This window comes from Sarcophilus harrisii, chromosome 2, assembly GCF_902635505.1.
Source record: "Sarcophilus harrisii chromosome 2, mSarHar1.11, whole genome shotgun sequence".
Lineage (NCBI taxonomy): Eukaryota > Metazoa > Chordata > Mammalia > Dasyuromorphia > Dasyuridae > Sarcophilus > Sarcophilus harrisii.
Genome location: NC_045427.1, coordinates 214,038,719 through 214,164,481, shown reverse-complemented (window position 1 = coordinate 214,164,481; position 125,763 = coordinate 214,038,719). Strand labels below are relative to the sequence as shown.

At 42.2% G+C, this 125,763-nt stretch overlaps 5 protein-coding genes across 9 annotated transcripts; 3 read left to right on the top strand and 2 right to left on the bottom strand.

Annotated features, from left to right (window-relative positions):
• Nucleotides 1–2,690: 2,690 nt before the first annotated feature.
• Nucleotides 2,691–5,351, bottom strand: PRR30 (proline rich 30). The gene is given in 5 exon segments (XM_031951369.1): nt 2,691–3,126; nt 3,129–4,444; nt 4,636–4,693; nt 4,909–4,963; nt 5,175–5,351. Coding segments are annotated over 5 exon segments (1,893 nt in total). The 5' UTR covers nt 5,292–5,351; the 3' UTR covers nt 2,691–2,779.
• Nucleotides 5,352–59,784: 54,433 nt separating this feature from the next.
• On the top strand, nt 59,785–65,104 carry TCF23 (transcription factor 23). Its single transcript, XM_003767113.3, has 3 exons — nt 59,785–60,170; nt 60,811–61,053; nt 63,657–65,104. The coding sequence occupies exons 1-3, from the start codon at nt 59,952–59,954 to the stop codon at nt 63,831–63,833; spliced, it is 639 nt and encodes a 212-aa protein (XP_003767161.1). The 5' UTR covers nt 59,785–59,951; the 3' UTR covers nt 63,834–65,104.
• A 1,106-nt stretch (nt 65,105–66,210) lies between these two features.
• On the bottom strand, nt 66,211–79,271 carry SLC5A6 (solute carrier family 5 member 6). 2 transcript variants are annotated; one of them, XM_012547437.3, is made up of 17 exons: nt 79,068–79,271; nt 78,638–78,703; nt 74,538–75,088; nt 74,198–74,263; nt 73,648–73,699; nt 72,098–72,165; nt 71,790–71,944; nt 71,176–71,316; nt 70,857–70,980; nt 70,081–70,169; nt 69,446–69,558; nt 68,920–68,987; nt 68,403–68,489; nt 68,116–68,294; nt 67,805–67,908; nt 67,473–67,588; nt 66,211–67,126 (listed from the first exon to the last, which is right to left on the bottom strand). In XM_012547437.3, exons 3-17 carry the CDS (start codon nt 74,943–74,945, stop codon nt 66,974–66,976), a joined length of 1,923 nt encoding a protein of 640 aa, XP_012402891.1. In that variant the 5' UTR covers nt 74,946–75,088; nt 78,638–78,703; nt 79,068–79,271; the 3' UTR covers nt 66,211–66,973. The 2 variants fall into 2 exon arrangements, with proteins under 2 accessions (XP_012402891.1, XP_031807228.1); XM_031951368.1 differs by lacking the exons at nt 78,638–78,703; nt 79,068–79,271 and adding an exon at nt 75,790–76,529.
• A 222-nt stretch (nt 79,272–79,493) lies between these two features.
• ATRAID (all-trans retinoic acid induced differentiation factor) lies at nt 79,494–86,405 on the top strand. The gene is made up of 7 exons (XM_023501517.2): nt 79,494–79,847; nt 81,640–81,761; nt 84,713–84,784; nt 85,197–85,268; nt 85,350–85,468; nt 85,750–85,847; nt 86,076–86,405. The coding sequence occupies exons 1-7, from the start codon at nt 79,749–79,751 to the stop codon at nt 86,178–86,180; spliced, it is 687 nt and encodes a 228-aa protein (XP_023357285.1). The 5' UTR covers nt 79,494–79,748; the 3' UTR covers nt 86,181–86,405.
• Nucleotides 86,406–86,455: 50 nt separating this feature from the next.
• On the top strand, nt 86,456–115,499 carry CAD (carbamoyl-phosphate synthetase 2, aspartate transcarbamylase, and dihydroorotase). Of its 4 annotated transcripts, none has more exons than XM_031951364.1 (45): nt 86,818–86,899; nt 87,036–87,175; nt 89,134–89,263; nt 89,585–89,727; nt 90,178–90,319; nt 90,463–90,634; nt 90,819–91,004; nt 91,186–91,289; nt 91,639–91,784; nt 92,090–92,221; nt 92,340–92,573; nt 92,686–92,907; nt 93,139–93,327; nt 93,761–93,885; nt 94,052–94,182; nt 95,424–95,536; nt 96,026–96,270; nt 96,534–96,780; nt 97,263–97,361; nt 97,478–97,702; nt 97,782–97,964; nt 98,125–98,343; nt 98,866–99,033; nt 99,172–99,354; nt 99,470–99,574; nt 100,136–100,375; nt 101,026–101,107; nt 101,423–101,589; nt 101,851–102,015; nt 102,243–102,374; nt 102,645–102,846; nt 103,153–103,343; nt 103,532–103,672; nt 104,392–104,490; nt 105,161–105,323; nt 105,625–105,675; nt 106,019–106,063; nt 106,169–106,335; nt 106,443–106,517; nt 107,112–107,324; nt 113,920–114,045; nt 114,271–114,426; nt 114,539–114,640; nt 114,825–114,919; nt 115,063–115,499. In XM_031951364.1, exons 1-45 carry the CDS (start codon nt 86,818–86,820, stop codon nt 115,163–115,165), a joined length of 6,780 nt encoding a protein of 2,259 aa, XP_031807224.1. In that variant the 3' UTR covers nt 115,166–115,499. The 4 variants fall into 4 exon arrangements, with proteins under 4 accessions (XP_031807225.1, XP_031807227.1, XP_031807224.1 ...); XM_031951366.1 differs by having other exon boundaries at nt 105,227–105,323; nt 115,063–115,165; XM_031951365.1 differs by lacking the exon at nt 105,625–105,675 and having other exon boundaries at nt 86,456–86,899.
• The last annotated feature ends 10,264 nt before the right edge of the window (nt 115,500–125,763 follow it).

The following is a 125,763-nucleotide window of genomic DNA, read 5'->3' as shown; positions in this document are numbered from 1 at the left end:
AGAGTCTTGGGAAAGGCTTTCGGGCCTGTTGCAGCTGTAAGCGCAAGCACGTGATGTTTTGTGGTTTACAAAGTGCTTTCTGGGACCTCTGGGAAATAAATTTTATTGATTGATTGATTGATTGATTTTATAAAAAAAGGAAATTATTTATTTTTTAATTAAATTTTATTAAAAAAGGGAATGAATTTATTTTTTGAATTAAATTTATTTTATTAAATTATTTATTTAAAAAAATGAATTGTTTATTTTTTAATTAAATTATTAAAAAAGGAAATAAATTTATTCATTTATTTATTTTAATTAAATTATTTATTTTATAAAAAAAGGAAATAAATTTTTAAATGGGGAAGTAAATTCTGTCTTCTGCCGGGGTTAAGTCACAAGTGGAGTTTGCTTGATGTTCAGGTCCGAAAACCACATTTCAAGAAAAATATTAATTAGCTGTTGAGTGGCCCATGAAAGGTCAGCGGGCAAAACTGAAGGACCGATGACATTGTGGACGTCACAGGTATTTTCGAGTATTTAAAGGATTGTCATCAAGAGGTTATTAGATTTGCAGATAAAACCAGTAACAAGTTGCCAAAAGGCAAATTTAGGTTGGCTATTTGGAAGAACTTAAAAAGTTGCTTCGCTGTTTTCAGTCATGTCTAATCCTTTGTGACTCCTTGTGGGGGTGTTCTTGGCAAAGATACTAGAGCCATTTCCTTCTCCAGCTCGTTTTTACAGACGAGGAAACTGAGACAAATAGGGTTAAGTGACTTGCTCAGGGCCATAGAATTAATAAGTGAGGTGAGATTTGAGATTGAGTTCTCTTGACTCCAGGCCTGGCTCTCTACCCATTTCACCACCTCCTAATGATTAGATCTGCATAATTAGAATGATCTGAAAGTGGCTGCCCTGATTATGTGTGCCCTCCCACTAGATCTCTTCATGCAGAGGTTTGATGATCACTTGTCAGGGATAAGCAGAGGGAATTTGGGTACAAATTGTCTTTTAAGTCCCTTCCAATTCTGATGTCATCTCCATTGTGTAAATGAGGGAATTGATGTTCAGACAGTTTAAGGGTGTTGCTCAGGATTACACGCCTAGTAAATATGAGGCTATAGGATCATAGATTTAAAACCAGTAAGGGACTTCATAGGTCATCTAATTCAAAGCTTCTCACTGGATGTCACCACCCTATGTGGGTCATATGGGGGATAATGAAATCATGATTTATCATCAGTAAAGGTTTGATTGGTTTTATATACTTTTATACACCTAAATACCTGGGGTCACATAAAAATTTCTTAGGTGAAAAGGGTTTGTGAATGGAAAATGTTTAAGAAGCTCTGGTCTAATCCAATCTTTTCATTTTATAGATGAAAAACCTAAGTGAATGGAAAATGTTTAAGAAGCTCTGGTCTAATCCAATCTTTTCATTTTATAGATGAAAAACCTAAGTGAATGGAAAATGTTTAAGAAGCTCTGGTCTAATCCAATCTTTTCATTTTATAGATGAAAAACCTAAGTGAATGGAAAATGTTTAAGAAGCTCTGGTCTAATCCAATCTTTTCATTTTATAGATGAAAAACCTAAGTGAATGGAAAATGTTTAAGAAGCTCTGGTCTAATCCAATCTTTTCATTTTATAGATGAAAAACCTAAGTGAATGGAAAATGTTTAAGAAGCTCTGGTCTAATCCAATCTTTTCATTTTATAGATGAAAAACCTAAGTGAATGGAAAATGTTTAAGAAGCTCTGGTCTAATCCAATCTTTTCATTTTATAGATGAAAAACCTAAGTGAATGGAAAATGTTTAAGAAGCTCTGGTCTAATCCAATCTTTTCATTTTATAGATGAAAAACCTAAGTGAATGGAAAATGTTTAAGAAGCTCTGGTCTAATCCAATCTTTTCATTTTATAGATGAAAAACCTAAGTGAATGGAAAATGTTTAAGAAGCTCTGGTCTAATCCTATCTTTTCATTTTATAGATGAAAAACCTAAGTGAATGGAAAATGTTTAAGAAGCTCTGGTCTAATCCAATCTTTTCACTTTCTAGATGAAGAACCTAAGCTTCTAAGAAGTGAATTGTTTAATGCCATACAGGTAGGAAGTGGCAGAACCGAGATTTGAACCCATCCTCTGAGTCCAAAACCAGAATTCATGTTAGAAGCCAGGTTTTTCTCAACTGACTTGAAAATCTAATTACTTTCTACTTTCTACTATACCCTGTATAACACTGTATTCTTTGGAAAGGATTGTGAATTTCTGATAGACTTATTTCTACCAGGAATTACTCACATTGATATAGCTCTTTAGGTTTACAGAACATTTTCTTCAGAATTTTAAGAGATAGGTAAGGGCAGCTAAGGCTGAGAGGTTTATTGAATTGCCCAGAATCACACAGCTAAATATACACAGAATGTGGGAGATGTGAACTAGGTTTTCTGATAGCAAATTCAGTACTCCTTCCACTGTTATCTTACTACCTTACCTAATTCTCAGTGTCACTGAGAGAGTAGTTATTCTGTATTTCCTTCCTGCGGCTCATCATCTGTAGCTGGGACTTGGACTCTTGACAGGAGAAAATGACTAAGATTCTGAAAATTGGGAGAGATTGGTCATTCTGCTTTATGAGGAAAGAGAAGGGATGTGGAGAGCTTATACTAATACTGCTCGTGCTAATACATTCATACATACACACATGGTTCTGTAGTATCCTCTTTATTGTGGACTACAGAATGAGGGCCAAGGGCTGGTGGTATTAGGGAAACTCTATAGCGCCCTTTGGCCATTTTTAGCCTGGGGACAGCAGACTCCATAAAGGACTCCCAGGATTTCTGGATGGAGAGTAGACATGGACCCCTCCCAGCCATCCCTTCAGGGTGTCTCTTGGGCTCCCAGTACTTTGGGGCCTGGGGCGGAATAAGGGGAATGGGGCCCGGGCTGTTCCTAGGCAGATGCGCCCAGGTTCTTGCTTGGAGATGAAGTGCGGCTGGGGGCCTCTGGCCGTGTGGGCACATAGGCTGGAGGAAAAAGCCTGGGTTTTGGGGAGGCAGGACCAGGGTCTGGGACTAGCAGATGTGGAGACTCTGGGCAGGGGATGCAAGGTGGGAACTGAGGTTCTGGGGCTGGGAAGCCTTCTTCCTTGAAACAAGGAGCCTCGACCTGATACTCCAGCTCCTCGATCTCTTTCTTGGGCAAAAGTTCCAGGGCTTGAGCCTGATCCCGTTGCAGGTGCAGGCCGAAGCCGATGCCTACGCGGAGCGGCCCAGACCCCAACGCTAGCCCTTCCCTGGAGGGTAGCAGTTGCGGGAAGGCAAGGAGCCGGGGTCCAGGCCAGTGGCTGGGGGCCGGGCAGGAGGGCCCTCTTGGTTTGCGGCATACCAAACATATAGGATACTCCACGGCTGGAGCGGGCCCAGCACAACCCTGCCACAGGCGCTGCAGCAGCAGGAGCCGCAGGTCCCTGGCAATGCGGCGGCGACCAAGGAGTGCCACCAGGTCCCGGGCCAGAGCTGCAGGTCCCCCCTGCTCCCCAAGTCCAGTTCCGCATGGCACACATCTCCCCCCAATTCTGGGGTCCGATGTACTACTACGAAGCTGCCGAAGCCTTTCCCTTCTCCTTTGGTAGTCCTGCAGGCCACCAGAAGAGGGGGATAGACTTCCTTTTAATGAAGGGGTACAGTTAGGGGGCTGTGAATGAGGACAGGGAGAGGGCAATGCCCGGGTTAGGCAACGTTTGGGGGGGACCTGGCAATATGTGCGGGAGTAGGTATTGGGTTGAAGCTGAGCTGGGGCAGCTGAGTTGGACCAGGGGGTGGGGTCCAAGAGGAGCTCAATACCAGGTTGTGACTGTGACAGAGAGATCTGTAGTACCAGTTGGCTGTTGTGCCTGGACACCATCTCCTTGGTTTCAGGAGGAGGTGGGTGCAAAGAAGCCAAGGGGGATGGGATCACAGTAGAATAAGACTGCTGTGGCTGACTGTAAATTTGTCCGTGAAGGCGATGGCCTGAAATGTTTTTTTCTAGGAGACTGTAGGCTTCAGGGCTAAGTAGTGTTGGAGTCACAGGGCTCTGTAGTGGTAAGGTCTTAGGGCTTTGTAGTGGTGGGGTCAGAGGGCTCTTGAGTGGTGCAGTCACAGGGCTCTGTAGTGGTGAGGTCACAGGGAAGGTGGGTTGGACATGGAGCAAAATGGGAGTTGGGGATGGGAGCAGGTGCCAGGCTAGAGAGAGAGGGGTTGCTCCCAATGTGTAGCACCAGGGGTCTTGGGGGGGCATGGGCTGTGCCCCCCCCAGGAGGCCAAGCTTTGGATGGTGCTCTCTCTCTCTCTTTAACTTTGGCCTTTGATAGAGGTGTACAGGAGCTCGAGATTCAGAGCTGTCACTTAGAATATGAGGGGTAGCAGGGAGTTTCTGAATAGAGTACCGCCGACGATAAGGACAATTCATCCGTTGGGACCTGCCAAAAGACATAGACGGAGGGCCTAGTGATCTTCAAATCTGCGCCTACACATCCACTTTTCTTTTTCCTCTTCATAGTAGGACAAGTACTATTCTCCTGACACTCCCAGTCTCATTTGTCGTTTGAGTTTTAGTTCCCTCCCTCCCACAGCCCAACCTGGATATGTCTGAGTACTAGCCATTGCTCACCAAGATGTCCCCAAATCCACGAGTTTGGGCCTCCTAGCTACCTTTGGGATTACAGGAGCTGTAAGGACAGACACAGACGTAGTTCAGAAACTTTGTGATGAGGTATATGGGCTGAGAAGGTAGGAGTGCTTGGATAGAAAACCTGGGAACAAGAAAAGCAGGGAGGCCTTATTGGGAAGGTGAGGTACAACAAATTGGATCAGCCAAAAAGAAGAAATGGAAAGTGACTTAACACAAGAAATAGAAAATGACTTAACACTGCTGGGGGCTTACCTGGATGGGGACTCCTTGAGCTCCGATTCACAATATTCTTCAGCAGTGAGGGAATCTAAACCAGAGAAGAGCTCAGTTAATAGTTGTAGACCACCTCTCCTCAGTCTATGATCTCTTAGGTCAAGCTTAATTTAAGGCACATTCAAAACTACTGAGTTCTTGCCCTCTACCTTCTGACAGATCTTTATTTTCCTTATCCCCAGTTGTCATCTCTCCAAACCCCAACTGCTTTCCTGTTCCTAACTTTCTTGACTGACTGCCCTCACCCAGCTAAGATGGCTCAGTAGCCCAAGCAGGACAAGCAGAAACAGCAGGGGACCCAGCAAGAATGAGAAATCTAAGAAAGGCAGACTTTCTCCAAGGGGCGGCAACGCCGCCCCCATAAGGAGCTGTCAGCCCCCCCCCCGCTGCAGGGTGGGTTGCTCTAAACTGGAACTCCACACTGATGTCATAGTCAGCCATGCTGATGTCACAGAGGTGCCTCAACTCCTCCTAGAGATCTCCCTGATAGATAAATAACCCAAGCTGGGCCAGCCCTGTACAAGTCTGTGAAGTGGAGAAGCCCCCATGTTACTGCTGTATTGTTTTCAGCATCCCTCATCACTTCAGTACCCTCAGGCTGCCTTATCCCCTCACTCCAAACTGGACCTGATCTAGCAGCATCCTTCTATCTCTTGTCCTGTCCCTCTTCCTGGCATGTAGACTATAAGGTTAATCAGGAAATGCCATATATAGTGTTCCCTAATTTTAGTAAGACTATTGACAGATTTGTTTTTTATCCAAAGATAGGATGGAGAAAAAATCTTGGACACAGTTACTGGCTTTGAAGCTCAAAAATTAACAGGTAACTTATTTTTGGCATTATGAACTCTTTTAGCCATCTATTAAAGCCCATAGATCCCTCAGAAGAATGATTTTAAATGCATAAAATAAAATGCATAGCATTTCAAAGGAGACCAATTATATTGAAACCCAGTTTTCAAAATATTTTTAAAAAACCAAGTTCACAGATTCCATGTTAAAAAAAAAAAAACCCTGAACGACTGTTACTCCTTACAGTTGGCCTTCAGGGAGGCCTCTTGGGGTAACTTGAGTTTGCTTGTACTCCTGTCCTGTTCAGCATCAGTCAGTGGCATTATAGATCCAAACAGTCTTTTGAGGATTAAATGTCTCCTGTGTGTGGGACAGGAGCTACAAAGACAAGTTGAACACTAGCCAGTCAGTGAGCTTTTATAAAATGCCTACAATGTGTCTAGTACTTTGCCAGGCATCAAACATACAAGTGCAGTGCACCTGGGTGGGATAGTGGATAGAATTTTGGGCCTAGAGTCAGGAAGACTCATCCTCCTGAGTTCAAATCTAGGCTCATATACTTATTAGCTGCTTGACCCTGATCCAAGTCACTTAACCTGTTGGCCTCATTTTCCAGTGAACTGGAAAAGGAAATGTTAAACCACTCCAGTATCTTTGCCAAGAAAACCCCAGTTGGGAAAAGTCAGATGTGACTGAAAACAACTGAACAAGAGGATATGAAGAAAAATGAAACAGCCCCTGTCCCTAAGGAAGCTATATTTCTTTGGGGGGAAGCAATATGTCTAGAAAAGGGTACATCCGAAACACATGCAAGGTGCTGGAGATGGTAGGACTTGAAGCTAGGGAGACCAAATGATGCTTGAGCAGTCTTGAAGGGAATTAGGCAATCCAAGAAGTGGAAGTGAGAAGGGAGTATATCCTAGGCGTGGAGGGTGGCCTGTATAGAGGAATAGATGGAAGGGTGCACCCTCTAAGGAGCAGTAAAAAGGCTCACGTTTAACTTTGGAAGTAATAGTCAAGTATTTGAGTTTGTTAAGTAGGGAATGACTTTTTCAGGCTGACACTTTAGAAATATAACTTTGACCCCTTTTGTAAAAGATGGATAAGATTGAGATGGAAAAGATGGAGAGACCATGAATTAGGACACTGAATGGAAGGAAAGGAATAAGCATTAAGTGCCTACTTTGTTCCAGGCACTGGGAGAAACATTTAGAATGACTGTTCTTTCATTTATTTCTCACAGCAACCTTGGGAGATAGGTACTATTATTATCCCCATTTTTCAGTAAAGAAAATCAAAGTAGATATGAGTTAAATTAATTTATCCGCAACACACACCACTAGTTCAAGGCAAGATTTGAATTCTAGTCTTCCTTATTTCAGGCCCAGCACTCTTCTACACTGTGCCTTGCTGAAGCCCTGAAGTTGCATGGTAGTCACTTTGGAGAAAAAGGGAGAGATGTGACAGTGAGATAGAAATGGCAAGACTTGGCAACTGGTTATGTAGCATGAGGGAAAGCCAGGAGTCAGGGATGTCATCAAAGTTTCTAGCCTAGATAATTGCCATGTAACAGAAATAGGGAAGTTCAGAAGAGGGGGTGAGTTTAGGGGTTTGAGATGTTTCTTGAACAGCCAGGTTTTATTGATATGCATTCAGCAATTGGTAATGCAGTACTGGAACTTGAAAGAGAGAAAACTTACCTTCTAATAAAGTAATATGAGCATTATCTGTGCAGTACTGAGACAAAATAAAAAGATGGAATCAAGACTTTAGGCAAATAATATAACTTTTATGGACAATAGTTTCTTCATCTGTAAAATTAGGGATTTGGATCAGATGACCTCCTCAGGTTTTTTCTAACTAAACCTATGATCCTATGTAAATTTATATATATGATCATCTGAGGAGAAAGGAGAGGAGCACTAATGTCAAAAGAATACAATGCAGGCTTCCCTAGTAGGAAAGTTGAGCTTTGAGTGAATTTAGACTCTAGCAAGGAGAAAGTCCATTTCAAACATGGAAGCCCAGAGCTGGCATGCTTTTTGCTACATTTGAAATAAATCTGAGAGGGATAGCTAATATACTGGTTGACAAAATTTAAAAGATCTTGACATGCTGGTCAAATTTACAAGATAAAACTTTACAAGAATAAATGTTATCATAGGGTTTGGAAATAGAAAGTAGTTGAAGACTAAATAATTCTATACCCTTAAAAAAAATGAAACAGATCTAGAATTAGGGAAGTTGCTTGAGGGGTTGGGGAAGATTGTTGGCTCTTTAATGTGGGAGAATCAGTATTTGATTCCAGGTCATGAATCTTTTTACTGTTTCATCCAGAATTTTCATCTAACATTAGGATCTTGCTAAGATTTTTAAGAAAATGGCCTGGTGTAAAGGAAGAAATAGGAGATTTGGGGATCTAGTCCCAAGATAGCCATCAAACCACTTCATCTCTTTTATGGTTCAGTTTCCTTATCAATAAAATGAGGGAATTGAACTAGATTGCACTGATCTCCTCTAGCTTTAACATACTGTAATTCACTGTGTCAGTGTGACTCACTATGCAGGACTGATCAGCTATAAGAAGGGTTGCCCAGGTGACTCCTTGATGGGCCTGATGAGTTCCCCAGTGAACCTAACAAATTATCTGGATATAGGCCTTTTTTTTTTTTGGAGGTGTATGACAGGCATTTCTCTTGCAACTTAGATGTACCCACTGGCTCCTTGCTGGGTGAGTAGGAACTCCTGAAGACTGGGCATCTGTGACTCCTTTTCTTCTTTACCATTTCCTGTGAGGTGAAGCAAAGACTATCCTGTAGCAGATGACCATTTGATACCTTGAGTGCACTTGTGGTAGCTGGGACTCCATTCTGGAAAAACCTAGTGATGAGTTGTAGTATGACTAAAGGACTAAAGAAAAGAGATGCTTACTGGAGGGGTTACCCTTTTTGTGGTCTTTAATAGCCAGAAAACAACCAACTTAGACCCTCTCATTAGAATTCCCTCTTTGCTTTCTCTCTCCTGCTTTCTCCTGGAGTGAATTGAAGGAGGGAAGGATTTCTTTTTTCTATCCCTCCCAGAGACATTAATGGTGGTTTTAGTTAGAAGTGACATCTGGTTTCCTATATAGAATTAGTCAATAGTCAAGCAATTTACTAAGTATCTACTATTTTCAGACACAGGCATTTGATATAACGGGTACAAATATGAAAAAAAATTTCTTGCCTTAAAGGAACTTAAAAATCTAATCACACACACAAAGTTGAAAAACAGAAGGGAGAAGGAGGTACATGGTGCAGGGGCAGAGAAGTCAAAGAAGTCTGAAATCAGTGCAGCTGAGTGGAAATGTCAGTCCTGTGCCCTTCTTTAAATGGAGAAGTTTAGAGTTCCACTTTTCAGTAAAAGAGACAGAGTACTGATGAGGAGTGAGCAACAAGGCTAATCGTATCTTTTTTTTTATCATAACTCTTTAAAAATTTTTCACTATATTATTGTTCTATAAGAAATGGTGAGCAGGCTGATTTCAGAAAAGCCTGGAGAGACTTACATGAAATGATGCTAAGTGAAGTGAGTAGGACCAAGAGAAAACAGCAACAACAAGATTATGTAATGGTCAACTGTGATGGACTTGGCTCTTTTCAACAATGAGGTAGTTCAGGGAAATTCCAATAGTTTTGTGATGGAAGGAGCCATCCGCATCCAGAAAGAGGACTCTGGGCACTGAACATGAATCACAACATAGTATTTTTACCTTTTTTTTCCTTGTGGTTTTCCCCCTTTTGTTTTAATTTTTTCCCTCCCAAGATGATTCAGAGGGAAATATGTAAAAAGTGAATGTACGTGTATAACAAAAAATGTTTTTACATGTAATTGGGGAAAATAAAAATATAATAATTTTTATTATATAAATTTATTTATATATATAGAAAAATAAATTTATTATATTATAAATAAATAGATAGAAAATATGATTGTGCATGGATAACCTATATCAGATTGCTTGCCATCTTAGGAAGAAGGGAGTTAAGGGAAGGAGGGAGGAAAAAAATGGAACTCAAAATGTTATTCTAAAAATGAATGTTTAAAACTATCTTTACATGTAAATGGAAAAAATGAAATAACTACTTAGGAAAGGGAATCATTTATAATAGCATATTATTTTTCAAAATACATGCAAAGATAGTTGGAACAAAGGATAAGTAAGCAGAGTTTTATAACTATTTTGGGCATAGTTCCAAATTGCTCTCCAGAGTGGTTGCATCATTTCATAACTTTACCAACAATGCATTAGTGTCCCAGTTTTCCCACATCCCCTCTGACATTTATCATTATCTTTTCATATCATCTTACTATTCTGAGAGGTGTAAGGTGGTACATCAGAGTTGGTTAAATTGCATTTCTCTAATCAATAGTGATTATGGGCATTTTTTTTTTCATATAACTGTAGATAGTTTTAATTTCTTTGTCTGATAAATGGTCAAAGGATATGAACAGGCAATTTTCAGATGAAGAAATTAAAATATTTCTAATTATATGAGAAGGTGCTCTAAATCATTATTGATCAAAGAAATGCAAATTAAGACAACTCTGAGATACCACTACACACCTCTCAGATTGGCTAAAATGACAGGAAAAGATAAGGACAAATGTTGGAGGGGTTGTGGGGAAAATGGGACACTGATGCATTGTTGATGGAACTGTGAACAGAGCCAGCCATTCTGGAGAACAATTTGGAATTATGCTCACAAAGTTACCAAACTCTGCATACATACCCTTTGAACCCAGCAAGGTTTCAACTGGGCTTATATCCCAAAGAGATCTTAAAAGAGGGAAAGGGACCCACATGTGCAAAAATGTTTGTGGCAGCCCTCTTTGTAGTGGCTAGAAATTGGAAACTGAATGGATGCCCATCAGTTGGAGAATGGCTGAATAAATTGTGGTATATGAATGTTACAGAATATTATTATTCTATTAAAAAAAAAACAAAAAACAATCAACAGGACGATTTCAGAGAGTCCTGGAAAGACTTGCATGAACTAATGCTAAATGAAATGAGCAGAACCAGGAGATGATTGTGCATGGCAACAGCAATATAATACAATGATCAATTCTAATGGACATGACTCTTTTCAACAATGAGATGACTGAGGCCAGTCCCAATGGTCTTGTGACGAAGAGAGCCATCTGCACACAGACAGAGAACTGTGGGAACTGAGTATGGATCACAACATAGCATTCTCCCTCTTTCTGTTTGCTTGCATTTTGTTTTCTTACTCATTTTTTTTCCATTTTGATCTGATTTTACTTGTGTAGCAAGATAATTGTTTAAATATGTTTATATGTTTGGATTTAACATATATTTTTACTTGTATAACATATATTGGGCTACTTGCCATCTACAGGAAGAGATGGGGAAAGGAGAGGAAAATTTGGAACACAAGGTTTTGCAGAGATCAATGTTGAAAAATTGCCCATTAATATGTTTTGAAAATAAAAAGCTTTAATAAAAAAATAAACTCATGCCCTCAGACTTCTTTTTAATACAAATCATTTGGAAGTCACAATTCATGAGATTCTTAAATAAGAATCTTTCAAGTCAGAATTAAGTTAGGAACTAGGGTTCAGGTAGTGGTTGCAAGTCACAGTTTGCTTCATCAAACAGAACAATATTCACAACTTTAAATACATCTTTGAAGAATCATTTTTAAAAATTTTAATAGTATTTTGTTTTTCTAAATACATGCAAAGATAGTTTTCAACATTCACCTACGCAAAACTTTTTTGTTCCAGAGTTTTCTCTCTCTCCCCCTCTCACCTCTCCCCAAGACAGCAAGCAATCCAATATAGATTAAATGTGCATTTTTTCTAAACATATTTCCATATTCATCATGCTGAGCAAAAAAATTCAGATCAAAAGGGGAAAAAAATGAGAAAAGGAAAAAAAAAATGACCAACAATAAAAAGGTAAATATACTATGTTTTGATCCACATTCAGTCTTAATTTTTTCTCTGGATGTGTGGATAGCATTTTCCATTATAAGTCTATTTTGGAATTGCCTTGAATCACCTCCCTGGTGAAAAGAACCAAGTCTATCACAGTTAATCATTACATTATCTTGTTGTGCAATATTTGGAGAATCCTTTTTCAAAAATTTTCAATCCCTTTTTGATCACTGCCTTCAAAGATAGGGTCTTTCCAACTAGTCAAATGTAGACAAATATATTTCCATGAACTGATAAAATCAGAAGCTTTTTCCTTTTAGTTGTATCACATTTTATTTAGAGTTACTTGCCTTATCTGGTTCCACCCCTAATTACTTCAGGGAGGAGTCCTTGAATTAATCTGGGAGGAGAAATAGGAGACTTTGTGTGTGTGTGTGTGTGGGGGGATAATTAGTAAAGTGATAAAGATTTTTCTTCAATATTAGTCCAAAGGCTTCATTCTAGAATAAATTTAAAATACTTTCTTCATATTTCTAAAAGAGAGAAATTGATAATGGATTGGTGGGGAGAGTGAAGCATCCACTCCCACATAAAAGATTTTCCTGAAGTAAATTATGGTAAGTAAAATGAAAGAAAAATTTGGGCTCAATTCCCAAGATCAATTTTTTTTTTCTGTGTGAGTCCGAAAACCTCCCAAAGCCCTGAGTAGTTATACAACAAATTAAAGTGTTAGGCACTAAGTGGCTGGACTACAAAGACAAAAACAAAATTGTCTCTGCTTCTGGGAGTTTACAACATTCCTCCAAAGAAATAAAACATGTACATTAGCAAGTAATTATAAAATAATTTCAAGTGGAAGAGAATGCTAATAACCTGCAAAATTAGGAAAAGTCTCCTTTTAAGAATTAATTGTTCTGCTGGGTGCTGTAACAGACAGAAAGTTGGGTTTGCTACAGACCACAGCTTTTGGGATAAGAATTCACTATTTGACAAAAACTGCTGGGAAAACTGGAAACTAGTATGGCAGAAAGTAGGCATAGAACCACATCTAACACTGTATACCAACATAAGGTCAAAATGGGTTCATGATCTAGACATAAAGATATTATAAACAAATTAGAAGAACATAGCATAGTTTACTTCTCAGTTCTATGGAGGAGGAAGCAATTTGTGACCAAAGAAGAACTAGAGATCATTACTGATCACAAAATAGATAATTTTGATTATATTAAGTTAGAAAGTTTTTGTACAAACAAAACTTATGCAGGCAAGATTAGAAGGGAAGAATAAACTGGGAAAACATTTTTTTTTTTTTTTACATCTAAAGGGTGTGATAAAGGCCTCATTTCTAAAATACGTAGAGAATTGACTCAAATTTATAATAGTTCAAGCCATTCTCCAGTTGATAAATGGTCAAAGGATATGAACAGACAATTCTCTTTTTTTTTTTTTTTTTTTTTTTTTATTTAATAGCCTTTTATTTACAGGATATATACATAGGTAACTTTACAGCATTAACAATTGCCAAACCTCTTGTTCCAATTTTTCACCTCTTACCCCCCCACCCCCTCCCCTAAATGTCAGGATGACCAGTAGATGTTAAATATATTAAAATATAACTTAGATACACAATAAGTATATATGACCAAAACATTATTTTGCTGTACAAAAAGAATCAGATTCTGAATTATTATACAATTAGCTTGTGAAGGAAATCAAAAATGCATGTGTGCATAAATATAGGGATTGGGAATTCAATGTAATGGTTTTTAGTCATCTCCCAGAGTTCTTTTTCTGGGTATAGCTAGTTCAGTTCATTACTGCTCCATTAGAAATGATTTGGTTGATCTCGTTGCTGAGGATGGCCTGATCCATCAGAACTGGTCATCATCTAGTATTGTTGTTGAAGTATATAATGATCTCCTGGTCCTGCTCATTTCACTCAGCATCAGTTGAACAGACAATTCTCAGAGGAAGAAATTGAAACTATTTTTAGCCACATGAAAAGATGCTCCAAATCGCTATTGATCAGAGAAATGTAAATTAAGACAACTCTGAGATACCACTATTCACCTGTCAGATTAGCTAAGTTGACAGGAAAAGATGATGAATATTGGAGATGTGGAAAAACTGGGACACTGATGCATTGTTGGTGGAATTGTGAATGCATCCAACCATTCTGGAGAGTGATTTGAAACTAGTCTCAAAAAGTTATCCAACTGTACATACCCTTTGATCCAGCAGTGCTACTATTGGGCTTATATCCCAAAGAGATCTTAAAGGAAAGAAAAGGGGACCCATATGTGCACAAATATTTGTGGCAGCCCTCTTTGTAGTGGCCAGAAACTGGAAATTGAGTGGATGCCCATCAATTGGAGAATGGCTGAGTAAATTATGGTATATGAATGTTATGGAATATTATTATTTTATAAGAAACAATCAGCAGGATGATTTCAGAAAGGCCTGGAGAGACTTACATGAACTGATGCTAAATGAAATGAGCAGAACCAGGAGATCATTACAGGCGGCAACAAGAAGACTATACGATGATCAATTCTGATGGACGTGCCTCTTCTCAACACTGAGAGTTTTCAAATCAGTTCTACTTGTTCAATGATGAAGAGAAGACAGTGGGAGCTGAGTGTGGACCACGACATAGCATTCTGTTATTTGCTTACATTTTGTTTTCTTTCTCAGTTTTTTTCCTTCTTGATCTGATTTTTCTTGTGCTGTAACAAGATAACATGTATATATACATATATTGGATCTAACATGTATTTCAACATATTTAACATGTATTGGACTACCTGCCAGCTAGGGGAAGGGGGGTGGTGAGGAGGGAATAATTTGGAACAAAAGGTTTTGCAAGGGTCAGTGCTGGAAAAATTACCCATGCAAAAATTACCCATGCTTTGTAAATAAAAACCTTTTAAAAAAAAAAAAAAGTTGGGTTTGGAATTAGGAAGATTGTCTAAGTTCAAATTTGTCCTCAGGCACTTCTGGGCAAATCACTGCACCCTGTTTGCCTCAGTTTCCTCATCTGTAAAATGAGCAGGAGAAGGAAATGAAAAACCACTCCAGAATGTTTGCCAAGAAAATTCCAAATGGGGTCATGAACAGTCAGACATGACAACTTTGAAAGAAGCTAAGGGACTAAAGATAGTTGCCCCAAGGAGAGGCAGACAACCCAGCTCTTCTATACTTTCATCAGTAAAAAATATGTTCACATCAGACTGAATAATGATGAAATCTATTGAGAAATTATAGTGACTTCTATCCTAGAACTGCTTCCAAAAAAACCCCCAGCCCACTGTCAATAAGGAGCCTTTCAGCAAAGTCACTGCCAGGGTAGGCCAAATCAGCCAATGAGGCTCTGATTCTAGAAACAAGAAGGCCAGAAAAAATCTCCAAATCAGTAAAATGGGCTAAAAGCTTTCCAAGCCTTGGAAGCCATGGGTGGGGATTATCTCAGTGATCATAACAGCCATGTGCCTGGATGCTCTGAGATCCCTAGCACTGAACCCCAAGATGTCATAGAGAACATTTCTAGAGATCCAGTGCTCTGAACTTAGATGATCCAGGAGAGCCCAACTCCAGGAATTGGTCAGCACAGAAGGCCCAAGATGTGGTCAAACAAGGCCATCATTCCTTCCATCCAAAAGCTAGAATCTAGTCCTGGAACAAAGCCTAAGTTTCAGGCATTAAAAATCTCAAGAGATGAGTAAATTAAACACCAATCAGTATTTTAAAATTATTGTAGATCTAGAGATTCCCAAAGAGGAGAGTATTGGTACTCAAAGGGGAGAAAGAGGTATTTTCCACAGGGACTTCATGAATGTCTAGAAGAAATGAAACATTAAAAAGGAAAAATCTCTGGAGGAAAATATTGGAAGAAAACTAAGTAGCTTAAAACTCAGCTTCTTAAATTGTGGTTCTCAAGCTCATATGGGATCTTGTAACTGAAGGCAGGGGTCACAAAATTATGGTTTATTATCAGCAAATGGTTAATTTTTATACCTATATGCCCAGGGTCCTATAAAGTTTTCTTGGTCAAAAAGGCATCTCAAGGGGAAAAAGTTTAAGAAACCCTGCTCAGAAGATAAAGTGGTAAACCTCACCTGAGTAACAAAGTACCTGAAATGATATCAGACAAATCATTTATCCTATGAGAGAGCAATATTAGAACAAAATCAAAAGATTGAAACAATAGAAAATGTAGTGTTAAGTCACCAAAAAACCCAACTGGTCTATAAGAAAGATCAAAGAGGAATAATTTTTAAAATCATTGGACCCCCTGAAAACTATGATTCCCCCCCCAAAAAAGCCTCAATCTTATATTTTATAAGAAATTAAGTGAAGAATTGTCCAGATCTGATAGAATCAGAGGGTACAATGAAGATAGAAATAGTCCACTGATTGTCTCTTGGGGAAAAAAACCTAAACATATAAAGTCTCAGAGATTTCACAATCAAGATCCAGAACTTCCACATCTAGGAAACCATATTATTAACATTTAGAAAGAAGCAATTCAAGAACCAAGAGATAACAGTCAAGTTCACACATCTTGGTAGCTTCTGCTAAAAATACTGGAATACTCAAATGCACACACACCATATACAATCTCAAACCTTTCCTCCAAGGGAAACCAAACCTTTAATAGAATAAGAAACTTTCAAGCATTTCTGAATAAAAACAAAACAAACAAACAAACAGCTGAATGGGAACATCATAGCACGTAGCTAAGTGCAGTAATAACCAATAGCATATTAAAAACAAGAATAATACCTTTGTGACCCTATGAAGATATGGTGGATTAATTGTAAGAGATACAAATGCTATGGGAAAAATTAAAAATAAATATAAAAAGTGCACATGGACTAGAAAGAAGCAGTTCTAGAAAAGAAAATATTAAAGAATTTAAAACTGAAAGAGAATATATCTCTGAAAAGCAAAGCATTAAAAACAAATTCAACTAATTATTCAGAATCATAAAAAACACCAAGATAAGCATCCACAGTGATTCTTTCTGTATATCACCAAGGAGAACCTCAAACTATCTCAGATGAATCCTTATATATGACACTATTACAGGATGTGGATGACAACTTGGTGGGTGCCTGCTTGTGAAACTTAGGACCTACATTAGTTGCTTAATCACCCAAATGGGATGATGTAGTTAAATTTACAAGAAAGTAGGGGGTCACTTCAGTAACTATGCATGAAGGTATGCAATATTTAATTTCTCCACCAGGTGGTAATCTTCCCAAAGCTGGATCAGTCAAGTGGTCTCCTTAAGAGTAGTTCTGATACTTGTAGAAAAGTCGGCTTAAAAGGCTGCAGTTCCCTCATTGAACATCAGAGAGCACTAAGCCCCAGTTCTCAGACTGTTCTTGGCTTCTGCTGGGTTCTGAATTTTAGGCTAAGAATCGATGTAAAATATTGCTCAGAATTATTGGAAAATAACAAAACAAAAAAAGCTGATTCAACCTCCATGCTGAATCTGACAGGACTTTCCATTTTCTCATCTTAAATCCACACAATTATTAGGCTCAGACAAACAATGATCTGTGGCTGTTTAATTTATTATACATAGAAGAAAATAGAAAAGAAAGAAATCAGATACTTTTGCCTGGAGTATCTGAGCATCCATTTCCTGTTCTCTCTAACTTTTCTTGACCACAAATGACAAACTACAACCTTCTTTTTCCCTCATGTCATGGAAAAAACAAAAAGGAAGGATTGTGTATATAGTTCTTTTATCCAAGCTGGACCTCTGGATTTTCTTTTTTTTAGTTAATATTTTATTTTTTTCCAATTATTTTTTCCAACCATATGTAAAGGTAGTATACAAGTATTCTTTATTTATTATTTTTTTTTTGCTGAGGCAATTGGGTATAAATGACTTGCCCTGGGTCACACAGCTAGGAGGTGTTAAGTGTCTGAGATCAGATTTGAAGTCCGGTCCTCCTGATTTGAGGGTTGGTGCTCTATCCACTTCACCACCTAGCTGCCCCTTACAGCATTCATTTTTGTAAGACTTTGAGTTCTAAAGATTTTCTTCTCCCTCCGTCCTTCCCAAGACAGCAAACAATCCAATATAGGTCATACAACTACAGTCATATATAACATATTTCCATATTAGTCATGTTTTAAAAGAAGAATCAAAACAAAAGGGAAAAACTATGAGAAAAAAAAGCCAAAAAGTAAAATTTTTAAAAATTGAAATGGTATGAAAATAGAATACTTCAATATGTTTCAGTTTCCACAGTTTACTCTCTAGATGAGGATAGCATCCAAATTTATTGGAATTGTCTTGGATTGTCTTACTGAGAAGAGCTAAGTCTATCATAGTTGATCATCATACACAATATTGTTGTTACTGTGTACAATATTCTCATTCTGCTCGCTTCATTGAGCATCAGTTCATGTAAAACTTTCTAGGTTGTTCTGAAATCAACCTTCTTATCATTTCTTATAGAACAATAATATCCCATTACATTCATATACCACAAATTGTTCAGCTATTCCCCCATTTTGTGGCATCCTCTCAATTTCCAATTCTCTACAAAAGAACTGTTATAAATGTTTTTGTACATGTACTTTTCCCTTTTTGATGATTTCTTTGAGATATAGACCCAATAGTGACACTGCTAAATCAAAGTTTTATAACCTTTTAGGTATAGTTCCAAATTGTTGTCCAGAATGGTTGAATCAGTTAACATCACCACCAACAATGTATTAGAAACTTCTGAATTCTAAAGAATGCAAAGACAGTCTTGATATATCTCTCTGTTCACCATTCCTCCATGCTTTGGAAGAGGTGATCTTTGGTACTATGGAATTTGCTTCTTTAACACTGATTCCTATATTCCTGGTTGGCAATTTGCATTTCTGCTCCACATTTGAGTCTCAGCTTCTCCATAGGGTTCTGATCCCAATTACTTCAAAATAGAGATTTGTACATCATCAACAAAACAAGTCAAAGAGTCCATTTTCTAAAGTTTTATGTGACTGGTGCACTCTAGCAAAGACTCTCAATCTGAATGAATACATTGTTTTTCTGCTCCCTGTGCATGGGAAGGCTTTCATGGGCAAAAAAGGTAGACCCTACTTACCCTCCTACACGTAAAATCTTGCCACATTTCCCATTCTCTTTTTGTCTCTTTTGTGATACTAATTGCTCATGACAGACCTCCTTCTATTAGCTCATTGCCTCATCTTCTTCAGGATCCCCCTGGTTCTCATAGATGAACTGCAGGACTATAGTGGCTCTCTATTTATAAAAATAGCTTTTCTTCAAAATACATGTGTATTGATGGTGGAACTGGGAAAGGATCCAACCATTCTGGAGAGCAATTTGGAACTATGATCAAAAAGTTATCAAGCTGTGCATACCCTTTGATCCAGCAGTGTTTCTACTGAGCTTATATCCCAAAGAGATCTTAAAGAAGGGAAAGGGACCTGTATGTGTAAGAATGTTGTAGTGGCCAGAAACTGGAAACTGAGTGGATGCCCATCAATTGGAGAATGGCTGAAAAAGTTATGGTATATGAATGTTATGGAATGTTATTGTTCTGTAAGAAATGACCAGCAGGATGATTTCAGAAAGGCCTGGAGAGACTTACATGAACTAATGTGAAGTGAAGTGATGCTAAATGAAATGAACAGAACCAGGAGATCATTATACACAGCAACAAGACCATATGATGATCAATTCTAATGGATGTGGCTCTCTTTAACTATGAGATGATTCAGACCAGTTCCAATGATCTTGTGATAAAGAGAGCCACTGAGAGAGAGGACTGTGGGAACTCGGTGTGAATCACAACACAGCATTTTCTCTCTTTCTGTTGATGTTTGCTTGCATTTTGTTTTCTTACTCATTTTTTTCCCTTTTTAATCTGAGTTTTCTTGTGCAGCAAAATAACTGTATAGATATGTATACATATATTGGATTTAACATATATTTTAACATATGTTGGAATATCTGCCATCGAGGGGAGGGGATGGGGAGAAGGAGGGAAAAATTTAGAATAGAAAGTTTTGCAAGGATCAATGCTGAAAAATTACCCATGCATATGTTTTGTAAATAAAAAGCTTTAATAAAAAAAAAAAACCTAAAAAAAATTACATGTATAGATAGCTTTTAAATACACTCCTGCAAAACCCTTTGTTCCAAACTTTTCTTCCTCCCACCCCCTACCTCCCACTTCTTCTAGATAGCAAACAATCCATTATAGGTTAAACATGTACCACTCTTCCAAATACATCTCCACATCTGTCACGTTGCACAAGAAAAATCAGATCAAAAGGAGAAAAAATGAGAGAAAAACATAGGCAAGCAAACAACAACAACAAAAAAGGTGAAAAGACCATGTTGTGATCCACACTCAATCCCCACAAGTCCTGTCTCTGGATGCAGATGGCTGTCTCTACCACAAGTCTGTTGGAATTGGCCTGAATCACCTTATTGTGGAAAAGAGCCAAGTCTATTACAGTTGATAACATATAATGGCTCTTTGTTTAGACCTCTAATAATAATTACTATCTGCCTTATAGAATTCTGTACAAATATTCTTTTCCTCCATCTTCAAGCCTTTCTCTATAATCCTTCATTATGTGTCTCCATAGGATGAAGCAGACATTCCACAAATCTGCTTTAGCCAAACTTCAGAGAATGTTTCTAATAAAATGACCATCTTTACATTTTCAGAAGAATTTTTTAAATTAACTTTAATTTTTTAAAAGAAATTGACTAATAACATATAGTATTTTAACTTTTGTAAATTGCTTTCTATCTGCAATAAGAGGTTTGATCAAGGAGAGCCCAGTTCTTAGGTAGAGCTTTACCTGATACCAAAGAGGCGAGTCTTTTCCTCAATTCACAGCATGCTTACTGAAGTAGTAATAAAGGTATCAGACATGGTAATATGGAATAGATATATTAAATAGATTTGGGGAAGCATAACTGTAAAAGTATTATAAAATAATATAATAGATATTCGATTCATGATTATGAGGATTTGATTATGAGGAAATCATGTCATAGGTAACAGATTTGCTATTTATTATGTGAATAGCATATAGACTCAGACAAATAGGACTATACAAGGCAGTCATAAATGAATGAGCAATTTGCTTTGGGGGAACATGACTTTTATAATTCAGGAAAGATGGAGGAGTGGGAAGGGGGAGCAGGATCTAGGGAGTAAGGGAAGGAACCAGGAAAGAATCTGGTAGCTCAGAGAGAGGAAGGAGAAGGAAATAATGGCAGGATCTAGGAAGTTACAAGGTTATGTATTGAGATGTATAGACTGTCTAGACGATTGTGTCTTGTGAACCTAATCTATTCATTGATCCACTCCGCTATTTCTTAGCCAGTAGCAAATGGTTTTGATAACAACCACTTTATAAAATAGTTTTAGGAATAGTACAGTTAGGCCACTTTCCTTTGTATTTTTTTACCATAAATTTTCTTGAAATTCTTGATCTTTTATTCTTCCAGGTGATTTTGTTATTGTTTTTTCTAGCTCTATAAAGTAATTTTTGGTAGTTTGATTGATACAACATTGAATAAGTAGATTAATTTAGATAGAATTATCATTTTAATTATATTAATTCAGCTGACTCATAAACACTTGATATTCTTCCAATTGTTTAGATAAAACTTTGTGTGAAGTCTTTTGTAATTGTGTTCATAGAGGCAGCTAGGTGGTGCAGTGGATAGAGTACCAGCAGTGAAGTCAGGAAGACTTGAGTTCAAATCTGCTCTCAGACACCCTGGGCAAGTCACTTAATCCCAATTGCTTCACCAAAAAAAAAAAAAAAAAAATCAGAAATAGAGCTCATTAGAGAAAAGCCTGGAAAGATTTACATGAGCTGATGCTAAGTGAAACAAGCAGAACCAGGAATACATTGTACACAATAACAGCAAAGATGTGCAATCAACAACTATGAAAGGTTGAATTCTTCTCAGCCATTTAATGATCTGAAACAATCCTTAGAGACTTTGGACAGAAAATGCCATCTGCATTCATAAAAATATCTAAGGAGACTGAATGTAAGTCAACACATGCTATGTTTTTTCTGTTTGTTTTTTTTTAATCTTTCCCATGGTTTTTCCCTTTTGCTCTGATTTTTCTCTCCCAACATGATTCATAAAGCAATATGTATTAAAAATAAACAAACTGACTACAGTTTTTAAAAATTGTGTTCTATTCATATAGTTCTTAGCTTTGTTTTGGCAGGAAGACACCCAAATATTTTATATTATCTACAATTATTTTAAAGGGAATTTCTCTTTCTATCTCTTGCTACTGGACTTTATTGGTAAATATATAGAAATGCCAATGATTTATGTGGGTTTATTTTATATCCTGCAACTTTACTAAAGTTAGTAATTATTCTACCAGTTTTTTCGTTGATTCTTTAGGATTCTCAAGTGTACCATCATATCATTTGTAAAGAGTAATAATTTTGTTTTCTTATTATCTATTCTGAGTTCTTCAATTTTTCCTCTCTTATTCCTAAAGTTAATATTTCTAGTACAATATTGAACAGTGGTGGTGATAGTGGGCAACCTTGTTTTACCTCTGATCTTATTGGGAATGCTTTTAGTTTATCCCCATTACATACAATGCTTGCTAATGGTTTTACATAGATGCTACTTATCATTTAAAGAAAACTCCATTTGTTACTATGTTCTCTAGTGTTTTTAAATAGGAATGGCTGTTGTATTCTGTCAAATGCTTTTTCCGCAACTATTGACATAATTACATGATTTCTGTTAGTTTGGTTATTGATACAATCAATTATGCTAACAGTTTTCCTGATATTGGACCAGCTCTGCATTCCTGGTATAACTCATACTTGATCATAGTATAATATACCAGTGATAAGTTGCTATACTCTCCTTGCTAATATTTTATTTAAGGTTTTTGCATCAATTTTCATTAGGGAAATGGGTCTGTAATTTTCTTTCTCTGTTTTGGTCCTTCCTGGTTTAGGTATCAGCACCATATCTGTGTCATAAAGGGAATTTGGTGGGATTCCTTCCCCTGTTTCTCCAAATAGTTTATATAGTATTGGAATTAATTGTTCTTTAAATCTTTGATAGAATCCACATAAATTTATGTGCCCCTGGAGATTTTTTCTTGGGGACTTCATTAATACCTTGTTCAATTTCTTTTTCTAAAATGGGACTATTTAAGTAATTTATTTCCTCTTCTGTTAATCAGGCAATTTATATTTTTGTAAATATTCATCCATTTCACATAGATTATTAGATTTATTGTCATAAATTGGGCAACATAGCTCCTAATTATTGCTTTAATTTACCCTTTTTTTTTTTTTTTAGTAACTTTTTATTGACAGAATCCATGCTAGGGTAATTTTTTTACAATATTATCCCTTGCATTCACTTCTGTTCTGATTTTTCCCTCCCCCCCTCCTCCCCTCCCTCCCCCCCTCCCCCCTCCCTCCCCTAGATGGCAAGCAGTAATTTACTCTTTTTGATGAGGTCTAGATATGGGGTACCTAAATGAAATTAGGGTTTAGCTGAGGTCTAGTGGCAAATTCAGGGTACAGGGAAGGAGTCAAATAGAGTTTCCCTGCAACCCCTTTGGATTCGGCGCAAGGATATGGCATCAAATGAAGTCTAGTATCAGCGCAAGTTCCCAATAAAAGCATTTATTGGCCTGAAAAGCTAGATTGATAAAAGAGGTTTATTATGGGATTTGGAAGTAAGGAAATAAGTGAAGGTAGAGATTAGAAGGGCACCAGACAGAGGATCTAGTGGACAGAAAGTCCTGACATGGCTAACATGTTTGAGACCTTTGTAAAGAGGGGGTTCCAGCATGGCCCTTTTATAATGGAAGATTTAGCTAAAGGGGCCTGTGGGTGTAGCCCCAAAGTTGGCTCAGATCCAGGTGGGGGGTGGGACAGGTCGGGATCTTCTGTTGGAATTCAAAGGGACCAGGATTTGTGAATCAAAAAGTCAACTAGGAGGGGTTGGGAAGCAGAAAGAAAGGAATCTTAAAAGGAGGACATCCACATCATTTTCATCTTTGATACTGGTAATTTGGGGTTTTTTTCTTTCCTTGTTCTAATCAAATTAACCAAAGATGTATCTATTTTGTTGATTTTTTTTTCATAAAAATAACTCTTAGTTTTGTTTATTGACTCAATAGTTTTCTTACTTTAAATTTTGTTAATCTCTCCTTTGATTTTCAGAATTTCTAATTTGGTGTTTAATTAGAGGTTTTCAATTTATTCTTTTTCTAGTTTTTTTAATTGCAAGGCCAATTCATTGATCATCTTTTTCTCTATTTTATTCATGTAAGCATCTAGAGATATAAAATTTCCCCTAAGAACTTCTTTCGCTGCATCCCATAAGTTTTGGTATTCTGTCTCATTATTGTCATTCCCTTGAATGAAACAATTGATTTTTTCTATGATTTGTTGTTTCACCCACTCATTCTTTAGGATTAGATTTTTTAGTTTCCAATTAATTTTTGATTTATTTTTCCATGGTCCTTTATTACATGTAATTTTTATTATACCATGCTCTGAAAAGGATGTTTTTACTATTTCTGCCTTTGATTGTTTGTGGTTAGATTTATCTAGCTCTTATAGAGGGAAGTTGAGATCCCCCATTAGTATAGTTTTGCTGTCTATTTCTTCTTGCAACTCAGTTAACTTTTTCTCTAGCAATTTTGATGCTATATCATTTGTGGTAGCAAGATGTAGTTTCCTTCTTCATCTCTTTTAATCAAATCCACTTTTGCTTTTGCTTGATCTGAGATCAGATCCACTCACTACCTCTGCTTTTTTTTTACTTCACTTGAAGACTAATAGATTCTGCTCCAGCCTTTTACCTTTACTCTGTATGTATTTCTCTGCTTCAGATGTGTTTCTTATAAACAACATGTTGTAGAATTCTGGCTTTTAATCCATTCTACTATCTCCTTCCATTTTATGGGATAGTTCAATAGGACAATAGGACCAAGATAGGATGATTTAGCCATTCTGATCCAGCCCACAGGCTGATCCAGAGTTCCCATCACTATGTGATGCCTTAATTAAGCATACATTTAAAAAGATCCAAATAATCAGTGAACAAAGCGTTAGGTAACTACAATGTACCATGCACGATAATAAGTGATGAGGTTCAAAGAAAATAAAACACAAACCTTAGAAACTCACTAGCTCTCTAGAAGCTCACAGCTCTCTAGAAGTTCACAATCAAAAGGGAGAGACACCATACAAATAATTATACATAGACATAGTGCTAGAGAACTTAGTAAAAGAGTGCTAATTTAGAATGGAATAACAAGAGTCTGCATTAATCTTGTGACCCTTCATCGTGTACCTTGCACACAATGCCCCATTTGTGTAAGTAACAAGTCTGTGCAAAAACAAGTCTTATGCAAATCTGACCCTTGTGGTCTGTGGGATCTTGGTCAGCTCATTCTTGGGAATGGATGTTGAGGCTCTCAGATGTATGTTCTGCCTGGCTGACTACAGATCCAGAGCATACCCTGTAGACACGTCAGCACAGGCATTAAGCACCCACCAGATTGAGATTGCCCCCATTGTCTCAGGAGTTGGGCTCCTGGATACACAAGCTATACACATACTTGTGCTGGGGTATGTAGGGAGATGAGGGGGTATAAGTACAGGACAGCATAGAGAGAGAAAGAGAGGAGACAAGATGATGTAACCAAGCAATAAAGCTTCTCTAACTGCATAAGTTAATTATCATAATGTGTCTGTCTACTCTGTCAGATCTGGAGATGTCCGAGGGTTGTAGAGGCGACAATAATTGTGGGTAAGTGCTCAGGCTCCAGCTGGTGTCAGCAGATCTGCACCAACTGAGGACCCCAGCAACTGGCGCCCAAATAAGGACTAGAAGTTAGAGGAATCAAGATTTTGAGCACCCAGTGACAGAGTAGCCGCTTAGCCTAAGCTAAGTGGGGCCGTTGAGGCCTGGGAAGTGCTATAAGCCTTCTGAGATGGGGTCTGATTTCAGTTTCCCCTTGGTGACACCCTCGACTGTTGATGTGTACAGAACATAGGTGCACAAATTTGGCTAAACAGAAAGACATCATGGTACATCTTAAACAATGCAGAAAGTTTGTAAAAATCCTTCTGTTAGTGTCTCAGTGGTTGGAATATATGGGACTTGACCTGACAAAATTGACACCATAGGGTACCAAATGACTTCTTATGAGGACACAACTCCTGGTGTCTTAGAAGACACAGATTTTATGCTCTTTGGGATAGTCAGAGCAGCTCTTAAAGGCCCTGCCTGCTGTCCCCTCACGCTGCATACACAATGTCAGACCGGAGGATCCCTGTGTGGGGAAGAAGCGGCGGCAGAGCCAGAGTTAGAACTCTTGCCTTCATCTTCTCCTCCTCCACAGGCACAATTGTATCCATCGCTGCCAAGATATGAGTATCCCACTCCCAGCACTTCAAAGTTTATAACAGAACAAAAAGAGCCCGAGCATAAGGGAGCAGGAGGAATGGATCAGATAGACAGGCTTGAAAACCTTCTTGTGGCTTTCTTACAGCAAGCATCAATTAAAATCCCCCCACGGGTTGTACAGTTTCAATGAGCATGATAATTCATCCTGTCAGTCTCCAGGGCAATAAAGAGGTCACTCCCCCTCCAATACTCTCTCCATTACAACATGCCATGCAGGCTGCTGTGTTACAAGGGGATAGTGAGGCAGCATCTGAATGGGGTGCCCAGTGTTACCCAGTAGGGACTGATCCCATCTCAGGATAAAGGAGATACAACCCAGTGCCTTTGAAGCTCTTGAAAGAAGTAAAATAAACTTGCTCTGCATATGCCCCTAATTCCTCCAGTGTTATTCAGCTGTTGGATCAAGTAACAAGGGCAACGGCATTTATCCCTAATGATTGGAAAGCTGTGGCGGATGCTTGTCTGACCCCTGGGCAACGGGTGATCTGGGAAGCTTTGTGGGCTAAAAAGATAGGAAATTGGCCAAAAGAACACCCTCGGCCGGATCCTAATACAGCAAAAAAGGCTTTGTTGGGGTTGGATGAGCATGGCACTACAGAAATTCAGCTACAGTCAGAGATACAGTATCTTGTGCTATTAAAGCTTGGAAGGCTTTAGAACCCCCCTGGGTCTGTTTACCTGAAACTAAGTGGCTCCTTAGACGACTTGCTTAATGCCTGCCTCCATAGCTATAACAAAAGTGAAAGGGGAGGCATTGGCTGCAGCCATTGTATCAAGGGTGGCAACCAAACAAGCTTTATCTGCTGCCATAGGGGAGAGCATAGTGAAAGGGATGGCCAAACTAAAGGTGTCTCCTGCGGGCCAGTGTTTCATTTGTAAACAACAGGGACATTTTCAGAAAAACTGCCCTAAAGGAGTTAAGGTATGTTTCCCTTGTGGAAACCTGGCATTTTGCCAAGCAATGTCATGCAAAAGCCCATAGGGAAACGGGGGGGGGGGGGGGGGGAGGGCCTCGTGGGTACCAACCCAGAGTACTTATCCTGTATAGGCAGTGGGTAGCCAGAAAAGTCCAGAGCCCTTCTCTGGGACCACGTTCAAGGAATAATATTAACAAGCCCGCAACCAAGTGAATTTTTGGTAATAACTAAGGCAGGCTTGCATATTGATCCTTGGAGTACCATCCCTGTGGATATATTGAAGGCTTTAGGGGTTTCTCTGGTCACTTTGATCCCAAATGGGTAGGGGCCACTGCCTGCACACTTCAACTACCAGCTTTAAAATGGAAAACCACAGAGCCTGTCTGGATAGAGCAGTGGCCCATGAATAGAGAGAAGTTACAGGCTTTACACGATATTGTTCAACAACAGTTACAACATGGACACATAGAGGAAACATTTAGTCCATATAATAGTCCTGCTTTTGTAATCAAAAAGAAATCTGATAAGAGCATTTAATGCTATTATGGAGCCAATGGGGGGCCTTGCAGCCAGGGTTCCCTTCTCCAGTCATGATTCCAAAGGATATGCATATAATTGTGTTAGACATAAAAGATTGCTTTTATTCCATTCCTTTGCACCCTGATGATTATGAAAAATTTGCTTTTAGTATACCTGCCCTAAATTGTAACACCTTCTTTGTGGTTTCATTGTAAAGTACTGCCACAGGGCATGCAAAACAGTCCAACTTTGTGTCAGTGGTATGTTAATAAAGTAATACAACTGGTAAGGCAGGAATTTCCCAATGCTTTGGTTGTTCACTATATGAACGATTTACTGCTGGCATCTAGCGATGAAACTCAGTTACAATATGTATATCAAGCAATCTTCACTGCACTGCAGCTCAATAGCTTATACCCTACATATGATAAAACTCAAACTCAATCTCCTTTTTCTTTCCTGGGCTATGTGGTGGACAGAGTGTATGTTTCTCTACATCCTCCCCAATTAGATATGACTAAGGTGAAAACTGAATGATTTTCAAAAGGTGGATGAGGTCAGTATTTCCTATTCCACCTTCACTAATGAAGCCTCTATATGACATCCTACCTGGTGATCCTTCACTATTGTCCCCCCATCAGTGGACTCCAGCAGACAGGGACAGTCTTCACTCCATTCAAAGATTATGGTTTAACTGACTCACACGTATGATCCCACCCTTCCAATTGAGTTAACAATACAAAAAGATGCCACCATGTATGCCATGCTCCATCAAGGACAGGACCCCATCGAGTGGTTATACCCTCAAAAAGCCACGAAGGTCATAGTATCTTGGACAGACTTGTTGGTTGAGTTTCTTTGGACCTGCAAACAAAGGACACTATGGCTTAATGGGACTTACCCAATTGTGCATGCTCCAATACCAGAACAACATATTTTGGCTATTGCACAAGACAACTTGTTATGGGCCTCCATAGTGTCCATTGTAAGCGTTAAACCTACCTGTGATAGCCTCTATCAGATGACCAGCCCCCTATGGGTCCCTCCTAAGATAATATCTACAGAACCAGTCGTGGGCCCAACAGTGTTCACTGATGCCACTAAATCAGGGAAAGCTGCAATAGTATGCCCTAATCCCAATCAACAATGGGTTCTCCACACCCCCTATGAGTCTACTCAACAGAATGAACTGTTTGATATAATTAAAGCCCTCAGGCATATAATGTTGTTTTGGATAGTGTCTATGTTGTAAAGACTCTTCTTCATCTACCTTGTGCTTTCATTGAAGATAGAAATTCTAATATATCTTTCTTGCTTCTAACAGCTCAATCAACACTCCTTGCCTGAATCTCTCCTGTGTTTATCATGCATGTTCAATTTCATACTGATGGTCTTGGTCCCATTTTTTCAGGCAACTGAGTAGCAGACACTCTGCTGTATTCTTCTTCAGCTTGGGCCACTCATGAGAAGTACCATTTATCTACTAGATCACTGTGAATACTATGTGGTCTTAGCATAGAGGAGGCAGCTACATGACCCGTCTGAAATATAGGGACTGGGGGTGGTGCACAAATGGGGGACAGGGTATGCTTATATCATTCCAGGTCCCAGTGAAGCCAGACAGTGGGTGCCAACCCACTCCTTGTGACTCCTGGGACCTTCAGAACAAGAAGAAGAGCAAAAGGAGGTGGAAAAGGAGGATGAGGACACACTAGTTGGCAGAAAAGAGAGAGCGCAAGAGAAGACTGAAATGGCTGTCTTGTGACATTGCTCTTCAATGTCATTTTGACTATCGACCTGTTTGTGTGACTCCTTTGCAATGGAATGCCACCTCAGTGAATTACACTTGGGAACAAATCAGAGACCACCTTAGGGGCACTCTGTTAGCTGCCAATGTGTCTGTCTACTCTGTAGGATCTGGAGATGTTCGAGGGTCATAGAGGCGACAATAATTGTGGTTAAGTGCTCAGACTCCAGCTGGTATCAGCAGGCCTGCACCAGCTGAGGACCCTGACAAGTTATATAACAGATAAGTTGGAGATAAAATAGAGGCTATCATCAAGGGGAATGAGGGAAGGCTTCTTTTAGAAAGTGGAATTTTAGCATTGACTTGAAAGAAGGTAGGAGGTAGATATGAGAGAGAGAATTTCAGGCATGGAGGGATGAGATCAGGGTAGCAATTCCTAGTTCAAAGTAAACATGTGACAAATTCACAATAGCCATTCTTTTTGCCAAAAGGGACAGTTGTTTAGGAGAAGAGGTTACAGACAAAATGAAGAGGTAAAATAAGCACCAGGAGAGGCAAATATGAAATAAGAGTTGGGAAAGCGATGGGATTACTAAGGAAAGAAGTTTGGAAGAATCCATTAATGGAATATGCCATGAGGTGTGAATACATTTAGCCTGGCAGGCTACATCCACAGAGTGTAGCAGATTAATCAGAGTTAGTTATAATAAGGAAAAAGAATCCATTAAAGGGAAGACATTATGAGGGACCCCATAACAGGCTTAGTCCTGAAAAGGACTTAGCAAAGATCATCATGAGCACATTTTTTAATAGGAGAAATATGACCTCAGGGAAAGAGGGGAAGAATTTGGGTTTTTTGTTTGTTTATTTATTTATTTTTAATTTTTAAAGCTTTTTACTTTCAAAACATATACACGGATAATTTGACAACATTGACCCTTGCATAGCCTTGTGTTTTAGATTTTCCCCTCTTTCCCCCATCCCCTCCCCTACGTGGCAAGTAATCCAATATATATTAAACATGTTAAAATATATGTTAAATACAATATGTATAAACATTTATACAATTACCTTTCTGCACAAGAATAATCAGATAAAAAAAAAGCACAACCAGCAAATCATAGTCTAGTAAATTTAAGCAAGGAGTAAAGGACTTCCAATTAAATCTGAACTAGCAAGATAGGAGATAGGGCAGAAGTGCCTAAGGAAATACACCAGTTTCCCCAATTTCCTATTTCTTCTCCTCCCTTTTTACTTTTGGAAAGGAATGATCAAATGACCATCCCACATATAAATCATATACATATGCATATACATAACAGACTAAAAGTCCCTCAAACATAACAGCAATAGTTACACAAGTTTAACAATTTCCATCCCAAATCTTAAATACACAGTAATACAGTTAAAATTCTAATAAGTCAACTACTTTCCCACTACCCCATATCAGTCCAAATTACATTGGGAAAAATGGGCGAGAAAAGAATTGCTTCTTCCTGCTGAACAGGGACAATGCTCAGTCTGGGAGGGGGATGGCTGTATGTAGTGTGGCAAGCTGACAATCAAAGCTTGATCTAGATCCCAGAAGCAAGTCAATATATCTGTAATTTGACCAAATCTAGAAATAAAAACAAATCTAACAAAGAAAAGTTAGAACAGTCTTAGATAGAAAGATTGGTCCAAAGGACTGCTACAAGATGTGGCCTCTCATTAGTTATAAACCTTAAAAAAAAAAACCTGAATATCCAGACACAATAACTAGTAACCAATAGATGACCAGACTAAATACTTATTTGCTCAAATATTTAGGATATAATGATTACACATAACCAGATTGGAAACAGCAGGGTATGACATAATTGAATTAACAATTTCTTATTGACCATTGCTCTGATTATAGAAATCAGTTACAGGAAGAAAAAATGCAGTGCATAGTAACTACAAACCCAAGATAGATTTCTATCTCGTTTCAAATAATAAAACAACATAGTTTCTTTCTCTCCTTCTGGCCCCTGTGGCCATTATTCCTAATGGACTCTTCCTAAGCCCCAGCTTGGCCAGAGTTGAAGCTTTCAGAAAAGTCAGATCCCTTGTTACATACTTTAGGTAAAATTAGAGGCACATGACCTCTTTCAGGCAAGTTAACAGAATTTCTTTAACAAGCTATTGTTCCTTTAAGATCTTATACTTAAAGATAACCTAGAATCATCATTAAATTGCTAATCAAATGTTTTCTCCAGGTGGAGTTCAGTATTGAAATAACCAATTCCCGAATTTGATCATTGTTCTTAAATTTAACAAAGCTCTTAAATTAACAAAATGGACAAAACAAATTACAATGGAACTTGAGGGTGGGGTAGCTCCCCTAAGCCTCCAAATCTTGCTGGGAGAGCAAGACCTGAAGGAGAGACCGCTTACCCCTGTCCAAGGAGTAGCAGCCGTGGGTAGAGACATTCTCTAAACTCACCCCAATTCAGTGACCTTTCTCTCTTCGTAGCTAAAGCCTGACCATTAGAGACTCCATTGCATTTAACAGTGGAGTGGGAGAAGGGATCAAACACAGCTCCTCTTTTCTCCGGTTATCTCCCCAGAACAGATCAAAGAGAGCGCTGGCCTGGGACCCCAGAATGGCCATATGTCTCCTTGGTCTGCAGGGGTGTTAAAGGAAGTTTCCTCAAGCAAAGCATCTGCTCAAGGGATGATTTTTATCAAGAAACAAACCAAATGGTGTCTCAAGGACACCCCAATAGTGACAACCACATCCAGTGAGATACTAATCAACCAAGCAAGTGGTACTCCAAAAAGGACACCCCAATTGTGACAACCGCATCCCGTTAGACACTAATCAACCAAGCAAATGGTACCCCAAAAAAGGACACCCAGACAAACTCTCCTGTGGCCAAAATGGGGTTGTCTACCATTAGGCTGTTGTGGCTGGAAACTGCTCTTTCCCAGAGGCGCTAGGAAAAAAAAATCCAGAGGGGCCTGGCTTTTACAGGCCAAGAATTCAGATCTGAAGCCACCTTGCCCAAGACAGAGACCCAAAAGTCTCTCATCTCTAATCCTGCTCATTTTCTAATTATCTCACTGGGGCGCTCCAAAATGTAATGCTGAAGAAACTGAGCAAGACAGAGATTAGAGACCAATTCAATAATTAATTAATACTGGGACCAATGGATCGATGGTTGATCCCAGGGCTACACGAGACTCTCATCTCAAAGAGTCTAGCCCCGAGTATCGGGACAGCAAGCTTTTTATAGAATAACAAGAACAATGACATAATGGAGGTACCTAGGTGGGAATAACTTAATGGAGGGAGGTTACTGATATTCTAATGACATCTAAAATGGATAAATCTTTATCTTGTCAAACATTAAGAAGGAATGTCTATAAAACCTTTATCTCAAACATTAAGAGGGAAAGGTTATAACCTAAGGCAGAATAACTAAATAGGACAATTGGAGAAACTGGGTCACAACATTAAAAGGGAACTTTGGCATAACAGAATGACTGAACAAGTTGTGGTATATGAAAATAATAATATATTATTGCTCTATAAAAAATGATAAACCAGCTGATTTTAGAAAAGCCTGAAAGTATTTACATCAACTGATGCTGAGCAAAGCAAACAGAACCAGGAATACACTGTATACAATAACAGCAAGAATGTGTAATGATCAACTATAAATGCTTGGTTCTTCTCAGTAGTCAATAAACTTTGGACAGAAAATGCTGTCTGCATCCAGAAAAAGAAGTAAGGAGACTGAATATAAATCAATACATGCTATGTTCACTTCTTTTTTTTTTTTTTTTTTTTTATCTCTCCCATGGTTTTTCCCTTTTGCTCTGCTTTTTTTCTCCCAACATGATTCATAAAGTAATGTGTATTAAAAATAAACTTATTACAATAAAAACAATTAGTTAATTAGGAAAATTAGACACCTGAGTGAAGAGCCTTGAGGTATGGAGGGCAATCTATTGAAATAGTCCAGGTTTAAGATAATGAGGCCTACTGTATCAGAGTGGTGATAGTGTCAGAGGAGAGAAGGTGGTGGTACCCTGGATAATAATTGTGAAGTTTGGAAATTTGGAAATAGGAAAAGTTTGGGGCAAAAGATAAAGTTTTTGAAGATCTTAAGTTTAAGGTTTCTACAGAACATCCAGTTTCAGATGTCTGAAGATATTTGTTAATGAGTCTTTAAGTTAGGAGGGAGGTTCATGCTGGGTAAATGTCAGAAATAGGCTACAAAGATAAAAAGAACTCAGGAAGGATCCATTGAAGCTGGTCAATATGGCTGTCTAGTGCTGGTCATTTGAAGGTGAATTGCTCAAAACCTGGAGGAAAACAAACCTAAGAAAACTAGAGAGAGAGCACTAAGAGCACTCCCTCACTCTTGGGAGGTGGGCTATATAACTAGTTAGACATCATCTTTCTTTTTTGGCTGAGGCAATGGGAATGAAGTGATTTGCCCAGGGTCACACAGCTAGAAAGTGTTAAACGTCAGGTCCTCTAGATTCCAGGGCTGGTGCTCTCTCCACTGTACCATTCCCAACCATCGGGATTGGGAAAGGGACCCCAAAAGGTTGGGGGGGGTCACAGACCGGCGTCTCAAAAGAATTTGCAGGCTTGAACCCATCTCCAAGTCGTGGGGTAAAGTGACAGCAGCAGGCTAAGTTCCAGAAGGGATTGGCAAAGGCTAAGAGACAGAAGGTACCTTGTCCTGTTTTCTATTATTGATATGCCAGTTCTATGGCTCAGAGATCCAGAGTGGTCTCTAGAATTTGGTTCTCACTGACCAATAGATTATCTATCTGACAGTCACCAATGGGTGGTCTGTTCACTATTGTTTTAGGAGTTTGATTTGTGGGACTATCCTGAGGCCCGAAGACTTTAGAATAGATTGGATGTGGGAATTCCCAGGGTCAGACTCCAAAGCCAGAGGACTTGAATTATTGACTTATTGTTAGAACAGAAGCCCTCTAAGGTTAGGGGACTTCAAATTCATTGCTGTCTTGCCTAGAAGCTATATTACATCACCATTGCCCTTCAGGTTCCATTTTTTTTTTTTTTTTAATATGGACTACTTTATAACCCAAAAGCAATTTTGAGAAAGGGGAAATCCCATCAGAATAACATAGGTATTCACAAAATCTTCCCTTAACAGGTCTCAGTTACTTGTCAAAAGCAGGATATTGAGATAGAGAGATTAACCCAACTTCTATAAGAGGCATATATATATAAAGCCCCTCTTCCAGTATTTTTTTCCCCCTAGATAAGCATCCCTTTTCTGAGTTTCCACTAGCTTGGCTCTGGGATTGGAAGCTGGCCAGTAGGTGTTTAAAAACTACTCAGAACAGGGGAATAATATATTTCCCCCTCTTTTGCCAGGGTCTGACATAGGATCGCCAGGAAGAGGCCAATAAAGATTTGCCAGCAGCCTTTTATATCAAATAAATTATTTATAAGAAAACATGTTTGTGCCACAGGACATACACAGGCAAACATGCTATCCCCACATTAGTAATAAACTTAAATAAAATTGATTTTCCCATTGAAGTAAAATAGTCCATAAGTTACATCCTTCTAAGAAAACTTGAATTCACTAAAATCCTTTTCTCTAAACCCTACTAACGATGTTTCAATTTTAGTTTCAATAATCAATAAAATAACAGGTCCCACAGACAGTTGTAAGAATATATTATTTTGAAACCTTTAAGGATATTATTTCATATAGACGTATATACATCTAGCAACAGAGAGAAAACTAGACCAAATATTTATTTACCTAATTATTTAATATATAATGTCTATATATTTTCAGATTGAAATAGTAAGATAGAATATACTTGAATTGTGCTTATGACTTCTATTGATCACTTATTCTGATTATAGAAATTTACTATAGAGGAAAAGTCAGGGGCATGATTATAATAGCTAACAATCCCAACCTTATAGCCAACTCAGGAATATGTTTGAGTCTTAAATGGTGGGTTACTAACTTAATCATTCACATAATCATTCTCAGATTCAAAATTCAAAACATTAAATTGTAATCCCAAAAAATTTCATCTCAATAGCAAGTTTTACTAATCAGAGACTTTGGATCTTAAACTCTCTAACCATGTTCCTGGAGAACATAGTCAAAACTAGATGCAGGATTGTCAGGTTAAAAGCCTGTTTTAGGTGCTCCAAGAAAGCTGTAGATTCTAATTTTACTTCGATATTGATTGAACAATGAGACCATGATGCACCTATTTTGCTGAAGACAGGTGGAGACCTTAGTAGAAATAATTATTTTAAGAGAACTTGCAGTTCTAACACACTTCTCTCAAAAGTTCCTTACATTGCTAAGCAGAAGAACCTTTGCTGTATCAAAGCATCAAAAATGATTTTGCCTTAAAATAACTACAGACTTGAAAACTAAAAACAAGTATTCATTTATTAACACTGTGTAAACATAACAATATTCCTTTAAACAATAGAAGCAATTAATTTTAAAGGAATTTCATTTAACCAGCCTGGGGGGCCATAGAAGTGAAGGGGTGAGCATGAGTAAGTGGGCTTATTTTCTCATTTCATCCCAGGAGAAAGGGCCCTCAGGCTGGGGCTAAGGAATATCCAGTGGGGGAATGATGGACTATGCCCTTACCTTCCCTAGCCAACAGATTTAAAATTAAAATGTGAAATCATGCAAATAACCAGTACAGTGTTTTTAAACCTTAACTACCAAAAATCCTAAACAAGAATTTTTAGAGTTGCTGTGGGCTTTTCCCCACATTACTATGTAATTATCAATTTTAAGTTTCAATATCATGACAATAATCCCAAATAACTTAATTAACAAACTTATAATTTTCATGTGTGATAGCCAAATAGACATAATATAGTCTCTCACAAAAATGGATAAGAATTTCATGTAATTTCTAGTCAAGTTTCTAATTTTAACACACACCAATTGAAAAAAACTATTTTAAAAATTAGTATTTTAGTTTGTGAAATTCTAACTGCATGTTCCATTCAAACTCGATTACCTCTTGTTTCCAAATTCCATAAACCAGGAAAGGGTCAAGTGCCTGTTTTCACCTCAAAAATGTAGAACTTTTCACCTTGAAATTGTTACCAGCACAACTCCACAAACCTGACTGTTGTTAATGCCAATACAAGCTCCTTATTGCCCTTTTAAAATTTATCAATTGAAAAAAAAGTAAATATATCAGTTGCTTTTACAATCTCTTGTTGCTTGTTTTTAAAAGCATTTTTTAAAAACTTTCTAAAAAATTTTACAAACTTTACCCTTTAATTATATTTTTTTGTTAAAGGGAGAAAGGAAAAGAACTCAAGATTCATAATCTATGTAATATCTAAATAACTTTAGACCAAATTTCACAAAATTTATACAATGTCCAACAGACATACATACATAAAATACAAAATTTTAAAGTATAGCTCACACAATCTTTACAAATTGCCCAATATACAATTTAGAAAGTGTGTGGTTCAGAAATGGTGAAGGATCACCATTTTAAAAAAAAAAAGCTGGAGAGATCACTAGAAGCAAAGCAAAGTTTATCATACATTCTCCGTCCCACCCATCGAGCAGACAATGGAAGGGAGGAAGCCCTGGTCAGGGCCAGGGTCAACACTTTTAATCCCTAACGCAAACACCCCCTCCCACCACTGACCCTCATCCTCATTGGCTGAGGGTCTTACATTCTAAATGCAGGAACTAGCCAAGAAATTGAACTTGACCATTAAGTACATAGTTGCCCATATTTGACTGAAATAGGGAGACGCTGATGTCATGGGAGGACAGCAGGAAGGAGACTTAGGTATGTCCTTGACTCAATGCTCAAAGTCCTTCAGGCCTACTCAAACTGTGAAGTAGATGAAGTCTTACTCGATTTTCACAACTGTTTTGAAAGATCTCACCTCATCTTGTTCAAAAGCAAACATAGGTATCTTAAATATATTTTATCTAATTAGGAGATTCAAATATGTAACCTCTTTAGCAACAGTTAACAGAGAACTGTTTTAATACTCATTTTAAAAACTAAAAACCAAATCAAATACAGATTTAAATTTCTAGTAGCAATACTCTAATATTAATGCACACATTTCTAAAATCTTATTCCCAAATGCCTCAATTGAAAGTAATTCTATCTCATATAATTTAAATTTAACCACACACAGAAATTTAGGTCATATTTTTTGGGAGAAAACTTCTCTTTCCCCTCAAAAAATCCACTCTTTAGACTCCCGGAAATCTTTGAAATGGCAATAAATTATCTGAGACCTGAGATGGAGACACAGGTCCCTGTGAGCAAAATGACAATGGCTCCTATCTCCTCCTAAATTTTGTCCTCTGTCCCATAAACCCAGGTGGATCGCCATATCGGGGAGAAAGAAAGATTTTAAAGTGTAAAGTAGATTTCCCTTCATTTCCCCAAGGCATGTGGTAATAGATTTCCCCCTTTTACAGAATCCAGAGTCCCCAGAGAAGAGTTTCGGGACTCTGGGGAGGTCAAGGGATGAAGGGACCCCTCTAGAGAGAAATGGAGGCTGCCTTTAGAGCCAGGATGGAGAGGTTGAATTGGACATAAATGCATAGACATAGCCCCTGGCCATTCCTGAATCTCTTCTAGGGAGAGAAGCTGGAAAGCTTAAGAAAAATTCAGGTTAGTTTGCATCATGATACCTGACAGACAAACAGAGACTTAAGGAGATACTAAACAAGTGCTTTTAAATCCTAAAATGGCCAGATCTTTTCCTTTGCAATTCAGTTGACTAAGAGAAACATAGAAGACAAAACACACTCACATGTACACACACACACACACACACACACACACACACATACACAAACAGCTTTTAAGTTCCTTTTCTTTCTGTCTACAGAGTTGTTCCCTCCCTTCTTCCTGGAGAACCTCTTCTCTCCTGGAATCCCACTTTACTGCTTTGTCTTTCTGAACCCCATTTCCTTACTGCTTTGTCTTTCTGAACCCCATTTCCTTTCTGCTTTGTCTTTATGAACCCCATTTCCTTGCTGCTTTCTTTCTGAACCCCACTTCTTTACTGTTTTGTCTTTCTGAACCCCATTTCCTTACTGCTTTGTCTTTCTGAACCCCGTTTCCTTACTGCTTTGTCTTTATGAACCCCACTTCTTTACTGCTTCTCCCCTGGAGTTTCTTGTAATTTCTTGTGTGCAGACCCTTCCTGCACTCCAGAATGGAGCTCTCCACTCCAGTGATCACATATCACTAATATTTACCCATCTCTTTTTCCTGACATCCCCTCTCTTCTAGGACCTTATGAGAGGTATTTCCCAGAGGTTCCCACTAAATTCCCCATTTTACCAACCTGTCTGATACCTCAGACTCCGTAAGATGTCCCCAGCCACCAAAGGCAATACTAGATAGTCTGTGTTTTTACCCTTGATCTGCGCAGAGTCTGGCTTCTGGAGAACATCTCTATTTCCCTTTCTGATTTCCTGGATTCATCAGTAGCCTGATTTAGCAACATGGTTGCTAAATGGGATCTTGGACAGACTATGAGTGAGGGATCTGGAGCTGAGCCTGGAGGCCGCTGAAATCAACTGGATGCATTCCCTAGTGTCACCCCCAACTCATAATTTTGTGTCACAGTTCCCTTTTAATGTCCTGACTCAGTTTCCCAATTGTTCTATTTAATTACTCTGCCTACCCCATTATGTTATTGTTCTTGTTATCCTGTAAAAAATCTTGCTGTCTAATATTCAGGGCTGGATTCTTTGAGATGATTGTCCCAGTATATCTCTCTATCTAATAAATTATTAAATTGGTCTCTACTCTCTGTCTTGCTCAGTTTCTCCAGCATTACAATAATGTCTGGATCCCCGACAGAGCCCTCATTTGTAAGAAACAAAATACCTTACCAAGAATTCCACTGGCTCACAGATAAATGCAGGGAAGCTTTATTTTACATTCTTGCAACAATGGGTGCCTAGGTTAGTAGACACACCTTTGAAACTCCAAAGGCAGCATTTTATTTCCTATCCTGAAGCACAAATTTCTCCCCTAAACCCCCATTAATTGGATGTTACAGAAGTTCCACAACATGAATCTCCACTCCTCATTACCTAGCCAGTCCCTGCCCCAAAGGCGCTTCATGCTAGAAGGGAGAAGCTAACAGGAGCTAGAGGAGCAAAGAACAGAAGATTCTTTTCAAATCTCAGGACACCATGTCTGAATACAAAAGTCAGTCCCTGCCCCTAAGGAGCTACATTCTTTGATGGTTTTGTGGGTTTCAGTTTTCTAATTTAAGTTACATTTCTCCAATTTAATTTTCATAACTGTGGAAGCCAAATAAATGCCCATGCATTTCTCATACTATCATTAATTGATTAATTGAAAGAGCAATGTGAGATATTGGGGATTTTTTAAGTAAGTGGTTCAAAAATACGCTGGGAGCACATCAGATGAAGGTTCAAGAACAGCTAGGAGCTTCTCAAGGATAGCCCTAGATGCAAGAGAGGAGAAAGAACCAGCAGCCAGTTTAGGTTGAGTAGGGCTAGGCAAGTGAGCCCCAGGATGTACGTGCTGCACATCCAGGGAAAGTTGGGCTTGTAAAAGACATGCATCCTGGCTTACCAAGAACGGCAGACCTGCTGAAGAAGCCAGGAAAAGGTTTTATTTTATATTCTAAGCAGGTGTCTAAGATAGTAGGGACACCCTTGATTCCCATTGGCTGGAGACTACAGAAGTTACAGCCTCCAGAGTGCCTAATTCCCCCATGTGAGCATGAGCCCCCATCCCCAATTACATCTTGAAGTGTATTTCTTGTTTTAGGTTCCCTCTTTAGGTTTCATTTCTTAGGTTTAAGTTTTATTTCTCTGTGTGAGGAATTAACTGAATGGAGACACTTTCATGGAAATAGAGCCTTAAACTATACTTTGTGATTTGAGACTATAACAAATAGAGTTTTAGCTAAAAAGGTTTGTCCCCCTCCCCCATTTCTCACCACTTCTTAATTAGCACTTCAGTACTTCTTTTAAAGGTAATAATAGCTTTGGATTTTATATCTGCTTGTATATTAGTTCTCTAGGGAAACAAATTAAGAGTTCATTATTATTGTCTTGTATTCTTTTGTTTCTGGTTAGATTTCCGATTAGAAGGAAGGAAATGATGTCAAGGGAAGATAGTTGGAAGGGGAAGAAGGTATGTCTTCGAGTCAATGCCCAAGGACCTTCAGGCCTACTCCAACTCTGGGGTAGATGAAGCCTTACTTGATTTTCACAGCTGTCTTGAGAGATCTCACTCCATCACATTCAACTTCATAAAGTATGAGCGACCTAAGACAAATGATTGTTCAGGGTATTGGAAATGTGGTTCCTCGAAGTAAAAATATATTTATAAAGTAACAGAAGTTAAGCAAGAAAAGGAAGAGACTCTATAGACTTTTAAAAATAGACTCAAGGAATGTTTGAGGAGGTATTCAGAGTTAGGAGAAAATGATGCTATGGCAAAAAGTCTACTTTGGGCATATTTTGTCACCAATACTTGTCACCAAAAAGCTCCAGAAGCAAGAGGGGTGGCTGACCAAGCCCTTGGATGAATTATTAGAAATGGCTCAGAAGGTTTATGTAGCCAGAGAAACTGAGAAGAAAGAAAGGGAAATGATGTTACATTCCCTCAGACAACAGGAAGAGCAGATTAAAGTTATGCTTCAGATAGTGCTAAGTCTGTAATGAAAAATCAAGAGCAACCTGGTAGAGGCAAAGGCAATTGTGGACTAGAAGGACATATAAGGAGGGATTGCCCACCAAAGAAGAGGGAACAAAAGATCTATTCCCTCATAAAAAAGGAGAAGGACAGATTGGCTAAGATGACAGAAAAAGATAATGACGAATGTTGGAGGGCATGTGGGAAAACTGGGACACTGATGCATTGTTGGTGGAATTGTGAACACATCCAGCCATTCTGGAGAGTGATTTGGAACTATGTTCAAAAAGTTGTCAAACTGTGCATATCCTTTGACCCAGCAGTGCTACTACTGGGCTTATATTCCAAAGAGATCCTAAGGAAGGGAAAGGGACCTGTATGTGCACGAATGTTTGTGGCAGCTCTTTTTGTAGTGGCCAGAAACTGGAAACTGAGTGGATGTCCATCAATTGGAGAATGGCTGAATAAATTGTGGTATATGAATGTTATGGAATATTATAGTTCTGTAAGAAATGACCAACAGGATGAATACAGAGAGGCTTGGAAAGACTTAAATGAACTGATGCTGAGTGAAGTGAGGAGAACCAGGAGATCCTTATACAAACCAACAATAAGACTATTCAATGATCAATTCTGATGGACATGGCTCTCTTCAACAATAAGAGGATTCAAACCAGTTTCACTTGTGCAATGATGAAGAGAGCTATCTACACCCAGAGAAAAAACAGTGGGAACTGAGTGTGGATCACAACCTAGCATTTTCACTTCTTTTGTTGTTTGAATTTTTATTTTCTTTCTCATTTTTCCCCTTTTGATTTGATTTTTCTTGTGCAGCAAGATAATTGTATAAATATGTATGCCTATATTGGATTTACATCTATTTTTACGACGATTAACATATATTAAATTATTTGTCATCTAGGGGAGAGAATGGGGAGAAAGGGGAAAATAGGAACACAAGATTTTGCAAGGATCAATGGTGAAAAATTATCCTTGTATATGTTTTGAAAATAAAAAGCTTCAATAAAAATTAAAAAAAAAAAGAAGATAAGAAAAGGAGAAGGAATATCAGAGGCTTATTGAAAGAACACACCCAGAGCCCTTCATAAATTTAAGGGTAGGACCAGACAAAGAGGAAGTTGTTTTCTTGATAGATACTGGAGCTACTAGATCCTCTATAACTCAATTGCCCTGTAGGTTCAGATTGTCCAAAAAAAAACTATCTTAATTTCAGTTGTAAATGGAGAGAATTTTATTGTACCTCTTACTGAGGTTTTAGAGGTGCTGACTTTGGAGAAACTCCTGCTAGTCCCACTTAGTTAATTGTATTCAGGTTGAACGAATAATTGGAAGTTTATAGCTTGGAGTCTGGAAGAAACAAATTTCACAAATAGGTTTAAAATGCAGGGGCAAAAAACAAATTATTAAAAGTGGAGTTAGTATAGGGGTTAGTAGGGACGTTAACAAGGAACTGCATCCAGAGGAAAGCTGGGGGGGTGAGATGAGACTTTCATAAATTCACATCCAGCCAGCTTTCTCTAGGATCCTCTTGGTATAAAGCTCAACCTTCCCTGAGTTGTTGATGTACATGCCACAGGAAGAATTGGCAAGGGTGCAGATACCACCACTGGAGGCAAGAAGATAATCCAAGGTCAACCTGTTATCTAAAACCATGTTAGCAAGAGAGTCCAGATTCTTGGATCTCTCGGAGAGAGCATGCAGTTTCATTGGCCAGGTGGTTGAGATGGAGTGAGTTTGCCAGAATAATTTTGGAATGGATATCCTACAATTATTTCAGAGGATAGCCCATAGTCATAGGTACAGCAAGCCCTTGACCCACCTGTATACCTTGTACAGTTTGTCAAGGTGAAATTGCAGCAGGTGTGAGAAGGGTTGCACTCTATTGTTCCACAGTATTAGAGGTACAAATCAATGTCCCAGCATCTGGAATGTAAATATGACCATTATGGGTCACAGTGACAGTTTCTGTACCAGAGATATAGGTGTTGAGATATGTGGGTAAGATCTTTTCCAACAAGAAAACAGGGGATAGTCAGGTTTAGTTATTCCCCTGGGATTAGGGGGATAGTAGTACAAATGGGATGGCGTCCAGAGTGGAGATGGCAATATTTGGGAATAGAGCCTTTGCAAATAATGCATCAGGTGCCATATGTGGGCTGCCTTGAGGATGCTGAGGGCACACAAAAACCCTGAATGCCCCCTCTACCCACAGAGTTCCCTAGCCTGACTAAGTGATATCTCCCCACTGGCCCACAAAGTGACACAGAGAGAGCTGGAGAGAAAATACTATGAGCAAAGCTCTCATCCTCAAAGTGTTGTTAAAGGTGCATCCAGAAAAAGTGGAAAATAACAAGAAAGAAAGCTAGAGTGAGGAAGGGAAGGACACAGACAATTTCACCCTTCTCTCTCCAGAATGTTTCCAGGAGTCCTGTGGAAGAGTAGTTTCAGGTCCTCTATGGGTTCACAAAAATATGCAGGAATGTCTGAGGGAGAAGAGGTACCAAGAGTAGCATTTTAAATGCTAGAAATATGAGTCCAGCTGGGGAACCCTTCCAGTTTGACTGACATTGGAGTAGTCAGAGTGACCTTATATGGTCCTTTCCACTTTACACCTGGGGGCCAGCACCTTGAGGCTTCCAAGATGTCAAGTACACCACATCCCCTAGATTTACAGGGGAGGCCGTCTGAGCATGAGTGTCTGTAGTTTTAGGGATATGTTCCTCTGTGTATTCAGAAAGGGCTTTCTGGTCCGCACGGAGCTGTGTGGCAAACTGAATGACCCGATGCTGTTCTGGATCCACAAGAGTGTGGGTGGTTAGGAAAGGCCTCCCATACAGAAGTTCAAAGGGGCTCAGCTTAATGTTCTCCCATGGAGCAAGGCGGGCTCTAAGAAGCCCTAGTGGGAGATTCTTCACCCAATCCTTTGAAGTCTCTAAGCACAGTTTTGTTAGGACTCGCTTGAGGGTGTGATTCATTTTCTTTACCTTTCCAGAACCCTGAGGATGCCAGGCAGAGTGGAGGAGGTGAGTGACCTTAAGTGCCTCGGCCACATTTTGGGTTATTTAAGAAGTAAAGCCTGGGCCATTCTCTGTCAAATCCAAATATGATCTCTTACCAAACACTTTGACACCTCCTGAGCCTCCTCTTGCAGGGAAAGACTTCTACCCAATTAGTAAAGGTTGTCAACAAAGACCAAAAGCAACTTGAAATCTCTGCGGGGGGCATAGGTGTAAAGTCTATTTGCCAATCTTCCCCTGGGTGTGTATTCCTCTGAACTGACTTCAGAAGGGGAGGTTTAACAGCTCCTTCAAGAAGGACCCAACATACCCCATTCCTTTGGAGGGATTACAACCTGTAATCCAAGGATTAGTAACGAATGGATTACTAGAACTCTGCATATCTCCCTTTAATACCCCAATACCAGTTAAGAAGGGAGACAGCTCCTATAGGTCATTGCAGGATTTGAGGGAAATAAAATAGTCCTCCCTTCTCATCCGGTAGTACCAGATCTATATACAATCATGGGAAAGAGTTTTGAAACCAGTAAGTGGTTTAGAGTTGCAGACAGGGATATCTTTGCCTTTGAATGGGAAGACTGGATACTGGAAGAAAACCTGAAGTATAAGTGGTGTGTTCTACCCCAGGGATATACAGAATCTCCTAATCTGTTTGGGCAAGTGCTAAAAACTATTTTGGGGAAATTTAGGGCTCCCCCAGGTACCCAGACGTTGTAATATGTTGGTGAAAAAGAGGAGGTCAGTGAGTCCTCCCTGGGAAGAGGGGAGGGCTCCGAGTCTCACAAGAAAAGCTACCGTTTTTGGAAAGGGAAGTAAGATACTTGAAGTGCCTAATTAGTGAGGGAGTAAACTTTAGGTGCTCAATCAAGCCCTACAGTTAGTGGAAAAGAAGGAAGGGAATGTTTATGTTGATTCTAGGTATGCCTGAGGGGAGGAAAAATGTGGGAAGAAAGGGGTATGGCTAACAGTAGGAGTAAGACACTACATCCCTACAAGTCCTGAGAAGCATCTTATTGCCTGAGACCATTGCCATGGGACATGTGAAAGGGAATCCACCTCGTCAGCCGCTGGAAGCTAGAGAAAAGGGAAGTGAGACTGGGCTGGCCCCCTCCCCTGTTGGTCTTGATCCTCTCCTTTCCCCAAGTCTCACCGCTGACCTTGGTCAGAAGAGGAGAGAGCTGGGCCCAGGAGGACTGTAAGGGTAAATGGCACCTCCCTGACAGCCCAGAAGTGCTGAATAAGGCAACCTTGAGGCAGATTTTACTGCAAGGCAGTCTCTGGGACCTCCAAAACCTGCGTCTTAACCTGGTTCTCAGCTCCTGGCCTGGCCACCCTTGCACACTACCTAGCCGATGTTGCCTTATTTGTCAAAGGGCAAGTGAGTCTGCTCTGTGCCAGGCCCCGGCAGGAGCTAAACCCGGGGCCTTTTCAGGAGGACTTGACTGAGCTGCTTTGGGTGGGTCTCCTCAGATACCTACCTGCTTGTCATAATAGACCATCTGACCTCATGGGACCCAAACTACTGCTCAGGCTGTTAGATCTTATTGGAACAAATTATTCCCAGATATGGGAGGGGGAGAGCATAGCCACGGACCAGAGGGGTCATCTTACCTCGAAGGTTCTCCAGTCCCTGGCAAAGGCCTAGGAGATTACCTGGGAGCTCATACTCCTTGGCCCTCCTTCCTCAGGTAAGGTGGAACAAATGAACCCGGAGACCAAGAGGCAGCTGACCCTCCTCAGAATTAGGGCCAAACCCCAGAGGAATGTTGGATAATCCCTGTGAGCTCCTCTTTGGACATCCTCATGGGGAAGAGGAGAGGGAAACTGGGACCCCATATTTGACAGCAGAGACAAATTCCTCAGGAATTATATGGTAAAACATTTGACTCTGTGCAGAATAAAGGGCTGATTGCTCAGACTTCACCTCTAGAGTTCCCTGGACACAAATTTCAGCCCAGGGTCTGGGTGCTGATGGGAGATGGAAAGAGGAAAAACTCCCTCCCTCGGGGAGGACCTTTCCAAGTCTTGCTGACATCAGACATCACTGGGAGGACCAAGGAGAAAGGCTGGACTCACCACCTTCGGACTAAGGGATCAGTTACTGTTCCCACTGAGTGGGCTGAGGATTCAAACTATCCCCGGGGACCTCCTGCTGGGGGGACACATGAACCTTGAGAATATGTGTAGGAAGTTTGTGATCTGTTTCTTTAAGCAATTCTGTTGTTTCTGACTTTAGTGATAGACATTTTTATTCTAATTACTGGGGACACAAGTAGTTGGAGTGATGGCTCCAGAGAGGAGCTGGGGGTACAGAGTCTCAGTTTATAAAGACTGAGCAACCTGGAGAAGGAGGTTCCATTAGACAAGGATGGACCCCACTAGATAAAAAGGACAAGTCAGGTCCAGAGAGATTGGAGACTTAAAACAAATTGGTTGAGGAAATGTTATCAAGAATGGTGTGAGAGGTCTTCAAAGGATAAATAAAAAATGGAGGAATTGTGAGTAATTAACATGAGTGAAGTGAAGATGCTCTCATGGAAAAATAGCCTTAAACTACACTTTACTTGTGACTTAGTACTTTATAATAATGTTGAGGTTGGGAAAGGGATCCCAAAAGTTTAGGATCACAGACCAGTATCATGATCTGTCTCAAAAGAATTTGCAAGCTTGAACCCATTTCCCAGTCAAAGGGCAAAATTTATTATAATTGTTATGCCATTATAAGTGGTCTAAATTCCAAGAGAATTTAGCAAAGCAACCAAAGCAAAGAGACACATTTATCTAGTTCTTCATGTTATAGGTATGCTAATTTTGTGGCACAGAGTTAGGACCAAGTGGTCTCTGGAATTTGGTTCTCACTGACCCACAGATTATCTTTCTGACAGTCAGCAAAGGACTGAGGAGAGGTCTATTCACTATTGTCTCAGGCCTTTGGTCCTGGGACTACCCTGAGGCCAGGAGATTTGACAATCTAGACAGATAGTTATTTTTAGATTAGGTGTGGGAGTCTCCTGGGTCAGACTCCAAAGCCAGAGCACTTAGAATTATTTATTGTTAAAAACAGAAGTCCCTAATGGTCAGGGAACCTCAAAATCATTGCTGTCTCCCCTAGAAGCTATATTACATCAATAATATATAGCTATAGCTAAAAGTTGAAGGTGTTGTCCCCTCCTATTTCCCACCACTTCTAAATGAGCATTTTTTAAGTATAAAGGTGATGATGGCTTAGAATTCTATACCTGCTTGTATGTCAGTTCTCTAGGGAAATTTAAATTAAATTAAGAGTTTATCATTATTTATTTGTATTCTGTTTCTAGATTAGATTTTTGGGATTAGAATGTAAACCTGGATTCCCTCAAACAATGGGAGAAAAGGCCAGTAGGGAAACTTTGGGGGCTTCTGCCTTCAGGCTATTTAATTTGGTATTGCAGTTTATGTTTTGCACTTCTGATAAACACCTTGTCAGATAGGAGATGCCCTTTCTCAGGAGATCATAATAAAAACTCTTTTTGCTTTTTCTTACTCTGAGAGTCTTTGATTGTTTTTGTGGATGACACTGTCCCACACATCTGCATTTCTCTATCCCAAAGACAGTCTGGGAAAACTAAGTTCCCATCAAGTTTGTCATAAAGCGTGCTCTGACTGTCTTTAAAGATGCTAAGACTATCCAGACAGTCTCAAAAAAGGATGGTCTGATTAAGAGTTTTGGTCTCCCATCACTGAGCCAATGGAGACTGAATGAAAGTTGATTGAGTTTCCAGCCTCTCTTTATTTTATGCAAACAGGACAATCTGGGAAACTGACCTGATCATAACTGACAAAGGAACAGCATGGACTTCTCTTAATTCTTGAAAATAAATTAGTTTAGTATTCACTTCATGAATACTTTGAGGAGGAAGAAAAGACTAGGTGTTAGTGTGGATATTATTTTAAAAACAGGCATTTTTAAACTTTAAAAAACTTTTTTATTGATTTTTTTTAACATTACCTTCATTTCCAAATATATATTTCCCCTTCCCACCCTAAGAGCCTTATAGAAATAATAATACAATATAATAATAAAATAGCAGGGGATGGGGAAAGGGAGAGAAAGCAGTTTCAGAAAAATGAAACTAACCAATATAGCAATAGTCTGATAAAACTGCAATATTTCACACCCATATTCCTATACCTTTGCAAAGAAGGGTAGGAGTTATACATAGCTTTCTAAACTGGGAGAATCAGAAGTCAATATCTTTTAAGTAGATCTTTCTGGAGGATCAAGGAAGGATCATAAACCAAAGAACTGGAAAGAAGTTGTTTAGGGGTCTTTAAAAGAGGAGATGACAGAAGGAAGAAAACAATGGATTTCTTTCTTTCTATGGAAGGAAAGTGCACAATAGTCTGAGTTTTAGCCAGATCTGTCAGAGACACATTTTATTATTTTACAAGCATTTTGTTTGGAGAGAGATTCTGATCAGAATTTCCTTTGCTCAACAGACAACTCTCTTACTTAAGCAATTCTTAACTCATTTTTCTAGTAGTACTGACACAAGAGATGAAAAAATTCCACAACATTGACAAAACCAAAGTACTTATTTTTCAGTTAGGGTTTCAGTTTGATTTTTTTTTTTTACCAAAGGGACTAATAGTAACTTTAATATTGATGCACATATTCTTTTGGGGAAGATATGTTTTGGCCCCAAACTAAGGACAGTTAGTAAAAGAGACACCCACTTCTTTTCTTTTTAATCTATTGGGAAATTGATACTTCAAATTTCTCAAGACATAAAATAATTTTTAGGATTGTTAATTAGCTATTTATTTCACCTTAGTTCTGCACTGTTGAAACAACTACTAGTCTGTATCTTCTAGTAAAACTGTCCAGCTTTAAGTCCATCTTCTTGTCCACAGCTATCCTCTCCTTGAGTGTTGGAGTAGTATCTGAGGACTTTTTCCCTGTCACCATTCATCTGTGGACCCCTCAGACTTACAGGGTCACTTCCAAACCTAGACATAGGCAACTCAGAATAAATTCTTGTTCACCCAAGGTCAGGAAAAAATTATTAAAGAAATCACCCAATCTGAATCTTAGTGGCCCAGGCTAGATAAGTACTGACGGAAGGCCTGTGTAGGGAGATAAAAACAAACTTGTGGAAACGGAGTTGTGGGTTCTTCTGACTGTTCAGTCAATGACTCTAGGATCTCAGAGTCTAGGCTTTTTAGTCCCTAGTCATGATTAGCCAGAAGCAGGTCCCAAAACTTTACATGGTAGACCAGAACCAGAAATGTCAACTCTTAAGTATGCATCATAGGATAGCCCCAGAGGAGAATTCAAACTCAATACACTTTTGAGGAAACCGATTAGGAGTTTTATTCATAGAAGAAAAGAGAGATTAAGAATATCAGACAAAAGACACCGCTTCTTTAATTCCTAATTTTTGGAACACAATGGAAACCTTATTGGATCTGCCAGCCACAAGTCTCTCCCCAGTTCTGTGCATCCTCTATTCAGCCATCACAGTTATTTTCCTAAAGTGAAGTTCCAATAATGGTACCACCCTATTTGATAGCTCCAGTGGCCCCTTCTCATCTTCAAGATCAAATAACAAATCCTTTATTTAGCTTTCAAATCTATTCCTTCATAATCTTCATAATCTATTCCTCCTCCCTGTCTCATCTTCTTATACCCTTAATCTACTTCAATCCAGTGTCACTGCTGTGCTTTGTATTCCACAAACATCTCCGGGCTCCAAACATTTTCTCTGATTGTCCCCCCCTGCCCAGAATATTCTCTCTCCTCCTCTTGACTTCCTGCCTTCCTTTAAATCCCAGCTAAAACCCTGCCTTCTACAGGAAGCTTTTCCTAACCCCTCTTAATTCTATGGGTTTCCCTTTCTTTATTATCTCCTATTTCTCTTGTCTCTACCTTGTTTGTACATATTTATTTCTTTGTCAGCTCCCCCATAGACTATGAACCTTAATACTGATGGAATAAAACTTCTAGAGGAGACAGCAATAATTTTAAGGTCCCTTGACCTTAGGGGGCTTCTGTTCTAACAATGTCAGTGATTCTAAATCTTCTGGCTTTGGAGTCTGTGATCCTGAGGACCTCTGATCCAAGAATGCTATTGTTCTGTCAATGACTGTACGTTTTCTGGCCCAGGAATATATTTCTTCCCTTAGACTTTAAGGAAGATATATTAATGATTCTGAGATTCTCTAACATTGTTCGGACACGCTTATCAGTCAATGATTCTAAAGTCTTCTGGGTTTGATGGTCCTAGGTTATCACTGGTCAGTGATAACCAAATTCCTGAGATCATTCCTCAGTTCTACCTCTCGGCCATAAAATGAGCATATCAGTAACATGAACTAGATAAATGTGTCTCCTTGCTTTTGGTGCTTTATTAAATTCTTTGGACTTTAGCACACTTTAATTGGCTTTACAATTATATTAAACTTTGCCCCCTGACTTGGAGATGGGTTTAAGCCTGCAAATTCTTTTGAGACACCTTGCAACACTGGTCTGCGCCCCTCAACCTTTTGGGTTCCCTTTCCAACCTTAACATTTGGTGACTCATATGGGGAGAGTCTGACCTCCCCTGGCTGGATTCCCTTCTTGTCAAAGTAAACCCTCCATTTTTTCCCCCTCAATCCTATTGCTGGGACAATCCAAGCCACTGGGAGACTTGTCTGGGTCATTGTGAGCTCCATGCTAAGTTTTCCTTGACTGGGGATGCTCAGACTTCAAAATTCTTGCAATTTTTGTCAAAGTTCCTAGGGAACCTTTGCCACCTTTTCACTTTCTCTGGGATGCCAGGAGAGATGAAGTGCTACAGGATGGCTTTTGGAAAAATTTTATGGTTTTTGACAAAGATGGGACAGACCTCTTTCATGTCATTTTTGTCTGTGTCTGAATCTCTGTGCAGAATGTCTGTATCATGTTCATTGTGTAAGCTAGATTTTGTTACCTGGAAAGATTTAAAGTTCAACCAACAAGAAAAAACTTGTATGCTATAGTAAGAATGCTGGGAAGATTTCTTAAAAAGCCTAATTTTTTTTCTGTGGACTTCAGTTCTGACCAGGCTGGGGACTACACAAAAAAAATTTAGCTAATTGAAACTAAAATAGCATCTTAGCAGATTCTCAAAGTTTTGAGAGCAATGACTAAAAAGTTTGGCAGTTAGTCATTTTAAGATGGCAAGAAAAATTCCTGAAACATTGGGAATAATTCCAGAAATTTACTCCATTCTGAGAGAAAAAACCAAAAACAAACTAGGTAAATAGCAGCTTTTTGCTAACCCTTCCTTGACTCCTATCTTACAATGACAATAAACTTTGCCCCTTGACTTGTTTACAAAATATATGCAAGGGTAATTTTTCAACATTGATCCTTGCTTTCCAAATTTCCAAATCCAAAGGATCCAAACAGATCCTTTCTGTTCCAGATTTTTCCCTCTTTACCTCCTCTCCAGGATGGGAGGTAGTCCAATATATGTTAAATATGTTAAATCCAATATATATATGTAACACATTTATACAGTTATCTTGCTGCACAAGAAAAATTGGATCTAAAAAGAAAAAAAAATCTGAGAAGGAAAACAAAATGCAAGCAAACAATAAAGAAAGAGTAGAAATGCTATGTTGTGAACCACAATCAGTTCCCACAGTCCTCTCTCTGGGTATAGATAGTTCTCTTCATCACTGAACAACTGGAATTGGTTTGAAGCATCTCATTGTTAAAAAAAGCCATGTTCATCACAGTTGCTCATCACATAATCTTATTACTGTGTACATTGTTCTCTTCATTCTATTCACTTTACTTAGCATCAGTTCATTAAGTCTCTCCAAGCCTCTCTGTATTCATTCTGTTGGTCATTTCTTACAGAACAATAATATTCCATAATATTCATATACCACAATTTATTCAGTCATTCTCCAGTTGATGGGCATCCACTCAGTTTCCAGTTTCTTGCCGTTACAAAGAGGGCTGCCATGAACATTTTGGCACATATAGGTCTCTTTCCCTCCTTTAAGATCTCTTTGGGATAGAGGCCTAGTAGTAACACTGCTGGATCAAAAGATATAAACAGTTTGATGGCCCTTTGGGCATGGTTCCAAATCAGCAAGCATCATATGTAATGGAGATAAACTGGAACCATTCACCTAGATCAGGGGTGAAACAAGGTTGCCCACTATCACATTTGATAAGCCTGCAAATTCTTTTGAGACACCTTGTGACACCGATCTGCGACCCCCAACTTTTTGGAATCCCCAGCCTCAACAGTACTACAGACTTATACATTTTTTATTTCTTTTTCTGTTCTTTTATCTTCCTTTCTTTGCTGTTCTTTCAGCTTTTTTTGTTTTGTTTGTTTGTTTTTTTAACATCACTATAACTTCCCAATAACTACCCTCTTCCATTAAAAATCTTGTAATACTGAATGTAGTCCAGCAAAGTACCATAAATCAATACATTGGTTTGGCTGGAAACTTAACTTCTCATTCCCCTATTGTTATCCACCACCTCTTTGACAATAGGTAAGAGGCCTTAGAAGTTAAGTTCTTCTCACTTTTGCCTTTTTCCTATTCTCCCTTGGATCTGTATATCTTTTTGTGGATGTTTCTAAATGTTCTTTTCTTTATTCCCCTTTATGGCTGAGTTTCCTTCCAGTCTCTCATAAATTAGGTAGCACGCTGAATAGTATCAGATGTGAAATTGGGAAGACCAGAGTTAAAATTCTCAGATATTTAATGGCTGTATGACTGGGGCAAGTCATTTAATTCCTATCTGCTTCAATTTCTCCATCTATAAAAGGGATTAAATAATAGCACTTACAGCAATACTGTGAATATTTAATCGTGTCTTTCTCTGTACATCTTATGTGGGAGGGCTCTCTACAATAAGGGAGAGATTTCAGAACTAGGTGTTCCTTTACAATCCTTCCTAATTCTAGCTCTTTATAGGACCCAAGGTCATGCCCTCTATTACTAAGCACCCCAGGCTAATTTACTAAACTGTGTTCAGTCTTAAAGGAACATGAATTCTAAAAAAAGAACCCAAGTTATTTACTATTTTTGTCTCTTTTTCATTATTTCATTATTTTCATCACTTCAACCCGGAGTAGAACTATTTCTTAAATAAACCTTAGGCTTGGCTTCTGTCTTGGTCCTCCCCCTAACACAAAACACGAATCCACAGGCTTGTTACGCTCTGCTTAAGGATGTTGCTTGAGGCAGCAAGGTGGCCCGGGGGCAGAGCTGGGGCCGGGTTCTGATTCAGCCTCAGACCCCCACCAGCTCTGTCTCTCTGAGCACCTCACCTTATCTCTGCTTGCCTAGGTGTCCACACACATAACACAGTGGCAGGATTGTTGTAAGGACCCAAGGACACAATAGTGGTGAAGCATTTAGCACAGCGCCTAGCACATGGTAGCACTATATAAATGTTAACTTTCAGCATTATTATTACTTCATTAAATCACGAACACCGCTGTTTTAAGTATCAACCTTTTGGGGTTCATTTTGTGTCTGACTTTTTGCGACCCCATTGGGGTTTTCTCAGCAAAGACACGAGGGAGGTTGGCCATGTCCTTCTCCAGCTCATTTTACACATGAAGGAACTAAAGCAAACAAGGTTAAGGGACTTGTTCGGGCATTTTCTCTTCCCCTCAGACCTGCTCACTCTGGGTAGTAACTGAATGCGGCCCTCTGATTGGCCTGGCACGTTGGGGCTCACTGTTCATGGGCAAGTCTCAGCCTGAGGACCACGCGGTTACCTTGAGACCAAAGGAGAAACGGCAGCAGCTCCTGGGTCCCAGACGTCCTAGACATAAAATGGAAGAGGTCCCAAGGGCCTGAGAGCCAATTGCAGACTCGCCTCATGGTATTTGATTTTTTCTGCTCCCCCACAGCTCCAATGCAAAGCAGGACACGTGGTTTCAGAAGCTGTCTCTCAAGATTTAACTCAGTTCCAACTAATCAAGGATGGACAGAAGCAGCTACACTCAAAGAAAGAACACTGGGAAATGAATGTAAACTGCTTGCATTTTTGTTTTTCTTCCCGGGTTATTTATACCTTCTGAATCCAATTCTCCCTGAGCAACAAGAAAACTGTTCGGTTCTGCACACATATATTGTATCTAGGATATACTGACCAATTTAACATGTATGGGATTGCTTGCCATCTGGGGGAGAGGGTGGAGGGAGGGAGGGGAAAAATCGGAACAGAAGTGAGTGCAAGGGATAATGTAAAAAATTACCCTGGCATGGGTTCTGTCAATAAAAAGTTATAATTATAAAAAAAAAAGAAGCTGTCTCTCCCTTTATTGTCTACTAGCCCCACATGTTGCTCCATGGCCAGTTCTCTTTGATTAAAGGGCATGTCCCCTTTATCAAGAAGCAAAGCACACGTCTCCCTGAAAGCGGCCAGGGCCCAGGCTTACCATTTCATGGAAGATGCTCCTGCCAGGACATGTGTCAGGGTGAAGGCCTACCCTCACACATTCTCCAGGAGACGGTCATTTACCCTAGAGTCTTAAGGGTAGGACTTCCTCTGTGCATACTGTGATCTTCCAGCTCTAGCTAGCTTGTACAAAGGAGCTCTTAAGAGGATAAGGGATTCCTTGGATTCCTTTCATTCTCCTCTCTTTGGGGAACTTGTTCCATCAATAATTCCTGTAGAGGGTCACAGTCAGTGGGGGAGTTCTAGGTAAGGTGCAAGACCCTTCAGCCCAGAGGGAACCTGCTGATAATGTCTGGTTCAGATCCCCATCTCCCCTTGGGGCATCTCAGCCTTCCTTCGAGGTCAGGGGGCAGTTGAAGCAAAGATACTTGCAGTAAAGAGGCATCTACATAATAATAGAAGGGTTATTATAGTTAGCACATGCTCAGTGTGCTGTGGTGATGTAATTGTATTAGAGTATTTAAGGCAGAGAGAACTTGAAATAAACGGACTCTATATTTGACCATCCACATGAGTCCCTGCCTCTTCACTCTTCTTCTAAGAACAAAGACTGGTACTGAGATCCTCCAGAGAGCTAGTATGGATGGTACAAATTCTCTCCCTCTCATCTCTCCCAAACTATTTATTCTTTTCTTGATGCATAAATACATATTTAGTCCCTATCCATATTCGATTCAGTTCAACAAGCATTTATTAAATGCCTATGATGTGCATAGATACTGTGTTAGACACGGAAGATAAAGAAGCAAAAAGGAAACAAGTCTTATTGAGCGGGGGAATAGCAGTCCTTCTATATGATAAGCGTGTCCTAATCTAACTTATGTAATGCCCACAACTGTTCCCCAGTCTGTCTCTAGGTGACCTCTATTGTCTGGTGGTCACTGAAGGTTCCAAGATCCAGAGCCATCATGGTTGTTTCCTTTTGCAGCATTCCAAGATCCTTTCTGGTGTCCAGGCAAGCCCATCCTCACCAGCAGCTTAGCCGCTGCTGGCCTGACTTCCAAATAGCCAGGAATGGGAGTTCCGGATCTCCGAGTCGAAGTGACTCTCCCACACCATTCTGCATGTTTGATGCTTATGCAGACGCTCCGGACATGTCTGGTGTGGTTGCCATTAAGAAAAGTTCATCCATTTTGAAAATTGTGCCACCACAGAATATAAGTAATGAAATCCTGTTTGTGTTCATTCCTTGGGCCTGCACAAATCCTAAAGCTTTTCTCTCCCTCGGTGCCTTCTAAATGGGAAAAATAAAAGACATACAGTATTTCATAAAAATGGAAGAGCTCTTCATTCTGTCGTTGGTAAATAGTAATGATTCTATCCTCCCTGCCGTATTCCTTCTTGGTCTGTCTTCTCTTCAGCATAGCTAAAAGTAGCACAGAAAGGCAGTGGATTAGTACCTTCCATGTGAAAAGTATTGATATTGTAATTATAGAAAGTATAAGAAGTTTTCTTATACATACAAAAGCACCTACCCTCATCTTGACTCACATTCCTCATGTTGAAGGTTTTAAGTGTAAAATCATTAATATATAATATTTCACAAATTTATCATAAATTGGCTCATATTTTGTCCTTATCCCATTAATATTCTGAGCTCCTCCACATTTCTCTGTGACCAAAAGTAAAACAAATTCAATGGAGATTGATAAGAGAATTCCATCCTCACAATCATTGTATTACAAATAGAATAGTCAGGTACTTGGTTAAGCCTGATCATAGCTGGTTGGGCTTCTTTCTAACTCAAAAGTTAGGGCCACAAACATTCTAGTCTTATAGGTATTTATTTTATAGGTATTTAATTTCTTTGTTCAGATCAACAATTTCACAACAATCCCATCATCCATTACTTTACAGTACTGAGTACTTCCTTTTAAATTTCTTGGAAATATCTCACCCTCTTGGTGAGAAGCAGGTCTACACTGAATTTTTTTTTTTTGGTTGGTTCCTATACCTTTTGAAAGATGAGAGATTACAGAGGGCTTTAAATGCCAGGCATTGTTGTAATTCTGTTCTGAATCAGGCACTGTAAAAGGAAGGACCTTTGTACCACAAGACACAGTAATACTGAACCTAATTCTCATGCTGGGTTGGTGATGGTGATGAGGTCAAGGTACTAATTCTTAGTTTGAAATAAACATGTGGCAAATTCACAATGGCCATTCTTTTTGCCAAAAAGTAGGTTTATTTAGGAGAAAAGGTTGAAGACAAAATAAGAGATAAATAGGCACCAGGACTGGGCAAATATGAAATAGAGTTGGAAGAGCAATAGGAATATCATTATCAAGGAAAAGAGTTTGGAAGACTCTATTAAAGGAATATCTCATAAGGCCTGAATATGCCATTAACTGGCAGGTTAAATCCATAGAGGAGTTTAGCAAAATTAGCCATATAATAAGATTTTTTTTTTTTAATAGTAAGGAGAAAGATGCCATTAAAGGGAAGGCACTATGAGAGAGAGAGAAAGAAAGAAAGAGAACCTCATAGTGGGCTTAGGCCTGAAAAGCATTTAGCAAAGACCTTCATCAACAGATTTTTTTATAGGGGAAATATAACCTGGGGGTTTCTCAGGGGAGGAGGGGTGCTAGAGTATGGGACCCTGCCGAGGAGGAGTACCGAGACCACTTGACCTTTGGGGCACAGTAATTTTCTGCCCTGTTGCAGAAGTGGGAAAGGTTTCGGCCTGAGGGTCACAGAGTAGTTACTCATAAGCCGGGATGCCTAGACAGGGCCTCTCACGTGTATGGCAGATACCGAGCGGACACAAAGGCCACGAGCCTTCTCTGAATGGTGACTGGGGATTGCCTACTGTTCATGTGCTGATCACGCTCAAAAATGTATATCAACAAGGCTATGCTGCATAATACACTAGAGCTCTTTTCACACTCTATGAGCCTCTGAGATCAAAGGGCTCATCATCAGCCACAACTGAGGGGCAGTGTCAGGGAGCTCAGAGGGATAGATCAAAGGGGAGATAGAAGGAATACCTGGCAGATATGTCAGGTCCCAGACCTGTCTAAAAGATACGCTAATCAATGTCTCAAAGGTTGTTTAAAGATGCCCAGAGCTTGGAGGATAGACAATGGAGGCTGATAAAGAAATCTATTCTCACAATTATTCTATACAAACAGGATAATCTGGCACTAGTTAAGCCTTTTTATAGCTGGCTGGGCTTCTTCCAGACTCCAAGAAGCCATCAATGGTGGTTGTGTTCTCAAAGGAGGAAGGTAGAACACCTTTACTTTACCTTTCTATCCCCTTAGGGCATTTCTCTATATTTCTAGTATTCCTTTTCAACTCCTTGAAAGTTGGCTACACTCTCAACTAGCTACACTCTCAACTTCTACTTCCTCGCTGCAACCTTGCAAGTCTGGCTTTTGATCATTTTGTACAGAAACTGCTCTCCAAGGCCATGGATGATTTTAACTTCTAAATCCAATAGCTTTTTCTCACCTCCACTTCTTTGACTTCTACACTTGTGATATTGTTAATGCACACTTTTCACATGATATTCTTTTTTTTTTTCCTAATTCTCCTGTCTGCCCTACCATTTCTCACCTGGTTCACCATCAAAACTCACTCCCTAAGTTTGGGTTATTCTCAAAGATTCATCCTGGGACCTTTTCTCTTTTCTCCTGATATTCCCCTGGTGAGCGCCATAACTTCTATAACTTCAATTTTCACCACTATGCAGATGACTCCTAACTTTATATCTCCCATTCTAATTTCTCTTCTAAATTTTACTCTGCTTTCACCAATTGTCTGGCAGATATTTTCACCTGATGGCACCTCAAATTCAATATAATCAAAATAGAACTCATCAGCATACTCTCAAACCTGCCTCTTCTCCCAAATTCCCCATTTCTGTGGTGGGTATCACCATATACCTTGGTTTGAAATCCTTTAATTCCCATATCAAATAGTTTTCCAAGTCTTGCAGATTCTTTATTTAGAATCTTTTGCCTCTGCCTTTTTCTACTTTCATGGTCACCATGCTAGTTTAAGACCTCGTTATCCATTTACCTGGATTCTTGCCATAGCCTCTCAGTTGTCTTCCTTATGCTCAGCCTTTCCAGCTTCTTCCCTATTTCCAATCCATCCTTCACTTAGCTGTCAAAAGAACTTTCCTGGCAATATGTTTATGGAAATATGTTTGGAACGTATGGAAATGTGTTTAAAAGGATTGCACATATTTAGCCTATATTGGATTGTTTGCTATCTTGGGGAGGAGGGAGAAAAAAATTGGAACACAAGGTCTTACAAGAATTAGTATTGAAAACTATCTTTACATGTATTGAAAATTAAAAACAAACACACAAACCAAAAGATCTGAAAGAAGCCCCATCATTGCTCTAAAGACTTACAGTGACTTACAGCCTCCAGGAAAAAATAGAAAATCTTTTCCCTAGCATTGCAGGACCTTTGCAATATACCTTTAACCTATCTTTCCATCTTTACTTCCCACCCCTCCTTTTCCTGCACTGCTGTTCCCCGACTCCAAGCCATCTCCTACATTCGGGCGTTTACCTGGAGGCTTATGCATGCCCCCACCCCACCCCTCACCTCTGTTTTTGGAATGAGTCCCTTTTCTCCGTTGGCCCTTCCAGAAGACATTTTTTTTAAGGTTCAGCTTAGGAAGTACCTCCTCCATGCAACCTCCCTAGATCCAAGTCATCTGAAACTCTTCTCTGGCCACATTTTCTCTGTACTTTGTCTAGATCTGGATCCCCAAATTGTATTACACTTAATGTGTCCCTTCTCCCTCTCCCCTCTGGCTAAGGAAGTTCCTTGAGGGCAGGAGCAGTTTCCCGGAGCCTTCTAACAAGCCTAGTAAATGCCTGTGGAGTTTGGAAGGGAGGGGAAAGAAACACTCTCACTTGAAGGGAGATAGAACTTCCTCCCGAGCTCAGCAGTATTTGAGACACCATTTCCCAAGAACTAGATGGGATTTTTTGGAGAGGGCTGGGGGGAGGAGTTGGGTCTCAGTAATCTCTACTGAACTCCAGCAGGCAGGACTGGTGTCCCAAAACCGAGCTCCAAGGCCACCACAAGAATCCTCTCAGAGTGGGGCCTGATGAAGGGGAATGGATTTTAGCTTCCACCTACCCTCCAGCCTCCCTCAGCACCCCCTCCCAGTGCCTAGCCACTCCCATGGACATCGGCCTCTTCCCTTCCCCCCCCCCCCCCCCAGCTCACAGTGTCCTCCCCCTGCCCAGGCTGGGGTGCAAGGCAAGCAGGAGGTTCTTGAGGGGGATGGGCTGGGTGGGCGGTTTTCCCAGAGCGAGGAGTGGAGCGGGGCCGAGTTGGCGCCAGCTCCCACAGATAAAGACACTCCTGGCCAGCTGACCATCCAGCTCCGGCCAGCCCCAGCCCAGGGGCCCACACAGGAGCTGCTTCCCTGTGCGGTGGGCAGCACCCATCCCGGCAGGGTGACATGACTCAGAGAGAAGCCAGGACTTCTCCCAGGATGCCTGGCCTGGGCGGCCCCGGCAGCGGCGGACCTGGGCTGGCGCTGGGCACTGACAGGAAGCGGAGCCGCCTGATGAAGGCAAAGCAGGGACTATGGGGAGAGACCAGCTGGGGCAGCCAGAGATGGAGCAGACCGGGCCCCGCCATCCATAATCCCAGGGCCAGGAGCTTGGCCGTTGGCAGGGTAAGGAGAAAGGGCATCCCTAGAGAAGGTCAGCGGAGGTCTGACCCGCCAGGGCCGAGGGAAGATGGGCCTGGGGGGGAAGTTGAGCGAGGAGAGCCTCCAAGTGGAGGCTATGGCAGGAGGTTGGCAGCGAGGCGCCATGTTGGAGGGCTGGAGCTAGACCACGCTAGCGCTGTCCTCCTAGAAAGGGGTCACCGCTGGCACGGCGGGCACCTGCTCTGGCACGGAACACTGGGAAGAGGGTTGGCCGGGGAATCCAGATCCCAGCCTTGCCCCTCGCTGCTGACCCAGGCAAATCATGTCAGCTCTTTGAGGGATTCCATCTTCCCATCTATAAAGTGGAGCTCATAGTACTTGTGTGACCTACCACCCGATGGTAGGAGGGATAAACTTTGTAAAATGCAAGGTAATATAGAGACGTTGGTGATTATTGCTACTGTCATTCACCTTTCTGCAGCCTGGCGCTAAGCCTAACCCCTGAGTTTCAGGGCTTCAGAATGGGGTTCATTATCAATCAGAGGCTGAGAACTAGGTTTTGGGAGGAGGTGCTATGGGCTGGCACAGTGAGAGAAAGGAGCCAAATAGTCCACTTGGTACGCTAAGGTCGCTAACGCTAATTCTGTCTTGGGCCTCTACACAGGGCGAGTCCAGCCCAGAGAATGCAGCCCGGGAACGGAGTAGAGTAAGGACTCTGCGCCAGGCCTTTCTGGCTCTGCAAGCAGCATTACCGGCAGTGCCCCCGGACACCAAGCTCTCGAAACTGGATGTCCTCGTCCTGGCCACGAGCTACATAGCCCACCTCACCCAAGCGCTCGGCCAGGAGCTGCCAGGGGCAGCCTGGCCCCCCTTCTTGCGCGGACTCCGCTACCTGCACCCTCTCAAGGTAACTGCGAGATTCTTCTCCCTGGGATGGGGTGAAGGGGGCCTGAGACAGTGGGCTCTTCTTGGCAAACACTCTGCAGCTGGCAGGTTCAGGGATGGGGGGAAGGGTGAGAAGGGGAGCTGGCTGCAGAGTTGGGGACGTCCAGGGTACGGGGTGGGTTGTGGGGAGGAACCAAGAACAGATTTCAGAAAGAAGAGTGTGCTGTAGTGAAAAGATGCCCATGGGCTGCTCCTCTAGGCTTCAACGCCCTTTTCTCTCAAATGAAGGTCCTGGATTAGACGGCCTCTGTGGTGTCTTGCAGCTCTGAGCCTGACCCTGTCTGAGAGGGATAGCTGGCCGGCTCCCAGTAATTATTTCCTAACACTACTGTACAGCCCTCCTTTGCTGGAAAGCAGGTTTGGGGACCAAGGCGCTTACCCAACACATCTCTGACCACAGCAGCACACTCTCCTCAGAACACAGGTGGTAGAGTATAGGCAAGGGGCAGCTCTTATTCCTGGAAATCAGTATTGGGTGGGGGTCAACTGTGTCAGCCCAGAAACTTTACTGTAGCCTTCTTTATGACACTATTCTAATGATTTTTAAAATTAAATAGTATTATCAAGAAAATAGTTGAGTTTATTAAAAACTTCTTCCACTAAAGCCCTATTCTGAAGCCTTATCATGACAGAGTTGTAACACTGGATTTAGAAAAATAGCTTGATATATCATTTATCATTCTCAAATTCCCTAATAGGGAGCAACCTCTGAGTGGTCCTCCTGGGCTAGAGAAACTTCCTGGACACTGTCTGTTATCTCAAGGCCCTGCCTAACTAAGTTTGGTAAGGCCCATTGCCAGATTAGCTAAAGGGAAAGATTTCTTTCTTTCTTCTTAAAAATAAATAAATAAGTAAATATTATATTGCCCTTTAAGGTTTTCAAAGCACTTTTCATTAATATCCTATCCTCAAAACAACCTTATGAGATAACTATTGTTATTGTCATTTTATAGATAGAAAAACAACCTTCAGAGACTGTGTGAATTGTCCAGGTTTACAAAATTTGTTAAATATAGAAAGCAAGATCTGACAAGTCTTCCTGCCTCTAAGTCTAACTCTATGCCCTAGACCCCCACCACTGTTTTTCACTTATAACCCTAACAATTATCTAAAAACATGAAAGGTGGTGAACTGTTAGTAGATAAATTACCTGGAAGTTCTGCAGTAGGAAAATTTAACTCAAAGCCAAGAATCTGAGTCCAAAGGGGTGAGAATTTTGAATGATAATCCTGACATCACATAGGTAATGTAATTGACTTGATTAGTTAAAGAGGTAGGGAAAGGGATGAGCTATCATCTCACTCTACCTTTCATCCAGCTAAAGAAAAAGGCTTCATATATTAGAAAACGCCAACCTCCTCATTCTCTAGATGAAAAAACTTGGCTTCAGCAAGGGAAATGGTTTCCAAGTGGAAAAGGTGGGGCTCAAACCCAGGGCTTCTAACACTGAAACAAATGTTCTTTCCACTGTAGCAAATGGTTTACAAAATTTTTGGTCTCAGGGCCCGCTTTCTCTTTAAGCTACTTAAGGACTCCAAAGAACTTCTTTATTTGGGTTAGATTTATCTATATTTGCAGTTTGCTTTGGAAGTTAAAAAATTTTTAATTATAAAAAGTTTTGTTCTTGTATACCACCTTGAAAGGGTCTTGGTCCTGGGGCTACATTTTGAAAATGGCTGTGGAGATGATGACTATTTGGCTCCAGAACCATTGCCCTAAAATTGACAAGAAGAGAATTTAATCGAACTCAGGAAAAACTGCCTAATAATTAGAGCCATCCAACTGCAGGCTAGATTAACTCCAGAATGGATAAGTGGATCCTCACCAGAAAGCCTTCAAGAATAGTTGGTAAAAACATTAGTGAGGATTCTTTTAGGAGTGAGTTAGACTTGATGGTCACGGAGATCCCTCCTAACCCTTAAATTCTATGAATCTCTGACGAGCTATGTCAAAGGGATAGAGGTTCAGGCTTCTCCTTACTCAGGGACCCCATGAGAAAGAGTTGGGATGGAGCAGTACAGGGAATGGACAACAGGAGCCAAATTGACCAAGTCCTTTCATTGGCCAATTGCATTTAAGAAGAATTCTGGTACTCATTTAATGACCTCAAGGTGGTTGTAGGCTCCTTATGGCCTCCAACTAAAAGTTGACACTTTTGCCAGGCCCAAGCAAGCACTGCCTTCAGAGTGGGTGGAGTTTCATTCACCTGCTTTTGGAATTTCAGGTTGAATCTCTTATCAGTTTTAATTTGACCTTTCAACCAGCCCTTAATCAATTGGGTGCCAGGTACTAGGGAAACAAAAGACAACTGAATCAGTCAGTCCCAGTCCTCCTGAGCTTGCTTTTCCTGGGTGGAGTGGGAGAACATCACATTGATATAGATGTAAATACAAACTAAATGCAAAGTAACTTCATGGGGTGCATGAAATTTAATGAGGTAGAGATGTTAAAGGAAGGCTGGATTTGAGTTCTAAGAGTTCAAGATCTGCAAGATGATTTGAGGTTTCTGTTACATGTATTGTTAACATGTTAACATTACTTATTTCCTATCCTCATGTCTTGCAGAAATGGCCAATGAGATCTCGCCTCTATGCTGGAGCCTTGGGGCCATCTGGCCTTGACCATTCTACTACCAGTGCTCCTGGCCAGAGAATGTGGGAATCAACAATCAGCCCCCAAGTCCCTGGAGAGGTGGAATTCATTCCTCCCAAGCCAGTCTCACCAACTTGCATCGGCAAATAATTTCATTTGTTTTCCCTGTGCTTGGCCCCTTGTGAAAGGGCCAACTCCCTCAATCTGGCCTTACTTATCCCTTCTATGACTTTCTAGCCTATCGGGCCCATTTCAGGGTCTGCTTTCAGAATTCCCCAGTACACATACATTCCTTATGAAGTTGGGGCTTAGGGAGTAGGCAGAGAGGGGGATTTTTTGGCTTAAGGGGCAACAGGGCAGTTGAAGGCAGAAGTACTGGGATAAATATAGCTTCAAAGGGACTCGGTTCCCACTGTTGGGATTGACAGCTTTGGATGCTTGTTATCATGTTGGAGTGATGGAATCTTCAAAACCATTTCTCCCTCTTGTCTTTTTTGTGAAGATCTTAATTAATTCTCTGTGCAACCTGAGAATAGCCAAGGGCAAGGATGGAGAGGACTTGGATGGCAGGTGTAGCAAGACATTCAACTCCAATGAGAATTGAGGAAAGGAGGCTGTTCAATGTGATCTTAGCCAAGTTCGAAATTGTAATAAGAACTAAGCACCAATTTTGACCCAAGGACCAAAGAAGCATCACTGGGAATGATGGAAGAGTGTACTACAGGTGGTTCTAATGTAAACCAAACTGAAGGTGACCAGATAGATAGCCCTCATTAGCAGGACTTCTTACTCTTCCAGATATGGGCCCTGAATGCCTGTTTTTGTCCTTTACTGGACTCTGCCACTTTCCTTCTCCATTCCTTTTCCTTCCTCTGCAAATCAAATTTACATGTAAACAAATCCTCAGCTCTTACATTTCCAATTTCCCAGCTGTGTTGTCTATCTACTTCAGTATTACCAGATCCTAAATCCAAAACCAGAAGGGTCCTCAGGGACTATCTAGTCTAAAACATTTTTAAGAGTTGAGGAAATTAAGCTCCAGGGAGGTTGTGACTGCCTAAAGTCATATGCATCTGAGGTAGGATTTGAATCCTACAAATCTGTGTCCAGTGGTTCTAGAACCAGTGCACTTGCCACCCACATCAGGCCTCTCCCTAACAGGACAAATGTTACTCTACAGGTTCATTCTGACCTGCACTGGGGGTCACTACAACCAAGAAGTTCTCTGCCCCTAAAGTAACTTGGAAGGAAGCCCAAAGCTCATTTGGAGGTAGTATCATTGTCGAGATCAGCCCTCAGCCCAAAACCTTCTAAGGGTCTGATTGGGGCATAGGGATGGGAAGAGAGATTTTAGTCTCCTCAAAACTGGTCCTTACATAGAAGCTGTTATAGAGGCATGGGAACATTAAGGAACATTTATTTCAATACTTAAGACCAAAAAGGCCATAGACCTGGATTCTAAGATGAAGGTACAAATTTAGGGGTCAGGGGCACAGAGAAGAATGAGGCTGGAGGAGAAAGATCAGATTATTGAGGTGGGGTAGAAGAAGAAACGGGGAGAGTTTGAGCTCTGGGGCTGCCCAGGATGTGGAGGAGCAGTTGAGACATGGCTGGAAGCCATGAGAAGGAGGCCTCAGCCAAGGCTAAACTCATAAATCTGCTTAGGACCAGGCTATGGGGAGCTTGGATGGAGTTGCTTCTCAGGCAGCTGCACTGGGGGGGTGGGAGGGAATTGGGGGCTGTAGAGTGTCCAGGTGTGGGAGGAGGCTGTGAGCACAGTGTTCCTCACTCCAAGACCATAAAAGTCCAACTCAAATATTCTATTTTTAAAAGTTGAATAGCTACGTCTTCTTCATTAGGCCAAGATGGCCTGGGCTGGGGAGAATGGAGGGGGTTGGATTTTGAAGGGAGAGAAAGTTTGGCAATGCACACTCCAGGGATGAAGGACAGGGGAGCAATCTTTCCAGGGAATAACAGAAGGATTAGAATTAGCTAGCTTAGTTTGGGGTGGGGAAGTCTCTTCAACTGCCTATTTTTTCCTTAACCTTCTCAGTAAATATATCAATCTGCTTCAAATCTCAAGAGAGTCACAGACTCCTTACTTCAGGACATTACACACTATATGAACTCTTTTCCCTCAAGGGAAGGCAGAGATGGTAGATGTGCCAGATCAGAGGAAGGATAGTGGGGGGAGAACCCTGATCTTGCCCCTACCTAGGATCTGATTGTCACATTCTCCTCTGGGACTAAAGGAAATGACCCTTTTAAATCTCATCACAGGGATCAAAGAGCACCTCCCCAAGTGCAGCCCTGGCTCCTAGGAGCTTCTGCTTCTCAGCAAGGAAGCCCTGAGCCATGGCTGACCAAGACGAAGAAAAGGGACTGAAAAGGAAGGCAACCGAAAGGACAGGGGATAAAGAGGACTTGGGAAATGAGTTTCCCAGTGGTGGCTTTTATAGTATTTATACCATAAAAAGAAGTGCCTTCAGAGTGGGCCCAAGACAGCTGCAATAAAGAGGCGGCGAGATGAGTCCAGGTAAAAGAACTGTATTCCCCATATGTGAGGAAGCCTCAACAAGAGGCAGAATGACATTCTGGGGGATGGCACAGAGCGATAGACCAATCAGGACCACTGATGGGAGACCAGGATCAGTTAGAGGGTGGATGAGAGCCAGCTAGTAAGTGCTTTTTGCTTGGGCCTCTGCTCAGGCCCTATTCTACCTCATTTCTGTAGAGTATGCTAGAAGCTTCACCTACCAGTCTAACAGGGCATATGAAACCCTTTAGTTCTGATTAGCAACAGTAGCAAAACAGACATGTTTTCCACCAGAGGAAGATCCTGGGGACCGGACCGTTTTTCTTTTGGACCTCTGTCTGGAGAACTTTGTGTCTTTTGGGGGCTGTTGGGGCTAGGTCATTGGCAACTTGTCCTCCAGGTCTTGGATTGGTGTATGAAGTTGCAGTTGCGGGGAATGGAAGGTTGAAGTTAAACCCGTCTCCCATGAGATCCCTTTTAATCTCCCTGGAGACAATACATTGGTTCCTCTTCTGCATAGACTCCTTTCTGCTTAGGAGCATGAGAAAGTCCAACAATAATCATAAATAACAAGACGGTGAGTGACAGAAAATTTTATCGCGAGGTTCTTTGGTGCACACTAGATCACCAGGCTCAGATTTCCCTGCTGGAGCAGACAGTGGCTCACTCTTGGTTTATTGGGAAAGAGGGTTGATGCATTTGCCTTGTGGGTGGATGGAGAAACAAAGACAGCAGATCCTGTTCTGTTCCCAGGTCACAGTGATGTCTCCTGTAGTATGAAGGAATGACCATGGTCTCCCTGGATGTGGCCTTGCTCAGGGGCTGCCACCACTTCCTCTTCCCCCCTGCCAGTCAGCATTCCATTGCTCAGCTTCTCTGGTATCTTTTCTGTCTTATAGGAGAAATCCTGGAGACAAAACAGGTGGTAAGGTTGGGAGGCTAGAATTGGAGAGACAGGAGTCCTGGGGAAGGATTCTAGACCCCACTTTATACAGCTGGGAAAATGTAAGAGATGATTCTTTCCTCTACCCTGTGAGGACCAAGGCATATGATATAGGTCAAGTCAAGAATCTCCCATGAAATCTTTAGAAAAACTTCACAATTCTCAGAAAAAAAAAAAAAAGAAAAGAAAAATGGGGAAAAAAAACAGGCAAGGTAAGGGAATGGATGTGATAAGAAGGTGCTGGAGAAGACATGGGGGAGGGTACATAAAGAACAAAAGTGAAAGGGTATTTAAATACTACATGTATTACCTCACTATATTCTTGGCAGGGCAGTCGGTCCCGACAGGAGATGGGCAGGAGGGCCAACAGTCGTGGTAACACTGGATAAATCGTCCGAGGGTTTGGGGGCTGGCCCTTTGTTCCACCTAAAGGCCAAAGGTCCTGATTAGTCTCTCCTAGGCCCTCAGCTCTTCCCAGTCCTAAAGCAATCATTTCTTCATCAATGCTCTTCTATCCTCACACATTTTAAATAAAAATCCTGGCACAGAGAATTGCCTCTTCCCAAAAGCTCCTCCAATCCCCACTTCCTATAGGGTCCCCCATGATCGTTTCCACCTGCCCCCAGCTCAGTTTCTCCTTACCAGTGAGGAGACTGATAAGTAGTCCGATGATAATGACGGTGGTGGAACTGTGCGCGCTATACCATAAATAAGAGAGGCTGTAGAACCGCTGCAGTCCGGTGGGCCTGGGAGAAGCAGAAGGAAAGAGAGCAGCAGTGACCTTGAGGCACCACAACACCCTGAGCCCTCCTCTTGCTGTTCTACATCTGATCTCTTGAAAGCACATTCCCAAGCCTCGAATGGTCCCCGGGAATAGCCCGCTCTCCTCCCCCTGCCCCCTCCTGGGGAACAGCCCCCTCCTCCTTTCACCCCCAGACCCAGCCGTCACTCACTTGGACCCTGCTGAGGGCATCAGTGTGGTCATGGAGACCACCGTCGTGTTTCCAAATGAGGGGAAGACAGTGCCATTGAGTGGAGAGGACACCATCCTCGAGGTCATGTTGCTCACCATACTTCCGATGCCAATCCAGAAGGCCATGATGAGTCCAGCCAGCAGGCCCACCACGGCACCCTGTACCACATACTGCTGCTGAGAATTCAGGGGCTCCCCCTATTCTTCCCAAACACATACGGCCCTCCCTGGGGCTACCTCTGCAATGGGCCGACAGGGAACACTTACAGTTGAGTTGGCACAAGGGAAGAAAATGCCAAGACAGAAGAGTCCAAGCAGAGGCCCCCCAACCATCCCAAAGATGCTGATTGCTGCCTGGAATGGGTTAAACAAGAAACAAAGCAACATACTTAGTAGCCTCATATATATCTGGGAACAACTACTTCCTATTCATTCCTAATTCCCAGGACTTGGAGAGTTCTTCCCATCAATCACTCCATATAGAGGAGAATAAGGAGGGGGGATGAGGAATTTCTTTTGGATTCCTTTCTGTGGGGGTAAGCTTTCTACAATTTCTACTCAACCCACTCAATTTACAAATAAAAAATTAAGCTTAAACATTGGAGCTGCCAAAAGAGTTATGCTTCATCAGTGTAATTCACAGGTGAGCACAGTGGATGATTAAGCATGGACATGGAAGGTCATTTCTAACTAGGGGAAGCCAACTCCTACCTTGACCTCATGTCCCACCCTCCCCAACGTCCCTAAGGAAACCATACCTGCTCTTTCCCACTGTATTCCTCACCTGCAACACAGGCCCCATTAAGGAGGAAACATAGGCCATTCCCAGACATACCAGGCCATAGACTACAGCTAGAGAAGGAGAAAGGAAGAAGACAAAGACATGCATCCTGATATAGAAGGAGGAAGAAACAGAACTAAACTCCTTTCTGCCTCCTTTTCAGGTTCTCCCAGATTCTCCCACCAAGGGGCCTCTTTCTTTACTCTCCCAGGGGAGCCTGGGGCTTCTCCTGCTCGGACACAAGAGGGGTTTTATATTCTAAATACTGAATCAACTATGCACTTAATTCTCTAAGAAGTCACCTCAGTTTGGGCTAGGAGCAAGTGTTTACTAAGTCAAATCACGATGGAAATGATGAGTTTGAAAGTGACAAAAAAGTATAGAAGAGTCAATTCAATTGAATCCAACAAGCCCTTATTAATCATTTACTATGTGTCAGAGGCTATGGATATAAAGACAGAACACCTCAGCCTTGTCTTCTTATTGTTAAGCAAGCTACCAGAGTGAGGGTATGGGAATAAGGGCTTACCCAGGACCTTAGAAATCAAAGTGGCACGATTCTCTGAGATTTCTGGGAAGTGAGGCCGGATCAGATCTTCTATGGTGACTGTCGCAAGTGAATTAAAAGCTGAGGAGATAGTGCTGAAAAGCAAGATGAAGATGGAGATTTGCTCTGCCTCCAGGGCAGAGCTGGGAGGTTTTTGCACTAAGTAGCTCAACTGGTTGTAGTACATGGGGTATGGACAAAGTTGTGAAAATATTACAGGAGAGCTGTCATCCTAGTCAATAGTCTGAATGGCCTTCTGCTAGTAGATCAAGGAAATTCTAAGCAGAACCAGTCTTCTTTCTGGTGGCAGGGTTCAAGGATAAATTCTATTAAACGGCCTTAATTTCAGAGAATGACTTAGTGTCATCCATGAAAAAGCTATCTATGGAAAAAGAGGGAAGACATTCTGGAAGGTAGCTTTCCTATTTGGTCTGCACAGACAACAGAGTCCATTGCCAAACTTGAAGGATGCAAATAAAGCCAGGAAACAAAGTGCTCCACCTTCTGCGATTCCCTCTCAGGGCAAGCAGGACTATGCTCTCCAACTTGCACGACCTCAGAAGTAGGGCCAAGAAATAGCAGTTAGCTCTGTAAGGAGTTACCTGAGAAAACCTTACCTGAGAGAACCACTGAAGAGACAAGCAACAAAGAGCCCAGGTAAGCCAGGCAGTTCCCCCAGGATATCCATCACAAAGTACAGAACCAGCTGTGGACAAAGCAGTGCATTCAATGGTCTAAGAGCTGTGGTGATGGGTCAAACACAGGACCTGCCCAACCTTCTGTGGGATATTACAAAGATACCTCAAAGCTTTCAATACAGCCAGGTCATCCCAAACCTGGAATGCAGCAGGAGTTGGGAAAAACTGAATATGTATGTCTATGTGTATGGCAGTGGGAGGTGTAAGATATGAGAATGTTGCCTGTATGAATGTTTCATCGTACTGGGCCTTAATAGCATGATTAGTAGGAGGAAAGAATTCTGGATTTAGAGTTAAAGGGCCTGGTGTTAAGCTCCCAACTCCATCTGATAGAGGCTGAGAGAGACACTAAAATGATTAAGATAGGGTGCCTGCTTTCACAGGGGCTAGGGAGGGAAGTGGCAGAGTGGCTGGCACATAGCAAGCTCTCAATATCCACACAGAAGTGGAACAATGGAAAAGGTCTTGGATTTGGAATCGAAAGATCTGTATTTGAATCCCAGGTTCTGCCACTTCCTAGCTATGTAACTTAGGGCAAGCTACTTAATCTCCTAATTTCCTTATCTGTGCCAAGGATAAATAGGCAGATGAAAATGTCCCTACTCACAAGGAGCTTACATTCTACTGCCAAGAAAAGTGCTTTGTGCTCTGTTATTCTTATGGCAGAGCAGGACGATGTCCTATAGGAGGCTCACCTGGTCAGAGGAGACTTGAGCTTCTGCCCAGGGGTGGTCGTGGTAATAGACAAACATAACAAGACCAATGAGGCAGCCAATGCAGAGTGTTATCTGCTGGCAGGGGAATACAGCATAGCAGGAACTACAAGAGAAAACGGGTAGTGGGAGTGGGCACATACATCACAGAGTGCCAGGATACAACCACCCAAGTCTCCAGAAGAGTTGCAGAAAAGGGATCCCATGGTTCTGGGGTGTGGCTGTCATTCCAGGGACAACCATTCCAACAGACTCCCCAAGAATCCCTCCCCTCTTATCTCTCCCTTTTCCTTCAACTCACAGAATGGCAGCCTTCTCAGTGCGAGAGCTGAGGTAGCGCTGAACCTGGGCCTGATTTACTCCATATAAGGAGAGCATCATAAAGACTCCCCCAAAAGCCAGAGTCCAGAAGGTGTGCCGCACAAATGGGTCTGGATTCAAGCTGAAACAGAAAACAATCACCTTATGATGGGTCCCTGGATAGACTCCCTGCACTCCTTTGAGAAGGCACAAAGACTGGGGCGAGTCTAGGTGAATGGAGATTGAGGGAGGACACCCAAAGTCTAAACCACTACACAAGTGCTAGATGCACTGAGGGGAAAATCCAGAAGGGTTGCAGAAAGTGAATGTTCCAACTAAGTAAAATAAGCTCTTTTGTTTCTCCCCTACAAGTCCTGTATATATGTGCTAGAGATGGCCCTCTGCCCATACCACACTGACTTCTCAGGTAAAATCTTGGCTCCCCAGACACTTAAAATGCCCCAAGGACCTGATGTTTCCCTTGCTTTCTTCAATTATCAGGTTCCTTCTTGTCTCAGAATTCCACCTAGTGCTTAGAGCAGCTGCCTTGTGGATAGATCTCAGGTCACAAGTTCCCACATGCTACAGCTACCTTGGGAGTAGGGGAATACTCACTCGATCCCAGAGATATGGCCATGCTGTGAAGCCACGTCCCAAACACGCCCAATGCCGCCCACCTTGGCAGCCCCCACGATGACCACAGCTAGTTGTCCCAGGAACATGACAGCTGTCTGGAACACATCTGTCCAAATGACTGCCTTCAGCCCCCCCTGCAGAACAAAAGAAGACAGCTCTTCTTCCAAACATCTGGAACCCAGACACCACCCTGGTGTCACAGTGTTGGGATCCTTTAAGGATCACAGGTACTTTTGCTCCCCATTCCATCCCATCCTATCCCATTTCTCAAGGCACAGAGCACTTACGAGACTTGTATAGATAGTACAGACAATGCCTAGAGCCAGCACTGAGCCCCACAGATCCAAGCCTGTCACTGTAAGCAAAAAACCAAAAAAAAAAAAAAAAAAAAAAAAAAAAAAAATTCACTAGGGGAAGGTTCCTAAATACAACTGATTTTTATAAAACCACCACAACCACAATCATATATACACACAATCTATGCATATAAATATTTTTGTCTTCAAATAACTTTCACTTCTGAAATATATTCCTCCTGCCCTGCTCTTGTAATAGAGTAAGAAAAAAGCAGCTCATTATAACTCGTCTGACAATATGTGTCATATGCTAGACCCATAGTTCTCCCTCCCACCTCTACCAAGAAAAGAGGATATGTATGTTCTTAATTAATTCTTCTCTAGAGCCAAGGTTGGTTGTCATATCTGATGTGTTTAGTTTTTAGTTTTTTCCTCAGACACAATTTAATTCAATTTAAAAAGTTTTCAAATGCAGGCTGAGAGCACTCTGGTAAAGACAGATGCCTTGATACATGTCACTCTAAAGTCAAAGTGAATCATTCTTTAATTTTAAAGTACTTGAATAACTGTGCATACCCTTTGATCCAGCAGTGTTTCTACTGGGCTTATACCCCAAGGAGATACTAAAGAAGGGAAAGGGACCAGTATATGCCAAAATGTTTGTGGCAGCCCTGTTTGTAGTGGCTAGAAGCTGGAAACTGAGTGGATGCCCATCAATTGGAGAATGGTTGGGTAAATTGTGGTATATGAATGTTATGGAATATTATTGTTCTGTAAGAAATGACCAGCAGGATGAATACAGAGAAGTTTGGAGAGAATTACATGAACTGATGCTAAGTGAAATGAGCAGAACCAAGAGATCATTATATACGTCAACAACGATACTGTATGAAGATGTAATCTAATGGAAGTGGATCTCTTTGACAAAAAGACCTAATTCAGTTTCAATTGATCAATGATGGACAGAAACAGCTACACCCAAAGAAAAAAACACTGGGAAATGAATGTAAACTGCTTGCATTTTTGTTTTTCTTCCCGGGTTATTTTTACCTTCTGAATCCAATTCTCCCTGTGAAACAAGAAAACTGTTTGGATCTGCACACATACATTGTATCTAGGATATATTAGGACATATTCAACATATATAGGACTGCTTGCCATCTAGGGGAGGGGGTGGAGGGTGGGAGGGAAAAATCGGAACAGAAGTGAGTGCAAGGGATAATGTTGTAAAAAAATTACTTTGGCATGGATTCTGTCAATAAAAAGTTACTATAAAAAAAAAAAAAAAAAGAACCCCCCCCCCCCAAAAAAATACAAAAATAAAGTACTTGAATAATAACACTGAGAGCTGTTGGTAATCAATTTAGACTGAGTAGTGATTGATTAACAAATTTCTAGTTACCTAAATTACCTTTTCCCTCACACAAACTAGTCCAAAGTGACAAGCCTCCCCTTTCTACATTGATTCTTATTTGGAAAGCTCTTTCCTCCTCATTTCTTGGGCATTCTGCCAGCCCCATACAGGGGCCATGACTTTTTACCTGCATTGAGTGCCAAGGCTGGGGCATACAGAACAACACCCATGTAGATCACCTATTGACGAAGGAAGGAGGAAAGAGGAAAAGAGAAAAAGAGAGTCAGGGACTGAATAAGAAAGAGTGAGAAGGGGAGAAAGAACTATATTTCAGCTCCAATATCCCACATTGCTCCTTTGTACCCATGTACCCTTCTCTATGTCTTCTTTTAGTCCTTGGCTTGTCTCCATAGTTCCAGCCCAGGGCTTGAGAATATTTCAGAGTTTAGGGCAACAGGGATATCTCTTTATCTATCTATCTATGTGGGTGTGTATGCCCACATTCTTTGTGCCAGTGGAGGCAAATGAGGGAAGGATTATGTTATCCCTCTGCCCCATTCATTCCCTATCTTCTTTTTTTTAAAAAAATCACTAATATTACTCCAACAACTTCACAAGAATAGGGTCCTTCCTTGTAATAAAATACAGTTAAATAAAACAAATGAATACATGGGTCAGATCTGAAAAACGTATTCCCCATTCCACACCTAACTTCCCATTATCCTTTTCCTACTTACCATCTGAAAGATGAAGGTTATGGTTCCACACAGTCGCACAACCTTAGTGAATCGAAGCTCCAGGTACTAGATAGAATGTCAGGGCGGAGAGAATCATGTCAAAGCTTAGATTTCCCCACCTTCTCCTTCATCCCACATTTCTGATCTCATGTTGTTTACAGAGGCACAGAGGGCAAGGAGTAGCAGGGAAAAATCTTACTTAGTTCCACCACAGACCAGATTTTAGGAATTCTGCCCCATCCTCCCATCATTTTCACAGTCTGCTCTTACAGGATAGAAAAAAATGAGAGCCTGAAACCCCTTCCTCCCCATCCCTGTATCATCTTCCCTTTCCACCCACCTCATAAGCACTGGAGATATTCAGTCGGTAGAAGATGGGTATGAAGATATGGGCAGGCACCAGCAGACCTAGTAAGTAGGAGCAGCCTAGGAACCAATACTCAGTGCCAGAACGGTAGATCTCCCCAGGTACTCCTAGGATGGCCACAGCTGACTGAAAGGTGGCAAGCAGAGAGAGCGCCACAGGTAGCGAGCCCATGCTACGGTTAGCCAACAGGAACTGGCGGACAGTGTTCTGGCCCCTGCCTCGCCGGGCATAGAACAGCCCAATGGCAAGCGATGACACCAGCAAGAGTACACAGACTCCATAGTCCACAACGGTGAAGTGGGACAGGGCCGTTGGAGGGGTCGTTGTCGGAAGGGCTGTGGTGGAAGGACTTACCCCCGCATAGAACTCTCTGATGCCCATGCCCTGTACCTAGGTATCCCTCACAGATTCTGCAATGCTTTCCAGCCGGGCAAAGGCAAAAGATGGATTGCAACTACAACCTGGTGCCCAATCACTCTCCTCACAGTTCTCCTCCTCTGCCGGGGGGCATGGTAGAAGCCAAGCTGTCAAGGGAATCAGGGAATCCTGTCAAGGGAACTCATGCCAAGTCAGGCCAGTCCTCCTCCTCTCACTCCCAGTCCCCTTGGTGCTTCCCATGCCCGAAGCCTTGGACTACAGAAAGACTTGAAAGCAGACAGATGTTATATACGTATGTCTCTGTAGTACAGGCTAGAGGATGATGGAGCAGGGCAGAAAGCCAGCACAAAGGTAGGAGAGGAGACATCAGGACTGGCGAGGAGCTACGGATCTGCTCAAATGCAAAGCCCTTGGAGGGTCGCCACTCCAACAACTAGACAAAAGTCAACACAGCACAGGACCAAGAATTACAGTTCACCCCGTCAGTGGAGCCCGTCTGGCGCCAGACCCCAGCAGGGAATGGGAATGTGAGATTAACCATTTCATTGTTTCAATCAGTACTTCTGGTCACAAGCTCCCAACCTCTCAATGTCCTCCTCGGCCCCTTTGATATCTCTTTTCAGTATCCTCCTGAAGTAACTCCGTGTCCTTGCGATTCTCTGTTACAAGCGCTACTCTTAACATCCCCAGTTACAATATGGCCCCCCCTTCCTCCAAACCTCAGAACTACTCCCTTAGCAGAAACATAGAAGAGTACTGGTGAAGCTGAGGGGCTCAGACCTGGAGAAGGAAGGAAGATCAAGGGAAGGCAGACATGACAGTGACTTTCCTAGGGGCAGACACACACCTGGAGATGAGATCCTGCTCCAGAAGTTCAGCTTGGCTGGTCAAGTGGCAAGAGCTGTCAAGCTTCCTCTGATTAGAGTTCTGACAAGGGACTAAGGATCTGATCTTTTAAGTTGGCTGAGGTGGGGCCAAGGATGGGGGCGTGAACAAATTCCTCCGACTAAAGAGTAAAGTTCCATTCCAGCCTTTCACAGAATTAATCGTTAAAGCCTGAGTTCCCCTGACAGCTGGGGAGCAGTGACCCCTATGGCCACAAAGTCAAACCAAGCCCAGAGGCCTAGGTGAATGGCAGAGGAACACCAGGGTACAGGAATATTCCCAGACAGCTGAGGTTTCCTGTGGGACACCACTTGACACTAAGCTAAAGGAGGTAAGAGAACAGGCAGAAGGAAAAGGCACTTCTTTAATCTCACAGATTACACCAGACCTCTGTTGGCATCAGGAAATTAATGTTTGCTCCAGGAGAAAATATAACAAAACCGATGACTGCAAATGCTATAGGTTCTGCATGCAGAACAGGGGGAAATATGAGAGAGCCGAGATCAGTACAAGAGAGAAAGAAACAAGGAAAGCACTAGAACTTTGTGGGTGCTGAGAAGTGCTCTTGCTGATACTCTGATCTTCTAACCTTTACTGCAAGAATCAGGGAAGGGGCAGTCAAGTAACCCTAGAAACAGAGTTTAGCTTTCATGTAATCTAGAGACTGATTAACATACTTTACTTTGTATTTTCCTCTCTCTCTCCTGGGGATTCCCCCACCCCACCCCCGGCCTCCTCCCAGCCTAATCCTCCCTTTTCAGACTTCTTCTCCTTAAGGAAACAGTCTGGCCTTCCTCCCACAAGTGTCTCTGCCCATGTAGGCAGAGTATGACTAGACTGTGAGTTCACAAAGTTCAACCCTGCCTTAAGAATCTCCTACAACAAGATGGAAGGAGACTGGGGTCTGGTAGATCAGAGGAATCACATACTCTGCATAATCATAAACCCTATCCTTCCCATAAACCACTTCCCAATGGTTTCTGATTGGAACTCTTCCATTTGAGACAAAAATAATCTTGTTATTATTGCAACATTCTGTGTTTCGAAATTATGGTGGAGATGAAGGTGATCACAACTGTGGCAAAAATAATAAAAGATGGCTGACAGTTGAATATCCTAAGAATCAGATGAAATGGAATCTAGTTCCAGTATTACCATTAAATGATTAACTTTGATCAAAATTACGTCATCTCAAAGTTTCCTTATATAAAATGAGGGAGGTCTAATATTATGTGCTTCTGGATAGACAAATCCTCATGGATGCCCTTCCCAAATATGTATCTGGCTTTAAAAAGCTAGGAAACAAAAATGGAGAATCTTAATAGGTAGGGCCAGTTTCACAAGTAGGGAGACGACACAAAAGGATAGGATGTCCTGCTCTGAAATATTTCCTCCGATGCTTATCACAGTGTGTCTGATATTCCTTTGAGGTTAAAAATAAAGAAAAGGACTTTTAGTTTTTAAGAATCCTCTTTTAAAAGCTGAATAGCAAAAAATAAAAAAAATAAAAAATGCAGATATCACCAATGTCTTAGAAATGAGCTATTAAAAGCTAGCTGAGGCCTTGTTTCACCAAATACAGGATAAGCGCCCTTGGCAAGCAGATAACTAAGGTACAGATTTCTAATCTCATATCTCCAACTGCCTCATGGTTATCTCAAACTGAAAGTCCCACAAACATTTTAAACTCAACCTATTCAATTCTAAATTCATCAGCTTTCTCTTTAAGCCTCACCTTCTTCTTAACTGCCTAATTCCTGGATCCCTTCAAGTGTCGGCTAAATCCCACTTACTGCAAAAAAGTTTTTTCTAACTACCACTTTCTGTCTTAATGGAAATGCCCCTTCTCTGGGATCAAATTCATTCCATGTATAGCTTATTGTACATAATTGTTTCATGTCGTCTCCCCTCCATTAACTGTGAGCTCCTTGAGAAGAAGGAATGTCTTTTTTTTGCTTTCCTTTTCATCCTTGGTTGGTACAGAGCTCGACATACAGTATGTGCTTAATAAATAAATGCTTGAAGTGTGAATGTTGAAAACTATTTATGCATGTATTTTGAAAAATAAAAAGCTATTATTAAAAAGATTAGCTTCACTAACTGAAATAAATGCTTGTTGAATTTGTCATTGTGTCTGATATTCCTTAGAGATTAAAAAGGGATTTCATTTTTTTTTTTTTAATTATAGCTTTTTAGTTACAAGACATATGCGTGGGTAATTTTTCAGCATTGACAATTGCAAAACCTTTAGTTCCAACTTTTCCCCTCCTTCCTCCCACCCCTTTCCCCAGATGGCAGGTTGAGCAATACATGTTAAATATGTTAAAGTACAAGTTAAACACAATATATGTATCCATGAAGGATTTAATTTTTAAGAATTCTCCTTCAAAATACAAATATTAAAAAATAAAAAAATAAATAAAATGCAGATACCTCCAACGTCTTAAAAATAAACTATTGTAAGCTAGCTGAGGCCTTGTTCCATCAGATACACGCAGGATAAGTGCTCAAAAGGTACTCAAACAAATCTTAAACACAAATCTGCCAAAAGTCCTACTGCCTTCCTGCTGAAGAAGAAACTTCAAAAACGCTCTGAAAGGGCAGTGTCTTCACCCTCCTCTCCTTCTGTGCCCATCTCCCTCGCAGAAGCCCTTCTTTATCCTCTTTTACAGGATGCGAAACGGACAGACCCCTTGGGGAACACTAACCCCATTTCCTCATCTTGGGGATTAGCAGGTCACAAAAGCAGCAAAGCTGGAAACAGAGCCCAGGCCGCCGCATGGACTGGCACGGCGCCCCCAATGCCTTACCTCCTCTCTTAGACGAGCGCTAAGAAGTCCCCGGCATCTCTTTCCAGCTCTTCATCATTTGCTTTTCTGCGATTAAAGAAAGGGCAGATCTGGAGCTCCCACGGTCTCTCCCCTTCCCTTCATTTCTCTCTTCCCCAAATGCTCCCCCGCCCCCACGCGGCTCCTCTTCTCTCCCTGCCTTAGCCTAGCCCGGTCCCCGTCCCTGCCCGCAGTCGCTTTCCTTTCTTCCCTGTTTCACCCGGTGTCTCCAGATGGAGAATTCCCGTCTCCAGGCAGAACAGTCTCCGCCACAAAGGGCCCTGACCCCGGCTCTGCAAAGGGAACCCTTCCCAAAATACAAAAATAAAAGGAAAAAGGCTCTTCCCTTCCCGATCCAAGGCGGGATGCTCAGTATCCTTCTTCCTCCCCTTCCTCCCTCCTCGCCGCTCACCTCTGCCCGGCAGGCGCTGCCCTTCCTTGCCTCCAAGTCATAATGCTCGCCAGCTCCGAGATGAGCAGATAGCGCTAGCTCTTCGGGCCCGCCCCATCCCGCGCCAGCCCGACCCCCAGCAGCAGCGGCCCCCGGCGTGGCGCCGACGCCTCCGGCACACGTGGGTTTCTCGGAAGGAGCTACTCGGGGCCGGGAGCGCGCGGCCTGATGACACCCCTGCCGTGCCTCCGCGGCCTCGTCTCCTGATTGGAGAAAACGCCGCCCGCGGAGGCTACGCCCACCATGTTAACTGAGGGCACGTAACGCTGTACATTAAGCGTCCCTAGAGTCCTTGAAGCCGGGCGCTGAGGAGGCGACCCCGGAACTGCAGGCCGGGGATCCCTCCGAGCCCGCTGGAAGGACAGCTAGGACCTCAGATGGAGACTGGGAAGGAAAGGAGGTCTGCCCTCCAAAGGGAGTCCTAAGAACACCGTCGAACGACTCGAGGGTCGGGGGCAGCAAGGACCCCCTCGCCAGCAAAGAAAGATCATCTACTAAAGCCCTCGAGGCGCCGGCGAAACTGAACTCTGGAAGATCATTCCACGCCTGGGGGGTGGGGGAGGGGTGCTACGTCAAGGGGACGCGCCGCGCAGTCTGACACGTGATCCTCGACGTCACGCTCTAAGGGAAGAGGGAGAAAAAATGGCGCCTGTGTGTCTGAGCCGGTCTCTGGGCTGGCTGTCTAGGGCTATACCCCTTCTCCTCGCTCTGAGCGCGGGAAGGGCCCCGGCGCTGCCCGAGGTACTGAAGACAGGGTCGGGGGGGTGGGAGAAGGGGATAATCGGCCCCAGGCCTTGCCCAGGCGCCGCCACCGCCGCTCGCCTTCCGGGCTGAAGCACAGGACGGGGGCCCCCCGAGCCATCCCGAGGCTCCTGGGCACCTTCTCCCGGACTGTCGCCCTTCCCCGACCCCCCCAGCCCCCGCCCCGTGCCCTCCGATTCCTACATGACCTAAAATGTTAGTAAAAGATCAACCCAAGTAGTCGGCGGAAGGAGTCAGTATGGGGGTGGGGCGACAAGCTAATTAACATATTGGGAGGAACCTTAGGGAAATGTTAGCTCTGAGCCCTGGCTGGTGTAGGGTTGGCGTTATCTGGGTGGGAATTAATTCCCTTTGGGAAAACCCCTAGTACCGAGGCAAATTGACCTGCTTTAGAGTTTTGAGAGCTGCCTGGAGGCAGAGATTGAAAGGACTTGATTCAAAGGGCCACCCGTCTTATTCCTCTGAAACTGAACTGAAACCCAGGTTTTTCTGACCTTCATACTCCTAAAGATCGATTTAAATACCTGCTGCTGTTCGTACAATTAATTATAAATCCCAGTTACTATTATTATTTAGTTATAAGCAAGCCTGGAACTGGAAGTCAGAATATGTTATGAAATTTTACAAATATCTCATACACTTATTTCTTCCCCCCCACCAAAAAAAAAAAAAAAAAAAAAAAAAGGACCCTGGCTGGTAGATGGTATTATTTCCATTTTACAGATGTTGAAACTGAGAGACCGAGGTCAAGTGACATGCCAGGGTCACACAGCTGGTGTCTTAAGACCTGTTCTATCCCCTGCATTATTTAGCTGTCTCTATTCACTCACACTTAATTAGTTGTATGACCTTGGGCAAGTCACTTTCCTTCCATTTAGTCTTAGGATCTTATAGAGCTAGAAGGTACCTCAGAATCCAACTTCATTTTACAGATGGGGAAACTTGAGGACCAGGAATTTAAGAGTATTTTATACTTAAGAGATAGAATTTGAACTCGATTGATCCTTGGACTGCAGAGGCAATGATCTTTCTGTTGTATAATCTGAGTTGTGTTTAGGAGGGACAGATATAAGTGATTTACCCAAAGTAACATCCGGGATACCTCTGGTCCCCAGTAAATCTGAGGTCTAGAGGCAGAGGCTGTTGAAGGAAATGATCTCCATAAATTACTTTATAACATTCTATGAGTCTGAACTAACACTGCTATTATTAATTTAAAGTTTCCTAAAATGCCACTTCTTTTATCTTCACCATTTTAATGGATAACTCATATTCTCCATGAACAAATGCCTGCCTCTAATGCAGATCTAAAACTGTAAGATGTTGCCAGTATTGAGTTCTTGTAAAAAAATCTTTTATGTCTCTCCAATTTGTCAGGTTTGCATTTTAAAAGTTATTGTACTTATTTAATAAATATTTTTAAATGGTACATATAAGTAGGTGAAGAACTTTTATCAACAATTCAGGTTTGGAAAGAGTGGAGAGTAGTTTTTGAAGGATATTACCTGATAAAAGAATTGATACCTAACACAAAAGAAGGGAAAAAGAAAGGAATATGTTCTTCAGGCCAGAATGTGCGGAGGGGTGGGTAGAGCCTCTTTCAGACAATCTGGAGTATGAATTTAACTTTTCTATATTAGATGATGAAATAATGCAATCTCATTGTCCCCTTTTAAGGTAGGAATTTGCTCTTTTATAAGGTAAGAATTTGGTGGTCAGCACTATGATCATTTCTTTTTCTTGTCTGTCTTTAATCCTTCACATCCTGCAGATATGCAAATACTGTCCAGGGCCTGTATATGACAAGTCAGAGGTTGACCTTTACTGTAAACAGAGACAAGAGTTAACGCTGAGCGCACGTTGCTGTCTGACCAAACAGGGCACCATTGTGGGGTAAGAAATAGGAACAGGCTGTGTGATTATATACAATTGTGTGATTTGAAACATCATTTTTGATTCTCAAAATACTGTTATGGGCCAGAACTCTGAACTTGAAACAAAGGATTGAAACAAGGTGCTAAGTCAGTGGAATTGATAGAGACAATGATTATTTAGCATGGTATTTAACAGTTCTCTAATTCAGTACGTATACTTGGCACTTACTATAGTTCTACAAGATTCACATTTTTAAGAGAGCATATATAAGCTAGGAGCCTCAGCCAGGATTCATTCTGGGAGATTCAGAAGCCAAGAGCTCAAGCTCTCAGAACCAAGGGTACAGAAGATCTCTAAGAAAGCTAATTGAGCCGCAGGAAAGGAGACAAGATTTGGAAAGATATAATAAAGGATTTGCACTTTAATAAGTGGCTGAGGCTCCGAGAGCTTCTAGTGTACTTGTCTTTCTGACCCTGAGAGCTTCTTGCTTATATGCCCCACACTGAGTATACATCAATTATTTATGGTGATATGATACAATTATGGTGATATGATACACCATATCACCATTATGTGTTGTAGGATTAAATCAATGGTAAACTAGATTTAACCATTGTCTCTTCACTTCCACTTAGTACCTTTGTTTCAAGTTCAGATTTCTGGCCCATAACAAAATACAACTCTACAGATACATGGTCCTTATACTTTTTAATCTATATGTCCTTTTGGGTAGGGAAAACCCTATGCACCTGTCTCATTTGATTATATAACTACTAAACAAAAGCAATATCATGTTACTTTTGTCTAGCAAGTTTAGTTTTTTCAGTCTTATCTGATTTGGGGTTTTCTTGGCAAAGATAATGGAGTAGTTTGCTTTTTCCTTCCCCAGCTCATTTGTTTAGGCAACTAAGGCAAATTAGCTTAAATGACTTAGGGTCACACAGCTAGACAGTTTCTGAGGCCATCTTTGAAATCAGATAACTGATTCTAGGTCTATCCACTCTATCCACTTTGCCACCTAGGAGCTTCATAGACAATTAATAGTTGCTGTTAAACTTGTAAAATATATATCTATATCTTTTGTTTTGACACTAAAGCTAATATTGGGTGATGAAGCAAAAAGGACCACATGTCTCAAGTGTAGAAATGTATCCTCCTTTGAACATTACAGAAGGTCTCTTACGATTTTAGCTGAATAGAAAACAGTAATTGATTTGAGCTGAGTTTTATGACTGCATCTTTGCATCCTGCATTTTTTATTTGAAATTGAGCCTTTTTGTTGTTTTTATCTAGTGATTGTATTAACTATTTTGATCCATGTGTTTTTTGTTTCCTAAAATAACTTAAGATAAATTATTTTAAAAATTACAACAGTAACGATTTCTTTCTCTTGCATTTTTTTTCACGTGACTACCAATAAATGTATTCTTTTTTTTTTATGCTTGTGGAAAAAATTTTATTATAATGATTATATTTTCAGTATAATATTTTATTTTTAAGATTATAGATTGAGAGTTAGAAGGAAACCTAAATGCCACCTAGTTCAACACTTTTGTTTTACAAATGAGGAAACTGAGACTGAGAGAAATGAAGATACTTATTTAAGGTTATAAAAATAGTTAATGGAAAAGAGAGGAAAATCCGAATGTAGGTCCTGACTCGAATGCACTTTTTAGGCTATTAAGCTCTATCTTTCCTAGGACTACATGTCTATCTTCACCCTGGCCTTTCCTACCCTGCTGTAATAAATGTATTCTTTAAGGACAAAATATTATCATATGTATATTTCCAGTTACTTGTTTAATTTTTCATGGAATTGCTTCAAATACAGTCTGACGGTATCCTTCCAGTCATTTTGACTCCTCCCTCTTCTTTGCCCCAGTAAGTTCATCAAGTTTGTCCCTTCTTCCTTTATTCTGTTTCTCATATATTTCAGCCTATTACTTTCCATTCCTACTAGCATCATTATAATCTAGCCTTGAATGCATGTTTTTTTGTGGTCCCTTAATTGGTTTTCCTTCCTTTAGTCTTTTTGTCCTCTGAAATGTTGCTTATTTTGTTGCTAGATCAACTTTTAAGATTTCTTATGCCAATAGAATAAAGCATAAATTTTTGAACCTGGCATTCTAGACACAAGCTTTTCTTTTTTCCTAACAACTGCTCTGTGATATGAATATGGCTGTAGCCCGATTATTAATGCTTTTTTTTTTCTTCCTTCCCATAGTACTAGTTATATTCTATATGCATCTTAGCTTGTCTCATTTCTCTTATGAAGCCTTCACTGATCATTCTAGCTAATCCTGATCCATCTCTCTGTAACACATGATATCAAATGCTTCTTTATATTTTTATGTTGTTCCTAAATTCCTAAGTAATTTTATGTGTGTCTTGTTCTTGTCCTTTCCCTCTAATACACTGTCAGCTCCTTGAGATAAGGAATCTTTTTACACATACCAGTTTAATAGCTCACAGTACTATTACATAGTAATACACAGCACATGGTAGATTCTCAATACATATTTGTTAAAAAATATAAAAGATATTGAAGAAAAAACAATACTAAAGCAGTCTTAAATCTAGAGAATTTTGCAGTTTGGTTGGATATTCACATCTGTACTTGAGGAAAAACAAAAATTCAATTTTTATTAACTTGTATTTTGTACTATCCTTTAATGAGCCAGCAGTAATCTGGTAAAATATGAGAAACTTTTTTCTAGATGAGAAGTACAGCACCTTTTCCTTATTTCCTAATAGGCACAGATATTCTAACAGATTGGTCCCAGGAAGTAACGATTAAGATGAAGCCCAGCACTTAGGGTGTGTTGTGTGCTCAGCTGGTCTGCAAAAAACAATGACTAATTGGAAAAGGAGACAAAAAGACAGGTGGCAAAACAGTTCTGCTGGCAGGGAGAAAAAGTGGGGGCTGGGCCAAGAGGGACAGGATCACACTGACCTTTCTTTTCTTTTAGACTAGATCTTCAGAACTGTTCCCTGAAAGAACTGGACCCACTCTTTACTGAGGCCCATTCTGCCATTGTTCTGTAAGTGCTCTCAGGTCCCTTTCTTTGACAGGATATAAGTGTAGGGGAAGAAGTGGCCCGGGGGAGAGTCCTTCCAGAAGAAATGTGGGGGTCCTTAACACCTTTGATAATAGAATCAACATTTTCCCAAGCCTGTCTGAGCAAACACATGATCAGGAATACACCTATTAGCTAAAACTTAGCATTTTCTTTTACTGTCTGAATTAGATCTAGACCTGGGTAACTCCCCAAAAGAGATTTCCTACACTGGTTGATTTCTGGATGAGGAAGTAGAAAAAAAAGGGGATGGAGGAAATCTTGGTCCTAACACAATATTTATCAAATATAAGAGAGAAATATTCACTTCTCAGAAGTAGAATTAGGGAGTTTCCCTAGGTAATGCATAGTAACAATGGATGTTTTTGATTTGCAGGGACTTAAAAGCCAACCCCTTCCTGAATATATCTCCTTCAGTCTTCCGTAACTTCACTGAGCTCCAGATACTGTGAGTAGAGTAAAGTAGGAAACATATAATAAGATCAGCAATATCTGATTGCATGGTATAACAACTATGTATTATATTCAGGGTGCTGCCACGAAAAGTAGACTGTCCTGGAGGACATAATGCGTGGGATAATATCACCTGTGGCCCGGACAGCTGTACCTGCCATGGGCAAATTCAATGCAATAGTACTGTGGAGCCAGGTACAAGTTTTCACTTCTGTAATTCTAGGAACTGTCTCACTTCCCTTAAACTCTACCCTTTGAAAAATGGAAACTAGCCCCTGATTTTAATTAGCAGGCATATTTTCAAGAGCTTTCTTATATTTCACACACCCTTACCCCATGTAGAAAAGTTATTCTCATCCTTTCTATTGTTGCTGCTAGCCCGGAAAGCAGTTTGAAGGATTTGGGGCTGGACCAGAAGTATGGACAGTCTCTACTATCTCATCTGTCCGACATTAATACAGTTTCTCTCCTGCCAGCTTTGTGTCCTGAGAATGCATATTGTGTCTCCGATGGCCCGGGCCTCTTCCAGTGTCTTTGTACAGCTGGCTTCCATGGCTACAAGTGTTTACGTGAGGTGAAGACCGGGATGTGAATGAACTTGGGATGAGAAAAGGGCACGGAGCACTAGGGTGTGGGACGTGGGTTTGGGACAAGAAGCAGGTTGGATTCAGTGCATTGAGGAAGCCTCCAGGAGGGAACTGCTGTTTAGAGACATGTGCCTGGGTGACGGGGGAATGAGAAAGATAGGTTTGCCTTCGACGGGCTCCGCTGACTTCTGTTTCTCCCGGCACGTTGCTTGCAGGGCTCCTTCCCACTCCTCATGTTCTCTGGAATTCTGGGCACTACCACGTTTTGCATCTCCATCTTGCTCTGGGGGACCCAGCTCCGCAAAATCAGAGCTTCCTGAACCCGGTCTTCCTGTGGAACGAAAAAAGCATAATCCCTTACGTGGTGGTCACCGCCCGGGAGTTCCCTGCACGGCCAGCTCCGCCCTTGACCCGCGGGGCAGGGAAGTCGGGGGTGGGGAGGAGAGCTTCCCGACAGGTGCTCTGGCCGGTTCTAGATCAGGCTCGAAGTCAGAAGTGTTTGTAAAGGAAGGTGGCTCCTAATAAAACCCCTCTTCGTAAGGGAAGGGTCTGTGTCAGTGTGCTTTTCTGGGCTGCTCGGCACGCGGCTGGTGCAAGAGCTGTTTCCCTCGGGTTCTCCCCAAAGGCCAAAGAGCGAGCACGCCGGCTGGCGCCAAGCGGGTTAGCCGGGGCGCTCCGTACCGGAGCCAAGCAGATTCGATGACGTAGCGACCCGTCACCCGGCCACGCCTCTCTTTGCGTCCGCTTGGCCCCGCCCTTGACGTCGTGGGTTAGTGGCGCCGTCTCCGCAGCCGCTCCCGCCACCCGGGAGTGAGACTGGGAGTATATACACCCGTTCCGCCGCCGTAGGCCACGTGGAAGGCCGGCGCGCCGCCCAGTTTCGCCGCTCCGCTCCGCACGTGGTCCCCGTGGCTCACAAACTACCTGCGCTCTCCTCGGGGATAGGGCTCCGGCTCCATGGCGGCGCTAGTACTGGAGGACGGGTCGGTCCTGCGGGGCCAGCCCTTCGGCGCGGCCGTAAGCGCCGCCGGGGAAGTGGGTAAGCCCCCCGCTCTAGGCTTCCCGGGCCCTCCCCTGCCCCCGGCCCCGGGCGGACGCGCCACCTTCCCCGGGTCGGCGCCCCGGCTGCCCCCTGCCCGTTCGGTGTCTGAGGCGCCCGCCCTGTCTCTCCCCAGTGTTCCAGACTGGCATGGTGGGCTACCCCGAGGCGCTCACCGACCCCTCCTACAAAGCGCAGATCTTGGTCCTGACCTATCCGCTCGTGGGCAACTACGGCATCCCTCCGGACGAGAAGGACGAGTTCAGCCTCAGCCAGGTACGGGGCCTCTCCCGCCCGGAATCTGCCCCTACCTGGCTTTACTGTCTCCTGGCACAGAGCATGTGGCAATTACCCGGGAAAGGGCTTCTAGCTGGCCTCATTCCGCAGCCTCGGCTGGCAGGGAGGAAGAGCTAGGGAAGGCTCGTCCTCGTCGTTGCCCCCACCCCCACCCAGGTGTAAGCTGGGTCTCTGCGCAGGGCTGGCCCGTTAGGCAGCATTTATTCGGTTCCCACCACGGACTGCTGAAGGGAGACGGGCGGGTCCCCCGAATGGGGAGCCCCAAGGCCTCGGAGGCATCTGTAGCTCGGTCCCTGACCCAACTGGGATGCTGCTGATAAGGGGAGTAGGCCTGGTGTCAGCACAGTGCGCCCGCCGGTGTTCTCGGAATCTATCTTCAGGGCTGCTGCCACACCCATTTTGGCTTTAAATATTTATAGATTGCCTATGAATTTGATACTCCTGCTGGGTGCTGGCTGAGGAGAGGAAGGGAGGGGAGGGTAGTTCCTCTAACATCTGGCATTCAGGCAGTCCCCTTTAATTCTGGAACAATTTTCTCTATCCCCACGGTATTGTCACGGGTCGGGAGGGCAGTTGTCAGATGTATCTTACAGATAAGGAAATTCAGGGCTAACATATTGTCACGTGTCCAAAATCACATCGCTAACCAGGTCTCCGGGTTCCAGACTCTCCGGGTCCGCTCTCCCGGCCTCAGAAGCTTCTTGTAGGAGCGGGGACAGCATAGGGAGCCAGGGGCATAATCGCTGACGGTTGTGCAGTGCTTTGATTTATAAATAACCAGCGCAGGACCAAATGATTGCTGCGAGTTTTATGAGAATCGGGAAAGTGTTCAAGCACTTGGCATCCCAGCGAAGCCTCTGAAGGGTGGAAGCGAATGCAGGTGGCAGAGGTCAGTCACCTGAAGGGGGCGGCATTCCGAGCAAAGGCTTGAAGGCAGGAAATCATTTGGGTATCGGGAGTTCCATCTAACTGGAGCACTACTAGGTGACTTGGTTAGCATAACAGATTGGGACCAGAGGGCATTTAAGGCCTGGAGAACCAGACTTCAGAGTAGTATTGAATGGAGAATTATTGAAGTTGGTGAAAGCAACTAGGTAGCCAACTGGTTAGAGCACTGGGCTGGAGTCAGGAAGATAGTCAAATGTGCCCTCAAGACTCTGTGCGACTGAGCCGCTAAACAACAATTGGAGTCTGTTTGAGCTGGGGAGTCATTTTGAGAAGATTAGTGTTATTAGCGGTAAATAACAAATAGTGGGGGAGAGGGGCTGAGAAGGAATATTGGAAGGTGGAATGACTAATTATAAAGCTCATGTATTTACTCACAGCTAAAAGTGCCTGTTTCTCCTACTTTTCTGACTTAATCATTCCTTTAGGTGCCATGAGAGTTTTTGATTACCTGTGAAAATCTAGAACTGATTTCTGATTTTCCAGAACAGCATTCCCCAACTCCTTTTTTCTGCCATAATTTTTGCTTCTAGCCAGGCAAGCCTACTTTCTGCTCTTTTTTGTAGGACGTTTTCTTTTGTCACTTGGAGATGCTGAAATCCTGCTTTTGCCTAAGCTCTTCTTTGGAAAGGGCTCCCAGTTTGTTTGTTTTTTTTTTTTTTGTAAAGTCCTCTCCATCCTTAAAGAAGGGCCCTCACTTGACTTTACCATAGAACATTCCACTGTTAATACCCGCGTAATGTCTTTTTCAGTTCCAAGTGAACTGAATGTTTCTTTTTGTTATATTTCATTTCAGTCCACTTTTATTGTTTAGCAATTTTATTTTTCATGTCTTACAAATTATGAGCATCTCTAAGGCAAAGGAACTTCAACATCTCCAGATTATACCAATTTTCTTTCATGTCTAGGCACCCTGCTAAATGCTGTACAGTGTTCAGTGAGTAGTAATGATTGACATCTGATGGCATCTTTCCCACTAACTCTTTTGCCAGTGGTTTGAGTCATCCGGAATTCATGTGGCGGGACTGGTGGTGGGAGAATGCTGCTCCACACCTAGTCACTGGAGTGCCACCCGAACTTTGCACCAATGGCTAGAGGAGCATGGCATACCTGGTCTTCAAGGTACTAGAGGGGAAAGTGCTGGTGTGGACAGAGCAAACATTGTATGCTGGAGCTGGGGTGAATCAAGAACTGTTGTCATGGGGAGATGCGATAAAATTGGAACAAGAAATCTGAGGCTGAGATATAAAGGGATCAGGAAGGAAGAATGGGGCCTGGGACTGTTGAAGGAAAGGAAGTCTGGGCTCTGGGGATGCAGATGCTCGTTTAGGACTTGGATCCCTGTGGGAACAGTTGTGTCATCCTGAGGGGGAAATTTACCCCTGAAGTCTAATCTTTGCAGAGCTATTGATCAATAACTTGATCTCCTTCCTGGTCTAACAGGAGTTGATACAAGAGAACTGACAAAGAAGTTGCGGGAACAGGGATCACTTCTGGGAAAGCTGGTGCAAGATGGGATAGAGCCTTCATCTCTGCCATTTTTGGATCCCAATGCTCGAGCTCTTGTACCTGAGGTTTCCATTAAGGTATGGGTACTGGGGAAATGGAATGGAGCTCTGGTGTCACCAGGTTAACTTTGCATCAATTATGCCATTAAAAATTGTCCAGAAAACCACAAAGATTTTCTCCCTTCATCAGGTTTCTCATAGACTTTAGAAGTCATGTAGTTCCATCTCTCAGAAAGACCATCTCCTTGAACGCCAGGACTGTTTTGGCTTTATCTTTTTTTCCATCACCTTGCACATAGATGTCTAATATGTTAGAATTTTTTTTTTTACATATTGTATTCATGTTGAAAAATAAAATAGATTGTATTTTCTCAAAATACAGTTGCCCACAGGGCAACTCCCTTGAGAACAGGGAGTAGTAAACTTTTTAATTTGAAGAATGGAAAGGTTTTGAAATATTGAGGAAAGTAGGCTGGTAACTGCTATGGTAGCTCTTAAGAGATTGTATTTTACCTTTTCTATCCTTAGGAACCAAAGGTATACAATGCAGGGGGGTGCCCAAAGATTCTTGCCCTGGATTGTGGCCTAAAATACAGTCAGATCCGATGCCTATGCCAACGTGGAGCTGAGGTCACTGTGGTGCCCTGGGACTACAAATTGGACAGCCAAGGTGAGTGGAGCAAGTGACTAGGAATCACTGATAGTAGCCAGAGTTAGTGGTAATAAACTTGCAGGGGATTCCTGCCCTCAAAAAGAATGAGATTTGTTCTAGCTGTAGTGTCTTTGTTGATGCCATATTTTCTGCCCCTACAGATTATGAAGGGTTGTTTCTAAGCAATGGTCCTGGGGATCCTGCTTCTTGCCCCACTGTGATATCTACACTGAGCCGTGTCCTCTCTGAGCCAAACCCCCGACCTATCTTTGGTATCTGCTTGGGTCATCAGTTGTTGGCCTTAGCCATCGGGGCCAAGACTTACAAGATGAGGTGAGATATTTGGAAAAGGGTGTGTGCCTCTAGGATGAGGAGGGATGATGATGGGGCTTGGGGTTAGTGCCAGTAGAGAAGGACTTTGGGATGTTTGGGGAGGGGTAAAAGTAAATGGCCTGGCAAGATCCTTGTTAAGGCAGGTAAAGTTGTGAGTTGGTGTTCTGGCTGATTTCTCCCACAGATATGGTAACCGTGGCCACAACCAGCCATGTCTGCTGAAGGGCTCTGGACGATGCTTCTTAACTTCCCAGAATCATGGCTTTGCAGTGGAAACAGACTCTCTGCCTCCAGGCTGGACCCCACTCTTCACAAATGCCAATGATCATTCCAATGAAGGCATTGTACACGAGACCCTGCCCTTCTTCAGGTGGGGGCCAGATGAGAGGCTGGCTGGCATCTGTGTCTGGTGATTGCTCCAACAAAGGAGCAGTCACTAGACAGAAGAGCTTTCATCCAGGATGGGGGTTGAGGGTGGTGATGAAGGATAGATTGGCAATACTAGAAACTAAAATAATGGCAGTATGCTACTCCCGGCTCCCCTTCTACAGCGTCCAGTTCCATCCTGAGCACCGAGCAGGCCCCTCTGATATGGAGTTGCTTTTTGACATCTTCCTGGAGACCGTGAAGGAGAACAGGGCTGGGGGCAAGACAGGTGGGGGGCCTAAAGGCAGACAAGATTGGATGGGGGTGGCTTTGGGATGGGAATGAAGGTGGGTGTGACTAGGGAAACTGGTATGGATTGAAGGTTCTGGGACTAAGCCACAAAATGATTGATTAATTTTTTTCCCTAGTGGAAAAAGGACTAGGCTGGAAGTAAGGGAATCCAGGATCTGGTCCTTGCTATTGTGTTACTAACTCTGTGATTTGGGACAAACTCCCTTTTTTTATCTTTCAGGGCCTCAGTTTCTTCATCAGTAAAATTAGGAGGTTGAAGTAGATAAAGCTCTGTAGTCCTTCTTAACTCTAAATTTCTGTGACTAACTGTTCTTACCTTTTCATAGTTCATGAAAGGCTAATGGAGCGACTTTGTCCCTCTGGTACCCCCACCCCGAGAGACAGACCTCCATTTCCCCGAAAGGTGCTGATCCTGGGCTCAGGGGGTCTCTCCATTGGCCAGGCTGGAGAGTTTGACTATTCTGGCTCTCAGGTCAGGCTCCCCTTTATTCTTTGCTCCTTCTGGTGGATGTGTTTACTCCCTTCTCCCCCCGTTGTCCCCTCCCCTTCCACTTCCTCATCCCACCCCAGGGTGAGCAGAAAGTATAAGAAGAGAGTGGCTGAGACTTGAGTGTTCTTTTGGGATGAAAATGACTCAGATTTGGACAAGAGTACAGGTGGATGGCGAGGAAGAGTTGGAAGGGAATAATGTTACTAGGAAATGTTAGGGAACAACTGAAGATCGATACAAAGATAGTTTGGCATCTGGGTGATGACAAACTCTTCCTATAATTTCAGGCAATCAAGGCTCTAAAGGAGGAAAATATTCAAACACTGCTAATCAACCCTAATATTGCCACAGTGCAAACTTCCCAGGGCCTGGCAGACAAAGTCTACTTCTTGCCTATTACCCCTCATTACGTGACCCAGGTATTATGGTGGGGGTGGCGCAGGGGAGAGGGTGGCGGCATGATGGTTACTGCTTTGGGAGTCTGAGCTTTGTATCCATTGCCTGTCAGTGCGCAGTATTTGCCCCCTTCCATTTCAGGTGATTCGTAACGAGCGTCCAGATGGTGTGTTACTGACCTTTGGAGGCCAGACAGCACTGAATTGTGGTGTGGAGCTCACAAAAGCAGGGGTTCTGGCCCGATATGGAGTACGGGTCCTAGGAACCCCTGTGGAGACAATTGAGCTGACTGAGGATCGGCGTGCTTTTGCAGCAAGAATGGCAGAGATTGGAGAATATGTGGCCCCGAGTGAGGCTGCAAACTCCCTGGAGCAGGTATAGGCATTATTTGGAACTTTTCCTTTTTTCCTTTGGGCATGGGTAGGAGGTGAGAGCTTGGACACTTAGCTATGTTTCACTTTTTTTTTTTTTTTTTTTTTTGCTTTAGGCACAAGCTGCTGCGGAGCGACTGGGGTACCCTGTCCTGGTGCGTGCCGCCTTTGCCCTAGGCGGCCTCGGCTCTGGCTTTGCCTCCAGCAGAGAAGAGCTCTCCTCCCTGATAGCCCCAGCCTTTGCTCATACCAGCCAAGTGCTGGTGGACAAGTCCCTCAAAGGATGGAAAGAAATTGAGTATGAAGTGGTGAGAGATGCCTACGGCAACTGTGTCACGGTGAGTTGTGTCGGGGAGGGATCCCTACCATTTCTAGATAATCTTTGGGCAGTCGAGTTTAAGGGGAGATGATGGGAACACTTTAGATATTAAGGAATCAGACCTAAAACCTATATTAGGTTGTGCCCCTGGGACCAGAAATAAGGGAGGGACTCTTAGAAAGGATCCCTTGGATTGATCATTAATGATTTTCTTGTGTTTGACCCTTAGTGCAACCTCTTGTCTTTCTAGGTCTGTAACATGGAGAACTTAGATCCACTGGGCATTCACACTGGTGAATCCATAGTTGTGGCCCCAAGCCAGACCCTAAATGACAGGGAATACCAGCTGTTGCGACAAACTGCTATCAAGGTGACCCAGCATTTGGGCATTGTTGGGGAGTGCAATGTACAATATGCCTTGAATCCTGAGTCTGAACAGGTAAAAGACCCTATGTCTTAAAACTTTGCATATTCCTCTGCCCACCCAGCCACCCAAACCTGACTTTCCTGAGATAATTTCATTGGCTATATGTCCTCTCTCCCCAATTCCACCTCCCCCACCTCCCATCTAGCAAAACCATATGGCCCTCAAACTGTAAGACTAATGAGGCCTAAAGAAACGGGGAGTCTCAGACCCCTAAGTCTTTTTGCTGAGTTGTGGAGGCCTTGTGAGCTCTTTTTCTCCTGCTGTCCATTTCAAGGAGGACTTTGCTCTCTCTCAATCAATGGGGATATTGTCTCCTCTTTCCTAATTTTTCCATAATGTAGCCAGGTAGAAAGAGAGCCCTGCAAGGCTTCTCTAGCCAACAAGATCCTGGGCTTCTGGGTTGGACTCAGCTGATTTCTTACTCCTACCTTACATACTTTTGCAGTACTATATCATTGAAGTGAATGCACGACTGTCTCGAAGTTCAGCTCTTGCCAGTAAGGCCACTGGCTATCCTTTGGCTTATGTAGCAGCCAAGCTGGCTTTGGGCATCTCCCTGCCTGAACTCAGGTATGAGGGGTAGAGGGAGGAATTTGAGAAAGATGGAGGATGGGAATGAAAATACGCAATCCTTTTGGACAGAGAAGATGAAAAGAGTGTCCTATAAGAGTTATGGGAATATCAAGGGGCATTGTTAGATTTTCTCTCCACCTCTCCCTTGGCCACTGCTTCTCAGGAACTCAGTTACTGGAGGCACAGCTGCCTTTGAGCCCAGCCTGGATTACTGCGTGGTTAAGGTTCCTCGCTGGGACCTCAGCAAGTTCCTACGTGTTAGCACACAGATTGGAAGCTGCATGAAGAGTGTTGGTAAGAAAGCAAAAGACCCCATTTCCTGATAAGCATCTGTTTTATCATGACAATACACCCTTTAAAACATACCTCAGTCTGAGTGCCCTTTTAGCTTTTTAGTTGAGGGCATTTTCCATAAAGAATATCTCCGGTGTTTCTCACACGTGGGTGTACTTCTTTGCCTTCTTCAAGAAGCAGCAGCAATTCAAGGAATTCTGTAGGAACCCTTTTCTTATGGAGGAATTCTAACAACTTAGGTGACATCTGAAACAAAAATCAGAAATAAGGTGTAATCCACAATATTTGTGATTCAGTTTAATTAGTTGAAACCAGGGCAATCAAAAGACTTGGCTTACTGTTTAATAGCATATCTTTCCTTGATCATTCACAATGGAAATTTCTCATTTTTATGTGTATTACACTATTTAAAAGCAAAAAAAGACACCTTGTTAGCAAAACCAGGTCCATATAGCAAGTAAAAATTGAGCATCAGGAATAGAAGTGGGATTTTGCTAGACTCTGAAATGACTGCAGTCAGGAAAACCTGAATTCAAATCCAGCCTAAGATAAATAATAGCAATGTGACTTGAGCAAATAAATCACTTAATTTCTGTCTGCCTCTGTTTTTTCATCTCTAAAAATGGGGATAACATTTACATCATAATTTTGTTGTAAGAACAAAATCAGACTATATTTATAAAGCATCTTACAAAGCTTAAAACTCTGTAAACTCTCAGAATTTATCCTATGTTAGCGGTAGACATGCAGAACTTGAAATAGATATTGTAAAAATGTAAAGAGATAATGGAAACAAAATGACATTGTAATAGGAACAAAGTAAATGGATAAGATTCTTCAGTGTTTTATGTGGCAATTTTAGACTTCCAAATATATGCATAATTTAGACAGTGTGGTCACATATAAAAACTGTATTAAACTTTAACCCAAAATGGCTGAACTGGGTGTCTTTGTAAAACATTGTGGACAGGCTTTAGCATTGCTCAGAAGGCTCAGAAGCAGACCTCTTGAGTTCAAGGCCCTCTTCTGCCACCTCTCTGCTGGGTGACCTTGGTAAAACTAAGTTGCAGATCTGCCCTGGTAGAGGGAGTTCCTACACTGATGAAATCACAGCTTTGGTCCCTGTGTCATTCTCCCCCTGCTACATCCCCCTTGGCGCAGGGCCTTTCTCTTTGTACTGTGGCCTGCCTGAGCACTTTGTAGGTTTCAGAGCCCCCCCCCCTTCCCCTTTACTTCCCCAGGTGAGGTCATGGCTATTGGACGTGGGTTCGAGGAGGCATTCCAGAAGGCATTACGCATGGTGGATGAGAATTGTGTTGGCTTTGATCACACGGTGAAGCCTGTCAGTGACATGGTGAGAGGGCAACCCCATCCATTCTTATGATAGATGAAACCTACCCTCTTATTCCCTAGTGTTAGCCCATCTGTACAGTGCCAATTACTGTCACTCTCTGAGGCCTAGTTGGGTTGGTGACCCATGCCAGAGGCAGCCAGATGGCACAGTGAATAGAGTGCCAGCCCCAGAATCAGAACAGTCTGAGTTCAAATCTAGCCACAGATATTTACTATCTATATGACCCCAAGCAGATTACTTTAATCTCTGTCTGCCTCAGTTTCCTTAACTGTAATATAGGAATAAGAATAACACCTATCTCTTAGGCTTGTTGGGTGGATCAAATGGGATACTATTATATTCAGTGGTTGTTAATCCAGTGCCTGGTCTATAGTAGCCATATAGAAGTGCTTATTCTTCTCTTATGGAATATCCTGATCTTGCTTTCAGTAGTCTTGCTCAAACCTTAAACTCTTTATTTCCAACTCTCCCTACCCCCAACCCCACCAGGAGCTGGAGACACCAACTGATAAGCGGATCTTTGTAGTGGCAGCTGCTCTGTGGGCAGGATACACCATAGACCGACTCTATGAGCTCACTCGCATTGATCGGTGGTTCCTTCAGTGTATGAAGCGCATTATAGAGCACACCCGGAAACTAGAAGGACACCGTGGGCGGCCCTTGCCCTCTGATGTGTTGCACCAGGCCAAACGCCTTGGCTTCTCTGACAAGCAGATTGCTCTTGCAGTGCTCAGGTCAGAGTGGGGGACTGTTAGTTGGATTAGGGAACCTTGGCAGCAGGCTGGCAGGGCTGTGGAAGTAGGCAGGGAGGGAGGGGAGGAGGGAGGTTTGTTTGTTTTTTTGTGAGGAGAAACCTGAAGATTTCAAAGTCTTTTCTTTGGGAAGGGGCTAATTAGTTGATTTGAATTGTTATAAGTTTTCCTTTGTAATCTTTGCCTTAGAACACTTTCATGTACCACTCCTTCTATGCCCATTTCTGACCTTGTGTTCTCTCCAGCACAGAGTTGGCTGTCCGAAAACTACGGCAGGAACTGGGTATCTGTCCGGCAGTAAAACAGATTGATACAGTGGCGGCAGAATGGCCAGCTCAGACTAACTATCTGTACCTGACTTATGGGGGTACCACCCATGACCTGACTTTCCATACTCCTCATGTCTTGGTCCTGGGCTCTGGCGTCTACCGAATTGGCTCCAGCGTTGAATTTGATTGGTGTGCTGTGGGCTGCATCCGGCAGCTGCGCAAGGTATGGGCTTTCAATAAAATCTCAGGATTAGGTCTCCTTCCTGTTTCCATAATCCCAAACAAATATGAGTTGTGCCCATAATTAATTGGGAAAGAGATTGATTGCTTCTCACACTTACTTAGTGATAATTGAAAGCTACCCAAGCTAGCAAAATACTCAAGCTACCCAAGTTACTGTTCTTCGGTTTGTCATAGGATCATAGCTTTAGGGACATGTTACCTATTTGGAGGTCATCTAGTTCCACCTTCTACCTGTGTAGGGATGCCTGTTACAGCATTTGCAGAAACATTTTGAGTCCTTGGGAGCTAGTTAATTGTTGAGGCAGCTTGTCTGCCAATTGTCTGACAATTTTGGGGGAGAGGAATTCTTGGACCCTGAGGCTCAAAGAAACTTTTTGTCTCTACGTAGTTCTACTTCTTCCTTGATAGCCCTTAGTTGAGTAATATTTCCTGTCATGCCTGAATAACATTTCCATATCTCAGATGGGGTATAAGACCATCATGGTGAACTACAATCCTGAGACAGTCAGTACCGACTATGATATGTGTGACCGACTCTACTTTGATGAGATCTCTTTTGAGGTAAGGGAAGGGAAGAAAAGGTCAAGGTTAACTTGCTTTATTGGAATTTTCCTGAGCTTCAGGAGGTAGGCAGATGGTGATTGTTCCTTGACTCCTACCAACTTGTCCTCCTGCAGGTGGTGATGGATATCTATGAGTTGGAAAGCCCTGAGGGTGTGATCCTCTCCATGGGGGGTCAGCTGCCCAACAACATGGCGATGGCTCTGCATCGGCAGCAGTGTCGGGTTCTTGGGACCTCCCCGGAGGCCATTGACTCTGCTGAGAACCGATTCAAGTTTTCTCGATTGCTTGATACCATTGGCATCAGTCAGCCTCAGTGGCGAGAGCTTAGTGACTTGGAGGTAGGCCTGGTGTGGGGGCTGCAAAGCACAAGTGCCTCTGGGTCTGAAGAGCACTGTCTGACCTTCTTGCTCTTCTTAGTCTGCCCGCCAGTTCTGCCAGACTGTGGGGTATCCTTGTGTTGTCCGTCCTTCTTATGTGCTGAGTGGTGCTGCCATGAATGTGGCCTATTCCGATGGAGACCTGGAGCGCTTCCTGAGCAGTGCAGCTGCTGTCTCCAAAGAGCACCCTGTGGTCATCTCCAAGTTCATCCAGGAGGCCAAGGTTGGTGACAGCAAGGAGCAGGTCCTCCCCCGCTCCCAGGGGCTGCCTCCTCCCAGTCTGCTCCTGTCTCTTGGGGCACTCTGATTGCAGTTGCTTGGGGGATGGTATTTGGTGGGAGAGAATTCTCACACTTCATGGCCATTCCGGTTGTGGCTCTCAGGAAATCGATGTGGATGCTGTAGCTTGTGATGGTATGGTAGTAGCTGTCGCAATCTCGGAGCACGTGGAAAATGCAGGGGTGCACTCAGGGGATGCCACGTTGGTGACTCCACCACAAGATATCACACCCAAGACACTGGAAAGGATCAAAGCAATTGTTCATGCTGTGGGTCAAGAATTGCAGGTCACAGGGCCTTTCAACCTGCAGCTCATTGCCAAGGTAACATGAACAAGACTTGGATTGGAAGTAGATATTAAAGGTTAATGGCTTCTTTACTGCTAGAGCAGAACTCTGGAGCTCCAACTTGGTCATGAGGAGCTATTGTGTTTTGTACCTAAAAGGTTTGTGATTATAAAGGGGGAGAGTATTTTGCTAGTATTTGGAATCTTGAAAGCTTGTAGTCATTGTCCTCTAGGTATAGAAAGTGGTCTTGCTGGCAGCTGTAGACACATAAAATACCAGGAAGCCTTAACCCCGTGCCCCGTGAATGTTGTCAGAAGCTGGCACCAGGAAAGGGGACCCTACACCCTGCCTGCCTACTTGCCTTCATTTCATCCCTTCAGGGCCACAGTCAACAAGTTGATGGCAGTTACATTGTAGTCTTATACATAGTACAAAAAAGCTGGAGGAGGGGCAGGAAGAGCCAGTAGAGAATGGAGAAATAAGAAGCTGATTAACCAGCAGCAGCAGGGCCTGTTCCTTATGGGTCTTGGGTAACCATCACCAATTCCATCTTCCCAGGATGACCAACTCAAGGTTATTGAGTGCAACGTCCGTGTCTCTCGGTCCTTCCCCTTTGTCTCCAAGACACTTGGAGTGGATCTGGTGGCCCTGGCTACCCGGATCATCATGGGTGAGGAGGTGGAGCCTGTTGGGCTCATGACTGGAACCGGTGTTGTAGGAGTTAAGGTAAGAAAGAAGGGGGTTGGGAATTCCTAGAAGTCAAGGTTAAGGTCTTTTTCATCCTAGCTATAATCAGCCTCCTGATTTAAATACCATTTCCAAAGAAATCCTTAAAACCCTTTCCCCTTGTCTCACCCCCCTCAGGTGCCTCAGTTCTCATTCTCCCGCCTGGCAGGAGCAGATGTGGTGCTGGGGGTAGAGATGACCAGCACAGGGGAGGTGGCTGGCTTTGGAGAGAGCCGCTGTGAGGCCTACCTTAAGGCTATGCTAAGCACGGGCTTCAAGATCCCCAAAAAGAATATTCTGCTAACTATTGGTAGTTACAAGGTATGGTAATTAGGATCCAGTTTCCTTGAAGAAGGAAAGTGGAGTTGGGTCTCTGAAATACCTGTAAGTCATCCATGTCAGCTAATGCTTTCTTCCCACTCCCTATTCCCCTCAGAACAAGAGTGAGCTGCTCCCCACTGTGAGGCTGCTGGAGAGTCTAGGCTATAGCTTATATGCCAGTTTGGGCACCGCAGACTTCTACACTGAGCATGGTGTCAAGGTACCTGCCATCTTCTCCACCACATTATTCCTCTGTTTTTTACAGTTGTGTCCCACTGCACCTGCACCCCTACCTCAGCAAAGGGGGGTTTTTGTCCTTCATTTCCCAAGGTTGGTCTGGGGGATGGGGGAAACAACAAATAATATAATTTTATGATTTTAAAAGCTATTACTACAGCATAACCCTGTGAGACCAGGTGAAGCTACTGTTTTACAAATGAGAAAACTGAGCTTCAGAATCTAAGTGACTTACTTGCCCATTATCTTAGTTAGAAAATTTCAGATTTCAACCTTGGTCTCGCTGGGGTTTCTGGCATTTCTGCAAGGTCTGGACTCAAACTCTCATAACCTAGACTCCTTGAGATGGGACTCATTTCTTTCATTTTTCCTGCATCATAGCTAAAAATAGAAACTTTGTCCTAAGGGCTTTTCCATGGAGGTAATTGATTACCATTAAAAGTCTTCTCTAATTTGCCTTTTCCCTGGGTACCCTTTGATTTGGGAGAGACCAACCTTCTTTAAATCATTTTGATGATCTATACTGGGTTTGTTGGGCACATAGGTCACAGCTGTGGACTGGCACTTTGAGGAAGCAGTTGAAGGTGAATGTCCCCCACAGCGAAGCATTCTGGAACAGCTGGCAGAAAACCACTTTGAGTTGGTGATCAACCTGTCAATGCGTGGAGCAGGGGGGCGGCGTCTGTCCTCCTTCGTTACCAAGGGCTACCGGACCCGTCGCCTTGCTGCTGACTTTTCTGTGCCCCTCATCATCGACATCAAATGCACTAAGCTGTTTGTAGAGGTGATTGGGACTTAAAGAACAATTGGTGGGATTTTATTATGATAGTGCTGGCATTAAATGGCATTTTTGCTGAATAAATTAGGTGGCTGGATCTGGGAAGGCAGACATCCAAATTATTGCCTATATCTTATTATTATTATATATTATATTATATCATTATAGTATATCTTATTGCCTAACTGGAAGGAGAGAAACTGGTTGGCTTCCATGTGTCTAAGGTTTGATTAAATACAGTCCTTTGGCAAACAAGTCAAGCCAGGGTAGTACAAGGTGTTAACAAGATAATTGAAGTCATATACCTGGGAAATAAAGGTAGATGAAATACAGTGAAGATCTGCAACATAAACTGTGGATCTCAAAATATTCTTAGAAACGTATTAATGGATAATTAATAATAGGGAGGTTTAGTCAAACAATTTACAACACTTCCATCATTCTTCTTAAAGGCATCAGGGGTTTTCCATGGGAACTCATTTTCCTATAGATCTGCAGGGGAGTAGTACCTAATGTATCCATCTCTTTCTGATGTCAAATTTTATTAAGACACAACGCAGTAAGGCTGGCCTAGAGTTCTCAGTCTGCCAGTAATGGTTTTGGACCCTCCCAAAGTCATCTTCCCTAAATAAAACTTGGTTGTCATCCACTTGCAGGCATTGGGCCAGATCGGGCCAGCTCCCCCACTGAAGGTTCATGTAGATTGCATGACCTCACAGAAGCTGGTGCGTTTGCCAGGTCAGTGGCACTTTTCTGCCTCTACCTTGGTTTCAACCTTGGCTAACAGGAGCTAGAATGTATGGGACTAGATGTCTATCTCTACATATGGGCAGCTTTTCTTTGCTTTCCCCATTTTATTTTTCCCCAGGGTTATTTCCTTGTACTAGTTCCTGTCCTTTCTTATTGAAAACTCCTACTTTTCTTTCTCATCTAACTCCTCATTTTTATCTTTCTGTTGTGGGATGGAGTCTCGCACAAAAACCACTCAAATGCCTTTAATAGATTTTGTTTCCTAGAGAGAAACTTGCCTTCTTCCTTTTTACCTTCTTCCAGGGCTAATTGATGTACATGTGCACCTACGGGAACCAGGTGGTACCCACAAAGAGGACTTTGCATCAGGCACAGCAGCTGCTTTAGCTGGGGGGGTCACAATGGTGTGTGCCATGCCCAACACTCGGCCTCCCATCATAGATGCCCCAGCACTTGCCCTTGCTCAGAAGGTGAGAGATCCCACTCAAAGAGAAATATACTGTTGACCATGCTGTTCTCCTTGGTCAGCTTCCTTTCTTGGTAGATCTTTTTTTTTTTTTTCTTAAATTCTATCTCCCCCCCCCCCCCCAGTAGATCTTTTCACTAATCCTGACCCTGACTCCCTTAAGAAACATTGAAGCCCCAAGTGCCCAAAGCAATTTTCTTGAGGATATACTCAGGTAGCCCTGAGATGTATAGGCCTACACTGATAATTTATCATTATCCTCCAGTTGGCAGAGACTGGGGCCCGCTGTGATTATGCCTTGTTCCTTGGGGCCTCATCAGAGAATGCAGGAACCCTGGGTGCTGTGGCTGGGGCAGCTGCAGGATTGAAACTCTATCTCAATGAAACATTCTCCGAACTTCGCCTGGACAGCCTTGCCAATTGGATGGAGGTGGGAAGCCAGAGACTGGGCTGGGAGGGTGGGAGGAAGGATGGCGTTGAGATCATCAAAAGGGAGGTGGAGACCAGCCTAGGGAAGAGGAATAAGGGAGTGCTGACCAACTCTGGCAAGCAGTAGGATAAGAAGGGCTGGAAGAAGGACCAAGAGTACATAGCGGCCCTGCCCAAATGACCCAAGGAAGTCCCAGACTTACCTCAGCATACCTTCTCTGTCCGTAGCACTTTGAGACTTGGCCACGTCATCTTCCTATTGTGGCTCATGCAGAACGACAGACTGTTGCTGCCATCCTCATGGTTGCCCAGCTGGCTCAACGGCCTGTACACATCTGCCATGTGGCCCGGAAGGAGGAGGTAAGAAACAGAAGGCAAAAGAAATTGTAATAGTGTGTGTGTGTGTGTGTGTGTGTGTGTGTGTGTGTATGTGTGTGTGTGTGTGTGTGTTTGGGTTGGGGGGAAATGGAAGCAGTGAGGCAATAGAAAGACCAATGGTACAAAATAGAAGAGTGGGACTATAGAATCAGGATCTTTATATCCTTCTGGTAGACCAGATAAAATTCCAGAGTTTGGGGAATTATTCCTAAAGTTGGGCCTCTCTGAACTCTCTGTTTCCTCAACCTCCAGATCCTATTAATTAAAGCAGCAAAGGCACGGGGGGTACCAGTGACTTGTGAAGTGGCCCCCCACCATCTGTTTCTAAGCCAAACTGACCTTGAGCGCCTGGGGCCTGGGAAAGGAGAAGTCCGGCCTGAGCTTGGCTCCCCTGAGGATGTGGAGGCTCTCTGGGAAAACATGGCCGTCATTGATTGCTTTGCCTCTGACCATGGTAAGGAGAGGAGATTCCCCCATGTCCACTTCTTCCAGGTGCCAGTTTGGTTTATAATGGGATAGACATTCATTATGGTAAAAAGTATGGGGGTGTTAAGCTCTTAATTGAGGGCCTAATGAGGATGGAGAGGGGCTAGGTTCCTCTCTACTTTTGCCTCCTTTCATATAAAGAAAAAGGCCAGCACCCTTCCCAAGCCCACCTTTTCCAGTTCTCCCTTGAAGAAGAGCTGGATCCCGAGATGGGTTTGAGAATTCCCGTAGGGAAAACATTTTGGGCCTTCCAACGATGATTCCTTTCTTTCAGCTCCTCACACCCTGGAAGAAAAAACAGGATCCAAGGCTCCCCCTGGCTTCCCTGGCCTGGAGACGATGCTCCCGCTGTTGCTGACAGCTGTGAGTGAGGGCCGTCTCAGCCTGGATGATCTGCTGCAGAAGCTACACCACAACCCTCGGAGAATCTTTCACTTGCCCCCACAGGAGGACACCTACATTGAGGTGTGTGGGCTTGGGTGGGAAAGTGCACAGAGGAAAACAAGACCCCTGGGGTGGAGGCCTGTGGGAAAGAGGGAGGCCCTCATGCTGAGGATGTCAGGGTTGGGGTGGGTAGTTTTGAACCCAGAAGTTGGAGAGTATGCCCACTTATGAGACCCTCCCCCCCCCCCCCCCCTCCGTGTTTGGGACAGGTGGATCTGGAGCATGAATGGACCATCCCCAGCTACATGCCTTTTTCCAAGGCACACTGGACACCTTTTGAGGGGCAGCGAGTGAAGGGCACCATTCGGCGAGTTGTCCTTCGAGGGGAAGTTGCCTATATTGATGGCCAGGTATCTGAGCTCATGATTCCTGTCTCTCCCTCGATTCTTGGTCAAACTCTCCTGTTTTCTAATTCTACTAAGTTCAGATAATTCAGTTGTTTCTCCTTCCATACCTTTACTTTCAGTCATTCAAATCACATTTCATAGAATCTTAGAATTTAAAACACTTTGAGGTCATTAAATTCAATTTGGCATACCAACAATTTTGTCATCTGAGCAATTTGTGATGGGAAACTTACGTTCTCTGTGCCCCTTCTTCCCCCACCTGCCTCAGCTCATCCCATTTGGATTTATTAGGAAATATTTTTCTTATTTTGAGATAAAAACTGTTTTAACTGTTACCCATTCATAGATCATGATTTAGCCTTGGGGATCTTATTTCAGAATAAGAATACTTATTTCACATGACAATCCTTTAGCAATTTACAGAAATAATTATATGAGATGGGTCTGCCTTTTCAGCTGCCTATACTTCTCAGGTTCAGGTATGACTTAGAGCTTATCCACAGCAGCTGTTTCCTCACTGCTGAAGACCATCTGTCAGGTTTGCTGGGTGCCACCAATTTCCAGGTGACAATTGCATGCCAGCCATTGGCTTTACTATATACACACATTACGAAGGCATTGACTCCCAACTCCTGGTCGCCCTCCTGCTGTCCTTTAGCTTACTCTGTTTCTGGAGTCTTCCCTCCTTAATCCTGTTCTCATTCCCGGTCTCTTGTGTACAGGTGCTGGTGCCTCCTGGTTATGGGCAAGATGTGAGGAAGTGGCCCCAAGGTGCAGTGCCTCAACTGCTGCCCTCTGCTCCACCCAGTGAGAATACCAAGGTACAGAGCCAAGGATATAGGTGGTCACGGCCAGCTGATTGAAGTGTGGCCACCGAGGCTTCACAGACCTTTTCAAGATAATTTCAGTTGGAAGACAACTTAAGGTCTTCTAATCTAACCTGTATTGTGTAGATATTTCCTTCACAGGTTATAAACGTCTGCTCAAAGACCTTCCTCTCTCCCCAGGCAACGTTTCACATTTTGAACAGCTCTGATGAAGACTTTGCCCCCCAAAATCTTACTTCCACTTTTTCTTATATCTGCCCTTTGGAGCCACATGTCTGATTGCTCTTGTACATAGCTAGCCTCTCTTATTTAAAGATGACTGTCATATTCCCTTTGCCAGTCGAAACAACTGATTCTGGCATGGCGTGGTCTCAGATCCCTTCACTGTTATAGCTCCTCTCCTCTGGACCACCACTCTGACCATTTTCTACTTTGCCATTGTGGGAAACACAAAATTAATTAGAACTAATGGGGAGGATGGTGGTGACTTTTGGAACAGTTGTGACTCACATAGAGTCATTTTTAACTTGTACCAAAGGCCAGTTTAAACATACTATCATGTCATAAGCAAGAGCATTCTAAGGAACCAGTTTGCAGATGATATTTTCTTAAGTGATGAGAGATAAGGGATATTTGTGAGAACAGTGAGTTTGATTTTCTTCAGGGAGGGGAAGGAAGAAGGAACTTTTGGTTGATGTCTCAAAAGGATAGACCCATGTTACATTCACAGACTCCTGAAAGGCCTCGACGTGTCATCCCAGGCCTTCCTGAGGGGCGCTTCCATCTCCCACCTCGAATCCACCGAGCTTCTGATCCTGGCCTTCCAGGTAAGAGTGCCAGTATTGACTATAGGGATGGTCTTTCCTCGTTTCTCTAAGGACCCAGCATAGAGGAGTAGGTCTTTAGAGGCTCAGCATTTCTTCCAAATTGTCTTCTTGCTTAACTCCCTAGTTTAAAGAGTCTCCCCACTCTAGCTCCTGCCCTTTCCCTGTTCCTGTTTCCCCATCTTATCCCCATCCTTTCTACCAAGATTGTTCCATTTTTTCATCCATGATTTTGATAATTAACACTAGTGGTGATTGTCCCCTCCCTAGCTTCCCCTTATTCCTCCTCTCTTGTTATGGGCAGCTGTGTTCATCAGCCCAAGAGCCAGGACCCCACAAGACAACAGAATGTGGGGTAAATCTGGGGCTCTTTCCCCATGGAGTGTCTCTTTAAGTTGCTGTGAGCCTGGTCTTTCCATCTTGCATAAAAGCCATGCTGTCATGGGGCTGAGCACTGGGGTTGTGGGAGGGAGGAAAAGAACTGCTCCCTATATAGTTTGCTTGGTCAGGTCATGTGTGTCTTTGTGTACATGTCTGCCTGCAGAACAGAGCTACTCATTTCTCTTCCCTCTACTAACCTGCTGTGGTTGCCTTGGTGTGAGCTGGTTTAACATACACAATGTGATCTATAAGGATCCTGGGAGATAGCTACTCTTGACTCCAACCAAAAATTTATTTCTGCCCTTTTTCCTTTGTAGCTGAAGAGCCCAAGGAAAAGCCATCCCGGAAGGCCGTGGAGCCAGGTGGGAACTCTTTACCTAGTGGAAAGTGGCAGAGCTGGTAGGAAGGAGATGGAGGTAGAAACAGGCCATGCTCTGACCAGTCACTTGTCTTGTCCTCTGCTGCAGATCTAGCAGGAACTCCTGATAGTTGCTGCTATCCTCCTCCAGTGCCTAGGCAGGCGTCGCCCCAAAATCTGGGTGCGCCCAGCCTGTTACATCCTCAGACCTCACCCTTGCTGCATTCTCTAGTTGGGCAGCATATACTGTCCGTTCGTCAGTTTACCAAAGATCAGGTATCTGGAATGGGGGGAGGTGATGTTGGAGAGTTCTGGAGTCTGAAGGGATTTGGAAGAGGAATCTGAGAAAGTATTATCCCTGACTGACTTGTGGCCCTCTTCAGATGTCCCACCTGTTCAACGTGGCTCACACCCTACGGATGATGGTGCAGAAGGAACGAAGCATAGACATTCTCAAGGTCAGAACCAAAGGTGTGGGTCTGGGAGAAGAAGGGTTTGAGTTGGCTCCGATGGGGAGCCTTTTGTCAGTGGTAAGACAGAGAAGTCTATCGTTACCACTTATGGGTCCTCATCACCATATGTGTATGGGATATTACAGCTTGTGATGTGTCTCTCTTCCCAGAATATCACAAGAGGTTAATCTTATTTATGTAGCGTCCCATGGAATAGACCTTAACTACCTCTATCCCTTCAGACATACCTGTCCTATTTCTGCTTTGCTTACCAGAATCTCAACTTAGCTGACTTAAGGTAGCTTTGTCGTATTGTTAAAAAGGCCAACCCGATCTTCCACCTCTGCTAGGGAGTATATACTTTTTAACAATGAATTTTATAGAGAAAAAGTTTTAACCAAAAACTGATGGTGGGGTGTTCTGTTCTATAGCAGGTCCGTGGTGCAAATACTTCTGGGTAGATAAGCCTTTTCAGGTTCTCTTAAATTATATACTATGTAGACTGTCACTAGTCCTGTGGCTAAGATGGAGCCTTGGGGAAAGTTATTGCCTTTGTATTCTTTGGGGTGAATCTGTTTTCTCTTTGTCCTTTCTCACTAGGGCAAGGTGATGGCCTCCATGTTTTATGAAGTGAGCACTCGTACCAGCAGCTCCTTTGCAGCCGCCATGGCCCGTCTTGGGGGCTCTGTGCTCAGCTTCTCTGAAGCCACATCATCTGTCCAGAAGGGGGAATCCCTAGCAGACTCTGTCCAGACCATGAGCTGCTATGCTGATGTCGTTGTGCTCCGGCACCCCCAGCCTGGAGCTGTGGAGGTAAGAAGGGCCAGGGGTTGCAGGGGAATAAAAAGATGCAGGCTTTTGGATTGGACCAGGGAGACTGTGGCAACCCAACTATGGATGATGATACTTATGCAAAAGATGGGATGGGCAATTTTATTGGCAATGTTATAGTCCCCACTTTGTTTTTAAAAGTCTTTTTGTCTTCAACTTTGTATTGAGAAATTTTAACAAATACAAACACATCTAGCATACGTCTGAACTGAGTCAGTCATAATGTACAGGCAACAATCAGAGTTGAGATTTGGAAGGTGCCTCCAGTGCCATCCAATGTAATCCATATATGACATGGACTTCCAGGGGTGGAATGTAAACATGGCAGAGTAAAGCCAAGGAAACTGCACAACCTCTCCTAGTTTCCCTGGAAAACCACAGGAAACCAAGCCTCTGAACAGAGTCTGACGGAATGAAATCACTCTCCAGCTCAAGATAGAATGAAAAAACTTCAAGAAAGGTCAGTCTCACTAAGGTGAAAAGAGGGTTCAGCCCAGCTCAGACAGACTCTAAAAAAGCCGATGAGAAGGTCTTAACCACAGCAAATCGGTGTCTGAGATCCTCTGTCCTGGGTCACTAGGAGAGCAGATCAGTACGGCTGTTTTCTAAAAAGAGCAGGCAGAACCGCTCACTGAAACACAAGGGGTCTCTGTGCTCAAAGCCAAGGCTCAGAGCTTCACAGGAAACTTGGGGCAGCACCCACTTTTACCCTAGAGATCCACCTTAAAAGTAAAAAAAAAAGAGACACTGTCAAAAGAAAAGGAAAGAAAATGAACCAGAAATACGAAAAGAATCTTGATCATAGAAAGCCACTATGGTGAGGACACAATGTGCACAGAAAAAATCTTAAAGAGTAACATATGAATTGGTCTCAAGCCCAAAGAGGCTTCTTGGAAGTGTTTATGAAAGATTTTAAGAGAGATAGAAGAAATGAAAGGTATGCATGAGTCAACTGCTTCAAAAAGGAAGGGGAAAATTTGAAGAAAACAATTCCTTAAAATGAAAGTTAATGACTGAGACAACAAGAATCAGTCAAACAAACAAAAAATGGAAGGAAATGTGAAATACCTCATTGGAAAAAATGGCCAATATGGAAAACAGATCTAATTTTAAAATTATTGACCTATCTGGAGACCATGATCAAAAAAAAAAAAAAAAAAGAGCCTAGATAGCATTTTTCAAGAAATCAGGAAACTACCCTGATCTTCAGGAGTAGGAAGAAGAAGGAGAAGGAAACTCATTGAAAGTATCTGTTGATCTTTTTTGGAAAGAGATCCTATAAGTAAAACTCCAAGAAACATTGTTGTGAAACTCCAGAACTATAAGGGAAAAAATATTGTAAGCTGCCAGACAAAAACAATTCAAATATCAAGGAGCAACAGGCAGGATTACCCAGGATTTGGCAGTTTCTACAATAAAGGATCAGGGGCTTGGAATACCATATTCCAGAAGGCTAAGGACCTGAGATTACAATCAAGAATCAACTACCCAGCAGGATTCAGTGTCATTTTTCAGGGGAGGTGATGAAGCTTCAGTGAAGTAAGAGACTTTCAGTCATTTCTATTGAAAATACCAGAACTTAACCTACAGACACAGGACTCAAGTGAAGCATAGAAAGGTAAACAGGGGAGAAATACATATTTAAAGGTTAAACTCTTTATATTCCTAGATGGGAAAATGGTGTCTGTCACTTGAGGTAGACAGAGGGGCCATTACTCGGACTGAGGGTGTAGTTCTGAAACTCTGATGAGATGACATCAAGGAAAAAGATAATAAAGGGGTGGGAAAGGGGAGGTATAATGGGACAGTTAGTTCACATGAAGAGGTGCAAAAGACCTATTACAATCCAGAGAAAGAAGGGGGGGGGGGGGGAGGAGGGGGAGAAGGAGGAGGAATAAGCATTGTCTGAAACTTGATTTCATCAGTTTTGGTTCTAAGGGGAAATAACTTAATCATTCAGTTACGTATAGAAATTTATCTAATTCTATAAAGAAGTAAGAGGAGGAAGAAAAAAAGGGAAGGCGTGGTACAAGGGAAACACTAGGGAAAAAGGTAAGGGATAGGGATGATAGGAAATAAAATAAGGTATTGGGTGGGGTGGATAAAAAAAAAAACTAAGGATTGTGGAAAGAGCAAAAACAGACAGGGGAGAAAACAGAATGGAGGCAACTAGAGCTAGTAATCATAACTGTGAATGTAATTCTGAGGTTCAGTGGGAATATTAATAGCCTCTACTCTTTGGGATTGTTAGAATCAAATGAGATTGTATTTGTAAAGTTCTTAGCTCCAGAATCTGGCACAATGTATGCATTGTATAAATGCTATTTTTAGTATTGTTATCATCTATCCATATCTTTACACCTTCTCTACAAGTAATCTTGGGTGTGTGTGTGTGGTTTTTAAGGTTAATGAGCTTATAAGCCCTGTTTCCCTTTGTAGGTGTCCACCAACCATCTCTTTAATGATCTTTTCTAGAATTTTCCCTGGAGCCCAGCAGCTGGTAGCTTGCAGGTTTAGTTCTCTTTCCCCTTTTGATAACTTCTTTCTCTAGTTTATTCATGTAAACATTTATAGTTAGAAATTTTAGAACACATCACATAAATTTTGGTGTTTCATTATTGCCATCTTCTTGGATGAAATGGTTTCTATGACTTGTTATGTTACCCATTCATTCTTTGGGATTAGATTGTTTAATTTACAATTAGTTTTTAGTCTCTTTCCCTGATCTTATTGCTTGTAATTTTAATTGCATCACAATTGAAAACAATTCAAGTACTATTTCTGCCTTCTGCATTTGTGCGGTTTGTATGCCCTAATACATACATGCTCAATTTTTATGTAGGTGCCATGTACCCTCATAATTAATAATACAATATAATACAATAATTATTAGTTACCAATAATAGTTAACTTTCCCCCACTCCTTATTCTGAGAAGGAAGATTGAGGTTCCCCACTAGTATATTTTGTTATTTTTATCTATCTTCCTGTTACTGACTTAACTTCTAAGAGTTTGGATATTGGACATTGTACATATATACTTAATATTGATATTACTTCATTGTTTGTAGTGCCTTTTAACAAAACTCAGCTTCCTTTCTTACCTCTTGTAGTTAGATTATTTTTGCTTTAGCTTTGTCTGAGATCAGGAATGCTACCCCTGCTTTTTCTGCTTCAGCTGAAGCATAAGATTTTCTGCTCCAGCCTTTTAACCATACTCTGTATCTCTGTTTCAAATGTGTTAGAAAGGGTATACAGCATTTTTCTTCAGACAATTTTTGTTCTTCCTTTTCCAAGCTATTTGACACTCGCTTGCATATCTTTCTTTTCTCAATTTTTCTTTTACCTCACTTATTTGACTTAACATTCTTTATAAGCTCTTCCAAGAAGGCTCTTTGGGTTCGAAAGGTTTCACATGCAGGTGTTTGTCCTTTTCTGAGTTGGTGTTTTGATGTTCCTTGTCACCATAGTAGCTTTCTAGGTCAAAGTTTTTTTTTTGTCTCTTGCTCATTTTCTTTCTTTCCCCGCCTATTTTGTGACTTTTACAGCTGAACTCTACTCCTGGGCCACTGGGGGCGCTGTCTCAAGGTTCCTTTGTAGTTTTGTGCCTTGACTTTGAGCACAGGGCCCCCCTTGTGTTTTATGTTTAACTCAGCAGGAAGTGGCCGGACCTAGTCCTTCCTGATGTTGCCTGGCAGTTTGCTTTCTGTGCTGGGACTGGAAGCCACCCTTCTTGTTTGCTTTGTTGATGTTTTATTGAACCAATGTCAAGGTCTTGGTTGTTGAGCCACTGGGATCAAGAACTCCCACTGCTTTTCCCAGCTAACATCTGAACTGGATTGTGTGCCTCTTTTCACCCCAGTGAGACTGATCTTTCTTAAAGTCCTTCCAACCTATCTTAAACTGGAAAATTGTTTCATTCCATCTTTTCTTGGCTCTGTCATTCTAAATTCTGTACAGAAGCTTGTCCTTCAAGGTTTTCAAGGGAAACTGGTAGAGCTCAAATAGCTTCTTGGCTTCTCTCCACCATCTTGACTCCTCCAGGAGTCCTCTTCTTTCCCTTTTTGAATCAGAGCATCATTTGTCCTCCAATCTTGTGGTGTCTTTCTTATTCTCCATGATTTTTAAATATCATTGAGAAAAGCTTAGAAGTCACAGTCCCTAGTTCTTTCAGGTCAGTATTGGAGGGTCTAATTAAATTATCTGGACTGGGTAACTTGAATTCACTTGGTGCTGCTTTTTATTTATGTTAAACATTAGCTTCCTGTTAGTCATTGATATGTCTGTCATTTCCTGTGTAAAGGCCACTGTCTTTCAGAGAAAACAGAAACAATGTGAGTCAGTCTCCCTGTTGTCACTGCCATCCTCTCATCCTGCCTCTTCTTAGATCTTCTGTTTTCTCCCAGCATACTTAGCCAAAATTCCATTTTATTGTGCTTAGTGTCCCCCATCATTCAACCTCAGCTCATTCTGAAACTGAAGCATTCTTCACTCCTTTTATAGTACATGTCACACTACATTCATTTTCTGTTACTTGGACTTGCTTCCATCTTCCAGGCATTCTTCTGTGCTTAACCCTGTAATATTTAACATGTTTAGCAACAATGTGTAGATCAAGATAGAAATTGCTGTGCTGCTTGAATCTGTGAAGGGCAAGTAACACACAGGATGGGTCATCAGGAGCACAAACAATCTCAACAGGCTAGAGCCTTATGCTGGATATACTAAGATGAAAAACTTGGTGCAAAATAAGTGTAAATTTTCATTTGGATATAAAAAAAAAATAAGCTTTATGAACAGAAGATGAAGGCAAGGTGATTAGCCAGCAGGTGTTCTGGATGACCTCAAGTGGAACTCTGTATGACTCAGCAGCTGGACATGACAGCCGGCAGCATGAATTTGATCTTGCCCTGCAATGAAAGGTATGACTTCCAGAAATAGGAAGGTGATGTAGACCTGGGTCAGGCCTCTTCTGGAGTGTTGAGTTCAGGTCTTGGCAGCTTGTCACAGTCTGGATAGTGCTCAGAGAAGAGAAACCAGGAAGACAAGAGCCTTGAGTCTGAATCCATTCAAGAATTAACTGAAGAATGGAGAAATGTTTAACTTAGCGAAAAGACTTAGAAGACACCATGACTATCATTGTGAAATATTTAAAACATTGCTTTGTGGAGGAGACATGAGACATGGTTTCTGTTTAGCCTAAAGTACAGAAACAAAAAGAAGCTGCAAAAAAATCAATTTAAACTAAATATCAGAAAAAAAGCCTTTGAACAGTTGTTTAGTTGTTTATGACTCTTTGTGACCCCATTTGGGATTTTCTTGGTAGAGGTATTAGTTTGCCATTTTCTTCTCTGGCTTATTTGACAGAGGAGGGAAATGAGGCAAATGGTGTTAAGTGTCTTTCTGGGTCACACAAATTAGTGTCTGAAGCTAGATTTGAATTCTGGCCTTCCTGACTCCAGGCCCAGTGCTCTGTCCATTGAGAGGTCAAAGGTTCCACCTCTTGGGGAGTAGTTAGTCTTTTACACTTGAAGGCTTCCATTTATTTAAAAAGATACTTCATTTTTTAATCTTTTTGTTGCCACTTAAAATTATGTTTAACATACTACATTAGTAGTAGTTGGGCATGTTGTTGTTTGGCTTTTATTTTATTTGTTCTTTGTCATTTCTTAAATGTATCCTCTCCCTTTTTATATTATTCATTAAAGTGCAGAACTGGATTTAGAGAAGTCCTTTGGGGGATGGGGGCAGATGGCATTTGTGCTGATACCCACTAGGCAAGGGCTTTCAAGAGATCCTGGGAGGAGACAAACAATGAATGTCATCACCATCTCCTCATTAAAGAAAAAGGAAGCCAGTTTGGATAGATTGTAGGGTATCCATGAGGCTATCCATACACCTCATGAGACCGCTCTATGTTCTTAAGGCATAGTTCTTAGACATTTCCCATAGTTGGGTGACCTGAGAGTTGTAACCTTCTCCTCCAACCCATATTGTGCAGATTCATCTAGTTTTAGCCAAACTTCCCCCTTATCATTCTCTTATTTCCTGGGTCTCCGTTTTTTCCCTCTCTAAAATGGGCTTGCTGTGCTAACTTGCCTCTGGTGACCTCTTTCTTACTATATGAGCCATAATCTCCAGACTGTCCCTTTTCAGATGGTGTTCCTTTGCCTGTAATGTCCTTCCTTGTTTGGGGCCTCTTGAAATCCCTATTTCCTTTTAAGTGGTCAATTCCAGTGTCCCTTTCAAGTTCCGGTGTCTCCTCAGTTGTTAGCACTCTCTCTTTGGTAACCAAGACAAAAGACTTTGTATTAATAGTTACATCTCGTGTATGAGTTGTCTTCTCTTCTGCCATTAAAATGGAAAAATTGCATAGTAGGATCACCACTTATGAACAATTTGTAACTTTTCTTGAATACATTTCAGACATTCCACCAGCAATGAAAGTAATAATACTTGTTTTCATTTGCATAGCTTTTCATTATTATTAAATATAGACAATTTTTTTAGACTTAACATTTTGCAGTTATTCTCTAAAGAGTTGTTGATAAACTTCTTCCCCAACATCTCTTGTGTAGCTAGCAGCAAAGCACTGCCGGAGGCCGGTGATCAATGCTGGGGATGGAGTAGGGGAACACCCAACGCAGGCCTTGCTGGATGTCTTTACCATTCGAGAGGAACTGGGAACTGTCAACGGCATGACGGTAAGAGGGAAGGCCCTGGGTGGATTGAGGCCTCCATCCTCCCCACACCTTCCGCAGCCTCCAGCCTCCAAAAGGACCCTGGGTGTCTTAGTGAGACCATGATGAGAATGACTGTGGAGAGGGTCAGTGGGGCAGGTAGGTTCTGAAGGAGAAGGCCCTGGAGCTCTTGTACTCTGACTGCGTGGGGCAGAGTAGCCTGAGTGAAGGGGCTGGCTCTCTCCCCAGATCACGATGGTAGGGGATCTCAAGCACGGGCGGACGGTGCATTCTCTGGCCTGCCTGCTCACCCAGTACCGGGTCAGCCTTCGCTACGTGGCACCCCCCAGCCTGCGCATGCCGCACGACGTCTTGTCTTTTGTGGCGTCCAAAGGGACTAAGCAGGTGAGCCTCGTGTTCTCGGGCTGCAGTAGTGTGGCAGCCCGATCGGGCCGGGGGCCGGCTTCTGGTTGTCAGGGTCTCCCCTGTTCTCTTCACCCTTTCTTCCTTTTCCTAGGAGGAATTTGAGAGCATCGAGGAGGCACTGCCTGACACAGATGTTCTTTACATGACTCGGATTCAGAAGGAACGGTTTGGCTCCAGCCAGGAATATGAAGCTGTGAGTGCTCAGGACAGCGGGTTCACAGGGAGATGGGGGGGGGGGGGGGGGGGGGGGGGGGGGGGGGGGGGGGGGGGGGGGGGGGGGGGGGGGGGGGGGGGGGGGGGGGGGGGGAGAAATGTGGGGCCTTTTCCAGGTCAGGGGTCAAGAAGATCTTGAGCCCAACTACCTTCCCTCCCTTCAGTGCTTCGGCCAGTTTATCCTCACGCCCCACATCATGACACGGGCAAAGAAGAAGATGGTGGTGATGCACCCAATGCCTCGAGTCAATGAGATCAGGTGAGGAGACTTGTGGGTAAGACAGTGGAGGCGGCTCTGGCTGCCATGCTCCCAGAGGCCCTCTGGAGGAGAAGGTGTTAAAGTGTAACTGGGGACCCTCTTTCTGGGAGCACCACAGTGACCTCTCACTTCCGCCCCTGCAGTGTGGAAGTGGACTCCGACCCCCGGGCTGCCTACTTCCGGCAAGCTGAGAATGGCATGTATATGCGGATGGCCCTCCTTGCTACTGTACTGGGGCGATACTAGAGCCCAACTCTAACAGCTGCTCTCTGCTGCTCCTGCCACTGGGCAAGGATTCCTGATGCCCCCCAGGGGGGCAGCGTACTGAATGTGAGACTGTGGGGGTAGCCCCAGACACATGCAGACTTGCAAGCCTTTGGGCTGGAACTTCTCCAGCTTGGGGCTGGGGCAGGCAAGGTGCCTGGTATTGGAGCCTCCACCTTATCTCATCCTGGGCCCTGCCCCTCTCTCTCTCTCTCTCCCCTCCCCCCCCACTAGCCTTTAAAGGTTTATAATAACTTTTCTATTACCTGATCTCAGAGCCATTTCTTGGATTTAATAAACAGCTGAGCTGCCTCTATTTATCTTTTTTTTTTTCTTCCAAGTCTGCCACTCTCCATAAAGGAAGAGGTTTTCTCATGGCCAAGTCTACACAGGACTAGGATTACTTAACAGAACTGTTGGGGCTACATCTTCATCATCCCACACCTGTGATACCCATTAATTCCAGATCCTAGTGCTTTTGGGGGAATTAAAACTCTTGAGTACTCTGCACTTAGGGCACAAGTCTGTGAAAGAGAGTTTAACTTTTCAGAGAATGAGATTCAAAAAAGGCAGAGCCTCCTCATGCCTCTGAAAACTGCTCTGCTCATTTTCTTGGTTTATGTTTTCATAGTCGCCATAAAAGACAAAATCACAGAGGGAATCAGACAAGTTTACAAAGTTCAATTTGGAGGGTGGAGGGTGGGGGGATTGAATTATTCAAGTAGGATTGTGGTAAAGTAATTTAAATTGTTGATACCCTAGACAAACACTGAATCTTATTCAATCTGTCCAAGGATGGAAAAAGAGGAGGTAGGTATTCTCTATCTGGTCACTTTTCTAATTTGTTTTCTGGGAGTCTGGAGATCTTCCATGAACTTTTTCCCTTTTGACACTAATTAGGCCTTTGATAAGGATGAAACAGAAGAATTTTAGAGCAGCACATAGCTTCTTGAAATTTGATAAGAGATAAGATTTGAGACTTAGGACACTGTTTTCCTGAGGGAATAGAGAGGCATAAGTATACTTCCTAATGCTGGAACCATCCTGAGCAAGATGAATGCAGGGAGTATTTATCTCCTTTCAAAGCAAGGTACTCCAGTAAGATGTTCCTTCCCTCTTTCCACTTTCCAAATAGACTTAAGGTTCTAGATTAGGTCAACCTTTCTAATTCTAAGGAGACCCACAATTTCTGTTGGCCTCCCTAACAAGCCCTATTCTCCCAAAATTGTGTAGTTTCAGAAACGAAAGGATATTTAGTAATTTAATCCAACTCCTGTCCCCATCCCCACTTTGCAAATGAGGTATCTGAGAAGTTAAATGAATTGCCTGGAATGGCATAGAGAACAAATAGTAAAGATTGGTTTTGAACCCAGTGTTTGATCAAATCCAGTGCTGTTTTCCACTGCACCTTTATATTTCTGGTGCCATTCATGAAGTTCAGCGCCCTTCGTTTTCTGGATCTTTTAAGACCTTCCTCCTTGCCCATCATCATCAAGGGCCTGTGCTGGCCTCTTGTGGGGCAAAGAAAATTGTCCATTGCCTTTTTTGATAAAGGATCAAAGCTGTGAGGAGATTATTTGGTGAAAGATCTTAATAGAGGCCGTGTGCTGTAGTAAGTACCAGGTTTGCATTCAGGAAGGTTGGAGTTCAGATGCAGATACAGGTTTTGATGTTTGGAAAGGCCATCTCTGTGCCAAACATTAATAGTAGGTTTTGGGACAAAGATCAAAGTGAAACAGGCCCTACCTGTAAGGAATTTATATTTCATCAGTTTCATGTTTATAGAAATTGAATTGGAGCAGAGTACTGGGCCTGAAATTGGGAAGATCTGAGTTCAAATCCTATTTCAGATGCTAGCCATTACCTTAAGGCAAGTCACTTAACCCTATTTGCCTCAGTTTCTCATCTGTAAAATTGGGGACATATTGGTGAAGGAAATAGCAAATCAGTGCAATACTTTGCCAGCAAAACCCCAAATGGGGATCACAAAGAGTTGGACACAACTGAAATTGCTGAACAACTATGTACTAAGAATAAAAATTGAAACTTTGCAAAAGAGAAACAGTCCCATCCTCCAGTTTACCTTCTAAAAGGGGGTGACAGCACTTTTATAGGAAAATGGTAGCTAAAGGCAGGGAAGGGAGTTTGGTTTAGGGAGCTAGAGGAATGGGTGAGCGCTGTCATATGGCAGTATATTGCTGTGCCTTTTGAAAAACAAAGGTAACACTGAGCTGGAAAGCATTTTATAATTACAGGCAGCTGAGTGCTACAGTTGATAAAGAGATGTGCTAGGAATTATCTAGTTCAAAAATGACCTCACTCATTACCTCTAACCCCTGGTAAATTACTTAAACTCTCCCTGCTTGTTTCCTTACCTTTGAAGTGGGAATAACACCCACCTCCCAGGACAGAGGATTAGATGAGGTATTTGTAAAGCACTTAGTGGCTGGTTTATGGTGGACGCTTAATAAATGCTTGTTTCCTTTGTTGCTAGAGGGAGGGGTAATGATGGTGTTTCATGCCAATAATCTTCACAAATCGTGTTTTAAAAACTAAGATGACTGCAGGTATAAGTCAAATTACCTGTCCAAATATGTGATAAAATTTGATGTGTATAAGTAAATGTAATCAAAAAAACTATCAAATTCTAATTAGAAAATTAAAAGCTATAATCATAAAGCAATGTCATGAAAAAACAAATATGCATGTCTCCACAGTGTAACGTTGGAAAGGATATAAATGTGTGTCCCACCTGCCTTTATACTTGGAGGTTCAGCATATAGATTTTCCTTTAAACACTCTGGCTTCCCTATTTCTCAACCTTTTCATTTCCTATATAATCTTATTCCTCCCCCATGAGATGAATGAAAAACCCATGAAACTGAGTTTCTAGGTAATAATTTTTTAATTTAGGATAGCTGATAATAAATCTGGTCAGTGGTTTCACTGTATAATAAAAGACTAATCATGGAGAAACTAAATACCTTAATGTACTTTTAGGATTTTAGTATATTTTTGAAATAGACCCTGATAGGTGAAAATCTGTCTTGATGGAAGAATCATTAATGAGGAAGTAGGCTAAAAAGTCTTCTGCTCTTCCAATTGAGAACTTTTTTTTTTCCCTTTAGATTCAGACTTCTTCCAACAATCTAGATAAAAGAAATTAACCTCTATGGCTACCACTCCATTTTGTTATCTATAATAGGAGTGCAAGCGCATAGAATTCATCTAGATTAGATTCTGTTTTACAAAGTAAGGGTCTAGTTGGGTGGGGTCCTATCCAAGATCTAGGAGCATGTTCTCTGAGCATTTAGAAAATCTCATCTATCAGCAATGTCCTTCAGAGACTAGCTGACCTATAACTGGTCCTTGAATGAAGATATAAAGAGAAAAGGCCTTTATCCTAAATTAATAACTGATTATTAATACTTTAACCCCCACCTCAACTATGCACAGAAGGGATTAGACCCTTGATCTTGCCTAGCACCACAAATGAATCATTTCTATATTCCTGAACTCTGAAATTCCCTTAACTCTTCATCTTGTCATTCTACCTCAACTTTTCAGCTCCAAAGCCTGTTCTCACTGTGATGTCAACCTACTTTCCTCCCTTTCCCATTTGACCTCTTGGTGAGCTAGTTCAGCTTTACACGGTCCTTTTGAATCCTTTGCCCCCTCATCCTGTGGCTGATTATGCCCTGCCATGTCTCAGACCTGGATCACCCACCATCCGCTGCCTTTACTCCTCATGGATTTTGGGGGGCTTGAGGGGAGGCAATCCAGGTTAAGTGACTTGCCTGGGGTCACATTTGAACTCTGATCCTCCTGACTCCAGGGTGGGTTTACTCGTGGACTGCCCACAAATTAAGAAAATCAAAACCATGCTGACCAGATCCACCACATGTATGCTACATGGTATCAGCCGGGTTCTCCGCAGTGTGTTTTTTGTTTTTAGTTGTTGTGTCCTACCCTTTGTGAACCCCTTTGGAATTTTCCTTGTGGGGATGCTAGAGTGCTTTGGCATTTCCTTCTCCAGCTCATTTGACAGATGAGGGAACAGGGTTAAGTGACTTGTCTGGGCTTAGGCAGAGTCTGGATAGCTGGGTGGGGGTGGTAGAGAGACTGAAGTATTGCCCTGAGGCAAACAGGGAAGGGCCCTGATGGGGCTCCGGGTAGCCTAATAGTACCCCCTTGCTAAGTCTAGCCAAGAAAGCCTAGTCATGGTGCTGAGGTTAAATTTCCCCTGTGAAGTCTGTCCATGGCAGGCAGCATCTTTGTCTGACCCTTTGGGTCAGCCCCCGGGGCACTGCCTCCTGTGTCTTTCCCGACACCCTCCCCCATGCCACGTGGTGCCTCTCTTCTCCACATCCTGCCTTCTATCTCCTCAGCCCCCACCTTGCTTCCTGATTTCTCACAATCTCCACCATGTCTTTGGGTGACTTTCTCCTTATAGCTTTTAGGGTACTGCCAGCTAAGTGCATGCTCCCATCTCATGGAATGTTTCCTTTCATCTGGGTGATTGGGAGTTTCACCAGGGAATTTGTCTTTCCATCGTTAATTATTAAAACCTCCTTTCCTTTCAATGTACTCTCCCAACTATTTCATATTTGCCACTCCTGGTGTCTATTGGATTTCTTCATTTTGTCTCCTAAATAAAACTACCTTTTGCCAAAAAGAATGACCACTGTGGATTCTTCACACGGCCAAATCCCAACATTTGGTGCCTCTCCTCAATTGCACCTTCTGCTTGCAACCACACCATTTGCTGCAACAGCCACATCAGCTACGAAGTGTCTGAGGCCATATTTGGACTCGGGAAGATGAGGTTTCCTGACTCCAGGTATAGCACTCTATCTGCTCCATCACTTAGTAAAGTAACCCTTTTTCATCTCCCTTAATTGATTCACTATCCCACTTAGCACACCAAACCTTTTCATTCTTCCTCAGAACTCCCATAGAGTCCCTTCCTTCCACCCTTGGCTGAGAACCTTCCTCAGGTCCCATCACTCAGCTGCCTTCTGCCACTATTTCTGTTTGTCCCTCTCTCATTTGCAAAAATGGCCCTTATTGCCCAAGCAAACCCCTCTACATGACAAGGGATTCCATTCCACTCTGTCTTCTCCAGCAGTTCTATCTGAAATTCTATCTCTCGAATTTATCTTCAATCTCTCCCTGTCTACTGGCTGCTTCCCCACTCTCTGTACTCCCTCTCTCCTCTAAAATCTCTCAATTGGTCCACTTGTTGAGGTCTAGATTTGGGGTACCTAAATGAAATTAGGGTTTAGTTGAGGTCTAGTGGCAGGTAAATGAGGTCTAGTAGCGGCATGAGTTCCCAATAAAAGTATTTATTAGCCTGAGAGCTAGATTGATAAAAGAGGCTTATTATTGAGTTTTGAAGTAGGAGATAGGTGAAGTAGATAAGGAGGACACTGGACAGAGGGTCCTCACATGGCTAGCATATTTGGAATCTCTGCAAAGAGGGGGTCCCAGCATTTTATAATGGGAGATTTAGCTCTAGGGGCTTTTGGGTGTAGCACCAAAGTTGGCTCAGATCTGGGTGGGGCTGGGACAGGTCTGGATCTTCTATTGGAATTCAAAGGGATAAGGGCAATTACATTCACTAGAGGGGTTTGGAAATCAAAGATAGGAATCTTTCCCAAATCATTCCCACCTCAAGCAGTTGGAACTTAAATTCATTTAAGGAAAAAGACATGGGGCAAAGTCTCTTACTGAGACAGAATTGAAGATTTTCTCCTTCCAGGATTTTCCAAGTTCAGGGGTCCCCTCTTCATCCCCCCTAAAACAGTCACCTCTAAAGGCATGTGGGAAAAGGGGCGCCTATCTCCTCTTAACTGCTTCGAGCTGGCAAGGGCCGTAGATTGGGAGGTTCATGCCAGGAGGTGAGGTGTGAGATGTGGGGTTTGGGGATGGCAGCAGGGCATCTAAGGGGTGTTTGTCCTGGTCAGTCGTTCCCAGTCAGTTGTCCCATGTTCTCCAGGCTGAAGGGCAGTTGAAAGTCCAAAGTTTGAAGCCCAGATCTCGGCAGTAGGTTAAAACCAGGGTGTCATCCAGGGTGGAGATGGCGATAGCAGGAGATGCATTAGGTCCCTTCTGTGTGCTGCCTGTAAGAATGCTGATGGCCCATCTAACAAGAAGTAGAAAATACTGGGAGCAAAAGATTATTTGTCAATAGTAAAAGTGTTAAGTAGCCTAGAGTTTAGCCCTTTCACTCCTAATTTCCAAGAAAGCTAATTTCTCCAGGGGTTGGTATTAAAGGGTGTGGACTAAGAAGTCAGGGGAAACAGGAGGCCTATCTATCTAATCAAGATAAGAATGCAGTTTAAGTTCTTAGAAATCTTTTAACTGTGCTGCCTTTCTTTAAAAAGAGTTGGTTCCTCAATAAGCAAAGACCCTGAGCCTTCCCCCCACTTTCCCCACTCTTATGGGGGAGGAGGTAGAAGGAATCAGAGGGAGTGTAAAGTATCTCAGCACTGCCAACCCAGCTTACCAGCCCCTGAGGTATTGGGACTGTCCTGGGATAAAAGGGGAAACAGGACCAGACCCCAATTCCCTACCGGGGAGCAGGACACCAGGGACCAACCAATTCAGCCCCTGGGGTATGACAGTTTCTCCAGTATTCTCCTGCTCGAACTCAGGACAGAGACTGGGATCTCCTCAGATAGTTTCCGGGGCACCTACAGGCCTAAGTCTGGGAAAGATTTGTATTAAAAAGCACTTCCACTCCGCTCCCGAGTGTTTTTTTCAGGAGGCAAAAGTTGCCCTGAGAAGAAAAAAGAGCTGAGTCTCTCAGGTTGGAGGTAAAGGGAAACCAACAAACAGGTGTTAGCAGCAGAGTGGAAGAAACATCAAGTTTTGGACCCAGAAAAAGTTGAGGAGGTGGGTAGGTCCTAAGTTTCATTAGTTTTTCAGCTTTAAAAGAGAGAAGTGTGCTGGGTGTGTTTTGGCTGCTTTTGCCTGAGGGCACAAGTGTTAATTCAGTCCCAGGATTCGAAAGAAAAAAGCACTTTAAAGGATGGACTTGTCCAGAGAGAGATTGGAATTCAGCTAATCTATTCAGAATTCAGGTGTTGAGATTGAGGCATTTTTCTCAAGCCCAGTGTTTGTCTCTGCATTAAGAGACTGCTTAAATCTCCAGAGATGGGGGAGGGAAGCCAATTTATTGCAAAACCCGAAGACTTTCCCATTCTATAACGTAACCTTCCTAGACGTCTCTAGAAGGTGTCACAAAGGGCCTCCTAGAAGGCTGTTTGCCAAAGAAAAACCAGGATTTCATCCCCACGGCGTCCCGTGGGCAACTAATTTCCTCAAGACTCCTGGAGCCTGCCAGCAAGCTCAAATTAGCCCGGGACTTTGAGCCGCCCCCCGTTATAGAAGGGTGATGTGGTGGGCTTGCCTCAGTGGAAACCTCCTAAGAGGGCCACCATCATTGAGAGCAAGGTAGTGAAGGAGAGGTGTAGTAGGAGTGAGTGTGATCTCCATTTCAATAGCTCCTCACAACTCTAGACAGTATGCATATTCTATAGCCCTCGGGCTCCCTGAGCCGTAGTGTCTCAAGGAATGGGGGAGGGAAACAGGAAACAAGTCTAGAGAGGTTGAGAAAAGCACGACAGGAAAGACAGACTTCTTTCCTAAAGGTGTTCACCGAATTCTTAAATGGCTTCAGTTTCTCCCATTAACTCATTTCTTGCTGCAGTCAAGGAATGAGGGGAGAAAGAAAAAAAAAAAAAAAGCCACTTTCTAAAGACCTGGATTTTATTCCCCAGCCATCATTCCAAAGGTCTTTCTTGAAGCTGCAACCTGGCCAGGGTTGGAGCCCAGAAAAAAAACTTTTAATTGTTGGCAGGGACATAGAACGCCAATCCAGAAAATAGAACAGAGTGTGCTAAGAGCAAAAGGTTTTAGGACTGAGAAGATTAGGAGCAAAAGAGTTCCCACCTGTAGAGTTAGGTAGGAAAGTGAGAGAGAGAGAGACAGGCATAGCCTGGTTTACCTAGGTTATCTCTCCACAAGCAGCTGAGAAAAGGTTTTAAATAGTGCCCTGAGGCTAAGAAAAAAACCGAGAGCAGTTTAAAATCCCCTGTCTTTGTAGACCACCTCCATGCAAAAGCTTAATTCTGAGGCTTCTACAGTTAAAAGACTGTGCTGAGTGAAATGAGCAGGACCAGGACATCATTATATACTTCAACAACAATACTATATGATGATCAATTTTGATGGACCTGGTCATCTTCAGCAATGAGATGAACCAAATCAGTTCCAATGGAGCAGTAATGAACTGAACCAGCTACACCCAGTGAAAGAACTCAGGGAGATGACTATGAACCACTACATAGAATTCCCAATCCCTCTATTTTTGTCCGTCTGCATTTTTGATTTCCTTCACAGGCTAATTGTACACTATTTCAAAGTCCGATTCTTTTTGTACAGCAAAATAACTGTATGGACGTGTATACTTATATTGTGTTTAACTTATACTTTAAGATATTTAACATGTATTGGTCAAACCTGCCATGGGGGGAGGGGATGGGTGGAAGGAGGGAAAAAATTGGAACAAAAGGATTTGCAACTGTCAATGCTGAAAAATTATGCATGCATATAACTTGTAAATAAAAAGCTATAATAAAAAAACAAAATTAGATCACATAAATTTGTAGTAGACACAATCATCAGAGACACATAATTTCCATGTATATCAGTGGTCAGTACTCAGCTGCATATGAGTAGGAGTGAAAAAGTAGATGATTGGGGTTCAGAAAGGAGCAAGTGATGATAGAGACAAGATAGGATTATGTTGGAAAAGGTAAAAGTCTTCTTTACTTTTGAAGAAGTGACAGCAATATCTAAGAAAGCATCAAGAACTTTTATTTTATAAAATAATACAGGGGCAGCTAGATGGCATAGTGGATAGAGCACCAGCCCTGAAGTCAGGAGGACCTGAGTTAAAGTCACTTCCCCAATTGCCTCAATAAAAATAATAATAAAAAAATCACACTTTTTCTTACATAATAGCAATGTGATAGGATTTGGAAAAAATCTATAGGAAGAAAAATATGATTGGACAAATTGAGATGGAAACAAACTATGGAAATGCTTGGATAACTAGTTTCTAAACTGCTCTGTGGAACCCCATTTTTTACCCCCAATATACAATCAGTTGCCAACTCTTGGTGTTTCTATCTCCTCATCATCTCCCATTGAACTCTTCTCTATTCATTCCCTTAGATTATTGTAACAACCTCCTAATTGGTCTTCTTGCCTCAGGTTTCTCCTCCTTTCGGTCCCTTCTCCACAGTTCATTTGGCTTTGTTTTTTTTGTGGGGCGGTTGGGATTCTGTGACTTGCCCAGGGACACACAGCTGGTCAGTGCTGAGTGTCTGAGGACACTTTTGAAGGTCCTCCCCCTGATTCAAGGCCAGTGCTCTGTCTACTGCGCCATCTAGCTGCCATAGGGATTTTCCATACTTTTGCCAAAGGGATTTTCCTTAAATACAAATCCGACCATGTCATTAGTCCATATCATTCCCTTACTTAATAAACACCAATGACTTTCTATTGTGTCTTTTCATCAAATATAAATCACTTTACTTGTTTTTTAAAAGTTAGCAGCCTGATTATACATTACCTCATAGAGTGTAAAACAGAGATAATAACAGCACCTGCTTCTCAGGATTGTTGTGAAATAATATTTGCAGAGTGCTTAACATATAGTAAGTGCTCAATAAATGCTTGTTTCCTTCCCTTCTGTTCCTTACCCACCATTTCATCTCTTACCTCTATGACTTCTCACTGGCTAATACCCCATTTCTGGAATGTATTTCCCCTTCATCTTTGTCTCACAGAATCTTCTTTCTTCAAACACCAGATTTTGTGTATTTTCTGGATCCCAACTGCTAGCTCCCCCACAAACTGTCTTATAATTAAGCATAGCTTGTATTTATTTTCTTTATTTATTATGTATATACTTATGTATGTATTTGCACTTTCCCCTATTAGAATGTAAGTTTCTTTTAAATAGGGATTGTTTTATTCATTGTATTTTTATTCCCAGCCCCTAGCACAGTGCCTGGTACATAGTTGGTGCTTAATACTTGTTAAATTACACTGTATAATGTAAACAGACAGTGTCTCCTAAAGTATGAAGTTAGATATATATGTCCACTCATTATTCAGTCATGTTCAACCCTGTGACCTCATTTGGGGTTTTCTTGGTTACGGTACTGGAGCAGCTTGGCTGTTCCTCCTCCAGCTCATTTTATAGGTGAAGAAACGGAGGCCAACGGCATTAAGTTATTTATCTGGATCACTCACATAGCTAGTAAGCATCTGAAGCCAGATTTGAACTCAGGAAGATGTCTTTCTGGCTCCAGACTGGGTACCTCCACTGTACTACCTAGGTGTACATACATATCAAAATGTGATTTTTAAAGGTATATATACATATCAAAAGATTACCTGTGCCGATTTTTGATGAAAAAAAAGGTCTTAATTTTATTTTAAAAGCCGCTCTCTTAAAAACTGAAACAGATTTTTTCCCAGTTTATTCATATTTGCTACCAACC

Coding starts and splice junctions, on each gene's coding strand:
- TCF23 (XM_003767113.3), top strand. CDS start 59,952: ATGACTCAGAGAGAAGCCAGGACTTCTCCCAGGATGCCTGGCCTGGGC. Junction 60,171..60,810: donor GGAGCTTGGCCGTTGGCAGG/GTAAGGAGAAAG, acceptor GCCTCTACACAG/GGCGAGTCCAGCCCAGAGAA. Junction 61,054..63,656: donor GCTACCTGCACCCTCTCAAG/GTAACTGCGAGA, acceptor CATGTCTTGCAG/AAATGGCCAATGAGATCTCG.
- SLC5A6 (XM_012547437.3), bottom strand. CDS start 74,945: ATGGGCATCAGAGAGTTCTATGCGGGGGTAAGTCCTTCCACCACAGCC. Junction 71,945..72,097: donor GTACTATCTATACAAGTCTC/GTAAGTGCTCTG, acceptor TTTGTTCTGCAG/GGGGGGCTGAAGGCAGTCAT. Junction 68,490..68,919: donor TAATGGGGCCTGTGTTGCAG/GTGAGGAATACA, acceptor AACCCATTCCAG/GCAGCAATCAGCATCTTTGG.
- ATRAID (XM_023501517.2), top strand. CDS start 79,749: ATGGCGCCTGTGTGTCTGAGCCGGTCTCTGGGCTGGCTGTCTAGGGCT. Junction 81,762..84,712: donor AAACAGGGCACCATTGTGGG/GTAAGAAATAGG, acceptor CTTTTCTTTTAG/ACTAGATCTTCAGAACTGTT. Junction 85,848..86,075: donor GCTACAAGTGTTTACGTGAG/GTGAAGACCGGG, acceptor CGTTGCTTGCAG/GGCTCCTTCCCACTCCTCAT.
- CAD (XM_031951364.1), top strand. CDS start 86,818: ATGGCGGCGCTAGTACTGGAGGACGGGTCGGTCCTGCGGGGCCAGCCC. Junction 90,320..90,462: donor CTACAAATTGGACAGCCAAG/GTGAGTGGAGCA, acceptor CTGCCCCTACAG/ATTATGAAGGGTTGTTTCTA. Junction 101,590..101,850: donor CACTTGCCCTTGCTCAGAAG/GTGAGAGATCCC, acceptor ATTATCCTCCAG/TTGGCAGAGACTGGGGCCCG.